Here is a 121896-nt window from a genome sequence, read left to right on the forward strand (position 1 = left end):
ACATCTGGCTGTGAAAATTAGTGGGGATTCTGTCTGCCAGGGAGAGACAGGAGTCTGTTAGAGACACAGGCACTCTCTTATAGTTCCAATGCACAAAATCTTGCTTGTAGCCACCTACCCTGGGCTCCAGCTGAAGGAAGGGGTATGGGACTAGAGTCATGTGAGGAAAGACTGGGGTCTGTAAATCTGGGGAGAGGGCTGAAGGGACAGCCACAAGGGTCACTGTGCTGAGCTTATTTCCCACACCGCAGATGCCATCTTTCTTGAATGGAGCAAACCCTTCTTTGCAGAGTCAGCCTGGGGGGATGCAATAGCCCCACCCTCTGAGCTTCCTGTCATGGTACCCTGTGGAGCTTATGCCCTGCTGTGGAGTCAGCTGTCTGAGCTGGAGTGTAGAGGTCTGGGCAGACTCAGGGGTTGTCAGTGACTGAGTTGTGTGGCTTTTGGGTGGGGGCCACTCCTCCTGCTTTCCCATTAACCTGACTGCACCTCTCCTTCACAGGAGATCCCCCAGCCCCACCATCTGAACTACTGGAGGCCATACCCTGCTGAGTGTGGACTCCCCAGAAGGTCTGGGATCCGAGACAGATTGAGTTGTGTGGCTCTGGAGCCAGGGCCACTCCCTCCACATCCTCCTAAGTCTGCTTGCCATCTCCCCCTTATAGGATATCTGTTATCCCCACCCTCCTACTTCTGGAGGTCCGTGTGTGGAGCTTCAGCTCCAGGCAGAATCTGGGACAGAGTGAGTTGTATGGCTGTAGGGGAGCCATTTTTCCCTCGCACTCTTGACTGGTGCAGCTTTCCTTTCACACGGCCAAATCTTGGTCTGTTTTAGCCTGATAAACTCTGGTGGCGTCACCCTGAGAGCTCCCTGAGACCCTACCCCACTACATATGTTTATGGCCCCTGGCAGGGGCCAGCTATACTTGCCATACCCTGGGACTTTTGCTGATTGGCTTCAGACCCAGCACTGGCAACAAGTTGAACCTGTATCAATCTGGTGAACACCACATACCCCTAGCTGGTGACTCACTGAGAACCCATCTGATGCAAATTTAGTAAGGACAGATACTCTTTCGGTGGCTGAATCTATCAGGCAGATGGCAGATGGAGGCAGGTCTCAGAGTGCCTTGGGCCTTTTGCTGACCTGACCTGGGCTTGCAGCTGGTAGAATCCAGTCTTGGTGCACATCTTGGTCCTTCCCACGTGTGTGGGCCTAGCATGGGTAGCCACAAACTGCAGATTGCTTAGTAGCTCCAAACAGGTTGCCCAGGGCCAGAGGAAGCATCTGGCATTGGCCTGCACCAGAGGCCCTGCCAAGAAGCCCCAGAAAAGACATACCCAGTGACCAGCTTTAGACAACATTAGTACAGGATCCAAATAGCTTCACAAGTGATATCTTGGCCAGCATCAGACCCTGCTGAGGTGAATTCCAATTTATGTGGTCAGCACCTACACAGCAATTCATACACTGTAAACAGGGTATTAACAAGCCAATAGCAATCAAGATTCAAAACAGGAGCATGCAAATAACCCACACAAGGAACACTCTTGGAGCACCCAGCTCAGGTGATCAAGGAGACTGCACCACTGGATCCCACAGGACACCTACTACATAAGGCTACCCTACCAAGACTGGGACACATAGCAGATCTACCTAATACATAGAAACAAACACAAAGAGGCAGCCAAAATGGGCAGACAAAAAAACATGCCCCAAATGACAGAACAGGAGAAGTCTCCAGGAAAAAACTAAATGAAATAAGGCAAGCAATTTACCAGATATAGAATTCAAAAAAATGGTTATAAGGATGCTCGGGTAACTTGGTAAGAACTTCAGATAAGCTAGTGAGAACTTCAATAACACTTCATTAGGGAAATGCAAAGTAAAACCACAATAGCAGCCAGGACTTCATGGCTCAGCAGTTGAGCATCGACCTGTAATCCAGGTGATCTCGGTTCAATTCCCAATCAGGGCACATGCCCGGGTTGCAGTCTTGATCCCCAGTGGGGGCCGTGCAGGAGGCAGCCGATCAATGACTCATCATTGATGTTTCTCTCTCTCTCTCCCTCTCCCTTCCTCTCTCTGAAATCAAGATATATTTTTTAAAAACCCACAATAACATACCACTCTACACCACTGTTAAAATGTCTAAAATAACTGATATTACCGTATATGAGGAGAATGCAAGGCAACCGAGACTCCTGTTCAATGCTGATATGGGAAGGCAATATTAGTACAGCCACTATAGAGAAGTTTGGCAGGTTCTTATAAAGTTAAACATACACATTATATAACCTAGCAATTCCACACCTTGATATTTATTCAAGAGAAATGAAAGCATATGTCCACACAAAATCAACGTCAAGTCTTTACAGAGGCTTTATTCATAATCTTCAAAAACAGCAAACAATTTAAATATCCTTCAATGATGAATGAATAAACAAACTGTTATATGATCCATACAGTGAGATACTATTTGGTAATATGAAGGAATGAACTACTGATGCACACACCAACATAGGTGAATCTCAAAAACTACAAACTGAATGATCCTATTTGTATGACATTCCAGAAAAGAAAAAAACAAGGTAGATCAGTGGTTGCCTGGGATCAGGAGTTGGGCAAGTATAATGATTGCACAGTGGAACAGGGAAAATTGTTGGTCTATAGCAGTGTTCTATATCTTCTATGTAGGTGTGGTTACATGACTTCATACATTTTACAAAACTCATTGAATTGTTCAATATTTTGGAGTTGTAGAGTTAAACCTCCACATTCTGAATTGTGTGTCCTCCATTCCATGGTAGGTAAGAATTCTTTTTTTCTTATTGTTTTAAATTTGCTTAAATCTTCCCAATGCCTTATGAAGCATATGGCTCTTTGTAGAAAATGTTCCAAGCGGAATCAAAAGGACCATAAGTATGGATCACTCTAACTAGAGTATGAGACAATAACTCCTTGAAATTAGACAAGAGATGGTCCAGAGGAGAAAGGTGAAGGCATCTTGATTTTGCTCCCAGAGACTTTCTAAAGAGCTGCTAACCAAAGGAAATGGTTCAAGAAAAACTGGAGTTAGAACAAGTGGAAAGAGAAGGAATTGCCACACTAGGCCTACTTGAGAGGGAGGTGTTGAAGGTAGGCTGATCATAATGGACACTGACCTGGATTCTGAGATTCCTGCGGGATCAAGATAATGATTGTCATCAAGGTCTCTGGAAGCCTCTTAGGACTGTTGCTATTAAAAGAGCTCTGTCAGAGTTACTTTAGAGTCCCTGAAAGTAAAGAAGTGCTAGGTAGCTCTGAAAGTTTTTATTTCATTTTTTAAGTAGCACCTTATGTGATTGGTGTCCTCAAATGGATGGATCATGTGCACAACAGCTATAAATTTGAATGAAAAAACATATGACAGGATAAACAAAATTATAATTACAAAATTACATTATTTGCTTATAATTGCATGCATGGAACACATGCTAAGGCTTGGCTCTGCTTTTCAAGAGCCATACGAAAAAGTTGTCATTATTATATCCACTGTACATTTGAGGAAAATGACACTTAGAGAAAATAAGTCCAAGGTCATAGAACTGGAAGTAGGTGGTATAAGGCTATGAGCTTCACTTACTCTGTCTCCATGTTCTAACATCTTCTTTCATTCAGCTAACATTCTTGACTATTATGTACCAGGTACTTGTTTAATAAAAAGACTCTTCAGAAGTGCAAAACAAAGTAAAAAAGAAGTAACAACCATAAAGGTTTAAATCTCATGAACGTCAGTATACTTTAAGGCATTCTAACTTATTTATATAACTTTATAGCGATTCTTACAACTATTAAGAGAAAGATAAACTTTTTAAGCAAAGTTATGAAAATCTCCCTGTTAAAAAACAATAGAATGCATATTTTGATAAGTACACTCCAAAATATTTTTTATATTTGTTGATAAATCTTGTTATCCAGGAGGATTCCAAGATGGTGGTGGATTAAGTGGGAGTTACACTGACACTCTCCCTAGACCAAACTAGAATTACAACTAAAATACAGAAAAACCATCCTGAATAATCAACAGAAGTCTAGCTGGAAAGAACCCTCATTACTAAGGATGAAAAGTGGAGACTGCATAGAGATTGATAGCAAGTGTGGAGGCAAGAGAGGGCTGGTTGGGCTCCCACAGGCAGCAGCTGAAGTTCTGGAGGGAGATCTTAGCTGTGGGGGGTTCCCACTGAGAACTCTGGGGTCCAAACCCCAGGCTGGGCTTGCCAGCCCAGAGCACCAGAACTAAGAAAGGTGCCCATATAACACCCAGCTGTGAAAAGCAGCAGGGTTTCTGTCTGCCAGGTAAAGATGGCTGGAAATGCAGGCACCCTCTTAAAGGGCTAATGTACAAAATTTTCATGTGCATCTACTCACCTTATGCTCCAATAATTAATTCTCAGGTAAACCAAAAAAACCAATTTACCACTGCAACAAATAAATTAAGATACCTAGGAATTAACTTAACCAAGGAGGTAAAAGACCTGTATTTGGAAAACTACAGAATATTGAAAAAAGAGATAGAGGAAGATATAAACAAGTGAAAGAATATACCGTGTTCATGGATTGGAAGAATTAACATTAAAATGTCCATACTACCCAAAGCAATTTATAGATTAAATGCAATGCCTATTAAATTACCAACTGCATATCTCACCAACCTAGAACAAATACTCCAAAAATTTATATGGAACCATAAAAGACCCCAAATAGCCACAGCAATCTTGAGAAAGAAGAACAAAATTGGAGGGGTCACAATACCAGATATCAAGTTATACTACAAAGCCACTGTAATCAAAACAGCCTGGTACTGGCACAAGAACAGACATAGATCAGTGGAACAGAACAGAGAACCCAGAAATAGACCCAATCCAATATGCTCAATATTTGACAAAGGAGGCAAGAACATACAATGGTGTAAAGACAGTCCCTTCAATAAATGGTGTTGGGAAAATTGGACAGGTATATGCAAAAAATAAAACTATACCACCAACTTACACCATACAGAAGAACAAACTCAAAATGGATAAAAGACTTAAATGTAAATTGTGAAACCATGAAAATCCTAGAAGTAAACCTAGGCAGCAAAATCTCAGACATCTCTCAGTGCAGTATGTTTGCGGATATACTTCCTAGGGCAAGGGAAACAAAAAAGAAAATAAACAAATGGAACTATATCAAAATAAAAAGTTTATGCACAGCAAAAGAAACCATCACAAAATGGAAAAGAAGTCCACTGTATGGGAGAACATTTGCCAATGACACATCTCATAAAGGGTTAATATCCAAAATATATAAGGAACTCACACAACTTAACAAAAGGAAGACAAACAATCCAATTAAAAAATGGGAAAAGGATCTAAATAGACATTTCTCCAAAGAGGACATTCAGATGGCCAAGAGACATATGAAAAAATGCTCAGTCACTAATCATCAGATGCAAATTAAAACATCAGGTATCACCTCACACCTGTCAGAATGGCTCCATCAACAAATCAACAAAGGTCAAGTGCTGGTGAGGGTGTGGAGAAAAGGGCACCCTAGTACACTGCTGGTGGGAATGCAGACTGGTGCAGCCACCATGGAAAACAATATGGAGTTTCTTCAAAAAATTAAATATGGCCTGGCTGGGCGTGGCCCAGTGGTTGAACATAGACCTAGCATCCAGGAGATTGGGGTTTGATTCCCCGTCAGGGCACATGCCTGGGTTGTGGGCTTGATCCCCAGCTGCAGGAGGCAGCTGATCAATGACTCTCTCATCATTGATGTTTCTATCTCTCTCTCTCCTGCTCCCTTCTTCTCTCTGAAATCAATAAAGATATATATATTTTTTTAAATTAAAAATGGAACTGCCATTTGACCCAGTTCCCACTTCTAGAAATATATCCTAAGAAACCCAAAACACCAAGCAGAAGGAAGTTATGCACTCCTATTTTCAGCACAATTTACCGTAGCTAAGATCTGGAAACAGCCCAAGTGCCCATCAGTAGATGAGTGAATAAAAAAGCTGTGGGACATTCACACCATGGAATACTATGCAGTTGTAAAGATGGCTCCCTTATCCTTTGAGACAGCATGGATGGACCTGGAGAGTATTATGCTAAGTGAAATAAGCCAGTCAGAGAAAGACAAGTATCACATGATCTCACTCAAATGTGGAATCTAATGAGCAAAATAAACTGATGAACAAAATAGATCCAGAGACATAGAAGCATGGAACAGACTGACAAATCTCAGAGGAAAGGCGGGGTTGGGTGGATGGGAAGAGATTAACCAAAGAACTTATATGCATGTATGCATAACCCATGGACATAGACAATAGTGTGGTAAAGGCTTGGGGAGGTGGGGGGAGGGTGTAGGGTAGAAGGGGTCAATGGAGAAAAAAGAAGACATCTGTAATACTTTCAACAGTAAAGATAAATTTTTAAAAATTAATCTTGTTATCCTAATCAAACATGTTATTGAAAAGATTGATATTCCACTCCAAACTAAGGATAAACTCTATCCTTAAATTTGTCATTTAAACTCATATTTCGAAAATAATTATTCAGATTATCTTAAAGGAAAAAAAGTAACAACTACTTTCAAAAATGGTGCAATATTATTCCAATACACAGAGTAGCATTATCTACTATTATTTAGCTGGAATAATCATATAAAATTTCATAATATAAAACTATGCCTGAGATTCTGATGACATTTCAATGTAAAGTGTTTTTTTTACATTGAATCATGTTCAATATGTTCAAATCTAACCAAAGAGATAAAGCTTAAGGCAAACACAAATAGATTGCTTTAATGCCATTTATGTCAAAGGACAGATACTTAAGGCTTTGTTAAAGATTTTGGTCTGTTACTTTATGACATATGCTTACTCCTCTTCCCTCCCCCCAATTATGTGACAGGATGTTTGCTTTTAAAATGACTACTTTCCTACTGTCATTCTTGATTTTAATATAACAGGCTATCATTATGACTCAACTTGAATATTAGTCATCACGGGATGTCATTGTCTCTACAAAGAGACAAATGTTGATCATAGTAACTTTTAGAAATAGAATAAAAACAAAATAAAATAATTTGAAAGTACTAGTTTGTGATGTTTTAGTTTTCTAAAAAGACTAATTATTGGTTAAAATAACTCACAAACATCTGTACTTGATTTTTATTTATGTTCACCCTGTTACAAAAATAATTTAAGGCAACCTTCAAATCGACAACATATATAGTAGAATATTGCTTTCCTTTTCTTATTATTGGCAAATGTAAAATCATTATTTCCAATATACACTGTTAAAAGAGTTCTTTTAAAAAAAGAATGCATATTGTCTATAGAAATTTATAAAACAAAATATGTCTCTTTACTGATACCATTGGTCTTATAAAACAATTCATTTCAATTCTTAAATACTTTAATTAAATTACTATATTAACAAAAACGTGTTTTTAAACCTCTGCCAACTACTCACCTATATATTGCAGTTGGGTCTCATTTAAAATTTTCTGTCACTTTCAAATGTTAAGAAAAGCAAATGAAAATTCAGCTTTCCTAGTCCAGGTAGGCCTCATTTGCTGACATATTTCCATCTACACTTTTCCTTTATCAAATTTCTCATTTTTTGGCCTATAACTTTAGAGCACTGCAAGTGAAATAAAAATTGCCAATATTTGATTTGATTTAGAATAATATTGCTCAAAATAATTTAGCCCTATTTCCTTTAGAGCAAAATAAAAAGAAAATTAAGTAATTGCCCAGGTACTAATAACTCAGGTCCCAATGTCTAATTACATGGACTAAACTGACTGTGTTAATACAATTCTTCTTTTTACTCTGTTGCTAGTCATTACAGATGCTTCTCAACTTAACACGGTGTTGCGTCCAGGTAACCCATCATAAATTGAGAATATTGTAAATTGAAAATGCATGTAATACACTTAACCTACCAAACATCATAGATTGGCCTCATCTGCCTTAATCGTGCTCAGAACACCTGCAGTAGCCTACAGCTGGGCAAAATCATCTAACGCAAAGCCTATTTTATAATGCCCAGCATCACAAGAGATTATCATTCGGCATATTGCTACCCAGTGAAAAGACCAAAATTCTAAATTTGAGTGTCTACTGATATCACTGTTGCACTATTGTAAACTTGAAAAATCATAAGTCAAAACATTGTAAGTCAGAAACCATCTGTATTTTCTTGGTATTTTATGACATTAAAAACATTTTATAAAACTTGTTCCCCAATCCCTTTCCATAAAATACATATTAAAATGCTTACACAAAGGAATGTAATTTTGAAAATAATAATTAAAAGAATTAGAACTGTATTTATGTTTAACCTTAATGAAACAATCAAAAGCTTAGGGAGAAAAACTGAGTCTATGGGATGGGAGCGTGGGTCAAGAGGAATGGAGTTATCATGTTTCATAGGCACCTGTTTTCACAACAATCTATTAAATTTCTGAGCATTTATCATGATGTACAAATCAGTTATGTATGAACTAAGGTATTTTCTGAATAGTTCTATCTATGCAAAAAATATAAGTGAGAGAGTTGAATCCAATTTTTCTACAAGGTTTTTAAAAGTATGTTTAGACTGAATTTTGAACAAAATTATTTCAAATCTATATTTTGTTTTGACAATGGAGATAAAATATATATTTTCTCTTATAAATAAGAGATTCAACATAACCACAATTAAAATGTGGAATCCTTACCCAGCATTATTTAAAATATCATACATATTCCAAAACATTAAAACACTTTTACCTAGGCCTTTCTTTGCCAGGTAAGCTCTTTTAAAATATTAATTTTAGCTTAAATGTTTACTTTAAATGAGGTAAAAATACATTTGGTATAGTATTTTTAGTGTTTGTAATGTGTTTAATTCAGATCATGTATTCTTATGTACACAATTTCCATTCTGAATAGATTCATTTGATAAGTGGTGGTCAAATCTTTCATTTGATAAGGAAGTACAGATTACTGTTACCTGAGTTTTAGTTTATAGTACACTCCTTTCAAATTTTTGTTTCCATTTTTTTGTTTTAAAAATTATAGTACTTTAAACAAGATAAATATGAATATTTGTATATTAATTAAATTTCAAAATTTAATCTGTAAAAAGCATGCTCTCAAAATACAAACTTTTTAAAAATGTTTTTATTGATTTCAGAGAGGAAGAGGAAGAGAGAGAGAAACATCAATGATGAGAGTCACTGATTTGCTGCCTCCTGCACACTCCCTACTGGGGATGGAACTGTGACCTGGTTCACAGGTCAGTGCTCAACTACTGAGCCACGCCCACCAGGCTCAAAATACAAAACTTTTCAAAATTAGTGGCTTTAGACACTAATTTCATAGAGTAGGCCAATTTGTTCCATTTTTTTTTTTTGTCCAAATTCATGAATTTGGCAAAACTCCAATTTCTGAGGTATGAGAAAATAGTGTTAGAAGAGAGATTCCAAAATCAGCATAAAAAAAGAAAGAGAATATGTTATTCTGTTTCTGTAATTTAAATATCAAGGTGTAGAACATTTAAAAAAATTATTTATATTTTTATTGATTTGAGAGGATCGGGGAGAGAGAGAGAGATAGAAACATCAGTGATGAGTCATTGATGGGCTGCCTCCTGCACACCCCGCACCGGGGATGGAGCCCGCAGCCCGGGCATGCGCCCTGACCAGGAATTGAACTGTGATCTCCTGGATCCTAGGTCGATGCTCAACCACTGAGCCACACCTGGAGGAGCAAGATGTAGAACATCTTGCACTGATTAGGTTCTGGCCATGATAGATGAAACTTCCAGTCCATTTTGAGCATTATTGTGAAGCTCAGTTGAATTCAGTATAGCTAAGAGAATTTGGCTATGATGGATTGTGTTAGAGAAAATAAAGAGTAAATAAACTTTCTGTGATATTTCTCCTCATGAAGGAAAAACTATCCTACCTCCCTCCTTCTCTCCCTTTCTTTCCCTTTCCCTCCCTCCCTCCCTCCCCCCTCTATCCCTTCCTCTTTCTAAAAATATTTAATCTCTATTTTAAAAAATATGCTAACAATTTAAAGGGCAGTCTGTAGACATAAGGCAGAATTAATTGGATACATTCATCAAAGTAAACTTGTTTCAACCATGTCCATGCTTCACTTTCATTCTGTTGTAGCTAACATGGGTCATTCTGGCTGATACCAGATCATGATGTAGGAAACTGAAGGGGTAATCTTTATAACCTAAGTAGAGAGAAAAAAAATCAACCTGCTGTTGAGGTGGAAACAGTGCTTATTATCTAAATTGTCTATTTGACAGAATTTATTAGATGATTAGTCAGCTCCTAATTTTCATATCATTGGAAAAGTAGATAAAGTAGATATGAATTATCTACAAATGCCATAATCTGAGGAGTAAACTTGCTTTTTATAATTCATACAAAAGAAAAGTAAATTACAGTCATTTAAAATCACTTAAAGAAAAATTATTAGTTTTTATTTGTCTACATAAAGTCTAAGACATGATTCAACCTGTTCTTTTCTCATTAAATGTAATACAGAGTATGACTGCTTTCTTTGTCCTTTCTAATTTCCTAGCCTTTAATTAAAATTTGCCCCCATCCCTTGCCTAACTGCATTTGTTTATTCTCATTTCCTTTGAAAAATAAATTCATTTCTTCTTAGTTGAAGACTTCACAATTTTAGTCTGTATGACTCAGATATTCCCATTTAAATTTTGCTTTGCCTCAAAATAAGGAATCAAACTTCGTAAAAGAAGCCCCAGAAAACAGACATGACTTCTAACATGCACAAAATCTTTTCAAAACTATAGACTGGTTAGAAACAAAGACTTTATATTAAAAATTATAATTTGATTCTTATGTACATGCCTTAATGATAGAGTCATCTTATTCTGACCCAAGTAGCTAACAGAATCATGTCATGACACTTGATGGTAACTACCAAATTTCACTTTACAAATTCAAAAGTGTTCTCCTTTTTTGACAATATCTTGACTATAGAATTTCTTGTTTGCAATGTTTAACCAATTTAAAGTTCCCTAACTTCAGGAAATTCTTTGAGACTTCTCTTTTTAAGAAACTCAGTTTCTTAGTAGCATGGATAATTTAACCTGTTAAAACTTAGATTTAAAATACTTAATTGTTTTTATTGTTTTATCACATTTGATATTTCCTTGATACAACTATCTAAAAAAAGAATTCTTAAAGTGATACTAACTTACAAAAATATTACTGAAATAGCTAGCAATTGTACTGTGTGGTCTAAATGTTTTAAATATAAGTTTTGGGGAGAAAATCCAAAACACTCATGTCAAACCATAAGCATGAATTTGCTAAGTGTTTTAGATAACATTGTGTCATTGATTTTTTTGTTCCTTGGTTTGTTTCTTCACTGTGGCTAGCATTTCACTTTACTCACATTTTAAGACACCAATTCCATTTAAATAAATTTGAGTTTTATCTAAAAGTCCACATATACAAGATAGGCTATATTATATGGGGGGGGGGGGGGGATGCTCTATTTGCCTATATTAATTGTTATAGCAATGACCATTTAGAAATTATCAAAAATTGGATTACATGTTTAATTTGAAAAGTTTGTTGTCCTTTCTGAATACTCAGTGTGGTCTGTTTGACAACGTATATGACATTAGACTCAATCTGAAACCACTGAACTCCACGATCATGAACATGCAAACACTTGACCATTCAGACAGATTCCAAGTCCCAATCTTGCTTTACCAAGTATGGATATTTAATAAATTAATGTACATAAATGTTATAAACTTCACTGAATAATTTTGATCTATACTCTCAAATGCCATGTATAACTCAGTTAAGTATCTTCTCCCTGCTCCCCCACCCCCACCCCCCAACTGTCCATTTGTGGTTAAAATAACTTTAAAACAGTAAATTTTCTTTTCATTAATATTTACCTCAAGATCTCTAAGATCACTAACCATCAAAGAATCAGTATGAGGAGGTCACAGAGAAGATGGTTTCTTGGGTGTATAAGTAATTTTAAAGCATTTTTAACTTTCTTCTCTCCAGAAAATGACCAGGTACCTTGTGGGCAGGAATAAAATAGAATACCACTAAAATACACGGGCACTTAGACGTATTGGCTTTTGTTCCTCATCATGGGTATTCAAGGATCTTTTCAATCTAAAGGAATACTTTCCTTCAGCTTTCTTTGCAAAAAAGCAAAAGTACTTACACAATCTAAAAGAATACTAGAAAATATTTTACCTCATAAAACTAACAAAAATATAAATGAGGCCTTTGGGAAAAGCTGACCACATAGATCCTATAAACACCCTAGAGCACTGTAATTGTACTCCTAGTGCAGAAGCCAGTATTAAATTGGTTTCTTAAAAAAAAGATTAACCAGTTCAAAGGCTACAATGTATTTTAAAACACTCTAAAATGTTGTTTAAAATGATACTTTATAATTCTTTGAATAATGTCTAGACTCTCAAAAAAGAAAAACAAATTTATCAGCATTATCTATCTTAATATTTGCAGTTTAGAAGGAAAAAATGTATTATTAACAGGAGGATGTTTAAATATCTATTTTGCTATTTTCAGTTGCACATACTTGTTATTTTTAAAAGGTCTTTGTTAGTCTATTAGCTTTAAGCCTGTAGAATTTTTAAAATTCTAGTGAAAGCTCCATTGTGGTTTTCAGGGATCAAAACACAAATTTTAAAGGTTGTTTTTCACACTTTCAGAATGTGTTAGTACATAGTTTTCTTAACAATATAAAATACATTCATTTTGTTGCTGCAACCAAGAGAATCAACATTTGGATAATCATGCCATTTTAATAATCATACTTCAATGTATTTCAGTGGCTTGACAAAGACACACATGTGCTATTTGCATTGAAACAAATACTTAACCCTGTTCCTCCATCAAAGGGAGTTGAAATAAATATATCTACATTAGAAAAATTCAGCTTTTCTAGCATCAGAAAACATGGTTAAAATTTTTGTGTAAGTTGGAAATGTACCCATCACTTGGGCCTAACACTTAAATATATTCAGGCAGAAGAAGACAATGCCCTATAAGAGAAAATAATTATGAAGGTACAAGAGAGTAACATAACAGCTATTAGGGAAACAAGCCTTGTGACTATTCCAACTTTAATGCCCACCAACTCACAACCATTTAATTGTATTTCCTTTCTTCTTAATAAAATCTTAAAACCTACGCTCGAGCATGAATGCTTTCTTTTTCAACACCAAATTGAATATGATTACAACTATCCACTCACATCTTATTAGACTATTAACAATGTTATGCAAGATCATAAAAATATGTGTAATAAATATAATAAGCTTGGCTGTTGTTAATATTATCTAACATTTACATGACACTGCCCTGTAAAATACCCCCCTATGTAAATCAGATATCTGGAAATGCGTCGACTGACATTTTACTACTGATGAGAAACAAGGAGTTTAGATACACAATAAGAGAGAGGAAGAAAAGATGAACAGGATTAATAGGCATTGTTTCATAAAGAGGCTGGGGAGACTTTTAAACCATTCACTGTTCTTACATGCTCACTGAAGTGAAGAGCTAGTTCATGTGCCTTTCAAAGCCTTCAAAAATCTGAGCACTGTCTGTTACTGTTACTAATGCCAACTTACTCTGCTTGCACCCTATCGTAGTATCAGGTGTTCTCTATGTATTGGTGCAAGGTTAAATGTCGGCTGCATTCATTAGAAACAAATTTTTTCCCAAATAAGCACCTCAATTATGCCCAGAAAAGTCTTTCACGTTTAGTCTGTTTCAAATAACCTCCCCTGAAGACTAAACCACCTTTCTTGCTCCCTCCCCTCCACTGGCAAAAAACTGGCATTTCCACTTTTCCTTTTAAATTATTTTGATCAAAAATGAGTGATCTACTTTGCTTTGAGGTTGTTTGTTTGTTTAGAGAATCACTCTGGTTCTCCAACTTCGTAGAATATAAAGGGGAAGTTAAACTTTATACAACATTTACATCTTTAAAGTTATGGGTACCCAAAACAGTAATTTACTTTTAATAAAATCCTTGCCGGTCCTAACTGTATTTTACTAAAATAACTTTCTGATATAAATATATGACGATTCTTTGAGTGATTAAAATTGACCCATAGATGTACTGAGTACAGTAGCACAAAACTTGTATGTTTGCTTTTGAAAGGTATTTATTTGCAGCGAAATATACAAATTTTAATAATTCTGTCACATAGCTTTGTGAGTAATTTAACCCTTCAGTGGTTTTAGTCCACTGCGTACACACGCGCGCCGTATGCATTATATACCTACACACACGCACATCCCACGCAGGAAGGAATCAATTGCCGTATTCCAGAAATGACAATGAAAAAGGGAAAATAAACAAGAATTACATAATCAGACGTCTACAGTTTCACAGAAGGGCAGTGCTAGGGGGTTAAGCTGTTAAATAAAAGAAACGCCCCAAACTTAAAAAAAAAAAATCAGTTGCCTTAAATTGGAGCTTCCCGCAGGCTGCCGCGCCGGGCGGAGAGCTGGGAAGGCGCGTTTTCAAGGAAGCGGGGCGGGATCCCTTCACCTTCCACCACCTCCCAAGGGGGTCTCTCAGGGAAGGCGGCCGCGGAGCCCCGCAGGAGCTGGTGACAGTCCCAGGTGAGCCCGGAGGAGAAGAGAAAGCACCGAGGACGTCCACAAAGCTCTCGGGCCCGCCCCTCTCGCTCAGGCTCCGCAGCTCCGGCGCCGGGCAGCAGGGCGCGGGCTGCGGGAGCCCGGCGGTCGCGGGGCCGAGGGCCGGGCTGCCGGCGGGGAACCCTGGGGGCTGGGAGGCCCGCGGCCGGCGCGGCCGCCGGGAGCCGCGTGCGCGCGCGGCCGCATCAGCTGAGCGCGCGGCGCCTATCACGTGGTGCGCGTGTCGAAGGTCACAGCGCGCTCACAATGGAGCTCTCGGAGTATGTGCAGAAAGGCTTCCAGATGCTGGCCGATCCCGGCTCCTTTGACTCCAACGCCTTCACGCTTCTCCTCCGGGCGGCTTTCCAGAGCCTGCTGGACGCCCAGGCGGACGAGGCAGTGTTAGGTAAGCCGCTAGGCTCCGAGCTGGATCGGCCTGGGTGGAGGGGCGCTCCGAGGCGAGCTGGGAAACCGAGCGAGAGGGGGAAAGCCCCGGGAAGAGGAAGTCTCCGAGCTCTGCCCTTCGCTCCGGACGGAGTGTGGGGTTGTGGCTCTGCCAGGACCCAGAGCGGACCCTGAACATTATTCTCTCCCCAGTTGGCACCTGCACGTAGCCAGCTACACGTTCCTAGCTGGATACCTCCTCCCAGCCTCTTTGTTCTTTTGTAAAGCCCGTGTTTAAGTCTTGTTTGTGGCCTAAACATCTAAGGTTTTCAGCCTGGTCTGAGCCAAAGGCTGTTTGACACTTGGATTTCATCAGGCAAGCTCCCTGGCAATTCAGACTTTCAGTGCGAGGCTGGCAAAGGTTTTAAAGGGTCTGTTTCCAAAGTAATTACTAGGTCAAATAGTGTTGACATTTTCCAGCTTAGAGAATACCTCAAGTTCCTGTGATCACTCCAACAGTCTGGTTCAGTATGTTTTGCACAGGTTTCATACCTAGAACGTTAAGATATGGTGCATAATGTTTTGTTCCGCACCAGTTACCAGGAGACGAGTCTCTTTTAAGTGCTGGGGTCAGTAATTGCGGAGTGCCGTGTTTGTATAAAGACATATTTTAAGACCGCTTTTAGATAATTTTCTTAAATATAAATATCCCAACAATTCAAATTTTTGGGGTTTTTTTGTAGTTTCATGAACTAAACAAGTACAAAAAGTATGAAAGTGGAAGTTCTTTAAACGAAAATAGTAACCACCACCTGGGTAATCTCGAAAAAAGGATGGCTGTCAAAACCTGAAAATATTTTGAAAATGGTCTTTAATATTCTGAACTGGTCCCCTTGTCTCCTTTGATATATTACTGTCCATGGAGCCATTTACCTCATAATTAATCAATCTTTAGGGGGATTGTTTAATCATTCTTAAATTTTCACCATGTTGTAAAATATTTATATTCATATTTTCCTCTGAATTTACTCCATTCAGTGTTAGAATGACCACTGTATAGTTATTTCTTCTTTGGGACTATAATGTTTTTTGTTTGTTTTTAAAAAAACAAACACTAAAATTATTAAGGCAAAATAAAAAGAGGTAATTGAGACCAGGAGACAGCAGAATTATTGATGTGTGTTCTTTATTGTTTTGCCATTGACCTTCTCATCTCATTTACTTATAATTGCCAGTCCTTACAGTGGAATTCTTTTTGTTATCTTGTTAAAGGTTGGGGGGGGGGGTACCCAAATTAAATAGCCATTTAAGAAACATGACTATGAAAAATTTATCACAGGCATCACTGGCAATTAATTTATTTTAGATCACCCAGACTTGAAACATATCGACCCCTTGGTTTTAAAACATTGTCATGCAGCAGCTGCAACTTACATACTGGAAGCAGGAAAGCAAAGAGCTGACAAATCAACTCTAAGGTATAGGATTTACTTACATTCCATTTATTATCAAATAGTATCTTTATTATTACAATTTTAGTTTTAAAGTGGAAACTAAACTTTGGCTTCTTTTTTACTTTAGCACTTATCTAGAAGACTGTAAATTTGATAGAGAGCGAATAGAACTGTTTTGCATGGAATATCAGGTTACTTACTTCAATTTTTAAAAAATTAACAATTACTATTTTATTCTAGTCTGTTTGCAAAGATTTGTTTTCTTTTTTTTCACCCTCTAGAATAATAAGGATTCCTTAGAAATACTACTGGGAAGGTAGGTACTGTGTAAGGTGTCAAGTTGAGCCACTTTTCACTTGCAGGTATGAATGGAGAATGCTGGTGTGAAACAAACAGGGCAAAGAAACAGGGATTTTGACCAAAAGAAAAGGGGCCAAAGGGCAAGTTAAACAATTGAAGTTAAGCTAATGTTTTTAAAGATGAAGTTTATTGAGATAATTTTTAAAATCCTCTTTTACTATTCAAAACTTGAAAATGAAGTTTAGCAATGGTTTAAATTCAGACTGGATTAAAATTTTGTGTGTGGGGTGGTGGTGGAAGATAGACACCATTCTTAGTAAAGAAAAATACTGAAAGTTTTCTGTAGATGCTATGTACAAAATTATCATTGTATCTTTCAGTATAGGCAGATCTCTCCCTCATATAACTGATGTTTCCTGGCGTTTGGAGTATCAGATAAAGGTAAAGTTTAACTGTTTTCTAGGGGTGTTTGGGAAACTTAAAAAAATAGAGTTAAAGACTGAAATGTGCTGTGTTGTTTTAGACCAATCAACTTCATAAGATGTACAGACCTGCATATTTGGTGACCTTAAATGTAGAGGTATTTATACATTAGTCCTGTCTGAAAATTAAATGTGTAATGGAATTTTGATTTCCTTGATTTAAATAAACAGCATTTTTTTTCTTCTCTAGAACACTGATTCCCGATCCCACCCAGAGATTAGTTTTAGTTGCAACATGGAACAATTACAGGTACAGTATTAGGATCTGTGAATATGCCAGTCTTTTTATAGATGTTTGAGAATTATGCTTTTGGAAAGTTCAAAAGAAAAATAATCTAACCATCTGTCAGATAATGAAGGCTGGTTAAGGATTTAATGGGAAGGAGACTTCAAAAGCAATATTTTAATGTAAACTTCACTTTTGAAATTAAGATGTTACTAATAGAGAATTGATCTGTGATTTGCTGTTACCTCCAATTAAACTTCTGAAGTGTAGTGTTGAGTGTAAATTCCTTCTTTTTGTGATGAATTTGATCCAATAGGACAGAGCAAAACTACAAACATGGCTTTGAAAATGTATTCTTTGCTTTCAGAAATTGAATTAAACTTTCAAAACAGGGTTTTTAAACAGTGGTTTCAAATGACTTTTTTATAAAGTGGGAAGTATGCATAAAGTTCTAAAACTTTATATTGCCAATGTAAGACTGGGGAAATTCAAAACTACATTGATTAATGGACATGACAACGAATTTATTTCTTACCACTTAAAAAATGAAGATCATTGCTTGAAATTTTGGTGAAATTGAATTTTCCAAAAGGTATCTCCTGCAAAGTTGTTTTTATGTAACCATTAATCAACTTTAAACTTTCAGAAAATGTGAATACAGCATAATCTTTGTTAAGTAACTTGAGAAATTTAATCTTTGCCTGTTAAGAGGATTCGGTTATAAATCATTATTTTAAATCCGAGGGCAAGTAGCTGATTTGAAGATGAACTATTTTAGAGGAAAACCTTCTTTTGATGATCTGTCAAAGGTTAATGTCCTTGTGAATTTTAAAGTTGTTTATAAAGTGTCTCCCGACTTTTTTCTTGAACTCTCTCAAACTTGGATACTTCTTTCTCGTGTTTTATCTTAAAAATGTAGCATTATATACGTCTTTCAGGACTTAGTGGGGAAACTTAAAGATGCTTCGAAAAGCCTGGAAAGAGCAACCCAATTTTAGCTTGGGGAAGTTAACGATCCACCGGGGTCTAGAAGACGACCAGGAACTCCTTGCCGTCCCGTCGGCTGAACAGTTGTTTGTGCGAGCTGGACATTCTCTATTTTTAATAGAAAAAAATTCTTTTTGGATTTATTACACTCATCAATTTTGACACTTTACACTTGTGAAAAAGTTAAGAGGGAAATTCTGCCTACGTATTTGAATCTTTCGTATTAACTGTACATTGATCCATTTTGATCATTGTTCAAATCTTACAAAAGGAAGTAGACAGCATTTACATTCTGAATAAATAAGTTCCCACCAGAATAACTGAGCGTTTGTTTGGATGTGTTTGTTGTCAATTATTACTCTGAAGATAGAACGATTAGTGTTAACTCCTAACGATTGTCTCTTCTCGGGATTAAAATTAAACCCTGTGGGAAAGGATGCGATCTCCTGGGTTTGTCGAAGGCTCCGGCTCTGAAACTTAGAGAGCAGGACCCGTCGCCCTGCAGAGGGGACCTGCCACGACCCCGTTACCTGCGCCGAAGGGCTCGCCCGCAGCCGGACCCTCACCCGCGGGGCTCCCGAGGCCCGGCCCGCCCTGGCGCAGAGCCCCTTCCCGGAGACTGGCTACCCGTGCGCGCCCCGCCTCGGCCGCTGGCGGGAGAGGAAGGGGGCTGGCGCGGCCGCGGGAAGACAGGAGCAGGCGCTGTTGTTTTCGCGAGCCCATCTCGGGCGCAGGTTCTGCGCCGCGGCGCCGGAGTCTGGGCCGCAGCCCGTGGGGGCGTCAGGGCCGGGAGGGGCGGGTGGCCAGCGCTCTCCTCGGCTGGGGCCCGTGGACTTGTGCGCCGCGGGCGGAGGCGTACCACAGAAAAAAGGAAATAACGGGGGTGGGTGCGCGGAGTAGGATGAGCTGCGTGCCCGGTGGGAACGATGCCCGCGTCGGGAGCTGGGTGGCGCGTGTGGCGTTGTGGAGAAATATCTCCGCAGTCGCAGGGGCAGCAGCCGCGGCGCACAGCGAGGGGGAGGGGGCGACCACGGGCCCGACTACACCGACACTAATTCCCAGGCCGCCCTTAAGGAATGAGGGGAGCACGTGACCAGGGGGGCGGGGGAGGGGGCGGGCGGACTCTGAGCCATTTTGGAGCCGGTGTCAGTTTCCACTCAGCCTTCAGTGGTGCATTTTTTTTTTTCCACCCTCCCTTCCCCCTCCTCATCCTTCCTCCCCCTCCCCCAGCCTCTCCGCACGCACACTCACGGCGCCCCCCACCCTCCCACCTCCCCCAACAGCAACTATGAAATAATAATTGTAGTATTTAAAGGCAGAGATCGGGGCGAGACAATGGGGATGTTGGCGAGGGAGCCCAGATCCGGATTAAAAACACCTCCCAGCCCCGCAGAATAATACTGATCGCGCCCCCTCCGCGCGCTCCCTCCCCCGAGTGCGGAGCGGGAGGAGGCGGTGGCGGTGGCGGCGGCGGCGGCGGAGGAGGAGGCCAAGGAGGAGGAGGCGTTGGAGGCCGAGGAGGAGGAGGAGGAGGAGGAGGTGGTGGAGGAGGTGGTGGAGGAGGAGGAGGTGGAGGAGGTAGTGGTGGTGGTGGAGGAGGAGGAGGTGGAGGAGGAGGAGGAGGCCGAGGAGGAGGAGGAGGAGGCCGAGGCGGAGGAGGAGGAGGAGGAGGAGGAGGAGGAGGCCGGGCTCTGGAGGCAGCATGAGCCGAGCGCGGCGGCCACGGCTCCTCTCGGCTGCGCTCGTTGCCCATTGACAGCGGCGTCTGCAGCTCGCTTCAAGATGGCCGCTTGGCTCACATTCATTTTCTGCTGAACGACTTTTAACTTTCATTGTCTTTTCCGCCCGCTTCGATCGCCTTTCGCCGGCTGCTTTTTCCGGGTACGTAGGAGGAGAAGCGCCCCGGGCCGGGGCCGGGGGCCGCGCGGGGGCTGCCCGGGGCTGGAGCTGGCCGCGGGTGGACTGGGAGCGGCCCCCCCCGCGCCTCGCCCCGCTGGCCAGGAGGGCGCTGACAGCGTGGGCACCGAGCCCCGCGCCTCCGCCCGCCGCCGCCGCCTGCCGGCCCCGCGCGCCGCCCGCGCCCGCGAGCACGCGCCCGCGCCGCCCGCCGACTCCCGCGGCGCGGGGACCGACCCGCAGCCCGCGCCGCGCCGCGCCGCCGCCGCCTCCGCCGCCGCCAGCCGGGCTCGGCGCCGCTCCAGCCGCCTCCCGCTCAGCTTGGACTCGCCGCGCGCGGCCCCACGTTTTAGTTCCTTTCTCCCCCCAGCGCCCCTTTATACCCTCGCGACGCACATGGCCCCCGAGAAGAACACTTCTATTTGCAGCCTCTGCGGCTCTCGCGGCCACGGCGCCCTTTGTTGAGAGGTAGATTTTGATGAAACGGGGACGGGTTCCTGAAATCGGGAGCTGCTTGGGTCAAGTGGCTTCCCTCCTCTCCCGAAGAAAGGGCTTTTGAGGGGTTTAAACCACCAGAGAACGCCCCCATTTTATAGGGACGGGTTACGTGGGGGGCAGCGGTCCCGCCAAGGTGGATGTTAGACTGGGGAAAGCCCAAATAAAAATGTTATTAACTTAAGTTGGAGGGACACTTGTGTGAAATTGGATGGCTTGTAAGATGGCGGTTCTCAGTTGTTTCCAAGGTTTCCTGCGTTTGTGTTTAAAATGGTAAAGTTTTCAAGGTGTTATTTGTTATTAGTCTTGAATAAGTTCTCTAAACATCACTTGGGACGTGCTCACTGGGAAGTGGCCATTTCAAATTTGGAGCTGTTTTTGGAGTGATGATGGACTGGGCATTAGTCTTGCAGGAGGTTTCCTTTCTTTCTTTCAAGCTTTTTCCTTTTTTCCCCTCTCGGAGACTGCATTTTTTCTCTCAACCTCTACTATAGGATGCACTTAGAGTTATGACTTAAGTCCACTGTTTTACAGATTTTGCTAAATGTCAGCATAGGTCATATGGTAAAGAGATGCTTGGGAAAAGAAGCACAAAAAGGTGATTGAATATATTTACGCTGTCTTTTGAGTGTGACAGCGATATTGTATGATCTTTCCCCCCAGAGATTTACAGTTAATAATTGGAAGTAAACAAGTAGACAGACTTTGATCATTTCCAATTGCAATAAGAGGATTTAGTGGGCTTAGTTGTCATGGTTCAATATTTGAAAGAGAAGGATGCATTAACCCATTCCCTTAAACTAGGCAAAATTCTGGGCATATTTTTCCAAATCTAAGTGTAGTTTGGTGGTACCTGGAATGTTATGAGTAGTTCAACTTATATACTTAACCTCCAAGTTCTGGAAACACATTATAAGCTATATTAAACACTTGAAATGTAAGGATGCAAATTGTTGACAGTGTATACTAACTTATGAGACTATGTTAACATTTTAATTTTAAGTAGACTAATCAGAATCCCTTAGAGGTTGATTTTATGAGCAAATTTATAAATTTTTAATACTTGAGTACATTCTCATACTTCTGCCGCAGACTGCAAGTGTTTGAAATAACCTACCTGTGCAAGTTACACATTTAGTAACAGTATCTTTAAAGCCAAGTAAAAGTCATTGCGTGCACACATGTGTATACACACACACACTTTTTTAAGAAAATTGAGCATTTCTTGGTACTTGATAAACCATTAATATTCTACCAAGTTCTTGGATGTGCATTAAATGCCCAAATAAGCAAAATTCTCCCTAGGAGCCAAGTTAACCCCTACTTCACTCATACTTGTATTGGGCTGTGAGCCACAACTGGGTTTTGAAGTTCATTTGCATTTCTTAGAGTGCACTAGTCAAGCCAATTGTTAACATAAGAACTTGCATCTCTTTTCCTTCATTTTGACATTACTGGTGTTAGGCCTTCTACCAAATTGACAGCCCCAACTAAGTATGCTATCTATAATGGCAAGTTTTAACTATTGAATATTTCTACCATTGTATGTTTGGTATATTTTTGCTTGCTTAGGTGCATGTCAAAAGTTTTCAGTCTTCATTAAGATGCCAGCACTTTCAAATGATGTAAAAGACAAATAACTGATTTTTATATAGGTAAGAAAGTGATACTTATTAGCCATCATAAATGAAAATAGAGTTGTGGCCAAATTCTTCTGAACTTACGTAGAGGAGTTGTGTGAATTAAGTCTTGAGGGTTTTGGTCAAGTACATGTGACTTAAATGTTTAAAGCCAATCAGTAGGTAACCCTCCACTGAGATTTGATTGTTCTGTGTGTTAATATTTGTTTGGTGTTGGTTTTTCATAACGTAGAGAAGAAGTAAAGGCAGCTCTTTTTATTGAAGCCCCTAACTTAAACTTCATGAGCGGTGGCATTAGTGTGGTATGCTTTCACGGGCAGATAGAAGTATATCACCGTGCTAGGGAAGGTCCTGCGGTGTCACAGAATTTTCTTTAACAACCAAGAATGCTTGTCTTTAATCACCAAGTACAATGGATTTAAATATTGCTACTCTTTAGGGACACTGCTTCACTTACGTTGTATATCAACAATATGTTGACAGTATTCTTCTGAGCTATTACGCCAAAGATAACTGAGGAGTCACACATGAAGCTTTCTGGTTGAAGTCACTGGTTGCCCCTGTAGGGACTTTCATAAAAGTAGTTTTGTTTTGTTTTTACCATTTTTTAGTACTTTAAAACTTTTAGTGTCAGCCATTGAGGTATGTTGATTGGTATTTCCCTTCTCTACATTGAAATTTCCTAAGAATTAAAACCTCAGATACATGTTAAGTTTCTCAGACTCCCAGATTTCTATTCAAGGCAGCTTTGAGAATGTCTTCAGACAGGTCTAGAAACTAAGTCTTATTTCAGGTTCTGAAATGAATGAAGTGGGAATAAGAAATGTATTTTTCAAGAATACTACTCGAAGTAATTGACTTCCTTGATTGTACACTGGTGTATCATTGCTGACAGTTTCCCACCATGACTTTTTATAACTTATAATATCGATTGGGAATATCATTTCATCGTGTGGGGGTCTCTATGGAGTTTAGGCTGCGAAAATGACATTTTTTCTTCTTCTAGGTTGCTCTAGGTTGACAAGGTGTTGATTTAGCGTTGGGAATGGGTTGGTCACATGGTTCTTTACATATTGTCACTATTGTAGCAATTAAAGTAGTTTTTCTTGTCTTCAGCATAGCTCAAATAAAACACAGGGCTTTTCCCCTTCTCATCTTGTAAAACAGATTTCAGTTTTCAGCCTTTCCAAAACTTTGTATCGCTCATCTAATCTACAGCAGAACTTCATATTATAGAAGAAAGCTTTAAAGAGGTTCAGTTCAATAAACATCTCGGCAATTTGAGCCCTGACGGTTTCGGGCTAAGTGCACAGTTGGCAATTCTCAAAAGATCCCTTCGTGAAATTTTTGATCTAGTGATTGCTAGCAGGAGAGCCCGAAAGAGTCAAGATCTGAAAGAAGCTCTTCGCCCAGAGTCGACGTGGAAAGAGGCCCCCAAGAGTGTCCGAAATGGCCTGGAGTGCGGTTTGCATTTTCCTTTACCACTCGCCCACTCCGGGGACCCCAAGCTGCTCCGCCGGGTCTTGGCGGGCGGGGATCCTGCTCTCCTGCGCCACGGCCTCATGGGGCTGCCCCACCCCCGCGCCCCGGAGCCCGCACCCCACCCCGCCCCCGCGCCGGCCCCGCCCCCGCGCCGCGCCGGCCCCTCCCCCGCGCCTGCCGCCACCACCGCTGCCGCCGCCCCAACCACCCCGCACGCCCGCTGAAGCTTTGGCTCGCCCGGGTCCGCGCGGAGTTGTAGCTGTGGCCAGATGCCAAGTGTAAGTGTAAGTTGCTATGGAAACCCCGACAGAGGCGAGTTCCGAATCCGGAGCAGCCGGAGCCCCGGAGCCCCGGTGCTGCCGGATCCGCCCCTCGCATCCCGGCCCCCGGGCGTCCCTGCGCGCCCGCGCTCTCAGGCCCCAGCCCGAGGCCGACTAGAGGTGCTTCTCCTGAGGCCCCAGCACCCAGCTCCGGAAATGCCAGGGATGCAGATAGAGCAGAATTTGTTTTCCCTTTGTGTTGCGTAAAAACGTGCCAGGTTCTGGTTGTTGGAAGCGCCTAAAACAACAGGAACCCCTGGAAAGCCAGGGCATGCTCCTGGGTTTTCGATTGAAAATCCATAAGGAAGTTTTACAATAAACTTGGAGGCTCCGAACAAGCCCTAGAGGTTGGTAAATATCGGCGGGGACTGTGTGGCGACGGCTGCAGCTGTGGGGCTGCTAGGCTGGAGGACAAATGGAAGAAAGAGACCCGAATACTCTCAACTCCCTGCCCCCACCCCAGACCTTTTCTTCGTCCTACTGAATGACCTGAGGGACCACAAGTTAACTTTAGTTGGAACCTTTTTCACCTTTTCAGTATAACTGACTCAGTATAACTGATTAGTAAATTTCTTCTGTAGAAAACATTGGGACAGTCTAGCTGTACAGTGTTAAATGAGTTTCTTGAACGCCTCAGCATTTCATACCGTTACTAGAAGTTGGAGATAATGTCATTCTCTTTCTGTGAATTATGGCCAATAATTCTGTGTCTTGCAGGATCTTTTATCAAGCAGAAATGCATCGAACAACCAGAATCAAGATCACTGAGCTAAATCCCCATCTGATGTGTGTGCTTTGTGGAGGGTACTTCATTGATGCCACAACCATAATAGAATGTCTACATTCCTGTAAGTACAAAGCTTTAGACCTGTTTTGTGTCATATGTATTTCACATTTCACCCTGAAATAGGAAAACTAACAATTCCGCAGTCCTTGGGAGTGTTGGTACAAAGTGATAGAATTGTTTCTTCTCTTGCATTTAGTGACTTTTTATTGATACTTATTTAATGAAATATTATCGTATAAGTGCAATGTATAAGTGTTCTCAGGATATTGGTTTACTTAATTTAACTGAAAATATCTTTTGGCATTTACCATTTTGCTACTGTTCTCTGTTTCTGACACTAATTTTAATGCTTAGCATATAATTTCTAAACTTACAAAATGTGTTTCTCCTTCTAGTCTGTAAAACATGTATTGTGCGTTACCTGGAGACCAGCAAGTATTGTCCTATCTGTGATGTCCAAGTTCATAAAACCAGACCACTGCTGAACATAAGGTAGGAAAATGTTTAAAATCATTGTTTGTGTTATTGGAATTGCATAATACAGTGAAGTATTACCCTGTTCATTTCTTCACAGAAAACTTACCCTTGAATCCCCATCTAATGTGTATTCTTTTTTGGAGGGTAACTCTTAATTTCTTGCCATGTTAATGACTAATTTTAAACAAAGTTCAGTGTTATTCAAGTGGTTTTAAGATTTTTAAGAAGTGAATCAGTTCTCCATTTTTTTTTATTGTTTATTGACTTTATTACAGGCAAATGTGAATGTGTACAAAGTGCTTTCTATTCTCTTTATTCTCTTCATAGCTAATTTAGTAACTTGAAAGGCGTGCATTGCTTGACTCAGTAAAATTTGAAGAATTTATTAGTGAATATAAAATAAAGTATTTTTCTACTGATTTAAAATAGTGCTACTATATAAAGGACTTTTATTCCCGTAATTATCTTATTAATGTAGTTGTAGACAGTGTCATAGTCAATTAAAATATGATAGCACCAGGAAAACAAAGAATCTTTAATTTATGGACATTTTTAGTTTTTGTCATATTGATAGTTTACTTTTCTAATTTATTTTTCAGGTCAGATAAAACTCTTCAAGATATTGTATACAAATTAGTTCCAGGGCTTTTCAAAAGTGGGTAACTTGCTTAAAAATTAATTTTTAAAAGGTATTTTATCAGTTTTACCTGCTTTACCAAATATTTAAGTCTTTCTCCACTCTCTTTCCTCCTTAGATGAAATGAAGAGAAGAAGAGACTTTTATGCAGCTCATCCTTCAGCTGATGGTAAACTCTTTGGAGGGGGGAAGACATTTTATTTGGAGGGAGAATTTATTCAGTAATTTATTAAAATTAAATTTAATCTAAAGTATCACTTCTGTTCTCATATATATAATAGATAATTACATACTTAACTTTTAAAATTGAATTTCAAAATGTCTTTATAGCTGCCAATGGCTCTAATGAAGACAGAGGAGAAGTTGCAGATGAAGATAAGAGAATTATAACCGATGATGAGATAATAAGCTTATCCATTGAATTCTTTGACCAGAACAGGTAAATTTTTTAGGAAATGTGTTTTATACTTATATGTTTATTAGCTACGTTGTTCCACTAATAAATGATCTGTTTCTCAGATTGGATCGGAAAGTAAACAAAGACAAGGAGAAATCTAAGGAGGAGGTAAGGTTCCATGTCCCACAAGCATGGAGAGAAACATTTAAATTTTAAATTTTGTGAGTGTATGTTGCCCTATAGAATATTCTAGGGTCAGATGATGCTGTCAAATAGAAGAAAATTGTCATATTTGATGTTTAAGAGTGACTTATATCTGATAGTTAATAAATAGAATTTATTTCATATATGATTACTATTGTTACAAAATATTTTAAATAACTAATGTTTAATGCTTTGATATACTTTAAGTTTCCTTATTATATCAGGAATCTATTCATTTAATTTTTACAAAAGTAGTAAACTCTCAAAGTATGGTTGAGAATTTAGTCATGTCTCCCTTTTGGGGATACCTTTAATCATTCAGGCAGTCTAATTAGAACTTTTCTTTTAATCTGAAAGTTAAGAATAAAAAAAATTTTCCAAATGTATTTAGGTCAATGATAAAAGGTATTTACGATGCCCAGCAGCAATGACTGTGATGCACCTGAGAAAGTTTCTCAGAAGTAAAATGGACATACCTAATACTTTCCAGGTATGTACTTTACTATTAGTGTTCATGCATTTTATATAGATTTTTTTTTTTTTAATTCAGTGACTTTTTTCCTTTTGGATTTTGAACCCAAAAAAGCAATAGAAATTTTTAAAAAATTTAATTTAGTACTTAGCTTGGGAAATCTCTTAAAATAAATTCTGTCTTATGCTATGAAAACAAATCCCTTAATAATTTCAAGAAATCTTTTCCTCATTTGAAATATCAGAAGGGATTCTTTGTCCAAATGTTTGGAGAACATGATTTTTAAAGCATTTTTGGGTTATATTTAGATGACTAAAAAAAACCTAGATTTACCTTTGTTCTTTCTTTGTGATATTTAATGGAAATACCATTTTTCAATAGATCGATGTCATGTATGAAGAGGAACCTTTAAAAGATTACTACACACTAATGGATATTGCCTACATTTATACCTGGAGAAGGGTAAGTAGCATATCTAATACAGATTATTGTGATAAACTGTATTTAAAGAGTTAAGACTGATGGTTTTTTCCTTTTAACTTTGTAGAATGGTCCGCTTCCTTTGAAATACAGAGTTCGACCTACTTGTAAAAGAATGAAGATCAGTCACCAGAGAGATGGACTGACAAATGCTGGAGAACTGGAAAGTGACTCTGGGAGTGACAAGGCCAACAGCCCAGCAGGAGGTATTCCCTCCACCTCTTCTTGTTTGCCTAGCCCTAATACTCCAGTTCAGTCTCCTCATCCTCAGTTTCCTCACATTTCCAGTACTATGAATGGAACCAGCAACAGCCCCAGCGGTAACCACCAATCTTCTTTTGCCAATAGACCTCGAAAATCATCAGTAAATGGGTCGTCAGCAACTTCATCTGGTTGATACCTGAGACCTTAAGGAAAACAATTTTAAACCCCTGATTTATATAGATATCTTCATGCCATTACAGCTTTATAGATGCTAATACATGTGACTATCGTCCAGTTTGCTTTCTTTTGTAGTGCATTAAATTTGGCTATAAAAGATGGACTAGATGTGATGTTGATATGGACGTTAATTGAAAAGATTGTTCCTATAAAGAATTGGTTGCTGAGAAGGCAGACAAGATTTTTTTTCTGTGTGTTAGGAAAGATATGAAATGGTTTCTGTAACCGTTGTTTGGATTTGAAAATATTCTGCAGTGGATATAAACATTTCGCCATAGTTTGTTAATCTCAACTAACGCCTATGTTACATTCTTCTTGATTGTTCTTGTTATTAAGCTGTTTTGTGAACCTGTAGAAAACAAGTGCTTTTTATCTGGAAATTCAGCAAACAGAAAGAATATGCATAGAATAATGCATTCTATGTAGCCATGTCACTGTGAATAACGATTTCTTGCATATTTAGCCATTTTGATTCCTGTTTGATTTTTACTTCTCTGTTGCTACGAAAAACCGATCAAAGGAAAGTAAACTTCAGTTTTACAATCTGTATGCCTAAAAGCGGGTACTACCGTTTATTTTACTGACTTGTTTAAATGATTCGCTTTTGTAAGAATCAGATGGCATTATGCTTGTTGTACAATGCCATATTGGTATATGACATAACAGGAAACAGTATTGTATGATATATTTATAAATACTATAAAGAAAATATTGTGTTTCATGCATTCAGAAATGGTTGTTAAAATTCTCCCAACTGGTTCGACCTTTGCAGATACCCTATGTTTGAGCCTTTTAGGCATAGCATATTTTTAATGTGGATATCTAATTCTTAAGTCTGTTCATTTGGAAGCAATTGGCAAATCATACTTTCTCTAGTGATACATGTTTACTTTTAAAATATATTGTTGCAGTAAAGAAAAACTTTTTAACCAAGGAATTCGGAAATAGTGTCTTCATTTCCGATTGCTTATGATGAAATTACTGTGTTTTAAAAGTGTATATTGATCACTATAATCTTAAAACAAATTTTAAAATAAACTGGCAAATTGCTGGAAGAAGACATTTTACCTAAAATTATTTTAATATGTGGTATAGCAGTAATTTAAAATTTAAGAGTTGCTTTTACAGTTTTAAACAATGGTATATGCCTTCTCTCTAATGTCTGGAAATAGAAGCAATTTATCATGAGCTTCTATAGGTATTAGTTTTTAAATAGAGCGAGCATGTTGAATTTAAAATATGAATAACTCCAACAATTTTCAGTTTGTATTTTGCTTTGGTCGAACTTGGTGTGTGTTCATCACCCATCAGTTATTTGTGAGGGTGTTTATTCTATATGAATATTGTTTCATGTTTGTATGGGAAAATTGTAGCCAATTTCATTGTCCCCAGTCTGCAAAAGAAGCACAATTCTATTGCTTTGTCTTGCTTATAGTCATTAAATCATTACTTTACATATATTGTTGTTACTTCTGCTTTCTTTAATAATACAGTAAATGAAGTTTTATGAAACTACAAAATACATATATTTTTATTTTGACCTAAATTTGTACAGTTCCACTGTAAGTGTTGTTTCTAATTATAGATGTAAAATTAAATTTCATTTGTAATTGGGGAAAATCCAATAAAAAGGATATTCATTTAGAAAATAGCTAAGACTGTAATAAAAATTTGGTATGAAAAGCACAATGTGCAGAAGTTTTGGAAACGCTACTGTGGATAACAACAGGTAAAAGCTAAAGGGAATTCATTGCTGTCTTAAGTAGTGATGTTGCTAAGAAGTACATGATTTGTTGTATAATTGCTTGAAAGCCCAATTGAAAGATGTATCTGTTTATTTACTTTATAATCTTTGAAGTAAAAGTTACCCATTTTGCCAATTTTGGTGAATTTAACTTATTTTTCCAGGCCTCAAGTTTTTCATGATGTTATCTAAGACAAAGGAAAGTTAAAGTTTCAAGTGGTATTTTTACTTTGGATGATCGTGTGTATAAAAAAATGAAAAGACTTTTCAAAGGCTGAAAACTTCAAATGCTAGTGGACTGTCATTTGACTTATACAAAACCAAGTTGTAAAATCAACATGGGACTTAGACTTTAATGACGGATTTATTTTTGAAATTACTTATTAAAATATCAGATGCTACATTTATGGCTTACTTAATTTAACACTTTTATCATACTTGAAAACATACATTTATTTTATTTGAAAGGATTTTTTCCCTACTCGGTTTGAAAATTGCTTAAGCGTTAAAGTATATTTCAACTAAAACTTTTGTCTTTTAGTAAAAGAGAAGATTACAATGTTTTGAATTCTCCCATAATCAGCCATCATAGCTCTGACAATTAAGATTTAAAACTTTGGCTAAACTACCCCTTTAAAAAATTTCAACCTTACAAAACCTTTAGCAGAGCTGCTAACTTTGTAATTCTTAGCAGTAAAAGCAGTGTACATTAAAAGTCGGCTTTAAGTTTGGCGTTTGCTTCTGAAAAGTATTCTAGGATTCTATACTACAAAGTTCGTACTAACAAAATATTCCACAGAAAAAGCCTAAATTGATTTCACAGATTTTAGCTTAAAAGCAGAAAGAGAATGAAGCTGGCTGCTGTTGTGTAAATAGTGATCTATCTTGCTTTACACATGCATACCACTTTACAAGTACTTTTTGCTTTTAAATTGCCGGCCCCGTTAATTGCACTGAGTTGGGGAAGAAAAAAAAAGAAAAAACTGACTTATCCTAGCAACCACATTAACTTTGTTTCCATATCTGTATGTGCCAATGTTAGGATCTCTCTGGTAGGGTCTTTTCTTCATCCTTTCCTCTTATTCTTTTCCCAATATTTGGAGTTTTAGTTCATGTATGAAATCTTTTGGTAGACTCATATGGGCCTACCAAGATAAAGTTTTGTTACGAATCTTAATAGGCACTTAAGGAACACATGTGACATGTTGCTTGCACTGTCCAAAAAGGAATTAACAAGTATGGTTTTTCAATAATAGCTTACAGACTTATATTTTAGAAACACTCTGCACCGGGACGCTAGTCTCTTTTAGAATCCTGGGTGAAGGAAGTATTAGTGTCTCTCATTTTTTTTTTTTTTTTTTATATTAAAGGTTTGACATATTCTCATTCATTGCCCCTGGAATGACAGTGGAAATTCTGATTTAGTTTAGTGCTTTCCCCCATACAGTCTAACTCAAATTTTATTAAAAAAAAAAAAAAAAGAGTGTGTGTGTCTTGGTGCAATTACATTTAAATGACCCTTTAAAAAAGTATATACTTTTGAAGACATCTATTGGTGCAAAGGACACAGAACGCAGATCCAGCACAAGGCTCTTGGGTTAGTCAGTCATTTCACTTGAGGATGTTTCTTCAAGTATAAAATGAACACTACAACAGGTGATTATTGCTAAGGTCACTCTAAAAAACATTCTGACTCCTCCAAAATAAAACCTTGAACTAAACTGGGACTACAGATTTCAGATAGGCGGGGATCCTTTACAAGGAAGAGATGGTATTAGAGCGTCTCAGTAAATCAGACTTGGGAAATAGCCCACGAAGACCTGGAGCCTGTAGATCTTGCAAATCTCAAGATCGCCCAGTTTTGATTATGAAAGTCTCAGAAAATGTTTACACAGTCTAGTGTTTCCTGTTTCCGTAGTTATTTTTTTTTAAAACGTTTTTTCTTCTTTTGGTTCTTGAAACGGATTTCCTTTATTTGCACCAGTTTCTTTTTCTTAGTGTGTAATTTCTAAGTCGCATAAAGACTTCACCATCAACGTGTCTCTTCAAGTCGACGGCATCAAAAGTCATTTATCTCCGGAAAAGCTACTCTAAGATCCTTGTGGGTTTTCTGAAGGAGTTCAAGTGTATGTGGGAAACTCACCCCGAAGTCTCATTTAACCCTCCAAAAAAATGAGTAAACACTCAAAAGCTTCCAGTGAGGGAGTTAACGCTTGTCTTAAAATACCCCTTCCAGGGACTGTCAGAAGGAACTCCCCCAAATAGCAGAATCCCATTTCAACACAAATACTACTTCTTGCTCTGACTGTTGGGGGTCAGCATAAAACCAAAACTTCACAGAGAACGTGATTTCAAGTTCGGGGCCGATTCGGCTCCCGCCAGCCCGCTATCCTGAGTGGCGAGAACCCAGTCTGAGAGAAGAGACTTGGAAGGCTGTGGACCAGGGTACTCGGAGAAACGCGTTGAAAATTGGGATGGAAAGAATGAGACCTTATAGAGAGAGAAAGAGAAGGCTGGCGATGGGTCTGTCCAGGAGCTACCGTCTTAGGTCTCAATACCCTCAAGAGTGGAAGATACTCGAACGCCAAAGACAGGCGAGCACAGCGCGGCTTACATGAAACCCGGGGGACGGTGATTAGGGTGGAAAGATCAACACACACACACCCTCCCGCCGCCCCCCAAATGGCTTTTTAAGTTCTGGTGCTCGGTGGAAAGCACCCAGGGCTTCCTCCCGCAGAAAATGACCTCCCTCTCACGGCAGCGTCGCCTTCCCGGTCAGGGAACCTTTTGCCTAATAGACACGTTAGGAAGAAAGGGCCCTTCTCCCGCTCCTTATTTTTTAACTAGCAGCTCTCGGAGTGCAAGGAGCCACAGCTCAGACCTTCGCCGCCTCCCGCGCCGCGGGGGCTCGGCCCGGCTCCGCGCGAGCCCAGGCCGCGGGGCACCGGAGGCCATTTTGCGCGTGCGCCGCTCGCCTCGCGCCGCGCTTAGCGGGGCGGATTCGCGTCCCGCCAATTTTGAAAGCTAGATTCTCAGGCCCTGCAGCGCCTGGCTGGCGGGGAAACGAAGTCGTTTCTCCAACATTGGACCCGTGACGATCGGCGGCGACGGCAGGGTGCGCGTGGCCTTCCAAGGTGGCCTTCTTCCTGCGGAAGGACGGCTTCTCCCCGGGCGTGGCACTGGCGAGTCCGCCGGGCCGCCGAGGTGGCGCCCGCAGGAAACGGACCCACGTCCCGGGAGGCTGCGGCCTCCCCTGCGAAGCCCACGTTAGCGCATTTTTGCTGGGCCGTTCCAGATCAGCTCCTCCCTCTGCCCTTCTCAGTCCTCCTGCTTCAAATCTTATGCCCTTTTCCCTTCAGTAAGGTGTCCTTGGAGCTGGGGATTTTGTTGGCTATATCATAAACTAAATTAACAAAATGTAAAACCGCCACCGAAGGTTCCCCAAGGCTGCGCTTCGCGGGCGGTGACTGGAAAGGCCGATGGGAGAGGGCCCTGCAGTTGAGCTCCAACGCCCTGGGAAGGGCGCCTGCCCGGGGGGCAGTGCCGAGGAGGGGTGGCGCGCCGCAAGAATCTTAAGATCTGGACGAAGAGCCACCTTGGGATCCAACGCGACGCCTAACTGGGTCTCCGAGGAGTGCACCTGGGAGGCCCGATGTTCTCGCCCCCAAGGCGCCCTCGCGACCCCGGGCGCCCAGACCGGGCTGAGGAGAGGGCGGTCCGAGGTGGGCTGTCGCCTCCGAAAGCCTCGGGGACACAGCCGGCTTTCCGCAGAGCTCGCGTCCGCCGGATCCCTAGGGTAAAAACGCCTCTGACCCGGGAGTCCCAGGTGCACCCAGAAACAGGGAGGAGGAAGGACATGGGGAGGGAGGGTCAGGGTAACGGCAGAGAAGTGAAAGAGCTTAAAATGGGCGACGCCGGGAAAGTCCTCTATCAATGCAGCCGACTGCAGGAGCCGCCATTTGGTGGCAGATTTCGGTATTTCAATAGCACGTTGTGTTGAACGTCGCAACTGGCTTACCCATGTAGCATGACTGTTTTTGTTTTTTTTTAACCGCGGTTTTTAAAAGTGCAAATTTCCCCCAGGATCTCCCTTTCCCCCTCCCCGGAGTGAGCCCCTTCCCCACTCGCGGGCGTGGCTCCGCGGCTCGGCTCGGCAGCTCCTGGACCCCGGGCGGGGGTACATGCCTTGGGGCAACACCGGCCTCCACCACGCAAGGGCTCGTGCGGAGCGCGACGAAGTCCAGAGCAGACCCAAGCGGGTGTTTTCCTCCCCGTTTTTCCGAGACGGGGGCTATTCCGAGCCCGCAGCTTTCCTCTCCACGGTGAGACGAAGCTAACTTCCTTGGGGGTCGCGACGGGCACTTTCTCTTCGCCTGCCCGTACCCTCCGCCCCGGTCGCCCGCACCCCCGCCCGGGGCTTCGGAGTCACACCTCAGCTGGGAGGAGGGGAATCTGCGCGCCGGGCCTCGCTGCAGGAAGCCACCCGACGAGAGGCGGCTCGGAGCCCTCGGGAGATCGGAAATCTAGAGAACTCTGAGCAGTGTCCGGTCTGGAGCCCCACCCGGCTCGCTGACTTCGAGGGTTTCCATTAAAAGCCCTCGGTGCGTGAGGAGCCTACCGAGTGGAGAACAAAGGGCCGAGGGGTGAAGGCGCGGCGGGTGCCCGCGCGAAGCTGCCCTGGGCTCGTCCGGGCTCCCAGTCCGGGGCGCGAGCGGGGCGGACTCCGGGACTGGAGGCAGGTGCTCAGCGAGTCCGCGGCCCCCGCCTTTCCCGCGGAGTAAATGAACTCAGTCTTCGAGACCCAGCTGCCATGTTGCATTCACGGAGGGTGCCAGTAATTTGACGCTCACGAGGCAGTGACACCCCCAACCCAAGAGCCCTTTGGCCCTTCGTGCGACACAGCTGCGGTCAAGGCCCGAAGGGACCGCTGGGCGCGGTCGGGAGGGAGAGCCCTATGGGCGGCCCAGCCCGCGCAACCGCTGCGCCACAGCCGCTTTCCCTCGTCACCTTCCTTCCAGGGGCTGCGTGGCTGCGCTCTCTGCAGAGGCTCGGTTGCCAGTAGCAACCACACGACGGCGATTTGCAGCCAGCGCCGCCGCGGCTGCGGCGGGTACGGCTGCCTCCTTGTACACCTCGGGGTCGAGCGTTTGCAACTCTGGGGGTGGCCCTGGTTGACATCTCTCGCCCCAGCTCCCCGTCTTCATCCTTCGGGATCCGCAGCTCCGCTCAAAAGCCAGCTCCCCGGGGTTCGCCCTGCCCCCACCGCAGACAATAGGGGAGCGGGGAACGCACACTGCAGCGCCTGCTGTGCGCTGAATAGGCACCTGAGCCCCCCTCCTCCCCTCCCCCGAGAGAGGGGTGCTTTGCTTAGTCCCAGTCCCAGGTGCCCTCCGCTGCACCTTGAGCCGAAATTCTTTGTCAGTGGCCAGTCCAGTAGAAAGATTTTCATCAGAAATAAGGGTAGTGGTAAAGAAAGAAGTCAAGACCAGACGCCCACTTCCTTTCTAGTCAAATCGACACAAAGAAAAGGCTATGGTTGTGTCTGCTCTTGGTAATGGTGTCTTTCCTCTGGGTTAGAGCCACAGGCAAGCGCTACTACGGTTCGTCTTTGTTTGCCACGAATATTTTGCACGAAATCCATAATATAACCACTTGTGTTAGCTTAAACATTATATCCATATACTTGTTCTTGTTATACAGAAGTGGCTGGAACACTCCCCCCCCCCACCCCCCCACCCCGCCTTCATTTCATGTGATGATCCACATCACCCCCTGGCAGTGTGGACTGAGTGACCACACTGATGCAAAAAGAAAATGACTGACATTAACCCTTGTGAATTTTTCTGCCTTTTCTATTTTCTGTGGTTCTAGGACACTTGTTTATTTTTTAAATACAAATCTGGTTAGTGTTTTAAACAGGTTTTTATTGAAGAAAAATCTCCAAAGTATCCAGCAAAGTCTTTAATTTAGCAAGTAGAATAACTCAGGAAATATGTGCCCTGCTAAATTTCTTCACTCTTAATAATGTTCCTGGTTTTACATAGTTAAGTTAGCTGAGTGTTCTTCATGGATTGAAATTTCATGTAAACGACATATGTGCTGAAATTTCTAAGGTTAAAGCTCCTTGAGGACAAGCATCTGTTTTATTTATCTTTGTGGATTCTGGAGTCCTTTTAACATGACTCAACAAATATTTGTTGAATTTCCATAGGATTCCAGAAGTTCAACAGCCCTTATCAGAAAAATAAAACCTTACTAATAGCTACAATAAAGCTTGGATATCTTTAATAAACTAAATGGAAAGCTAAACATTTTCCAGGCTAGTGGCATTAATCAGATATCCTTATTCATTATATTTTTACCTAATAATATGTCAAATGTGGTAGATTGTACTAAAAAAATCTGACAGATATTTCCAGAATTCTAAGGAGAATGATAAATTGTAAATAAGTTGTAAAATTTGCTATTTTCCCAACAAAAGTGCCTGAAAACTGGTTAAATAGCCATAAGATGAAGTTTTAAAGTGAGTTTTGTACTTTCATAGACCACTGACATGGTATTAACTATCTTTACAGTTCAACAGGAACACTTAAGGGGCTAGTATTGGATATTGCAAATCTACTAAGACAACGCACCTTGAAGTATCCTATTTGGTTTAAATTAGCTTTAAAATATACTGAAAGTAATTAATATGTCTTAATCATATCAGATGGTAAAGTCAGATCAACATGACTCCTAAAATGATTCCTAGGTATGATGTTATAGAAGCGGTTCACCTTTAAGTTGCACAAAATGTCAAGTTCACTAAATAAGACAGTTTGCTTCAAAGAAAGTTAGCACTACTTGGTTCCTAGAGGCAACATAATGACCTGTAGGTTGCCCAGATACACCCCCCCCCCCTTAAAAATAGGAAAGCAAGGCTTTAGTGAAAAGTTCCTTTCTATGGTCTTTCAAGAATGAAAAGCTCCAACAACTTGCTTTGGACCAAGTTAAAGAGATTATCTCCCTTTTCCATTACAACTGCGTCTTTCAGTGAATTGAAGGATAAGATCAAAGTGCATTCATATTCATCTGAATTATCACTATTGACTTGAATAATGATGGATTTCATTGTTTTATTCAAACTGAAACCAGAAATGCTGCTGCTTTTGAGTCTCCACCCCTAAGGCTGTAGAATTTCTTCTACAGGGACTCAAAAGCCAAGCAATTAAGTTTGACAACCACGTCATTTCCATAATGTACTTCCATACAGAGGACCTTTTATTGGAATTGGTTACATTTCTATACAATTTTACCACATAATTTTTGACTACTTTCCAATCTCCTGAACAAAACTCCCAAGTTCAATAAACAAACTTCCAGAATACATAAGTATAAATTGTACTGGGAAGATAATGTTTAGAAAGCATCTAGCTGTTCATGAATCAGAAAATTAATGTTATCAGTAATTAACTCAGGAGAGTGTTTTTGCTTTGAATATGATTCATTATAGTTTGTTTTCTAGTGTAACTGAAGAACTCAGAGTAAGCTTGGGAAAATGTGTTTACCAGCTGTTTCTTTCTAAATATGCCTCATGACAATTTTCTTAAAATATTTTCACTTGAGTTCTCTTCAAACTATCCCATCGTTTTCTAAGGAGAAAGAGGTTATGATCCAGTGGACCTCACTCACTTTTATCAAATAACCATTCTACTCAAATTACTCACCTATTAAGATTCTTTCCACTTTGGAGAACACTTTTAAGGAAATTTATTACAATAAGGTAAGCTTACAATAGAATAATAAGAGCAACCTTTAAAATAGACTTAAGAAGATGCATTTTCATGAACTTTAATATACAGAATTCATGTAGGCTCTCTAAACTTAGAGACTCTAGTGCAACACAAGTCTAACTATGCTCTAATGGTCTGCAATGGGTTCTGGGAATATCCTTTACCAGAAAAATAATTGATACCAGTTACTTGTAGCAGTCTTAAACATTTGACATACATTTAAAGCATTAAGCATCACATTTAAAAAAATAATCTTTTTCTATCCAACTGTGCTACAAGAAGTCTGTATCTCCACTGTCCTCATTTGATGTACTCTTTAAGCAAAGAGTTTGTACGTTTATTTTTCTTTGGGATTTGACCATAAACAACATACTGGCATTATTTGTATAATTCCGTGTATTTGCAAACTTCCAAGACCTTTACCCTTGACTTATAATTAAAATGATAAGCAACAATGTATTATTTCACGGGGGGGGGGGGAGAAGAGCACTCCTAGAATAAAGAGCATTTCTTTATAATTCATTTCCTATCTTATTAATGGGAAAGGTATCAGTATTTTCTTCTTATATGTAGTCATTAATCTTTTTTTTTTTTCATTTAAGAACCTTTATTCTAAACTTTAAAAAGTAAATATGGGGAAACGCTGGAGTAGGAGGTAAAGTAATTCAGCTTTAGCAGCGTGCAGATGTTTCCTCTGAAATATCAAAAAATAAAATGACAGGAGTTGCAAATGGCAGTGCAAGTATCTCCTCCTCTTAATGAGATGCTGTGCCACCGCATCTTACAGTCTAGCCTACATGTTAGCGTAGCTCACTTTAGACTCTGATAATCTCTGCGGGGGGGGGGGGGGGGCGGGGATGCAGAATGGATAGTCTGTTATTTTTATGAAAGCAAAAACCTTGAAAACTTTATGTACTTTTGCAATATTTCCTAGGCGTCAGAGCATACAGTCAGTCGTTCTCCAGAGTAATCAATGAGCAGTAAGTTTTGGCATGGGACCTGATAAAGCGAACTGACGTCAAAAAAAAAAAAAAAAAAAAAATTGAGGCTCGCACATGCGCAGTGAGATGAAGTTGTGTTTTTTTTGTTTTTTTTTTAAAGTAAGCTTTTGGCTCTTCACCCTGCCTCTGGGATTCCGCCTGCGCGCGAGGTCTAGGGAGCTGGCTGATGTAAGGTGGTGCTGGGTTCCCACACCCCACTCGGGGCAAAGAGAGTCTGGAGCCCCCACGCCATTCCCCTTCCCCCGACCCCCAACAGGACACTCTTTATAAGTCCCAAGGGCAGAAAGTCAGAGGGAAGCAAGGCCGACCGGAACAGCCGTGGCGAGCTTTTTCTGGCTGCGCCAGCGCTTCGGGGCCTCGCCTCCCGCGTTCCGGTCTCCGCCCGCTCCAGGCTCGCCGCTGCGGGTCGGCCTCACCACTCGGGGCCCGCGGGTCAGGGCGCCGCGGGCAGGCTCGGGCCAGGACCTCTCCGCGGAAGCCCGCGCGGGGTGCGGTTCCTGCTGGAGGTTGGCCGCAGAAGCAAAGCGAAAGAACTGAGGCCTTCCTCAGCTCCCCCCCGCCCCCGGCTGACGCCGGCTCTGCGGGACCCACGGCCCCGCCGCTCTCGATCCCCAGGCCGGCAGCCAGCGGGGCTGCGAGGAAGCTGGAACTAGGGACTTCCACCCACGCGCGCGCTGCCCGCGCCCCGGGAAGCCCCGCGGGAGGGAGGCGGCCGGCCGAGCCCGCGCTGCTCTTCCGCAGTCGGCCCTCGGGCCGCGCGCCCCCGCCCCTTCCTCCTGCCGACGCTCCCCGCCCGGCTTCGCTGGCGCCCCGTTTTTGGCCGGGCCCAGCCACTCGCGGCGGAGGCCTCTCGGGGTTCTAACCCGAAAGATAGCCTGACCCTAACCGCGTTAGAAAGTGCGCGGAGAGTGCGGAGGTTCTCGTTGGGGTTCTAGAAACTTCGGGATAAAAGAACAGGTTTGGAGGTCACCGAGGTCTACATCCGTACCTTCCTCGGAGCCCCCGCACCCCATCCAGCACTGAACGCAGGTGTCTGAGAGGCCCGCGCGGTGAAACTGGGAACCTCGCGCCCACGCCGCGCAGGGGCCCTCCCGCCTCCGGCTTTGCGGCGTTGGCCCCGAACCTTCGGCTGGGGGCTGGCAGAGTCCGCACCTAAGGGATGCGCGGGCCGGATCCTCCCGGATCCTAGCTGGTATCATAGCTTGGATGCGGGCTTGGTGGGCTCCAGGGGTCGGTTTCCTCTGTGGCATCTTCCACCTTTGTTTCTCGTGTCCTGTACTAATTAAAAGGTGGGAAAGGAATAGTATCTACCTTCTCCGAGAGAAGTCCAACACCACCAGGATTTTAAAGGGGTGATGGGCCTGGGTGGCGATGGGAGGGAGTGTCTGACAGACTTATTTGGTAGGGCGCTTAGAGTTTTCTATCTGGTGATATGGAGTTTGGGTACACTTTTTAAAGAACACCCACGTAAATATTTAGATGATGTTCACACATCACACAGAACATACATAACCAAGCAGCAAAAATTTGGTTTTTATGCATATCCCCTTGCCTTAGAAAAATGTTATGCTATATTTCAGACTTCTACGTTAGAATCATCACATTTTAATATCAATCACTTTGTACTATATGGTTTCTTTGGAGATGAAGTTATTCTTATGTGTAATTCCACTATTGACAGTTTACTTTGGGAGTGGGAAAAATCTCTGCATCCACTGAATTAGTGGAGAAGATACAGGTGTATTTTTAGAACTTTGGGGCCAGCCGAATCACTGTCATTATAACATTTCTTTGACCTTAACACTAAAAGAAATGTAGGAACTTTTAAGTTTAAAATGTAAAGAGTTGACTTTAAAAGGCTTGAAAAGCAAAACATTGGAAATAAGACACAAGCATAGAAATATTAATCTTCCCCTCCTTGACCGAAGTGTCCAAGAGTCTCCTGCCCTATTGACAAACTTGATGGCAGAATTAGATGGTCTGCTCAGACCTGAACATAAAATCCTGACGTTTCCCCACCCCCCAAAAGAGTGGCAATGCAACATTTAAGATGTAATATGTTTGCTTTCCTCATTATAGATAATATTTTGAATCCACTTAGTAATGGGGTATGTAATCCTTTATTTTTAACTCAAGTATGTAAATATGGAATTATTTCAGTAATTTTAGATTTGGTGTTGACGAAATGATTATTGTGTTCTCATAACCTGAATCACGCACACTTGCCAAATGAATGCCTATTTAAATGCTAACACTATGTTTTAATTATTTGGGGGAGGAAAGAAGAGGATTTAATACTTAGATAACACAGCTAATTTTTCTTTAAAACAAGAAGCCTTTTATTATTTAAGCGATGTTTTATTAGATAGCCTCACCTCTTCACCTAGGTTACCCTAAGTCCCTCCTCTTTGCTCCCAAAGCACTTACAGTACTTAGAGCAATTACAGCCCTTAAAACGGGGCAGGCTGCACTATATGCTTGTTGAATGAATTAATACTTTGTTTACATGTCTGTCTCCTACTAGATTTCATGTCCTAGAAGACAGGCACATTCTGTTATTAGCAAAATGTCTAGCACATATGTGTGCACACACTTGATTCACCTCAACAGCAGTTTTTAAAATGTAGGTGTTAATATCAAATTAGCGTATATAAAGCTTTAATTTTAAAATTCAGCTAGGAGCCGAAGAAAAAATAACATGTATGTTAAAATTAACAAAATTTCTTTTAGACATGTGTAGAATATATTCCCATGATAGTGGGATTTTCTGAATTTCCAAAGCTAATTTTTAAAGAGAAGCAGAAGAGGGTTTTTCAACTGGCTTTATACTGTCATCTTTTTGAGTCTCACTTGCATAAATAGAGGAATGCAAAGATGATTTGAAGTTATATAAGATTAGCTTTTTCAAAACAGCTGACATCTTCCAAACAAATCTTTCTTCGACACATTTTTGCAAGTTGTTTAGATGTTTCATTCTCAGTCAAATGTACAATTTAATGTGTCAAGTACATTGTATATCTGTATTTAAAGTCAGCTGGTACTTTAAGAACTTTATCTGAAATAGCATTTTTTTAAAAAACCTGAAATATCCCTTTAAATCGTTTTCTTTCTCAGTGCTTAACTTTTAGATTGTGGGGGCATTCAATTAACTTTGTAAAAACAATGGTATTTTATTTTAAAGTTAGGAAGTTGAAAAGTGGCTCAGAAAACAGATTAGCTTTCTTGTTAGTAAAAGTAATCTGTTGCCATATTTTATATTTGAATTACTAGCAATTTATATATATGTATATTATAATCATTCCTTGTTACATTTATCCACTTAAGTTTAAAGACTTCTGAAAAAAGAAAGAATTAAGGAGCAAGGATCTAGCTTCTTTAATATCTTCAATTTCAGATATAAGGTAGGAATCCTATATTGTGTTTTATCAGGGACAGTCCAATGTAATCCATAGACATTGTTAATGGCAGACTCTCAGAATCTGTGGTTAAAAATATATTAGATACCACTTGAATTAAAGTTTTCAAACTTTGTAGCATTCCATAAATAGACATGTTTATAGGTTTACACCTTTTTCACCCCTGAACTCTTATCTCAATATTTTTAAAGTAGAAATACATAGTAAAAAAAGAAAAGAATCACTAGTGATAGTAAAACAATCACTAAAAATGGCAGCTGTACTAGCTTTGGAGTTTGATTGTTTAAGGACTGAAACCAATTATGGAAACTTTTAGTTTTAAGGGGGCTTTTTTTCATAATGCAACAAGGAACTGAAAACAAAATTACAATGAAAGTTTATTTGCAATTTTAATTACTTGTACAATCTGTTTCCCTCCCTACATCTCAAAAAGGAAACACACAACAACTTTAATTTTAAAAACTCTGTTTCCTTAGGGAAACATGGAGATCATGGTGAAATTTAAGCCTTAGAGTTAAGTGAAGGCATTGTGGGTATCACTGGCTTCTGAATTTCAGAGCAAAAGACAGGCACCTGCCTTACTGAACATACCGCTCTCTCTCTTTTTGTGGAACATTTTCCAACTATTTGGGGCTCCACAAAATATCACGACTTCATCAGAGAACTCAAGTCAGAATGAGATCTCCAATATTGTTTTATAGGACTCACCCAAATAAAAGAGCCAGCTAAGTCTGCATGCTCCCTTCTCTTGAAGAGGAGATATCAAGAGGTGTCTGGTCTCGGCACTGCTCAGCAGCAGTGGCTGTCTACTCACTTGACACCTGGTGAAATTGTAGTTTCTGATGAAGAAGCATTTTAAGTTGACACCCGTGATTGAAACATTTGGTATACAGTTTTTAGAGAATCTGGAAACCAGTAATAGACGAAGTGCCTACTTTTTGTTAAAAGAGACTCAGTAAAGAGTTAAAGTTATATAAACTAGGGAAATCTGGTAACAATCATTTGAATTAAGACTTTCCAGGTAAAGATTCTCCCCCCCCCCTTTTTGGGGTGGGGGGAATGTCATTCAGCAACAAAATAAAACCTAAATTTTAAAAAGTGAAAATATTTAAAAATCACACGAAAGTGAGGAAATAGCACAGGTAGAAGGAGGAGAGAGTCAGGGAAGGCAGGACACTCATCACATTGTTTCCTCCTAAGCTTTTCTCCTTGACTCTTAGGAGTGCTTACTAAATGCTTTCAGGGCAGCATAATTCAGGGCATGGTCGGCGTCGTTTTGACCCACCAGGGAATTCTGAAACCGAGATGTGAGGTATATACGAGCTGGACTAAAGGGGGAAGCATCTGACTTTCAGGTTGCATTGACAAGGTGTTGATCAGATCCTCCAGTGCCACATGTGAGATTTCTCTTGACTGTGGAAGCCGGGACAGCTCCATTCCCCGGTTTCATTGCCTCGCTGCACTTGCACAGGGCTTTGTCGGCTTTGGGGGCTCTCGGTGCAGTCAGGCAGCTGCGTGGGTCTGGGATCGGTTTGTAAAGAACCTGTGCTCCCCGCCGACGCCCTACCCATCAGGCCAGTGGCACTTGAGGTGCTGCACTCCTGCCTCGGATGGGCGCATTTGGCACGTCGGGGGCGCCCCTGCCGGCGGAGTGCCCCCGGGGCTGGCCGTCTTCTGGGGCGCGGGCCCCGGGGCACTGACGTCGCTCCCGGGACTGGCCTTTGCAGCCTTCCTGTTCTGGCTGAGAGGACCGGCTCCCGTCGGAAGCCGAGTCACTGTCGCCGTCGCCGGGTCGGCTCCTCGGACTCGCAGGCGCAGGCTGGGCGCTGACGAGCCCGGTCGCCCCGAGCTGTGGCCGGCGCGGAGCCCGGGCACCGTGACTCGGAGGCAGGTGCTGCAAGGGAGGGGCGGGGGCGGGCGCCCCGACGGCGGGCGGGGGAACCGGGGGGCTGCGGGCGGCCCGCCCACCGCGTCTCTCTCCGCAGTGTTCGAGCAGTACCAGAAAGCCCGAACCCAGCTCGTGCAGATGGTGGCAGAGCTGGCGACCAGACCCCAAAACATCGAGACCCTGCAGAACGCAGGTGAGCCCTCACCTGAACCCGTGTCGCCCCGCACCCGGGGGCTGTGTCACCTCGTGCCCCCGCCTTGCCCTGCGCCTGAGTCGTTAGTCACCCAGGTCCTCAGCCCTGCCTCCCCCGTCACCCGTATCCAGGGTCTGTCGCCGCCCTGTGCCCCCGGGACTCTCTTGGCACCGAGTCCCCGGTTCCCCTCCTCAGCCCTCGGCATGCCTGGGCCTCCTACCCCACCCCTGTCCCCTGCTGGCTGAGTTTTGGGGAGAAGGGTAGGGATTGGAGGACAGTGTCCCTAAATTCCTCCAGTTCACTGCGAAGGTTGTGGGAGCATTCAGGCTCTTTAGGGCAAGGAGGGCCTTTGGGGGTGAGGCTCACAGGTTGGTGTGAGGGGCCCACCATCCCTATTTCCATCTTGATCGCTACCAAGCATGTGTCAGGTTGAAAGTCGAAGCTAAACGAATTGCCTGGAAGTCATTTTAGGTGAATGGGAATCTCCCCTAATCAGACCCGTTTTATCCGGGTGCCCAGACACTTCACCCTGCCTTTGATCACCTTCGACTTCTTCACACCAAAGGAATTCCACAGCTTTTGACACACTATTTCTTGTCTTGCATTAGTGAAAGAGCCATGATATGCCTGAATATTTTCCAGGAGATTCAAAGCCAGTCAAGACCTAGCTTTGAGGAATCCTTAAGGTGTTAACATTTCACCCCTCAGACCGAAATCATGCAGACTAGAGAGGGAGAGGAAGTGTGTGTGTGTGTGTGTGTGTGTGTGTGTGTGTGAGATCTGCTTTTATCTGTTAATAAAGAAATAAGATAATTGTGACCCTCCTCTCCTCCCCTCCCCTCCCCTTCCCTCCTCTCTCTCACTCTCTCAGCACGACTCCACCACCATTTGAATTCAAAGTAAGATAGCATTTTGTCACTACTGCATCATGAGAAACCTTTAATTTATTGGATATGATCTTTAAAATTCATTTAAATTAGCATTGAATTTAAAGAAAATTAAGAACATATTGACAGGGCAAGAATGTTTAGACATAGTATTTACTTGGGGTTTTTTTTTGGAATTACTGCTGCATCTAGATGTTTTTTGTTTCGTTTTGTCACTGGGAGGGATTTTGGATATTCCCTATATGTTTTTATTTGGGGTCAGGAGATGCATTTAGAATGGAGAAAGTGAATTTTCTAATCATTTAAAAAACTTTTTATTTAGGGATAATTGTAGGTTCACATGTAGTTGTAAGAAATAATACAAGATGCCATATACCTCAAAACTGTGGTATTATATCACAACCAGGATGCTGACATTGATAATTCATTGATTTAATTCAGGTTTCCCCAGCATGACTTGTACTGATTTGTGTGTGTGTGTTTGTGTTATACAGTTTTATTCTGTGTGCATCCATCACCACCATAGTCAAGATAAAAAACTCATCACCACAAGGATGCCCCCTGTGCTGCCCCTTTATAACCACACCCACCTCCCTCTTGTCCCTAACCCTGGGCAACCACTAATCTGTTTTCCACTAAAAAATTTTTGTTATTTCAAAATTGATAACCTTTTGTTCTGCAATTGTTTCATGTGGATTAGTTTACTTTCTTCTGTGTGTGTATGTGTGTGTGCTTTTATGCACGCTTGTATAATCCTCAAAGTACTCAAAACAGTGCTGGACAGACAATGTTTCATATATACTGACTAATTAAAGTTTATTAGAGCATCTTACATTTTAAAAATGCACTTTTAAAAAAGGCTTCTCCCTCCCCGCCAGCCAGTCCTACTCAGTGGCCTTTGTGAATGTACACTTGCTACTTATATTATGTTAAAAATTTGATACTGAAATGTGAAAGTATAGATAACACTTAAGATACAGAATATCATGCTTTAGTATATTAGTGGCAGGTTTTCTCTTCTCATAAGTGTACAATGTAGAATATATTATGGAATTTAATCAATCCAAACTGTTAGGCTAAGTGATCACCAAAGTAAAAGTGACTTAGATAAGACATTTTAAATAGCCATCTATTTCCACTTATAGTATGGCTTATGAAGGAATGGAGTACAAAAGGAATATAACTTAATGTTTTAAAGTGACCTTCACTTGACTAATGTCTTTTTAAAAATTATTTATTCATTTTTATTGAATTTATTGGGGTACAGTTTTCAAGTGTACAACTCAATCAAACATTATCTGCACATTGCATCATGTGCCCATCCCCCATTTTTCCCACCTCCACCTACCCCACACCACCCTTCCCCTCTGGCTATCATCACACTTGTCTGTGTCTAAACACACACACACATATATACATATATATGTATATATATATATATATATATATATACATATATATATTATTAATCCCTTCACCTCTTTTATCTAGCCCCCCAACCTCCCACCCCTCTGATAGCTGTCAGTCTGTTCCATGTATCCATGCCTCTGTTTCTATTTTGTCTGTCAGTTTATTCTGTTCATTAGATCTCCATAAAAGTGAGATCATATGATATTTGTCTTTCTCTAACTGGCTTATTTCACTTAGCACAATACTCTCCAGGTCTATTCATGCTGTTGCAAAAGGTGAGATTTCTTTCTTCCTTCCTTTCCCTCCCTCCCTCCCTCCCTCCCTCCCTCCCTCCCTCCCTCCCTCCCTCCCTCCCTCCCTCCCTCCCTCCCTCCCCTCTCCCTTCCTTTCTCTTTCTCTCTCTCTCTCTTTCCTTCCTTCCTTCCTTCCTTCCTTCCTTCCTTCCTTCCTTCCTTCCTTCCTTCCTTCCTTCCTTCCTTCCTTCTTTCTTTCTTTCTTTCTTTCTTTCTTTCTTTCTTTCTTTCTTTCTTTCTCTTTCTTTTTTTCTTTTTTTCTTTCCTTCCTCCCTCCCTCTCTCTCTCCCTCTCTCTCCCTCCCTCCCTCCCTCCCTCCCTCTCTCTCTCTCTCTCTCTCTCTCTCTTTCTTTCTTTCTTTCTTTTTTTTTCCAGCTGAGTAGTATTCTATTGTGTAAATGTATCACAGCTTTTTTATCCACTCATTGACTAATATCTTGATGGGACACTAAGATTTTTCTTTTCCTGAGAAATTTATTTTAACATAGTTCATGTTATCTAGATTTAATTTACACACTTCTTTAGTTATTTTAAATAGAGACAGATAATGAATATTCTAATATATTCTTTTAATTAAAAAATAACCTGTAAGTTTGGTTATGAAAACTGTTCTTAATAGTCAATTAACTTAAACATTCAAATGGTTTATTCTTTTTAAAAAATCACCTGGTTTTAAAAATGCTTTTGAATGATCCACTATATGTATGCATCAATTATATATTCTGATCAAGCTTTTTTCCCCCAGTCATGTGATTTCATTTTGGTAGCCTAAGACACTAGTACATTTTATTCCTGACTTTGACATAATTTCTGCATACCTGGGAGGCTTTTGTTTTCTTACTTTTTATAATAAACTATTTAAATACATACCATGTATTCAAGATAATGTGAAAACCATTTCCATATAGGCATAATGATAAATTAGTAGTTCAGTTGTTAAGAATTTTTGAATTTATTCACTGTGAAAGGAACTTTAAAGGTGAAAATTATCAATGGAATTTTATTTCATTTTAAATCTCTGCTCTTTTTCATTGTGTTTTTATGTGCTAATGAGAGGATTTGCCTTATTAATATGTCCAAAAGGAATTACTAAAGCAAACAAAGTGTTGCTTATTTGAAAACTACAGTTAAGCTCTTTTTCATATTTCTTTATGTAAGTATAAACATGTATGTTCCAATCATTTCATCTAAAGTATATATAAATTGAACTTACCATAACTTGTATGCTCTACATGCTCACTCAGTTCAAATCCCACATATATAGATGGTGGTTGCTGTGACCTAGTCTGGAGTCAGGCAGTTGCATTGGTTTAATACAGTAATCACTGAAGACAGCTATAGTAATGTTAATGGTAGAATAATATCAGTTCAGCAGATTATACCCATTAATATGCATTCTAAACCTGGCAATAGGCCAGTTTTCATTGGAAAATGATAAATGCTATATAAGTTATGTTAAATAAGTAAATAAATGCATGCTGTGCTTCCTTTCCCTCTTAGAAGAGTTGCTAGCTTGTTCAATGAGTCAGTCTCTCAGTCTCATCTTCCTCTCACTTCTCCCCACTCAAAAATGACATATCAGGTGTGGTAGCCCTTCACTCATAAACAGCCGAGTTAACAGTGAATCACCAAACAAAATTTAGATACTAACTATAGCATTAACTACAATGAAAATACAATAGGTTACTTTTGATCATAATGTAAAAAGACTATACATATGTTTTGTGATTCATTCTGACCTTTTAAATAAATTATAAGACTCTGTGCTGTAAGGGATATAACATCTAAAATCATAATTGACTGGATAGTTATGACAGTGAAAAAACATTCCACAGAAAACAAAACAAACAGACATGTGATACCACAATTTATGATTTCTTAATCAAATGCAGGGATAGTGGCCAGAAGTATATAATCACAGAGGCTAGGAGAAACCAAATCAGGTCCTGAAAATTCTTACTCTAAAAAAATGCAAAGGAGGAACATTTAAATATTTTCAAATAAAAAATGGCTAGTGAAGGAAAATGAGAACAAGGTGTAAAATTCATCAGTGTCATGAAACTTGCTTCAGTAAAAGTATAATCATGTAAATGTAATATCTTATTATAGAAATAATAATTTTAAATCTATTAGAGTTGGTAAGTGTAAATGGAGTTACTCTGTGATAGAACAGGTAGTGCTTAGAGTAGTAAAAATCAAAGTGAATGGTGGTTTCTAGAGCCAGGACCCCAAGTTTTTCAGTAAGAGTTAGCTGTATATTCAGAACTGTGCTAGGTAATTTGAGAAACAGGAAAGAAGTATAAGGCAAAGCTCTGCTCTAGAGATGCTTATTATTTTACTATGGAGATAAGACATTTATCCACATGAAACAAACTAGAGAACCATGTAACATGCTATGTCAAGGATGGCCGCTGTGCTTTGCTTGACTTTGGGAGTATCATTTATATCATGATCTATGTGAGTGGCATCCCCCGGGTTTGTGCAGTACACAGCCTGCTCAGCCATACATGGTGGACCTGGAAATTATTCAGCCTTCATTTTCATTTATTTCCCTGAGAGTAAGTAGTATAAATAATAAAGCTCCGTTTCGCCTCCTATTTCACATAGGATAACATCACACAATCTTAATTTGACCTATAGCCAAATTTGATCTGGCCCCAACCAAACTCTCCAGTTTTATCTCTTGCCATGTTCCCCTCGCACTTGACATTTCATGCCGATCTGAATTTTTCATGAATTTTTCATGTCTCCTTCAACAGCCTGCCTCAATCATGCATCCCTTGTCCAAGCCAGAAACCGGGAAGTATCGCCGATTCCATCTTCTTCACACTAATCAGTTTGTCTCCTAAATATCACTTTAGACCTTTCACTTTTCTCTTTCCCTGTTGCCATTGCTGTTCTCCAGGCTATATTCACATCTGGTGTAGGTTCCTAGAACAGCTTCTTAAGTGGGCTTCCTGCCTCCAGTCTTGTCTACTTTTATCCTTTCTTCCCAGTGTAATCAGAGTGATCCTTCTTTACAAAGTACAAATTTGGTTCTGTCACTGCACTGACATTAATGTTCAGATATAATGCAAAATACTTCAGGATTTTGGTTTCTGTTCATTTCTTAGCCTTCTGTCTCCAAACTTCTCTCTCCTCTTTTGCACTGTAGTCATACTGCATTCTCAGTTTTGTCAACACATCAAACTGTTTTTGGTTCTGAGCTTCATTTAAATAGTTCTTTCTGGTTGGAATAGTCTCCAATCCATTTACCTTTCTAGTCCCTCCACTTTTTTAGCAGGCAATCTGCCCAAAAGCCTTCAGATCTCAATTTAGATGTCACTGCTCCCAGATTGCCTTTTCTGTGTTCTTTAAAGCCTGGATTAGATGCTCTACTGTGTGTCTGCAGAGCACAATCTACTTCTTATTTAGTTGCATACATCATAGTGTGTTGCACTTGTTTATTTCTCACAGTTCCTTTATAAGTTTCTTGAGGTCAAAGACAATTGTGTTTTTAACACCTCGTCTTAATAGATATTTTTTCAATTACAGTTTACATTCAACATTCTGTATTAGTTTCAGATGTACAGCACAGTGGTTAGAAAATCATGTACTTTACAGAGTGGTCCCCCTGATATTTTAAGTATCCACCTGGTCCCATACATAGTTGTTACAATATTATTGACTATATTCCTTATGCTATTATTTATATCTCTGCGACTATTCTGTAACTACCAATTTGTACTTCTTAATCCCTTCACCTTTTTACCCAGCCCCCCTAACCTCCCTCCCCTCTGTCAATTGACACTCTGTTCTCTGTATCTGTGAGTCTATTTCTATTTTGTTTGTTTGCTTGCTTTGTTCTTTATATTCCCCATATAAGTGAAATCATATGGTATTTGTCTTTCTTTGTCTGACTTATTTCACTTACCATAATACCCTCTAGGTCCATTTCTGTCATCACAAAAGGTAAGATTTCATTCTTTTTTGTGGCCAAGTGGTATTCCATTATGTATGCACACCACAGCACTTTTATCCATGATCTATTGATGGGCACTTGGATGGCTTTTATATCTTGGTTAATGAACATGGGGGTACATATATTCTTTTGAATTAATGTTTCAGATTTCTTTGGATATATTCCCAGAAGTGGAATCACAGGGTTATGATGCAATTCCATTTTTAATTTTTTTGAGGAACCTCCATGCTGTTTTCTGCCAGTCTGCATTCCCACCAACAGAGCATGAAGGTTCCTTTTTCTTCACATCCTCGCCAACACTTGTTGTTTGTTGATTTATTGATAATAGCCATTTGGACAGGTGTGAGGTGGTATCTCATTGTGGTTTTGATTTACATTTCTCTGATGATTGAGCACCTTTTCATATGTCTATTGGCCATCTGTATGTCTTCTTTGGAGAAGTGTGTGTTCAGGTTTTCTACCTACTTTTTAATTGGGTTGTTTTTCTGGTGTGCTGTCTGTGTTCTTTATAAATTTTGGATATTAACCCCTTATCGGATGCATGATTGGCAAATATCTTCTCCCATTCAGTAGGTTGTCTTTTGATTTTGTTGATGGTTTCCTTGTTGTGCAGAAACTTTTTAGTTTGATATAGTTCCATATGTTTATTTTTTTCTTTTGTTTTCCTTGCCCAAAGAGATATATCAGAAAAAATATTGCTTCCAGAAATGTCCAAGATTTTACTGCATATGTTTTCTTCCAGGATTTTTATGATTTCAAGCCTCACATTTAAGTCTTCAATCATTTAAAGTTTATTCTTGATATGGTGTAAGAAGTTGGTCTAGTTTCATTTTTTCTGCATGTATCTGTCCAATTTTCCCACTACCATTTATGAATAGACTGTCTTTACCTTATTGTATGTTCTTGATACTTTTGTCATAGATTAATTGACTGTATAGGCATGGATTTATTTCTGAACTATCTATTCAGTTCCATTGACCTATGTGTTTCTTTTTGTGCCAGTACCATGCTGTTTTTATTACTACAGCCTTGTTGTTTGTCCTGACTCATGTTCCTAACACTTTAGAAATTTTCCCTCATTTAAATTCTCACAACAATTTTATGAGGTAGTTCTAGAATTTACCATTTTTTTATATATGGTGAAACCGAGACACAGAGATGTTAAAGTAACCTTGCTGATCCCCACAGCTATAAATTGGAAGCACCCAGATTTGAACCCAGTCAGTTTACCTCCAAATACAGGACTTTAATGACCTCAGTCTATTGTCTGTCAACATAGGCAGTCATGTAATAAGCAGGACAAGTGATTCCTTCTATTTTAAAAGCATGAAGTTTCTTTTATAGTCCCAATGGACTCCAAACAGAATGCCTGAGTAGGTAGTAACACTGACAGTCAGAGGTGATTTCTTTGCTGTGCATTGATTAATTGTGTATAAAAACCACTTCTTCTAAAACTTGAATGAACTAGAGTGGCAATTTCATAATAAGTGGTCATATAGAAAGTAATTTTAGATAAAAATAAAACATTTGTTGGAACTTACATTTTTAAAGCTTTGAAAAATTTGCAATAATAAATTTTGAACATGTTTTATAAGTTTATGATAATTTTAAATAAAATTGGAAATAAAGAATATATATGGTAGAAATCACTTCACATTTAAGTCAAAAAATATAAAGTATGACATCAAAGGGTAATACCAAAAGAGTAAAAAGACAGCTCACAGAATGGGAGAATATATTTGCAAAGCATATATCTAATAAGAGATTAATATCCAGAACATATGAGAACTCCTAATATTCAGCCAACAACAAAAAAACTCCAAACAACTTGATTCAAAAATGGCCAAAATATTTGAATAGACATTTCTCCAAAGAAGTTTTAAAAGTGGCCAATAAGCACATGAGTAGATGCTCAAAATCACTAGTCATTAGGGAATTGCAGATCAAACCATAGTGAGATACCATTTCATACACATTAGGATGGCTATTATAAAAAGTCAAAACAAAAATAAATGTTGCTGAGAATATGGAGGAATTGGAATCCTTGTGCTTTGCTGGTGGGAATGTAAAATGCTGCAGCCATTGTGGAAAACAGTTTGGTGGTTCCTGAAAAATTAAACATAGAATTACCATTTGATCCAACAATTCCACTCCAAGGTACACACTAAAAAGAATAGAAAGCTGGGAAGCAAATGGATACATGTACAGCAATGTTCATATGAGCATTATTTACAATAACCAAAAGGTGGAAACAACCTGAATGTCCATCACCAGTGAATAGACAAACAAAATGTTGTGTATACATGCAATAGAATATTATTCATCTTACAAAGGTAATGAAATTCTGGTACATGCTACAATAGATGAACCTTGAAAACATGCTAAGTTTGAAATAAGTGAGACAAAAAGGGACAAATATATGATTCCACTTATATGAGGTATTTACAGTAAACAGAAAGTAGAATACAGGTCACCAGGGGCTGGGGGGAGGGAGAAATGGGGAGTTAGTGTTTAATTTGTATAGAGTATCTGTTAGCGATGATGGAAAGTTCTGGAAATGATAGTGGGTGATGGTTACACAACTGTACTTAATGCCACTGAATTATACATCTAAAAATGGTTAAAATAATAAGTTTTGTTCTGTATATTTTACCACAATAAAAATAAATAAAATTGAAAAACAAAACAAGGATAAGAAATAACCAGGGCAACCAGAAATTGTTACTATGACTTAAATGGGCCCGAAGGCCCAGTTTACAACTTGTTTTTAAAGAAACAAAGTTGAGATATTAAATATCTTTATAAACAGAAGATTGAGGTAATATGTATATAAATTATATATATGTAATATGAGAATGAACGGGTAACATTTTTGTCTTTGGAAATGTTTGACATTCCCTTTCTAATTTACATATGCAGCAGGCATGCAACATCAAAGTAGTTAGGCCTCTGTTGCGTTGAAAGAAGTTAGAGGAAAGAGCTGTGATTATTTTGAGGCTATTCTATAATCTCCTGCACTCGATTATTTGTTTCTTGGGAGTAAGAGCTGCCTTGACTCATGTGTGTAGTTCTGTTCCTTGCCACTTGGTAAACCCTGATCAGGGTCAGCAAGGCTGTTTTTGTTTTGGGCATAACTGGATTGCAGTGTAGGTATTGGTATAGCACTGGAACAAGAGAAATAGAAACGGAGCTCAAAGCTATAAAGTTGAAGGGGGATTGTAAAGATTTCTCCTATAAGTTAAATTTCAAAAATAGTTTCACACTTTTTATCAGAGTATAGAGTAGACTAAATTGTTTTATAAATATTAGAGTACAATATATGAATTATTTTTAATATTAGGTATTAGATCATGCTGGCTCCTTCAGTGGAGGCCCCAAAGAGGTCATTAGCTGCTCCCCAGAGACCTAGTGTATCAGATAGTAGATCAACTATTCCAACTACTGTAATTTTTGGACTCTAAATTTTCAATGGACAGGCAGGTAAGGAAAAATTTCTTTTCATGTTATATATACTTCTTTTCCCTTCTCCTCTCCTCCCCTTCTCTTCCCTTCTGTCCCTTTCTCTCCCCTTTTCCCTTTTGTCTCTCTGTGTCCCTTGCTCATTACCTATATTTTTAGGACAAACCTGTAATTAAATAACAAAGTCTCCATGCTTAAACTGTGTAAGAGAGAAAAATCATGTGCCTGGGGACTAATAATGATAAGGCACTAAGAGGTGATTTAAGGAGTAGAAATTAGGGGCCATATTTTCTATAATAAGAATGATCTTATTCAAATGATATTTTACTTTTTATTGAATTTATTGGGGTGACATTGGTTAATAAAATTATATAGGTTTCAAGTGTACAATTCTATAATACATCATCTGTATATTGTGTGTTCACCACCTAAAGTCTAATCTCCTTCCATCACCATTTATCACCCATTTACTCTCTTCTACCTGCCCCCCTCCAAACAAAGATATTTTAAATGGAAGCTTTAGCTTTTACTTGTATAAGTTCAGAGATTTAAAAATTTTTAAAAATCCTCATCATGCTACTGTCTAGACTAAGGAATACAGGGAAACTATGATAGAGCAGAAGTTTCCATGCCGAAGCCTAACTTGGATGTTGAATCAGGAGTAGAAGGGAAGGGATTATGTGTCATTTTATTGACGTTATTTTTCCTCAGCCAGATGGAGGAGAAAATACATATGGTATTCCTTTGACAAGCTAAATACCTTTTTAATTGTCTAAGCATACTTATACTTTACACTTTTTTGCCACATTAATGTATTTATTATGAAACTTTAAATATATGTTAACAAATTTAGCTTTTCTTTTTTTAGCTTTTCTTTTTTAAATGATGCATATTTACTATAAAAATATCAAGTTATATTCAACAACAAATAACAACCCAATTAAAAAAGGTGCAAAGGACTTGAATAGACATTTCAACAAAGAAGATGTACACATGGCCAGTAATCAAGTGCATGAAAAGACACTCACCATCGTTAGTGCTAGGGAAACGAAAATCAAAACCATAGCGAGATACCACTTCACAGCTATTAGGATGCCTATTATTTTAAAACAACCCAGAGAGTAAGTGTTGGTGAGGATGTGGAGAAATCTGAACCCTTGCAGTTTGCTGGTGGGAATGTAAAATGGTGCAGCTTCTGTAGGAAATCATTTAGCAGTTTCGGGATGGTGGCATTGATTACACATCATTGGAATTGTACAATAAAAATGGTTTAAGTGGTAATTTTTATGTTACGCATATTTTACCACAATTTTTTAAAAAAATGAAGTAATAAAGCAAACTACAAAGGAGATCAGCAAATTATTTTAAACCCAACTTTCTAGGAAGGACCCATGTTAACACTTGGTAGTAGTTGTAATACCTAATTTTGTGCTTTAAACTTTTTTTTTGTGAGAGATTTCAGAAAGTACCTCTATGAAAAAAGTACATATAATAATATAAGCAACACTTATGAGCATAGGCATGTTGATTTGTCTGATAGGAGCTATGACCTGGGCATGAGCAGGAGTGCTTTGTGCCTGCAAAGTTAACCAGCTGGTGTGGGATTTAAACTTGCAACTGTGGCCTTGTATAAGACGATCTAACCAAGCAAACTTAGACATAAAAATGGTCACTAAGTGAAAAAGGAAACTATGAAAAGCCACAGGTCACATCATTAAATGTATCTGAGATAAGCATCATTATGCTCAGTTTATGTTACTTGGTAGTACTATTTATCTTACTTTAGTCTAATTCTAAATGTTATTGTAAATGTTGGGTTTTTTTTTATTCCATTTCAAATGTTTCTGGATGTAACATTATAAAAGAATATTGGTAATATATGCTTTTATAGATCACTGGAATATGTTTTTATAGAAAAGATGTGATAGCATCAGTTGAATAGCCTGCTGTAAATTACATAAAGTTTAGAAAGTAAAGGAGCACTTTGTTCCAGTTTGAACTCCATCATTACCTTTCTTGTAACCTTAGACTAAAACACCATCATTAACATCATTACTTTTCTTGTAACTGTAAAACACCGTCATAAAGCACAAATAGCCATTGGCTATTTTATATATTGTCTAATAAGGCAAAGTTAATATAAAGAGTTGGAATAGTCAATAAAATGACCAAAATGCAATTATTATTTGTCTTCCTTTCCCTACCTCCTCAATTTTAATACATATTATTTATTTAGCAATTATCAATAAAGAATATCAGAATTTCTAACCTTGCTCCACCATTTATTACTTGTGTGACAATTTTTTTAAACCTTTTTTTTAACCTCAATTTTCTCATCTGTAAAATAGACATAATAATAGGGCCTCCATCATAGGTTTGTTATGAGAAATCAGTGAATTAATATGGAAAACATATCTTTAAAACAATGCATGCATATAAGTGCTCCATAAATATAAACTATTTTTATTATTATTGTGAGGATGATATACTGACTCTGAATTCAATCCTAAAATGAATATTATCAAACCTGATAATACAATATACTTTTTTATGTCAAATAATTTATTTATTTGGAGATAATGTCAGAAATGTGATTTGCAGCCCTTCATGAATATGAGGTCCTAGCCAAATGGCCCTCCTAGCTCCCCTGGCTCTCAGATAGATCCTAACAAAAATTTCTGTAACAAACTCTAAGTTCATTTGGAATCAGAGAAAAGACCCAACAGTCAGAGAGAGAGGGAAAAAAAATAAAACACAAATGAAAGACTTCATTGAGAGGAAAGAATCTGAACTCAGCCCTGAAAGATAGAATTGCAAAGGCTGGGGGATGGGGGTGGGGGAATCAGCCCTGCCCCCCTTACGTGCTAGGCATTATACCATGTGCTTCACAACCTCTCTTTGCATTTGTACGGACAGCCCTGTCAGGTCACATAGCTAGTATTTGCCAATCAGGGATTTAAACTCTTCTCTAACCCCAAAGCCGTTCTTATTTCCACACTATGCTGCTTCTTTGATAATTACAGATTGTATTATTCTGTATTTGGCCAATTACATGCTTCTAAATATCTCATTCGTTTTTTTTTGGTTGTTGTTTTTAATCCTCGCCTGAAGATATTTTTTCCATTGCTTTTAGAGAGAGTGGAAAGGAGAGAGAGAAAAGGAAACATCAATGTGAGAGAGACACATCGCTTGGTGGCCTCCCATAGGCGGCCTGATCAGAGCAGGATCGAGCCTGCAACCCAGGTACGTGCCCTTGCCGGAACTGAACCTGAGACCCTTCAGTCTGCATGCTCTAACCACTGAGCAAAACTGGCTAAGGCCCATTAGTTTTTAGGGCTAAATTTTTGTTTTTGTTGATTTTTCCCCTTAATTTTCTTATTTGCACATATACTGAAGTGTGTGTTTGCTTTTTAATGTAAATTTTGATGATTTGTGTTCTTTCATAATTTAACTCAAGTGTAGTGTCTTTGTTGAGGCCTCTCCTTCTGGATGTGGTCCCCACAATTCAACAGACTGCTGCTTTGGCTCTTGGCAGGCTGGCTAATTATAATGACGACCTGGCAGAAGCAGTTGTCAAGGGACATTCTTCCACAGCTTGTTTTATTTGTTGCCAGAAGAGAATGTAAGAATTTTTAAAAAGTTATGTTTTGGACTTAAAAAATTGATAGTTTAGGTACATTTGCAGGCTTGTAGGCATTAGAAGTATTAAGATGTTAATAAACATTCAGTTCTTTGAACTGAACATACTAGTACCTTTAGGGCATTCTACTTTGAGGCTGATATGCAGCTTTTCCTCATTATTGTTAACGTAAAGAGAAAACAGATTTTAAAATGTAATGGAATTATACATAAAGCGGTATTTCTGTGTATTAAAATTATAGGATCAGCCTTAGGTATATAAAGCCTTAAGCAAATAAAAAGTTGTTTACAGAAATCTTTATATACAGGTGAAATTTGGTTAATGGCAACTATAAGAAATTGCTTTAAAGCAAGGGGGAGAGAAGCATCCAAAAGGAAGGAGAATGTGTTTAATGGAAGGTTTGATAAAGCATTTTTACCAAGTATGAAAGGATGTTAGGCCCCTTGAATGGTCATTTAAGAGTGCCCCACTTTCCCCCCTCTGTCTGTGTGGTTCCACTTTGTTTCTGTACAGCACCACCAAAGTAGTTAAGGAAGGATCTTCTTGTAGGTAGGGTCTTGGACTCTTCATTCCATTCTGCTAGTTAATCATAACCTAACCTAGGAATATATCTTTCTTGACATATCTTTAAGGCTACATTCCTATTTGTGTAACCAAAGGACAAACGATCCAATTAAAAGTGGTCAAAAGACTTGAATGGACATTTATCCAAAGAAGATATACACATGGCCAACAAATATGAAAAGATACTCAACAGCATTTAGTCCTTAGGGAGTGCAAATCAAAAGCACAATGAGCTAGCATGTTACCTACTAGGATGGCCATAATAAAAATGGAAAACACAAGTGTTAGTGAAGATGTGGAGAAATTAGACCCCGCATACACTGCTGGTAGGTGCATAAAATGGTGCAGCTGCTTGGAACAGCTTGGAAATTCCTCAGTAAGTTAAACATAATTATCATATGACCCAGCAACTCTACTCAATAGTTATATTTCCAAAAGAGTTGAAAATGAGTGTTTAGACAAAACTTATACACAAATATTCATAGCAGCAATATTCAACAACCAGAAGAATGACTGGATAAACAGAAGGTGAGGTATCCATGCAGTGGCATATTTATTATCAGTCATAAAAAAGGCGAAGTACCAATATATGCTGCAACATGGAGGAACCTTAAGAAGGTTATGCTGAGAGAAAGAAGCCAGACACAAGGGCTACATATTAAATGATTCCATTTATGTGAACTGTCCGGACAATGCAGATCCACAGAGACAGAAGCAGACCAGTGGCTGCCCAGGCCTCGGGGAGGGAGGAGCGGCTGCTTAACACACGGGGCTCTTGTTGGGGTGATAAAAATGTTCTGGAACTGGAAAGGTGGTTGCACCACATTGTGAATGCACTAAATGCCACAGAATTGTATACTTTAAAATGGTAAAAATGGTAAATTTTATGTTATGTGTATTTTACCAGAATTTTAAAAAGTAAACACAAATCCTAATTGTTGACAAATTTGCCTTATTTTTATAAATTGGAGAGTCACTTACTAATGACTGTTTTACCCCTACAAGGAGTCACAGAAATTTAATTTTTCTTGTAGATACTCCTTCTGTCATCAAAACTGTTAGACTTTCTTCTTCCTGGACTTTTAACTCCTTCCTTTGAGGACAGAGTGTGTATTTTGTATCCCACATAGAAGGTTCTTAATAGAAGTTTTCTAAGTGGAATGATGTCCATCAGTTGAAGAGAGACAAAAATGTGTTAGGGCAGAAAAGTGACGAGAAAGTGAGAATGTGAAGCATTATTCACAGGCTTCTGTCTCCTTCACCTGCCAGTCCTTTAACTCATTTCTTGCAGGAGATTTAATTTTTCTTTACCAGGTACAAAGTCCTCTGGTTTTTCTTTTTCTTTTTTTTTTCTTCAAGGAAATTCCTTTGGTGAGAAATGGGAGAGAAGAGAGGATTTGGGGAAAGCAGAAATTAGGAGAAAGGGGAATGAGATCAGAAAGTGTGGGTTACAGGCTCTGAAGTTAGTAGTGATGATTAATACCCAAAAAATTATCTGAGAATTTGAAAATTCTACAATATAAAAAGTCAAATTAGCTTAAGGTAATGATAAGAAATGTATTACCATTATTTTTCCACAATTATAAGATAATAATCTGTGGAGAACTGGCCAGTGTGACTCAGTTGGTTGAGTGTCATCCTAGGGGAAGGTCTCCGGTTCGATTCCCAGTCAGGGCACATACCCAGGTTGCGGGTTTGATCTCTGGTCAGGGTGAGTGTGGGAGGCAACCACTGTTTCTCTCTCTCTCTTGCTCTCGCTCTTTCTCTTTCTCTAAAGTCAATAAAAATGTTTTTTAAAGAAGAAAATTGGTGAAAAGCTACTTTAAAACTCTATTCTAATTTTTACAATAAATTAGTAGGTATTTGGTTTCTGACATATAAAATGAGACTTTACAACAAATATTTTAATATCTCCATATGTAACACTTAAGAAACTAAAGAAATACATAAAATCAAAACATCATTACTAAATAGCATATTTCTTAGATCATCAATATATACCAGGTTTTGAGATATAATGTTAAAAATATACTTGGTGTATTTTCTCTCTTTATAAATTTTTTTATATCTTAATATTTTAGCCTAAGTAAATAGAATGCTTTCAAAACAGGTGCTATGACATCCAGTCACTTTTTTAGTAGTCACTGTAAAGAAATAGAAACAATCTAAAATAGGGGATTAACTAGGTTCTGTTAATAAAAGAGTTAAGAAGCCATTACTGTGTCATTATGTGAACCATAAAGCCACAGTGAGTATTACAGCTAAATACTTCCTAAACATTTAATTTTCTTAGCTATATAAAGAAAAATCATGTTTCAGTTTTATTTCTTAATCTGATAAAACTCATATGTAGAAAATATTATAAATATGAAGTATTCACATCATGTTAAGTCATTTGTATTTACCTTCCTAAAAAAAGTTTCTAAAAAGGGATAAATAACATGTCCCGTTGTTTGGCTAGTTTATTTGCCAGGAAAAGTTTTAAAATGTATCATGAATGTTTTGCCTTTATGTTGATCCAATGATTGATAAGTGCATCTCGAAACATGGTTGTTATTTCAGGATAACTTAGCACACCAGAAAGATTAGCTGAGGTCATGAAAGGCCTACCAGGCTTAGAGACTGAGGGCAAGTAAAGGAAACAAATTTGTGAGTTGACAGTTTAGTTGCACATGCAAACAACCCAAGAGTTCCCATGGGTCAAACAAATACCTTTAGTGTAATGCAGATACATAAAAATCTCGTTAAATAAAATAATGAATTTGTAAGAAATACGATTTGCAGGGAATATAATATTTTATTTTATAAATGCATGTTTTAGAATAAAGCATTTGAAATGTAATATAAGACTTACATTGTTTTTGTTTAGCTACTGGACAAAAGCAATGGGGGAGCATAAAAAAATCGAAATGACGTTGCAGGATGTTTTTCTTTTGTATTTAAAAGCTGTTGAGTTTTATTATATTAATGTTATTTTTACGTTAGTTTTGGTCTATTTTAACTTTTCGTTATGTAAGTGCTCAACTCACTTTGAGTTTTATCTATTTTATCCTTGAAGCGTTTCTACAAGAAAGCAGCTGCCTTTGTGTTACGGGCAGTTGCTAAACATTCCCCTCAACTAGCTCAGGCCATAGTTGATTGTGGAGCGCTGGCCACGCTGGTGATATGCTTGGAGGATTTTGACCCTGGAGTCAAAGAGGCTGCAGTCTGGGCACTTGGATATATTGCAAGACATAATGCAGGTATTGGAGCATATTTTAAAAAGGATTACTAAAGTTTATATCTAGTATTAGATAAATCTGGCTTTGTGTAGTAAAGCATGGGTGAGGGTTTGATGATGTTTTTATACATTATGGAAGATAAGCTTTGAATGGTGCTCAAGTTGTTTGGATTGCAAATTCATTAAAAAATCTGCACATTCCAGTCTTTATCTTAGTTAGCGGAAGAGAAATTTGTAGATGGAAAGAGAAAGGGTGGGAGGGGGCGAGGCTGGAGCGAATGAGAGATTAATTCTCAAAGACCTTGGTAAATTGGTTCAGTTAAGAAACTATTTTAGCTTGTCACCCCTCAGGGTACATTGAGTCTTCAGTTTCACTCCTGACATAGGGTATTCCAAATCAGCCAGGGGCCGTATCATGTAAGTGAGTAACATTAAAAAGATACTCACATAACTTTCTAGAACATGCTTGTATTCAGCCCATATTAGGCAGGAAGGAGACAGAGAAGGGTCACCTCTTACAGATGACAGCTCGGGGCCTGGCCCTCTTGCAGGAAGGCTGTGCTGACACCTGATCAGGAAAATACAGAGGGAACAAACTCGCCCGCCTCTTTACAGAAGTCGATAAGTAATATGAACAAGTAACACTAGAAGAATATGCAGTTTAACACACATGTAGAAATGATCAACTTTGCTAGTAATCAAGAACTGCGTATGAAAATATCCGTGCAAATAGCTTTCCCACCTCTGGTTCCCTGGGGGTAAAAAAGAATGAAGCAGGAGCACAGCCAAGTGGGTGAGAGCGCTGTGGCACTGGGCAGGGCCCGAGTGCGAGCCCAGGTCCTACCGCTTAGCTGCCATGCGACACTGGATGTGGCTTTTAAGCTTTCTGAACCTTTACTCCCTTATCTGCAAAAAGGGGGCAACTGCTTCAGAGTTATTCAGAGATTTGCTGTGAGGATGGCAGACATGGGAAGCACTGAGACCAGCGCTTGGCGCACGCTCAATATTCCGTAAATGAAAGGAAGCGGTATTAATACCGGAGGGTGGGCAGGACTCGATAGTGTTTATGCCCATGGGTGGAGGCGCCACAAATTGTCTAAACTTGTGGGAAAGTGTTCGGTAAAACTAAGTCACAAAAGAATTTATGGTTACTCTAATGATCAACATTGCTAGTAATTCACCCTAAGGAAAGAATTCCACAGAAAGAAAAGCGATATTCATGCAAATGTTATTGTAGCATTATTTGTAATATCAAAAAACCTCAAATGTTTGGCAGGAGTTTAGAGGTTAAATTATGATAGTTTACTTAACGGACTCTCATTCAACAAATTAAGAAGGCAATTGTGAATACTACATGGTAACATGGAAAAGTGATTATAATGTAAAAAAGGACAAAACTGTATATTAAATTTATAATAATATAAAAATAAGTTTTTTACGTGGACATAAATTACAGAGATATACATGTTTGTGTTACTACTAGGGCGATAGAATTAAGATATTTTTCTTCACTTTCCAGATTTTCAATGTTTACATATGTATAAAATTGTAGCTACCATTTACTGAGTAATTACTATGTCCCTGGCTCTGTACAGTGTGCTTCAGATACATTGTCTCATTTTGATTTTGCTGCCTTGCGGGTAGGTATTACCCTCCTTCTTAAACAGAGGAAGAAAGTGGAACTTAGAGAGGATTCCTGAAGTTATGTTAAAGGTGGAACTGGAATTCGAGTCTAAATCTGTCTGAATCTAAAGCCCATGTTAGCCTTGTGCCATACGGATTCACTAAATACTTCTTGAAAGAGTTTTGAAGAAGAAATTCAAAACAGAAACAGTAAGAAGTTCTCCCATGGTTATGTTTAATTTGGTTCTTAAAGCGGTGACACTATTAGAGAGAAAAAAATAAATTAAATTATATAAAAGTGAATTGGGGCTGTAGGGTGGCTGGAGGGACTGAACAAAAAAGAAAAAAAAGAGAAAGAACTTATGGATACAGACAACAGTGTGGTGATTTCAGGTGAAAGAGGGTATGGGGGGATAAATGGTGATGGAAAAATAAAACAAAAACAAAGGGAAAAAAGGGGAAAAAAAGTAAATTGAGAAAGAAAACTACTGTCATGCTTAGAATGATTCAGAATTGGTGTATTGAAATTATTTTCTTAATATTTGGATTTTGTTTTTCCAGATAGGTTCACCTTAGGACTATTGCTAAATATATGTTGATTGAGAAAACTAAGGTAGTGTTTTAAACCAGAAGCTGGTTATCATGGGGAAACTACATGAATATATTTAGTAATTTTTTTTAATGCCAGAGGACTTAATGGAAAACAGATTGTAACATGAGTATTTCAAAGGGTGGTGCAAAAGAGCTTTGAGGGACAACTATGCAGATTCATTCTTAGGCAGGTACGGATAGATAACCTTTTCATACTTCCCTTTTGTTGAGTTTGAGGCTAAAATATAATAGTTTGTAAATAAGGTCTGTTTTAGGGATTCCATTACAATTTGTTCTTGTTGTTGTTGATCTTCACCCAAGGATATTTTTTTCATTGATTTTTTTTAGAGAGAGTGGAAGGGAGGGGGAGAGACAGAGAGAGAGAAACATCGATGTGAGAGAGACACATCAAATAGTTGTCTCCTGCAGCACCCTGACCAGGGCCGGGGATAGAGCCTGCAACTGAGGTATGTGCCCTTCACCAGAATTGAACCCATGGCCCTTCAGTCCATGGGCTGATGCTCTAACAACTGAGAAAACCAGCTAGGGCCATTCCAATTGTTTGCTATAATCTAGTTCCCACATGGACTTCCCCCTGTAATTTCAATATTTCACAGTACTTAAAGGCCTGGGCCCCGGGAGTTCCCAGAGGAGCTTTACTGCATAGACTTCTCTGAAGGAAAAGGAATTGTTACATAGAAAGCAATAAAAGAACTCATCATTCACATCCTAGATATCAGTGAAAATAGATGATTTACATCCAAATAACCTGATTTCTTTCTTCACGATTTCCTAAAAATGGAATATATTGAGATTAATGGGAGGACAGTCATTCAATGTTTTCTTCTTAGTATTAGTGGTGAAATCTTTGATTAGACTGGTTAAGAAATATATACCTCAAATAGAGATGCAAAAGAAATAAAATGTATCTTTAAGGACAATAGAAGGAAAAGATTTTATGTATAGGAAATAAAAATAAAGTAGGCATACAATTAGTAGAAGACAGAAACCAATGGGCATGATTTGACTTTTCCTTTTAAAAAATACAATTTCTTGTCCAAAAACTGAAGAAATCTATCTGGATTAGACTTGGGAAGATGGCAGCTGAATACACAGACCTTTCTTGCACCTTTTCCCAGGTCCAGACTGGAAATACAACTAAATTAGGGATCATTCACCAGGAATTACCAACTGAGGTCCAGTTGAGGAGACTTGGACAAAACACCCGGAGACTGGTAGGAAGGGCAAGGTCACGAGAAGGGCTGACCCAGCTTCTAGCTGTGGCAGGTGGAGAGTGAAGAGGAGCCTCTTGGCTATGGGAGGGTCTTTTCCCTGAGAAGATCTAGGCCCGGAACCCAGGCTGGGCTCCACAACCCGGAGCACTGGAGCTGATACCAGAAGGCCACATAACATCCAGGTATGAAAGGTGGGGGGAATTCTGGCCCCTGGGAGTCTGGAGTTGGTAGGAGATAAAGCCACAGGTTTTAGTTGGTTGTTTGTTGTTGTTTTTTAAACCCAGAGCACAGGATTTTCATTTGCAGCTATTCACCCAAGGCTTCACTAGAGGGAATGTGGTGTGGACTGAAGGTGCCTGAGGCTGGGGTAGGAAGCACTGGGGGGAGACCTGGAAAAGAGGCAGCTGGGAGACCTGCATTTGGTTGCACCCCCCCAAACCAAAATGGCCATTTTCCCTGAGAGGGGCTGGTGCCTCCCAGAAGCCACAGCTCAGGAAAAGGAAAAAGGCCCACTCTAGGTTATACAGCCTGTCAGACCCTCAGGAACCCTGCTCGCTACCCCCTGCATCTTGACCTTTGCAGAGGAGATAACAGCAGAGGCCAAACCTCACAGAGCTCCTGCCCCTCTAACCCGGGAACCTGATGGGTTCTTGTTCCTCATAGGCGAGCTGATAGAAATTCCAGGTTTCCAGCTGATCTCACTGGTCTGCATACCAGGATCTCCGCCCAGCCAAGGGCAGGAAAATATCCTGGGACACTGTCAGAGTAGTATCTCTGGGACAACGAAACACAGTCATCACTTTCCCTGAAATCTGAGCGGCACTGCCCACTCATAGGAGACCTAGACTCCTGATTCTGCCTAGAGGCCTTTCAGAAACAGACTTTTGCGTGATTAAGATTGATAGTTGGCTAGCAGGTAAAGGCAGGTGGAGGTGGAACCTGGGGAACCTGGGGAAGTTTTCTGACCCAGCCCTGGGCTCTGTGCTGCTAACAAACCTGCCTTGGAGTGCGGCTTGGCCCCTCTCATGTGCAGCCAAGTCCTGTGGAGAAAGGCGCAAACTGTGGATTCCCTGAAGCTTCAAACAGGTTGCTGAGAGTCAAAAGAAGGTAGTTTCTGGCAGTGGTTAACACCTTAGTACCTCCTGGGAAGCCCAGAATTGGCAGACAGAACAATCAGCCGCAGTCATCAGAAGAACAGGATCCAAAGGGAGCTCCCAGGAGGCACTAAACTCTGCTGAGATGAATGACACTACTTTTTTTTCTCTTTATCTTCTTTGTCAAGTTATTATTTTAGTCTTTTTTTCTTTCATAAATCTAATTTTTCCCTTCCTTTTTCTTACCCTTTTTTTTCTTCTTTCTCCTGCTTTTTCTTTGTTTTTCCTATTCTTATTTTTTGTTTATCTGCTTTCTCCTCTATTTTCCTTTTCATAATTATTTTCTTCCTTTTCTCTTTTATACTATTTTCCTTCCCCTATTCTTTATTCTTATTTTCTTTCTTTCATCTCTGCCCTTCATATTCCTTTTTCTTCCCCTTTTTCTCTCCTCGTATTTTTTTTTCTTTTATTTCTCTCCTTGTATTTTTTTTTCTATTATTGTTCTCTTTTCTCCTTCCTAATTCTCTCTGTTTTTGTGGTTGCTTTTGTTATTGTTGTAGGGGTCATGTGTATGTTTTTGTTTTGTTTTGTTGTATTTTGTTTTTTTCTGCCAGCACCTGCACAATAGCTTGCACGACATGGTCGGGGGTGATCCTCACAGTCAGTCAGCTTGAGAGGAGATTCCTCCCATGAATGGGACAACAACATTCAAGACCCATTTATAACCAGAGAGCCCAAATAACTCACACAATGGTCATTTCTAGAGCTCCCAGCTCAGGAGACCTAAGAGGCTGCACCAGTGGATCCCGCAAAACGCTTACTACATGGGGTCACCCTCAAAGACTGGGAGGCATAGCAATTTAATCTAATACATAGAAACAAATACAAAAGGACAGCAAAAATGGGGAGGCAAAGAAACAACTGTCAAATGAAAGAAAAGAAACTCCAGACTGAGATCTAAACTAAATGGAGGCAAGCAATTTATCAAATATAGAGTTCAAAGTAATGGTTATAAGGATGCTCAAGGAACTTAGTGATAATATCAAGAAACTTATTAGGAAATACAACAGCATGAAACAAGAAATAGAAACCATAAATAAGAATCATATGGAAATGAAGAATAACTAGAAGGAATCAAAAGTAGGTTAAATAAGGCAGAAGATCTAAGCAGTGACTTGGAAGACAAGGTAGGAAAAAAATACCCAATTAGAGAAGGAAAAAGGATGAAAAAGCAGGAGGATAATTTAAGGGAACTTGGGGACAACATGAAACGTAACAACATCTGCATCTTATGGGTAACAGAAGGAGAAGAAGGTGAGAAAGAATAGAAAACCTGTTTAAAGAAATAATGGCAGAAAACTTCCCAAACTTGGTGAAGAAAAAAGTCACAAGAGTTCAGGAAGCACAGAGAGTTCCGATCAAGATGAACCCAAAGAGACCCACTAAAAAACACATCATAATCAAAAGGACAAACATTAAGACAAAGAAAGACTCTTAAAGGCAGCAGGAGAGACAGAAAGTTACCTACAAGGGAGTACTCATTAGAATGTCAGCTGATTTCTCTATAGAAACACTTCAGGCCAGAAGGGACTGGCATGATGTATTCAAAGTAATGAAAAACAAGGACCTGAGCCCAAGACTACTCTATCCAGCGAGGCTATCATTTAAAATTGAAGGGGAAATAAAGAGCTTTCCAGACCAAAAAAAAAAAAAAAAGGCTAAAGGAGGATATTGCCACCAAACCAGCATTGTAGGAAATGTTAAAGGGAGTGCTTTAAGAAGAAGAAATTGAGAGAGGAACATGGGTGTAAAGAAAGAGAATGGCAGTAAATAAGTACCTACCAATAATATCCTTAAATGTAAATGGATTAAATACTCCAATCAAAAGACATAGGATAGCTGAATGGATAAGAAAACATGATCTATATATATGCTGTCTACAAGAGACCAATCTCAGAACAAAAGATTCTCATAGATTGAAAGTGAAGGGATGGAAAAAATTTTCCATGCAAATGGAAATGAAAAGAAAAAAAAAAAAGCAGGGGTAGCAATATTTACATCTGACAAAACAGACAGCAAAGCAAAGGCTGTAACAAGAGACAAAGAAGGCCACTACATAATACTAAAGGGATTGATATAACAAGAGGATATAACCCTGGTAAACATATATGTACCCAATATAGGAGCACCTAAATATATAATAAAGTTTTTGGAGGACTTCAAGGGAGAGATTGAGAGCAATACCATCATAGCAGGGGACTTTAACACCCCATTGACATCCCTGGATAGATCTTCCAGACAAAAAATTAACAAGGAAACAGTGACCCTAAATGACACACTAGATCAGATGGATTTAATGGACATTTACAGAACATTCCACTCCAAAGCTGCAGAATATACATTTTTCTCAAGTGCACATGGGACATTCTCAAAGATAGACCACATGTTAGGACATAAAACAAGTCTCTCTACAAGTTCAAGAGGACTGAAATCATATCAAGCATCTTCTCAGATCACAATGGAATGAAACTAGAAATCAATTACAATAAAAACACTCAAAAACATTCAAACACATGGAAGCTAAATAGCATGTTATTAAACAATGAATGGGTTACCAATGAGATCAAGGAAGAAATCAAAAACTTCCTGGAAACAAATGAAAATGAACACACAACAACCCAAAATCTATGGGACACAGCAAAAGCTGTCCTGAGAGGGAAGTTCCTAGCATTACAGACCTACCTTAAGAAACAAGAAAAAGCTCTAATAAATTATCTAATAAGTCAATTAAAAGAATTAGAAAGAGAACAACAAGAAAAGCTGAGAGTAAGTAGAAGGAAAGAAATAATAAAGATCAGAGTGAAATAAATGACATAGAGACTAAAAAATGATACAAAAGATCAGTGAATCCAAGAGCTGATTCTTTGAAAAGATAAATAAAATTGATGAATCTTTAGCCAGATTCATCAAGAAACAGAGAGAGAACCCAAATAAATAAAATCAGAAATGAAAAAGGTGAAGTAACAACTGATACCACAGAAATACAAAGGATTGTAAGAAAATACTACGAACAACTATATACCAACTGGAAACATGGATGAAATGGACAAATTCTTAGAAAAGTACAATCTTCCAAAACTGAATTAAGAAGAATTAGAAAACTTGAATAGCCCAATAACAGTTGATGAAATTGAAGCACTAATAAAAAAAACTCCCAGCAAGCAAAAGCCCTAGTCCAGATGGCTTCACAGGGGAGTTTTACCAAAGATTCAAAGAATAAATAACACCTATCCTCCTCAAACTATTTCAAAAAATCCAAGAGGAAGGGATACTTCCAAGCTCTTTTTAGAAGGCCAGCATTATCCTAGTCCCAAAACCAGATAAAGACATTTCAAAGAAAGAAAATTACAAGCCAATATCCTTGGAAAGGAGGAAGTAAAACTGTAATTATTTGCAGATGACATAATATTGTACATGGAAAACCCTAAAGACTCACCAAAAAACTACTAGATTTAATAAATGATTTCGGCAACATAGCAGCACACAAAATTAACACCCAAGAATCAATGGCATTTTTATATGCCAATAATAATCTCTCAGAAAAAGAAACTAAAAAAAAAATACCCATTTACCATTGCAGCAAAAAAAGTTACGGTACTTAGTAATAAACTTAACCAAGGACGTCAAAGGCTTGTACTCAGAAAATTACAGGATGTTGGAAAAAGAAATAGAGGAAAATACAAATAAGTGGAAGAATATACCGTGTTTATGGATTGGGAGAATGTATTTGCCAATGATACATCTGATAAGGGGTTAATTTTCAAAGTATCTAAAGTATTCATACAACTCAACAAAAGAAAGACAACCCAATTAAAAAATGGGCGAGGATCTGAATAGACACTTCTCCCATGAGGACATACAAATGGCCAAGAGACATACGAAAAAATGTTCAGCATCACTAATTATCAGAGAGATGCAAATTAAAATAACAATGAAATACCACCTCACACCTGCCAGAATGGCTACCATCATTAATCAACAAACAACAAGTGCTGGCGAGGGTGTGGAGAAAAAGAAACCCTTAATACACTGATGGGGGGAATGCAGACTGGTGCAGCCACTATGGAAAACAGTATGGAGTTTCCTCAAAAAATGAAAAATGGGACTGCCATTTGACCCAGTGATTCCACTTCTAGGAATGTATCCTAAGAATCCTGAAACACCAATCAGAAAGAATATATGCACCCCTATGTTTATAGCACGGTTATTTACAATAGCTAAGACCTGGAAACAGCCCAAGTGCTGTGGATAAAAAAATCTGTGGTACAGTTACATAATGGAATACAATGCAGCTGTAAAAAAGAAGGATCCTAGTACCCTTCGATACAGCATGGAGGGACCTGGAGAGTATTTTGCTAAGTGAAATGAACCAGTCAGAGAAAGACAAGTATCACATGATCTCACTTATATGTGGAATCTAATGAACAAAATAAATTGATGAACAAAATAGATCCAGAGACATTGAAGCATGGAACAGACAGACATATTTCAGAGGGAAAGGGGTAGGGGTGCCTGGATAGAGATTAACTAAAGAACTTACATGCATATATGCATAACCCATGGACATAGACAATAGTAAGGTGAAGACCTGGGGAGGTGGCAGGAGGAGGGGGTAGGAGGGGGTGGAGGAGGCCAATGGGGTTAAAAAGGGGACATGTATAATACAATAATAAAGATAAATTAAAAAAAAAAAATACAATTTCTATAGGTTACTTTTGTGTATGGATTTTAAAGCTTTTTATAGATAACCAAAGAGAACAGGGGGTTAACAACCAGAAACGGCATGTGTGCTTTCTTTAATTCCATACAAATTGTGTCATTAAATTTCTATGATTGAACCACCAGTTGTTGAATACACTGATAAAAGTATCTCTTACTTTGAGGATGTTATTTAATTTTTTGCTGCTCCTTAAAAAGGCTGAGGTAGAATTCTTCTCATATTGGTTGTCTCTCTCCTTCCTTCTCGCCACACTTTCCCACTCTGCAGAATGATCCTAATCCGTGTAAACGCTCTCACTGTTTCTAAAGATCAGTCTTGCTTTGGAGATCCAAGCAGCAAGGTGGGGACCCTGGCGGGCTGGAAGTGTGAGGGGGAGGCAGAGGAACCAGGGGCTGTGGAGCCACAGGCTTCCCCTGGGAGGGCCCCCTCCCCGCCCCGGGCAGCCTGCAGGACAGTCCCGTGGAGGCCCAGCGCTTCCAGGGAACCGCGTCAGGAGTGGCAGCCGCCGGAGGACTTGGTGAGGGGCGGGCAGTAGTCTGGCTGCAAGTGCCAGGAAGGAGGAGCCATGTAAGTGGTTTTCGCAGGAACGGTCTTCCACGTTTGGGCTCAGAAATAAGTTTTAGGTGCTTGTTTTGGGAGCATTAGCTGAACATGCTGTCCCTGGTGAACTTGGCCTCTTATAAGTGTTGGCGGTTCTCAAGCCTGGCAACAGGAATGCGTGTGATTAGGTGTTCTAAAGCGTTTCAGTTACCGAGGTAATTGTCATCTTAGATGAGGAAACTGAAGTAGAGAGGTTAAAGGATTTATTCTGGTCAGACAGCAGTTTATGGTGGAGCCGCCTGGCAGTTACTGGAAACCCTTCAGAGCGCCTTGGTCTTCACGCGAGGAAGGACCGTGTCCGAGCTCATCGCCCCTCCTGCCGCCGCCTCCCTCTGTTTGAAGGCCACGCCCGGTGCCTCTGCTCTCAGCCCTGTGGCTGGTTTCCACATGTGACTGTTCTTCCTCCCACAGACCCGACTGATGTCCTTAGGACCTAAATCAAGTGAGGCGTTTCCATTCAGCTCAGGAGCAGTTAGGAGGGGAGATTGCAGCTGCCAAAGCTGAGCAGCTCTTCCAGGAAATGGTGGTTTGCACGCGACGGACACTTACTAGAGTGTATCCAGGTTACTAAGTCAATAATGTAAGGAAAGAATCCAGACAGAGCTGACCAGCCTGATTCCTTTCTCTCTTATACAGAATGGTGAAATGATTAAAGGGGAAAACAATTTTAAAATTCAGATTTTTTGCAAGCATTGTATTCTTATCATCCACTCATACCACCTATATGTGAATACCAATATCCCAAATTGTATGGAACAGACGTAGGAAGCAGTAATTAAAAATCCACATTACAAACAAATACCTGAGTTAACTAGGGACTTTGTAGTGTATGTCTTAGAGTAAGTAAGGGTGGACAGGAGAAGGGGACAAGAGCCTGTTAATAAAAACTATTTTAAAAGCCCTACAGATAACTGTCTTTACAGATGCCTATACATAATGTTGATTTCTATACCATCTTATTCTTTTTATAATACTTTTTTTTTCTTTTTTCTTGTTTTTTACCTTGGAGGGGTTGAAAACACACAAGCATAGAGGCAAATGATGTTTATGAGATGATATATATTCTACCTACTTTTATTCTAATATTTATTTCCACAAATACTCTCCTATTTACTTAGGTGTTGGTGAAAAAAGACAAAGTGAAAATAAATGTCTCTTCTATGTTCTTTGGGCATAGGAGCCAAGTGTGTTAAACAAAATAGCATTTTAATTATAATGTTACTCAGTAGTTACCTAATTTGTTTAGTCATTTTTGGGGTTTGCATGCTAGTTAAAACATATGTTGTAAATTCTCCTGTATTTTTATTTGTTGTGATTTTTAAAGTTATGAACAGTTGGTTGATAAAATCGTCTGAAGTTTTTTTGGCATTTTTTTTTTTTTTTTTCAGAATTCAGAATATGGAACAATAAAATACAACCTTGTAATCTCAGATCCCTAAATCACTTAGAACTTTATATATGAGACTAGCAAACAATTTCTTTATCACCATCATCATTATATTGACCAAAAAGTATTTGAGACATTTAGCCCTCTACCCTACTCAATACTTCCTCTACCTGATGGCACCTGAGAGATGCAAATTAAAACCACAATGAGGTGTCACTTCACACCTGTAAGAATGGCTACTATCCACAAGTCAACAAACGACATGTGCTGGCGAGGGTGTGGAGAAAGGGGAACCCTGGTACACTGCTGGTGGGAATGCAGACTGGTGCAACCACTGTGGAAAACAGTATGGAGGTTCCTCAAAAAATTAAACATGGAGCTGCCTTTTGACCCAGTGATCCCACTTCTAGGAATGTATCCTAAGAATCCTGAAACACTAATCAGAAAAAATATATGCACCCCGATGTTCATAGTAGCACAGTTTACAATAACTAATATCTGGAAACAGCCCAATTGCCCATCAGTAGATGGGTGGTTAAAAAAGCTGTGGGACATTTACACCATGGAATATAACGCAGATGTAAAGAAGAAGGATCTCGTACCATTTGGGACAGTATGGATGGACCTGGAGAATATTATGCTAAGTGAAATAAGCCAGGCAGAGAAAGACAAACATCACATGATCTCACTTATATATGGACTCCAAAGGACTTAATAAACTGATGAACAGAATAGATTCAATGACATGGAAGCATGGATCAGAATGATCAATCTCAGAGGGATGGAGGAGGGCAGGTGGGTGGAGGGAGAGAGATTAACCAAAGAATTTATAAGCATATATGCACAACCCAAGGACACTGACAATGGTGTAGAGAGGGACTGGGGAGGGGCATGGGACGGGGTGGAATGGGTCACTGGGAAGAAAAAGGGACATCTGTACTATTTTAAACAAAAATTTTAAAAAAGTTAAAAAAATAATTAATATTACCTATTTCCTTTTACTTTTTAAATGTGGCAACTGGAAAATTTCAAATTATATATATAGCATTGCGAAATGCTAATTAATGTACTTTCAAATATATGTTTATATATAGTGGTCAGCACTGACTTAAAATTACTGTGTCTTATGCTTTGTAGTTATTTGTTAAAAGGCAAATATGGTGGTAATGCCATAGTCTGAAAAGTCATACTTAATATTCATGTTTATTTATTTAATTTTTAATGTCTTTATGATTTCAGAGAGAGGAAGGGAGAGAGAGAGAGAAACATCAATGATGAGAGTCATTGATCAGCCACCTCCTGCACACCCCTACAGGGGATTTAGCCTGCAACATGGGCATGTGCCCTGACCAGGGATCAAACAGCGACCTCCTGCTGAGCCATACTGACTGGGCAATATTCATGTTTATTAATCTGTGTAATTCAACCATATTTTCTAACTCACTGTAGTGTGCTGTAATTAAGAAATATCGACCTAAAAATACCATTTGGGGAGAAGTAAGGATGATTCAATTTTAAAATGAACTTTATAAGGTAAGCTGCCAAACTGCTAGCCTCACACATTGTTGAAAGGGACATATGCTGACTGATACATCCCCTTTGGAAACAATATTGTAGTGCATATTGGGTTGACCTATATGAAATTACCTATATTTGACTTGTTTTGACATAACAAAAATAGCAGTCTCATGTGGTTTAATTTAAAATATCAAGAACCTCAAAAAACGTCAACATTCTTCCCCTAAGTAAGTTCACCTCTAGGCCTCTATCCTAAGTAAATACACACATGCATGCACATATGTATATATGTATGGTTGCATAACCAGTGGAGTTATATATATAAGTATGTATGTCCCATGTTAGCCAGCCTCCAAGATGCCCCTCAAAGATCCTGGGTCCTGGTATTCACACCCTTGTATAGTCCTCTCCCACATCACACCAGGATTGGTTTGTGTGACCACTAGAATACAGCACAAGTGATGGTATATCACTTCTGAGAACAGGTGACCAGCTATGAAAGATCAAGGCTTCTGTCATGGCATCTCTCTCTCTTTCATCACTTGCTCTGGGGAAAGCCAGCTACTATGACATGAGTACACCCAGACAGCCTTGAAAAGGTCCATGTGGCCAGCAATAAACTGAGCTTCCCAACAACTACATGAGTGAGCTTGGGAGCAGATCCTCCCCAAATTGTGCCTTTAAATGACTGCAACCCCAGCTGATAGTGTAATGGCAACTTCATGAAATGCATCCAGCAAGACTGCTCCTGGATTCCTGACCTGCAGGAAATGTGAGACAATGAATGATGTTTTCAGCTGCTGAGCTTGGTTCATTTGTTACATAGTAGTAGATAACTAATACATAATTTTAATGCACAAAGGGTTTCACTATACTGTACTTTATAATTTACTCAGTGGAATACTATGCAGTTGTTAAAAATTTTGGGCTGGCTTCATCCTCAGGAATGAAAGTGGACAGTGGAAGCCTGCGTGTAGCTTCAAGGAACTACTCAAAATGAGTCACACTAACAACTGCTGACCAGGGACCACTTTTATAAAAATGCCATGCAAACTTTCTAACCATCCAGTGTCTCATTTCTGTCTCCCTTTTCTGTTTCCTCTTTCCTTTGTGTGTTCTTGTAGAGAATTCCACCAGGGCACCAGGAGCTCTTTACTATCTAGCCTCCTCCATGACCTGAGCTCCTTAAAGTCAGGGACTTATCTAAACTGGGCTGGAGCAAAGTGTGAATGCCAGTGAAGTCTGAATAATAAATATGCATTTTCCATTTAAGTTTTTTAAAAAGCAGAATGCAAAATTGTAGGTAGGGTGAAACTGCAACCATAGTTGCAATGCTATATAAAAGCAAGTGGAAAACAAAAAAATTCTAGGTGCAAAAGTATATTTTTTAAAGCTCTGGCTCCAAGTAATTTATTTTCTTCACCACAAGAGCACTCCAGGCTCTCTCCGCAGGGTTGCCTCATTCTCACTTAGTCTCAGCTGTTAAGTAGTTTTAAGTCAAAAACTAAAAATTGTTAAAATTGGGGTTTTAAAACTTTCTTTAAATCTTATGCTACTTATTATTTCCCAAGGCCATTCTCAAGTCTTTATCTTTTCCTACCTTTGCTTTCTCTCATCTCCGCTTCTTAACATAATTTGAAGTTGCTTTTTATACTTGAGCCTTGTAAGAGTGAGCTGTCCATTCCAGCTGATTGTAATTTCTTATGAAGGCCCTTTAACTTCAGATCAGTGGCTTATTTGACTCACTTGACCTTTTAAAGGAGCCAGAATTATTTGACCTTCAAATCATATATATGTATGTATGTTAACCCTTAATTTCTCAAATACTCAACTCACATGTAAGGTTTAGACCAGTGACTCTGAAGATTGGATGGAGAGAAATGGCATGGAAATGATAAGAAGAGGAAAAAATGACATTTGTGAGTGGGGGAGAGAGATAAAAATCATATATTCGACTTTTTAATAATAATATGCAAATCACTTCTCCACCCTTTTCTCACTGTCCCCTGAAATTGGAGATACCCATTTCTCAGCTCAGAGTTATAGCTATGAGTGTAAATTACCTATGAAGGGTGATGCCTGTCTCAGATGCGTTGGTGAGGAAGTAAGGGTTTTGTGTAGCCAGCCTACATGGTGGCCCCCTAATGTTGCCTGCTTCCTTCGCATCCTTGTATAGTTTCCTACCACACTGTATCAATGAAATATAACAGAAGTGATAATATATTGCTTCTGAGATTAGATTATAAAAAACTGCAGCTTTTGTGTTGGGTTTTCTCTTTTGGATCATTCACTTTGGGGCAGGCCTCGACATGAACTTATATTGGAAAGGCCCTAGAAAAGAGAAGGAAATGAAGCCTTCTAACATTTGCAGGAGTGTGGCTGGAAGCAGATCCTCTAGACCCAGTCAAATCTCAGGTAACTACAGCCCCATCTTAACTGCAGCCTAGTGAGAGGTCACAGACCAAACCACCCAGCTAAGCCGCTCCCAGATTCCTGACCTACATAAACTATGAGATAATAAATGTTTCCTGTTTTAAGCAGCTAAGTTTGGTGTGATTTGTTACACAGAAGTAGATCTGTTACCAAAAACTAGATAAATTTCTTCTACTTGGGAAGTGACATTCCTAAAATCATATTGGAGTATGGTCACTGTATAACCAGCTTGGGAAATTGCAAAAGCATATTTGTTTTTGCTATAATTTCATCAAGTCATGAAAAATTTGGTTGAATAAGGTGACTGATTATTATAACATAAGATTAACATAAAGGGTAGCTAAATTTTAAATATATTTTAACCTGCTTTATTTCAAAAAGATTTTGAAGCGATATACCTATATGTTTTAAACCTAGATGCAAATACCAGCCTGTCTTTAAACTGATCAACGAGGCCACCCAAGTTCAGGGAAATGACATTATTGACTTTCTTTTAATTTTCAATGAACCAAAATATAACTTTTTGTAGGGCTTAGGAACAGTGAGTTAAAAGTAGTGTTTACAGAAATAAATTAAAAAGCAATAAAGTTAAAAGAAATTAGAATTGCCTGATTATTTTAAAATTAGTTTGCTAAACACAAACTTTCTTTTATTCCTTTTAGAGGGTCCCTTCATTTTGAGTTCTTTTTCTGAGTTCTCATCACAGATCAGTTAATTTTGCTTAAATTCTCTCATACATCTGCCTTGTGAGGCAAAATATTCGTTGAGATTAATATGTTTAGATTAACCCTTTTTTTTTGAAGGCCAATTTTTAGGTTTTCATTAATTTTTTTTGGAATTTTCTTAAATAACCACTAGAGTGGTTCTTCCTTTATGACTCGTAAACATGACTGCAAGAATCAAAGGTAGAAAGTACATCACCTTTCCGCACCCAGAAAGCCCCCCAGGCCATTTTAAAAGATGTGAGGTGTAAGCCTGGCTTGTACAATGGCAGTTGCAGGCTGTAGCTGGCCCACAGGTGGATGTATTTTATTTGGCCTACACTATGTTGTCTCCCATAGGGTTCTTTAAAAGAAAGAAAAAAAAGGTGCCAATACTTAAAAGCCAGGCGATTTCTTATTAAAAATCAGATTTCTGGCTTCTCTTGAAAAATCAGAAGATCTGACAAAAGCAGGCCTATATTCCTGCCTGGCCACACTGGGCTGCAGCTGAGTAACTGCTGCTCCTTGTAGCTGGTGCCTAAAATTTTCCAGTCTGTTGCTGCTCCCCTGTTGGGTATTTTTCTTATACCCTTTGGCTTCACTATAATTACTTGCCTGGGCCTTGTGGACATTTCAGTTTACCATTCTTAATCTAAACAAAGAACTAGTCATAAATAACAGTTAAGAGGAGGGATTGAGGCCATTGTGAGTACTAAAGCAAAATTACTTTTGCCTGATTCATCTAGTTTTTCCTGTTACAGTCATACCTATTACATGTTGATGGGCATGCCTGTCTGCATCCTTCCCTTTTAGTCAGAGTGAAGTCATTTCTAATGTTCCATTCATCCAGCTTTAGATAGTACTAATTTTATAAATGTTGTTCATCTTAAAAGTCCTCCCTTTTATTCATCTCTTTTTGCTTTAAAATTAAATCTAAAGCTATACTGAGCTTTGCTGAATATTCTAAATAGAAGATTTTGATCAGCTTAAGTGGTAACACTTCACAACTGTCAGTAAGAGAGTACTATAAGTTCAGTCATTTATTTTTTAGGGGGAAAAACTCAGAAAACAAAAATCCGGGTTCTAAGAACAACATAGAATAAAATAAGGAAACAGAAACTGTCTAAGGATCAAAGAGTTGTCACCCCAAATCTTCACATTATTAATATTTGAAGAATTTCATGCACACAAGCCTCATAAATGTTATTAGAAAGAACCATGGAAAAACTAAGACAGAACTGTGATGGGATGACCCAACCACCAATCCTTGTCACAGTCCTGTGGCGGAGCTATTCACGAGGCCCAATAGAACTAGTTATTCCTACTGAAGACAGCTGATCATCAAATTTGAAGACTGTATATTTAGTTGTCTACAATGTATGCAACAAATGGGTTTTATTATTATTTTTGAATGGGGAATTTAGTTTATTCTCTCTGACAATTTGCAAACTAAAAATGTTAAAAGTGATTAATAACACTTAACATTTAAAAAATGTAATATTTTAACTTAAATTTAATAAGGGCATAGATTAAGGAAAGAGGGAAAGTTTGAAAAAGTAAATGGATAATATTTTTAGTGTATATTAGTAATTCTTCAAAGAATATACATGCTTTCTTAATATTTTCTTTAAAGGAGACATACATTCCCACCATTTTTTAAAATAAGAAACTTTCTGCCATATTGAGAAATAAGCTAAAATGTTTATATTTGTCATTTACAATAGTAATGTTAATATAGTTAGCCCTAGCAATAAGCTACATGTATGGACAAAAAACATCTTCATATATCTTTTATTTTTTAAAAATATGTAATCAGCCTTGGCTGGTGTGGCTCAGTTGGTTGGGTGTCATTCTGTGTACCAAAAGGTCACTGGTTCGATTCTCAGTCAGGGTACATGCCTGGTTGCAGGTTTGATCCTTTGTGGGGGTTCCTCCAGGAGGTAGCCAATCAATTTTCACGCTCATGTCAATGTTTCTCTCTGTTTCTCTCTCCCCCTTCCTCTCTCTCTAATAATCAAAGAAGAAATAATATGTAATTACTTTGAAGAAAATTTAGCATGTAGGAAAACTATATCACCAATAGTACCATCAACCCAGTGTAAATCCTGTAAGTATGCTGATATAACATATAGCCTTTTTTCTCTGCATTTTTCTTTGCCTAACTACTACTCTTGCTTGTTATTAATAATATATGATTATGTCAGTTATTGCACAATTGAAGGTGTATTTTTTGAGAATCTCTTTTGCCCTGGCTGGTGTGGCTCAGTTGGTTGGAGCGCCATTCTGAGCACCGAAAGGTTGCCAGTTCAATTCCCAGTCAGGGCACATACCTAGCTTTTGGGTTTGTTCCCTGGTGGGGGTGAGTATGGAGGCAACTGAATGATGCTTCTCTCATCCATCGATCTTTCTCTCTCTCTCTCTCTCTCTCTCTCCCCCCTTCTCTCTCCCTTCCTCCCTTTCCCTCTCTCTCTAAAATCAATAAAACACATCAAACATATCCTCAAGTGAGGATTAAAAAACGTCTTTTTTGAAGGTTCATTTAAAATTTGAAATGAGGCTATGATATTTTCAGATACGAAAGAAATTTCTTGGTTCCTCTTTTTTTTTGGTCACACCTTTCTGAGCTTCTGAATCTGTACATATTAACCTTTGATTTCATAAGCATGATAGTTAATTGAACCAAAACTCATCCCCAGATTAGAGTTTAAAAATGAGCTCTGTGAAATTTCTCCAGAATTTGGTACGTTTTGGTTACCACTGCTTTTTTTTTTTTTTTTTAGAGCAGAAAAGTGAAAGAAAAAAGAAAAAGGGAAAAAGAAGTGAGGTGGGAAGCATTTCCTGAAGTGGCACCCCTGTATACATTTTCTCCAAACACTCTACAAACTTGACTCCTAGCTCTGCTCCATACTTGCAGCGGTCTGTATATTCACCCTGGGCAGAGTCTTCTAGAACAGAACAATGTTTTACTCTATTATTCTGCTTCCCCAATATCTGGTTAAGTTTCTAGCACAGAGTAAGCACTTAATGAACACTCAATGACTAAAGGAAGAGGGGATAATATACACTAAGCATGAGAGAGGACAGAATTACACCAGGATGCTTTTGGCTGTAAGTTACAGAATATCAACTACAAGTGGCTCACACAATAACGATATTTTTTAATATCACAGGACACAAAGTTCAGAGTCAGGGCAGCTCCAAGGTTGGTTATGAAGCTGAGCAGTGTCATGGAGGACCCAGATGTTTTTCACTGTTGTACTCAGTAATCCTCAGCATATTGGTCATTGCTTTCCTTATCATTGCAAGATGGACATAGGAATTCCAGATGTCATATGCAGACATGGCCATGTCCAGCAAAAAGGCAGTGTTTCCTCCTGTGTGTCTCTGTCTGTGACTGAGGAATACTTCCAGATGTTTTTAGCTGATTCCTACTCAGGTCCCATTGGCCAGCATTGGTTCACAAGCCCATGCCCTAGCTGACAAAGGCTGTTGGGTAGACACCGTTAATCACTGGTACCAAAATGCCAGAAGACACAATAGTAGGGAAGAGCAGAAAGATACGCTACAGGAGAAAGAGTAGTGATAGGAGGCAGGTTGAAAGGGCCTGTATTTTGTGTATACAGTAGGGTGTGCATTTTGCCAATGTCAGTTTTGTAGAATGGTATAAATTTGGAGATGTAAATTATAGGAAATTGCAAGTACAAAATCACTAGGCCCAATCCAGGTCTTTGAATGCTTCTTTACCTTCATAGCAAATCTTTCTTCACTGATATTCCCAGACTTCCCCGCATTTAACATCACTACTCTAGAGAGAACAGAAAACAGCTTATAATGGAATTGGGTAACAAGTTAGAAGAACAGAGGTTGCTTTATTATTAACATTATAGACTCCAAGGGAAAGGGGACATGGCACTTTGTTATTTAAGAAAAGGATAAGGCTCTGCCGGAGTGGCTCAGTTGACTGAGCATCATCCTGTGCACCAAAGGGTTGCCAGTTGGGTGGCCGGTTCAATTCCCAGTCAGGGCACATACCTGGGTTGTGGGTTTGATCCCTCCTATCAATGTTTCTCTCTCACATAGATATTTTTCACTCCCTCTCTCCCCTCCTCTCTCTATGTATGTCTTCAAGTGAGGATTAAAAAAGAAAAGGATAAGCCCAAGCTCAGTTGGTTAGTGTCAGCTCAATACACCAAGGTTGTAGGTTCGATCCTACCCATGCAGGAATCGACCAATGAATGCATAAATAAGTGGAACAACAAATTGATGTTTCTCTCTCTCTCTCAAATCAATAATTTTTTAAAAAAGAAAAAAAATGTGTGGGGATTACAAAGATAATGGATGTTGTTTTTTAAAAAGAATCTTAAATTTTTATTAATAGTACTTTTAAACAGTTGTAGTTTACTGCATAGTCTTGACTCTTAGAAACTATAAAAGTAAAAATACATAAATAGATGAATTAATCCTTATACTTTATAGAAAAAAAAGCTCAGCCCATTTTATATATACATATACATACATATATATATGTATGTATATATCCTTAAATATGTACAATAAAGCTGATATTACAATACCCGTAAAATTTGGACTGAATTAACATGTTAGTATTTAACATAAAATATGAAAATTATGTGTAGAAATTACACATAATATCACACTTTATTTTTTTTTCCATTTTCTCTGAGTGGTGTAGGAGGGAAGAGAAACAGTGATCACCTGTTTCACCTGCTGTTTTGTTGGTCTTCAGGCAATTGCAGTAGAATCACAGAGATATTTCTGGGGAATGTTACAGTACTAGATTGATATTCCAGTCTGTTGCAGCTGTTGTCAAAAACCATTTTTCTCTTATCTGCCTCTGGTTTTCGAGATTGCATATTGACTTCCCATTGTATTTCATATTTCACACTAGATTTTAAAAATTGAAACATATTTGCTCATCAATGTAGCGTTAATTTGTAAAAGTCGGTCATCGGCACCAGAATTGAAAGCGTCTGGCATGTAATAACCTCCCATTAATACTTGTTTAATGAAAGAATGAATGAATTGTTTATACAATATTTGGACTTCTAAGGTAATTGTAATAATTTAAGAAAAACAAGTAATGGGCTCTAATCTGTATTTTCTAACATTATTTCCTTTTAGAAAATGTGATATTATCCATCTTTTGAAAAATTTAACACCACATTTTCTTTAAAAAAATTTAAATAATATGCTAAATGGATAGCTTGGCTATTAAGACAAAAATTGTCAAGGCACTACAAATGTGAAAAAATGAGAACATAATTTGAAAGGAAGAGATTATAGATATGGGTATATGTGATCAGTAAGGGAGGCCACGAATACAATGAAAGTAGAATCTTGTAACTATGTATTGTGCTTTATGCTTCTCAAAAATACATTTTTTTAAACATATATATTATATGGGTCTGCTTATCTCTCATTATCTAAAATTTAAAGTGTGTTATTTTTATAGCTGTTATTCTTGGACACACAAGTAAATCAATGTGTATATTCTAAAGATGTTTGTTTCTGGCAAGTAAAATGGTTAAGATAAATTTATTCCTTTATCTAAACATTAACATTGATATAAAGTGTGCTGTTTAGTCATAGAACTCGTTTTGAAAGTGTTTTATATGTACGATAAAAATGTATCTTTTTATTTTATATGTTTTTTAAAAATTGTTTAAAAATATTATAAGATGAATGAAATTTAAAAATCGGAATGATTAGCACAAGATTCATGTTAATGTTTACTCATGTAAATAGTACAAAATACTGCCTAATTAGTGTGGTTGGTAAATTTTGGTACTTTAATTTTCTCTGTTATTGTAAACCATGCATAAAATGCTTGCCTATTGAGGAGTGTAGAATTGTCAGAGCTTAAACAGCTGACATCTGCTTACTCTCTTAAAAAAGAAAATAACAAGCCATTTCAGCCTAATCTACCTCAAATGTGTTCATGTAAATGGAGGTCCATCTATTGACCTGTATTCTTTTCAGCTCAGGATTGGTCCACATGGTTTATGAAACCAGGAGGGCTGATTTGAAATGCAGATGTCGAGACACTGAAGTACACCCTCCCCTTTTTTTCTTTGCTGTATCTGTCAGGGTGAAAAATGGCTTGCACAAGGGTCAGTCACCCATACTCACTTAATTACTTTTCTTGGACCCACAGAACTGTCACAAGCTGTGGTGGATGCGGGAGCAGTTCCTCTTTTAGTATTCTGTATCCAGGAGCCAGAAATTGCTTTGAAAAGGATTGCTGCTTCCGACCTCAGTGATATTTCAAAGCATTCTCCAGAGTTAGCACAGACGGTAGTGGATGCAGGAGCTATTGCTCACTTAGCCCAGATGGTTCTGAACCCTGATGCCCACTTGAAGGTATTTAAAAACAAGTTAAAAAACAGACTTCTGTTAATCTAAGAAAATGGAAATGCGTATAGATTAATATATTTTCAAAGATAATTTATAAATTATTATTGAAAACAGATGTGACTATATTATGTATTTGGTCTTTTAATATGTGAAAATTGTGCTGTAAGGATTAGATAATAAAGACATCACTGGGAAAAACATGTTCAATGTTAAAAATTAGAAGTAGCATCCGTATTAACATTAATCACTAAAATAAGGAATCACATAATGATTGAATCTCAAGGTGGGAAGGCACCTAAAGGTTTTCTAGCTCACCACTATTATATTTAAATTTTTTATGAAAATTGTCATATTTATGTTTGTCTTTTTTTTATAGCTTTCTACAATCTGATTTTCAGTTAATAGTCATCAATTATACTTTTATATGCTAATAGTTATATCACATAAGGTTTAAATATTGTTAATGTTAACTAAGCAATGGAAAGTTTTTTGAAATGTTATCAGCCTCATGTCAAACATAAGATGTTAGTTCTGCCTGATTGCTTTTATACTTATTACAACATGTATTGTAAATAAACAACTTAAGCATTAAATAATTAAGAAATAGTATTTATCTAAAGGTCATATTCTTTGATCATCTATGATAAAGATTTAAATAGTCCATAGAAAACTAAGATGTTCAATTTGGAAATTAGGGAATTTAAGAAATTGAGTATTTAGGTATAAGACTAAGATGTGAATGAATGTCTTGAGATTCAGAAATCTTAGGTTATGTTACATATGTAATTGTTTTTTCTTTTTATAAGGGAATTTGATTGTATAAAGCTGCTTAAATTCTGTCTGATCTCTGCAGTGGACTCTATGTAATGTTTTATTTTAGTTTTTGCTTGACAGCGTCAGATCCTTTCAGCTCTCAGTCGGATTGCAAAACATTCTGTGGATCTGGCAGAAATGGTGGTTGAAGCAGAGATTTTTCCAGTTGTACTTACCAGCCTTAACGACAGAGATGAATACGTGAAGAAAAATGCTTCTACTTTATTTAGAGAGATAGCAAAGCATACACCTGAGGTTTGAAGAAAAAAAAAAAAAAAAGAAGCTTTTTAAGTATAATAGTATCAGTCAGTTTTTGTTGTAAAGTAAAATAGCAATTTGTATACAAGACCCAGGTGCTGTGCCACATGATTTGGTTAGGTCAGGGTTTCTCATCCTGAGCACTATGGACATTTTGGGCTAGATAATTCTTTGTTGTAGGGGGCTGTCCTGTACACTGTAGGATGGATATTTAGCAGCATCCGTGGCCCCTGTCAGTAGCATCCCTTTCCACATCATGACTATTCAAAGTGTCTCCATATGTTGCCAAATGTTTCCCAGGGGACAAAAGTGCCCCTTGTTGAGAACCCCACTGGGTTATATAGTTTGAAACAGAAATCTCAGTTTTTAATCATTTCCTGCTTTCCATTTCTAGATCGTGGGGACCATAGACTTTCCATTCTTGTCATTTAGGTGATCTGGGAGTAGTGAGAGCTGTGCAGTTCCAGGTGGGAGAGACCAGCAGGGCCCCAGCCTAGTGTGACTCCTCTAGGAGCTGCCCTTTTGTGGTGGTTCCTGCCCTGAGTTCTTAGATGCCAAAGGCATAGAAATGAAGCAAGCCTGGGTGCCTTCTGCAGTTGTATCTTTTTCTGTGTATATTTTGACTAATCAGTTTCATTTCACTAAAGTGAAAGTCCTCATTCTTTATTTCACCTAACATCTTTATTTGCTTGAAATTTTTTTATAATTGAAATGTAATCAGCTAGTAATCACTGTTTGCAAAGGGGAATAATTAGGCTAGGATATTTCAAGTCTGACATTGTCGTTCAGCATTCAATGAGTAATCTGCTTCATGCTCACACATTGTGCTTGGGGCTTTCAGTAGTTAGCTAGTTATGAACTAGCCCTAGGCTTAGTGTCTAGGTGGGAGTTTTAACATCCGTTAGGATAGAGATAAAAGTTGTGCCACTGATGCATGAAAAATGAAGCACAGAGTAAACTCTGCACAGTGAGTATATTTGTACATTCAAAATAGAATTATTGTACTTGCATATTTCAATAAGTATAGTAATTTCACTAAATCATACTTTTTCAAATTTTACCAGGTGTTTTTAGGTCTAAGTAAAAATGTTTGACAATAGTAATGTTTACAGATCATCCTGTCCTTACAGTCACAGCTACCTAGCTCTCCTTCCTTCCCCTTAGCTTTTGCAGTTGATAGTTAACGCAGGAGGAGTTGCCGCCGTGATTGACTGCATTGGGTCCTGCAAAGGAAACATAAGGCTGCCTGGCATCATGATGCTGGGCTATGTGGCAGCTCATTCTGGGAACCTGGCAATGGCAGTGATCGTTAGCAAGGTTTGTTCTTGATTTTCTTCTGGTTACTGCAGTGAGATATTCTAAGACAGAACCACAGTAATACTCTCCCACAGGTTATAAAATATGACTGACCAGAGTGAAAGAAACCTGAAGAATTTTTCAGCTTGTTTTCAAGGCTTATTAGTAAGTTTCCGAAAGCAATGCTTGAGGTAAGGTTTACTTTGTAGGCAGTTCTAAAGCTTTACTCAGTACTTAATATCTACAAAACATCGATACCTCTGAGTATTAGTATTACCTGTTTTGAAATACTCAGTGTGTTTGCATCCTGAAGGGTTGACTGTGTACATTTACAAACACGTGAAGCACACTGTGATTAAAGACAACTAGTGTAATTACATGTGCAGTAGTCACCCTCCCCTTTCTTGTCATTTGGGTAGGAGATGACAATAGCTAGGACATCCCTTTTTATCCACTTTCCTTCTGCTTTCATGAATTAATTTCTCTTTTTAGATGAAGGCAATTCAGAGCACATGCCAGAGAGCGATGCTATGTCTTTGCTTTAGGAATTTGGCTTCATCTCAATTTACAACTTGGTATTAACCCACCATACAGTGTAGCCCTGACACACAGTAGGTGCTCAAAAATATTGATTGAGTGCATAAATATTGATCTGAGCAATGCTTCAGAAGCTGTGTGCTTACAGTGTCTCCAGTGACCCTCTAGCGTGTGGGTTTCTTATCAGCATAGAAAACCTGCTGCTGTATGTTAAACAGAAGTGTGGATTTTTTTTATCCCTTGCTAATCCTCAGAATAAAAGGGAGCCTCAGATCTTTATTTTCTACCTATTCCTTGATAATTCTTTGCTTTACTCGCTTTTTATCCTACACTTTTCCTTTTGTTCTCCTATTACCAAAGACTATGATAGTGACTAGAACAGTAGTGCCGCTTTCTGAAGGGTCACTGTGGGGATATTACTGGGATTTTTGATTCTTGGTGCCGTTGTGGATCATCAGAAAGCTTACACATAGGAAGAATGATGAAAGCAGCAGCAACTGCTTTTGCTTTCTTTATTTCCTCCCTAAACTAACCAGGAGGCACTCCCCTCCTTTGGTCGAGGGCAGAGTTGCTGCTGGCCTCTCCCACCTACTTGTCTCTCAGTTAGTTGAAGGTCAACTAACTGAAACTAGCAGTTTGAGGCAAATGCACAGTTCTGTGTCATTCTTTTTCCCACATAGCACCATAAGGACTAATAGCAGCACTTCACATTTAAATAATACTTTATAATTTTCCAAGCACATGCATGTTTCTTATCTCATTTACTATTCATAACATCTGAGGCCAGTGAGTCAGTGTTAGGAGGGTGGGGTGGTGGGGGGCTGACTTCGCTCCCTCCAGCTTCTGCAGTTTTGATACGGCCCAGAGTACAGACTTTCTGTTAAGTTGCCTCATTGGGAAGACAGGTCTGACCTTTTGTATTGCCAGACAAACAGTTTTAGTTGGAAAAAAGAAGCCAATGAAGAAATGGCAGATCTCTTCAAGAAATTGATCTTAATAATCAAATGTAAAGGCACAGGGGAAAAAGTGTATATGATCACTTGAACTTTGCTATGGTACACGACAATGTGACATTGGCCATAGTGGTACTAAATTAAGGTGATAATTATTATAGTTTCAAATTCGTAATAAAATTACTCCTATACAGAATCTGTAATTATAATGTGATTTGGCTATTTGATGCTGCCTTAGATATAGAAACAGATGTATTTGAGGCCCTTGAGTTAATTCTGTTTTATTTAGATAAAACTGAATCCTAAAGTGCAAAATATAATCACGTGCTATCTGTGTAACAAAAATAATCACTTCTACTTTGACATTCAGTCATGTTAAAATGGGCAAAATGATCATTTAAAAGTTTACCAAAATTAATGGGAATTTATCGACTAGTTCAGGAAAGGTTTTAGTGAATATATTTCATCTAAAAGTTACTTAAATAGAATTCTGGCTCACATTATTCATTGGATTTCAAATCTATAGTATTTTGTTATCAGATCTATTATACTTAGTGAAAAATGCAATTTTAAAGGATTCTAAATTAACTTTTTTTAACAAAGGAAAATAAAAGGTTTTCAAATCTAAACATTTTAAATTTGTCACAGTGGAATCTGGTTTTTCTTATATACTAATCTTGACATCTGTTGTTTGGTTAAATGCCTCTATTTGGGGAGTAAATGCTAGCAGAGATAGTTTAGTTGGATTGTAACAGATAATTAAGGTAAATTAGTTCTAGTCATTTTATTGACTTGAAAAATGACAGCCCCTGCGCTGTGCTCACTTATTGAACCATCTAGGAAAAAAGGATCAAGGCCAAAATGATTTCTTCTAATGTCTGAGAGACACGCAAGGCTCTAATCCTGCTCTAGATTCATAACACTTGCTCTTTTGATCAACGCTGCAGGGTGCACCCCAGATGTCAGTCTGCTTGTCAGAAGAACCAGAAGACCATATTAAGGCTGCTACTGCCTGGGCCTTGGCACAGATTGGGAGACACACTCCGGAGCATGCCCGGGCTGTCGCGGTCACAAACATTCTGCCAGTGCTGCTTGCTTTGTACATGTCACCAGAAAGCTCTGAGGATCTTCAAGTAAAAGTAAGTGCTTGATTCTTACTGTTTTGTGAAGATTTGTTGGATTTTGACTCAATTTGTAATTTTAGCAATGCATGGTAGGAAGAATAAGATTGTAAATGTGCTAATGCCTTTTCCCATTTAACAAATTCTGTGATTCTTTTACTTTCTGGTTGAGAAACCACAATTCTATTTTCAGTTTTGAGCTGTCCAGGACAGCGTACTTATTATATATATATGTAATTTTAACCTATATATGTATTTCTTCTTTGACCTCGCATTTCTTTATCCCATTATCATTATTGTCTTTTCTTTCCCCCTCTTCCCTCCCGGTCCCCCAAACTCTTCTCTCCTCCTCCCTCTTCCCACAGCCCGCCCTCCTGCCCCTCCCCCCTAGCGATCCAATGACTCTGGCCTCTGCAGGGTCTCTATAGGCATAAGCTGTGCTGCCCTGGCTGTAATATAATTATGTTCAACTTCTAGATTTTCCACAGATACATTATTAATATCCCCCAAAAAGTCTCTATCACTTTCAGATTCCTGCACTTAACAGTTTCATTTTCCTGTAAGTTTTGGAAATAAAGGAATGTGTGAGCTAGAGCATGAATAATTTATAGTGGAGTCAATAGTAATTATAGCTGAGAACCCTTGCAAATAGTCTATTAGGTAGCATTATACAGGGGTGGGTGAAAGTAAGTTTACAGTTGTAATATAAATAAATAATACAATAATTAATAAATAATAATACAAGAATAAATTCTGTGTTTCATATACTCACAACTGTAAACCTACTTTTCCCCATCCTGTATACTTTTTATAAACTACCAAGTTTATATAACTTGGTTTTTAATGAATTATTATGATATTATGATGTATAAATATCACTGGAGTAAAAGTAAGATAACTTTTATTGTGTTTTATTTTAACAAAGGTGGTTTTAGTAAAATATTTAGGTTTACTAATAGAAGTTAAGGCTCTTCCGGCCTACATTTGATACAATATTTACTTTTGGGAAATACACTGGGTATTAAATTCAGTTCTGTCTGTCATTGTCCTGTTAGCAATCTTCCAAGGCTTTAAGTCCATCCAAATATTTTCTTCATGTAGGGACTGGATCATCCTTTTTTCCTACCTCAAGGTCTCTTGGATTCTGTCAGTTGTTGGATGAGAGTCCAAGTCTGTCTGACTTGACACTATCTCAGTAGGGAAAATGCAGGAGCTTCAGGACTAATGATATTTCTCATTTGTTACTCTGCGGCAGCTTTCAAATTATAAGGCCATATTGAAGTTTATTTTGTGCCAAAGGCTTGTCAACTTCTGTAAGCATTCTCTAATCGGTTCCGGTCCAAGAGAACCAATGAGCAGCCCCTTGAAATTTCTTGCATGTTTTCAGATAGCCTTACTACATGCCCGTGCCTATGTTATTTCAAATACCTGGTTAAAAACTGAAAAAACATCTTTTATTTAATAAGCTTACCTACACATATTTTTGGTTTGTTTGTTTTATTTTTATTTTTTAATGTATCTTTATTGATTTCAGAGAGAGGAAAGGAGAGGGAGATAGAAACATCAATGATGAGAGAGTCATTGATAGAGGCCGCAACCCGGGCATCTGCCCTGACCAGGAATCGAACCCTGATCGCCTGGATCCCAGGTCGACACTCAACCGCTGAGCCACGCCCGGCCGGGCCCTACACATATTTTTAAAATATTCAGGCAATTGATTTTCATTTGTTTTTATTTAGAGGCATCCTATTAAAATGTTCTATGTTAATTTTGGTATTTGAATAAGTTCATTCTATCACCTTAGTTATAAAATGATTACTAAGATAATTATTTGATTTATTGTGTTCTTATCATGATGGTTGGCCCTTTAATTTTTTAGCAGCTTTATTGAAATATAGTTTATATACCATATAATTTAACCATTTAAAGTGCACAGTTCTTTAGCTCTTAGTATATTCAGAATGGACAACCACACCACAATCTAATTTTATAACATTTTCATCACCCCATCACTCCATATCTTCCCTCCCTAGCCCCAGGCAACTATTAATTTACTTTCTGTCTTTCTGTATTTGTCTCTCCTGGACATTTAATTTAAATAGAATCATATTATATATATGGCATTTTGTGCCTGGCTTCTTTCACTTAGCATAAGTTTCAAGGCTCATTCTTGTATAGCATATATCAATATTTAGTTCCTTTTTATTGCAAAATAATATTCTATTGTATTGATATACTACATTTTGTTTAGCCATTTACCAATTTTTAAAAAAAATAAATCTTTACTGATTTCAGAGAGAGGAAAGGAGAGGGGTAGAGAGATAGAAACATCAATGACGAGAGAGTCATTGATCGGCTGCCTCCTGCACACCCCCAACAGGGGATCAAGCCCACAACCCAGGCATGTGCCCTGACTGGGAATCAAACCCCGATTGCCTGAATCCTAGGTCCACACTCAACCACTGAGCAACACCAGCAATTTACCAAATTGATGAACATTTGGGTTGTTTTTACCCTTTGACTATTATGAATAATGCTGTTATGAACATTATTGTACAAGTTTTTGTGTGGACTGTTTTTATTTCTCTTGAGTAGATACTTAGTAGTGTAATTGCTAGCTCATATGACAACTAACATTTTGAGGAACCGCCAAATTGTTTTTCAGTGTGAGCACCATTTTGTATTCCCATCAGCAATGTATGTGGATTCCAATTTTCCACATCCTTGCCAACACTTATCATTGTTTTTTTATTATAGCCTTCCTAATTGGTCTGAATTGGTATCTCATTATGGTTTTGATTTGTATTTCCCTGATTGTTAAATATGTTGAAAATCTTTTCATTTTCTTATTGGCCATTCATATATCTTCTTTGAAGAAAGATCTAATCAGACCATTTGCTCATTTAAAAATTAAGCTATTCTTGAGTTGTAAGGGTTCTTCATATATTCTGGATACAAGCACTTATCAGATGTATGGTTTACAAGTATTTTTTCTCCAATCTGTGGATTTTGTTATTACTTTCTTGATGGTATCATTTGCAGCAAAAACACTTTTAAATTTTAATAAAATTTAATTTATATATTTTTTTCTCTTGTTGCTTGTGCAGTTGGAGCCATACCTAAGAAGACTTTGCCTAACCCAAAGTCATAAAATTTATTTTTAAGGTCCCCTTTAATTATTACCCTTTGTGCCAGAATACTTTCAGAACAAAATTAACTTTTAAATAAGAAACACTTTTTTATTTTAAACAGTTTTTGTTAAAAACCATCCATTAAGCAAAGCAATAATGAATAATTTTTATTATTTCTCATTTTTTTGTGAAAAACATTTGAAATGGTATCAAGTATTTGTATTGATAATTTTATTTTGTTAATTACTATTCTTTTTTATTTTAATTTTTAGAGAGAGAAGAAGAGAGAGGGAGAGGGAGAGAGAAACATCGATGTGAGAGAGAAACATCTATCTGCTGCTTCATGTGTGCCTCCTACCTGGGATCAAGCCCACAACCCAAGCATGTGGCCTGACCAGGAATCAAACCAGCAACCTTCAGGGCACAGGATGATGCTTAACCAACTGAGCCATACCGGCCAAGGCTACAACAGCTTTGATCAGTGTGGACAGGAGTCAGTTTTAAGAAATGACAGAAAAATGAATGAATATAGAACTGTAGATGTTATGATAGTTCATAGGAAAACCAGGTTCAAATTCAGGCTGCCCTAAATAGATAGCTCATGACTCCTTCTCTGACGTCATCATATATTATGTATGACTAAGGGTAAACACTAGCTACTAAATGCAGTGACAATTAGCAAAATGTATAATCTGTTATTCATTAGTTCAAAGTAAGATATTACTTGACTTACTGATTTAAAGAAATAAAAGGGTTTGTTAACCTCATATAATTTTTTCCAATCACAGTATGAAGTTGCAAAAACTATTTTATTTTGCTCACAGCCATAAATAACCTAATATAAGGCACATTTACCTAAAGGCTACCAAATTTTAAATCCATCATATGACATGATCTTGTATGTAGTAAATCTTATGGAATACACACACATACACACACAAATACTAGAAATAATAAGAGTTAGAGAAAGTTATAGGATATGAGATCAAAATATAAAAATTTTATTTTCATATGCTAATAATGATCAATTCAAATATAAAATTAAGAAAATAGTTTTATACATAATAGCATCAAAAAGAATATACTACTTAGGAATAAATTTAACAAAAGAAATATAAGACTTCTATACTGAAAACTACAAAACATTGCTGAAAAAATTTAAAGAAATGTGAATGGAGAGACATTCCATGTTCATAGATTGGAATATTCACTATTGTTAGATGACAATGCTCCCCAAGTTGATCTATATATTCAACACAATCTCTATCAAAAATCCCAGCTGACTTCCCTGTCCCCATTCCCCACCCCCATTGAAAAGCTAACTCTAAAATTCACATAGAAATGTGAAGGACCAGACTATCCAAAACAATCTTGAAAAAGATTTTTCATTGCCTAATTTCAAAACTCACTACAAAGTTACAATAATAAAGATAGTGTGGTACTTACTGAAAGACATATACAGGGTGTCCCAAAAACATGTAAACACACTTTAACAGCTGATAGCTCAATTGATATTTCTTTCTTTTCAGTCAGACTAAGCTTTGAACAAAGGAAATTCATCCTAAAATGCTACTGGAAATTTGAAAACAGAGTTGAAGTACAAACACTGACTTTATAATTATTCAAAATGTGTGTACAGCTGATAACAAAACTCGCAACAGTTGATGAATTGAGGATGCACAAATACCGAATGAAATGATTCCTGATGTTTGCAATTCCATTGCTTCGCGTTATCAGTAGTGCCTGGACCAGAAGAGTCATCAGTTTAAAAACAGGCATTGACAAAAAAAATTATTCATTTCTGTAGATTCTTTTCAATTTTAAAAATGAACTGTATGTTAATAAATACTGACTTTATAATAATTCAAAGTGTGTATACATTTTGGGGGGATACTCTATATATCAGTGTAATTGAATTGAGAATCTGAAATAGACTCCTTTTTGGTCAATTGATTTTTCACAAAGGTGCCAAGGCAATTTAATGTGAAAAGGATAGTATTTTTAAAGGATAGTACTTTGAAAAAGCACCAGATTGGATTCTAACATGACAGAGTTTTTATTTCCCCTCATGCTCTGTAAAATAATCCTAGAAAAGAGTGGAAAGATGACTTCTATTCAAGAAAGTGCTTTACCATTAACCAATGGTTACTCCATTTAGGGGGCCCTTTAGTTTGCTTTTTTTTTCATTTTTCTATAATTTTGTTTGTTAGAAAATTGTGTTGAAAGTTATTTTAAATTTACATAAAATAGCATTCTTCCTAAAGGGATATGTAAATGTGTAAAAATTAACTTTATTTTCTTTTCTTGAGAAAAGATTTTCATATTTTCTTCATTTAGTGGTTTTACACATATTTTGTGTGTTATATAAACTTATTGGTATATTATTGTATTTATAAATTATATATGTAGGTTGACATTTTATGATTTATTTTATATGTATTAATATTTTCAAAGCTAACTTATTGGAACTTTTTTGGTAAGGAGTTCTCATAAACCTCCAAAAGTGAATAGACATATCTTTGGAAAGAATTTACTTGTAGAATATATGTGAACAGAAAACAAATTTTAATCTTAAAATTATTTTTCCCCATCCCTGTACAAACAAGCAGATGTGGATTTCTAGTGGAAACAGCTGTAGATAAACCCAATTGTGAAGCCTTCCAAAGTGAAGGGGGCTGACTTGAATACAAGGAAACAGAATCACAACCAGCCCTGGCCTTAGAGCTGGCTGCAGGGATGTGCTCCAGTCACATCAGAGTTCTTCTTCAGCCACACTTTTGGCAGGGGGGCAGCACCACATGGTGTCCCCATGAAATACAGAGTGCTGGGGGATGGTGGGAAAGGTACCTGCGGGTTCCTATTCTGTTGCTTGTGGATGATACACTCGCTATTGTTGAGCTTTCCTCGACAGTTCAGGAGATTCTGTTGTGCTCCTGTCTGTGAGTGGGGCAATTTCTACCCATGATAGCAGCACATCTGCAAATGCTCACTGAATAATGCACACAGTAGGATATTTCTGACTACATACCTATAAGCCATGAGGCCTTTTAGAGAACATGGAATGCCTGATAATGGCTTTCTACACTAAACTAGGCATTTTCTCATTTTTTGATTGGAAGAAATAGGAGACTAGTTATCTCACAGTTTCACATATACAAATTTTTACTCTAATAAAATACATATTAATTTTTAGTTTATAGCATTATGATTTCTAATTTTAATTTCCTCATAGGTATTTTAAGAGCTCAATAATACACTATATGTTTCAAAATTTGGCATAAAGACAACTGGCAGGGTATTTATTCTATGATAAAACCAATGAAAGAAGTTTTTCTGACAACTCTTTTTAAAAAATGAAGCAACTGCAGCTTAGACCAGGAAATTGATTTTATTTTCAAATTCCAGGAATATGAGACACGAATTTTTGTCAAGCTTCCATTGATTGCTTACTTTGGTATGTATTTTACTTTGTATTTCAATATAGTAAAAAAGCCATAAAGAGGATCTTTAAAAAAATGTGCCTATTTATTTACCAGCCCTTGAGCCATTTCTCTATGATGTTCCTCCCAATATCCTGAAGCATGTGGTCAGACAGTTCAGTAAGGTAAGAAGAGCTCTTAGCCTGCAAGTGGGCGAAGAAAATGAAAATGAAGTAACTTGTTTTTTCTGGTGGTCAATGTTTTCTTCCATAAGATGGGGGGAGGGTTCTCCTACTTAACTCTCACTGGTTGTATTGACAGGGATGGTAACATAGATGAATAAAATTCACACATACATAATTCACACTTCCTTCTTCTTCACAATCTTTGTACCCTCTTTTTAGTGTTCTTGGGAAGTAAATAGTGTGTCAACACATAAAAACCTCATAATATACATAATTTGTATTGATAAGTAACTTTTAGTAATATTGATAAGTAACTTTTAGTAATTTTCCTGCTGTGTGTTAGCGTCACTCATCTGGGAACACTGCAAAGATCTTATAAAGAAAAGGAGAGCCCTGGCCAGTGTGGCTCTGTTGGTCAAGTATCATCCCATGCACAGAAAGGTTGCTGGTTTGATTCTGGTCAGGGCACATGCCAGGGTTTCAGGGTCCATCCCTGGTAGGGGGCGTACAGGAGGCAGCCAACTGATGTTTCACTCTCACACATTGATGTTTCTCTCTCCCTCTCCTTTCCTCTCTCTCTAAAAATCAATAAAATTCTTAAAAAAGGGAAAGAAAAGGAGAAAGGTCTCAGAGCCACTGAAATATTCTCCACAAAGTTCATGGACTTACCAGAGATGCCCTCAGACAGTCATTTGAAGTTCATTGACTCTTTACGAACAGTTTTAACAAATGAAGTGGTCGTATTTCTTAGATTATTGCAGATTGAAAGTAGTAAGGTAGGAAGGTCAAGCTGCTAGCAGTGGGCAGCAGCCAGCAGGACTGACTACTGATAGCAAAGGCTGAGAGAATGACTGCCTTCCCACAGCCACTGATGGCCAGGGTGTGACCCTAAGCTATCAAGAGCTGGTTAAATTGAGCTCAGGAGTTTTGATTTAAGAAAATAGGGTCTGTGGAAGTAGTATCCCATAGTGGCTCTGAGCTCAGGCTGTGGAATTGGGGTACCTGGATTTACATTTACAAGCTGTAATATCGTTATCAAAGTCTTAATGTCTCTAAACCTTAGTATGATTACCCATAAAATGGGGTAATAAGAATACCGACTTTATAGGGTCATTGTAAAGTTAAATGAGATGTTATATGAAGAGAGTTAGGTCAATCCCAGGCACATATTCAGCACACACACACACACACACACGCACGAAGTTGTTCTTAAGATATAAAACATGAAAGTAGTTAAGACTAATTTAAAAATTAATAAAAAGGAATGGAGGTCAAATTTATTTCAATAGTCAGTTATAATACTATATTAAAGAGGCACTACTATCTGTATACTTCTTCAAATAATGAGCAAAACTGTATGTTATTATAACTTGTAAACTAATCTCTACAGTTCAATAGGTCTATTTTTAGGTACTCATCTGAAAGCTACTAACAGCCTTCACTTCTCTGAACTCTTTCCAGATCTCCAACAGTTTGGCTGAACCTCAGGCACCATAGCCACAGGACAGTAGGTTTTCCATTGCTAAAGTTACCTCAGAATACAATTCTGTGCATCAGATACCTATGTTCTGTCTTCCTCCTTCAAAGGAACACTCAAATAAAATAATTACACCCCACCCCACCCCCAGTTCTAAGTAAGAAACTGACCAGCTATAGTGCGATGGGGGCAGTAAGGAGCTGAGTGGATCATCTATAGACAGTCATCAGCTCTTGAAAATGAGTAGTTGACATTATTTCTGAATGTTTCATTTTCTAGTCTAATCTTTTAGACTACTGAGGTTCTAGTTTTATTGAACTTGCTATAAAAATGAATACTAGCCTGAATTAAGAGTTAAAAATCAGCCACTAAAGTAAAAATAAATCAGTGAGATTTGTGGAAGGTTGGATAGCCAAGATAAAATACATACCTCATATTATGTACTCTTATAAATATGCCTTTGGGAATATTTGCTTCAGGCAGAATTTTGTGTTTTCTTAAATCTAAAAGTACCAGAGCACTAGAAAGAGGAGGGAAAGCCAGGCAGGAAGTAAAAAGATAGTAGTTTACTATGGCTGGGGACAGACATAGGAGGGATGAAAACTCTCCAGGCCAAAAAAATATTTAAAACTGATATATCTGCAGACCACTCCATTCTTTAAAAACATATACTAGTGTAATCTTTAATTGTCTTTTATTGTGATGTGTATTAACATTCTATTAGCCTACTCCTTTTGCAGTTTTAAGTATTTGTTAAATGCCTACATGTACCCTTAAAGCTCTGAGAGAGACAAAAAAGAATAAGACAAAGTTCTTCTGCAAGGAACTTTATAACTTAGCTGGGGAGACCAGAAGAAACAGTTAGAAAATCAGTGTGCAAGACTTCCTAATAAACTCATCTTAGAAAGAAGGAATAAGTGGGTGCACCAAGGTGCTCCCGGGGGACTCAGTGGAGCAAGTACAAGTGAAAAAAGCTGGCTTTGAAGAAAGGGTCGGAATGGCGGGCAAAGAAAGGGTGTTTCTGTCAGAGGGAATAGTAGCGACCACCAAGGAAGAGGGCGATCCCCACACTGTGAACCCCTTCCTGGCCTTCCTCGCCTGGTCAGCTGTGGTCACGCAGAGTAAATTTCCTCATCCGCACTGGCTCTGTCTTCGCCACACACAGACCCGCTGTCAAACCCAGGGGCCTTCTGTAGTTCTCTCTGGTTGCTTCTTAAAACCTCTTGGATTTGCTGATTCCTTGCTTTCCTGATTCTTCTTCTGTCCTTGTAACATCTCAGTTTCCTTTTCCTGCCTACTCCTTAGTATGTTCATTCATTTGCTGAACATTAATTGAGCATCTATTAGGCACCAGGCACTAGAGAAATAAATGAATGAGTAAAGGTGCAGTTTCTGCCTTCATGACATTTATGTGCGACAGACATATAGACTGATAATTAAAATATTATGTGGCAAGTGCATGGGGTTTAACAATACAATGAAAGAAGAAAAGTACCTAACTCACCCTGGGATAAGGGAATAGGGGTGTCCCAGAGAAAGTTTCTGAAAGGAAGTAACACCTGAGCTGACTCTTAAAAGATAAGCAGGAGTTAGCCAAGGAAATGCGGGGAGGTGCGTGGAAGGCGGAAGGGAATCCTAGGAGAGGAAACAGCAGGGCAAAGCAAGAAATGGCCTGGCGCGTACCCTTTGAGGTTATTGACAAAATCTGGGATAGAGATTAATCGTAAAGGAAGCTGGAGAGGTATTTAGTTGCTGGGTCCCAGATGGCCTTCTGGGCATTGTTAGGGGCATTGAGTATGCCTTTAACTTTGTAGTTAGGGGAAAGATTTAGAATGGGTGCAATAACCCAAATTCTACATGGGTCTAGATTAAGGTTAATTCACTTATATTCTTAAAGGTCATATAGAGGTAAATTGGGATAGCAGTGGCTGACGGGCTGAGAAAATAAATTTCCAGGTTTTTTTTGGAAGTTCATTTTGATTCCTTTATGAGAAGTATGTGGTTAGCACCTACCACATAGCAGCACAATTTTTAAAGTTTGGGTGTTTTTAAAAAATATATACTTCTTGCCATTTACGTTTAAAAAAATACCTATCTTGTGTCTGGCATATTTATAAAGCCTCGGAAGGTGAGGGCCACTTTAAAATTTGTGACTAACTCAGATAGAGAGGGAAACAGTTGTGACTTCCTCAGGATATGAATACTTTGAAGAGATCTGTTGAAGGACAATTTTGCCTAGAGTAGGTGGTCTTTAGGGGAAAAACATTCTTTAAGGTAGCTTTTTATGTTTGTATATATCTGTTTAACTATGGCTACCTATAAAAGCACACTATTAAGAAAATACAGCTGTTTTGTCCACTATAACTTGACAAATTGTGGAAGATATTAGTATACTTTCAATTATGAGTTTATAAGTCAAGTATCTGAGGATAAAGATAACTAACAAAGGACAAAGCAAGTCTCGAACATTAGGTTTTATCTGGAAAAAACACCTTAGGAGGCTTACTTATTTCAAATGTTTTGGAAATTTTGAAATTATACTTTAGATTTTTTTAGTCATTTATTATATTCTAGAATGTCTGCCAAATTATATTTGACATATTTTTATATGAATGTAAAATTTTTCTATGGTGTATGAAGCATCCCACATTAATCAATATATTTAATACTTTTATACTAAATCTTTCATAAAATGTTTTATATATAAATATAAATTTATAGTACTGTAGATGCCCTAGAAATAAAATAGATTAATTTCCTAGGTTTGTATGATGGAATATTTGTAAACCACATATGAAATAATTCTTTAATATGAAGTATGGTCCCAGAAATTTTTGTATTTATGGGTAACCAGGCCTGATTAAAACATACATTGAGAATAACCTCTGAAACAATCAGAATGCAGAAGTTGATTAGTGTGTTGTCTAACTGATGAAACAAAATCTATTAGCTATGTTCATTAAAGCAACATCAATCACACAACATGATAAAAGCATAGTTGCTTTCACCCTAGCTGGTGTGGCTCAGTTGGTAGGAGCATTGTCCTATACACTAAAAGGTGGCAGGTTTGATTCTGGTCAAGGCCCATACCTAACTTGCAGGTTAGATCAATGTTTCTCCCTCTCTCTCTCTTCCTTTTTCTCTCTCTCAAATCAGTAAAAACATGCCCTCGGGTGAGGATTAAAAAAGTAAACAATAAATAAAAACAAATTCATTTTAATAAAATACTACCACTGAATCCAAGTATCTTGCTTTGAAAATATCCATTCTTTGTCACTGAATTGCTACCCCTTAAATGTTTTGTTAATTATCTAGCACAGTCTTGTGAGTTGGTGTTCTTTCTCTTGATAGTCTCCATCCTTGTGCACAAAGCATTATTATTCAGAAGTTTCATTCATAAAATTATTTCGGATAAAACACCTTATATTAATCTTTTGTACCTACTGGGCTGAATCTTTTCACCAGTATCTAATAAAACATTCTATTTTTCAGATATTATTCTCCTGGATATTCAGATACACTTTAAAAAAAACAAACAAAACCTTTATTGATTTCAGAGAGAGGAAGAGAGATAGAAACATCAATGATGAGAGAGTCGTCATTGATGGGCTGCCTCCTGCATGCCCCCGAGTGGGGATCAAGCCTGCAACCCAGGCACGTGCCCTTACCGGGAATCGAACCTCGATGTCCTGAATCCTAGGTCAACACTCAACCACTGAGCCACGCCCTGCTGGGCCTTCAGATATACTTTTGCAGAGAGCGGACAGCTATCAACCACTTACTAACCGAGCAGAGTTATGTTTTATGCTCAAATTCGCAGCAAAGTATTTATAAATAACAGTTGTTAAATAAATAACAGTTGTTAAATATTTGAACTAAGTCCATTCTAGATTTATTCCATGTGAAATATCTTTAGATAATATTTTCTAAATTTGCATAGTACTTTAAAAATTAGTGGCTTGAATATATGAGAAGCTAGTCATAGTCATTTACACAGGATTTACTCTAACAGTAGATTTAAAAAGACATTAAAGAATTTTAAGGCATTTGTTATTGTCTATTAAAAACCATACATACACATACACCTCCAACTAGATACAGATGAAAGATGGTACTCAAAAATTCATAGTTATTTTGGCCAATTCTTCATAGGCATAGGCAAGGAAAACTGGCCTTCCAAGTTCCACAGTAGGTTATAGAAGGGAAATAGCTGAAAGAGGAAACTGATGACAGGAGTACAGAGACTAATGCTGGTGACATAAATGCATTAACTGAACACATAGATTCTATGAATAACAGGACATAGGTAACCTTAAGAACTTAGGAAACTCTTTTTTCATCCCAAGTTTTCTAAGCTCTTTACTTACCCCACCTAAAGATTTTTTACCTTTCATAGGGCTGGAGAGGATAGAAGTCAACATTAAGCATTATGCTACTGCAGACATGCCTTCCACTTTCATGGAAAGGTTTCCTAGTCTAGCTCTGCTCATGAATAAACAAGGAAAGAGGCATGTAAACTGGGTCATCAGTATTCCCTTGTCCTGGCTTCACTTTCTCAAGTGAAGGACAAGGGAATACTGATGACCCAGTTTACATGCCTGCTTTTTTACTTTCCCAAGTGAAAGTGAAGCTAGGACAGAAAGTCCCATTTTCAGAGATTTAAGCCATAATTTGAAAAGAATACCATATGGCTCAGGCTTTACATGCATCTTCATTCACTTGGGGAGCTAAAATAGGGTAAAAAGAGGTTTCAATAAAATTTAAATAAACAGCATTAGAATTGTCTTTTTCATTTTTTCTATCTAGTGTTTCTAACCTTGAAGAATATGTGATTAGATTTAGGAATCTTTGGTTGTTGGTGTGTATGTGTTTTTTTAATCTATTTATCATTATTTCCTCAGAGTGCGTAGATTTTGCATCTTTTAAAATATCATTATATCCAAGATTGTCTCATTTCTTTTTCCATATATCAGCCAAGGATGCTTGCAGTTTGACTTTTTAATATTCCTTGGACCTATTTTCTTTCCTTGCAGTAATTTCTTTGACATATTGCATAAGAAAATATAATTTTTATTCCCAATTTTGTAAGTCTTATTCCTCTTTCCTGTCTGCCTGCTTGTCTTATGAACCTTTTAAGAATCTGAGAAAAGAAAGATAGTTTTTACCTTTTTTACAGTAAGAACTTTTTTTTTTTAGATGACCATGTCAGTCATGAATAAACTGGTCTATATACTATAAAACATCCTCTGCTGTTATGGGAATGGTGAATTTCCTATTATGTCTTTCCTGCCATTGTATGTTGTTCTCCAAGGTTTTCACTTCACACATCATTTTACGCTTATCAAAGAGTATTAAACTAAGAAAGTAATAAATATTTGATAGTATGTGGATGGGTGCTATAATTCAATCATATGCAATTTGGAAAATTTATACTATGACATATTTCCTGACCAAAAACCATTTAAAGCACATGAAACTTTATTTTTTGAAAAGTCTATTATAAGACCTTTTCTTTTTTAATTTGTGCTAGAGCAAAAATAGTATCTCTCATTGATGGTGTTCTTTGGTATTTTCACCCATGGTTTGAATTTTGACAATTCCAGTTCTCTGGGCAGACCAACCCCTGTCCCCACTGTCCTCCTCCCTTTGCAGTTTATTTAAAATTCAGCTATCATTAGGCTATCTCATTTAGCTGAACAATTTATTGTTAGGACTTGAGGAATAGAATTGGTTGAATCTCATTGTTGGTTGACCCTCATTCATTCAGTTCCCCTGTTGTGGAAATAGATGCCAATCAGTGGTGCCTGAAAGAGATGTTGAAAATCTGGGTTCTAGCCATAGCTGTTAATTAGCAAGGGTGATAATACTTGCTCAGCTTACTAATAAGATGCTTCTTAAAAGTAATCAATGCATGTATCAATTTTGTAAACTGTCCCATTCTGTGTAAGCTAATATGTGCTTAATGGCTTAATGGGCAATGACAGTCAATGACAGATTATGCATTTGGGCCAAAATTCAAGCAATTGGGCAGACCAGGTCCCATACTCTCAGATAAATGAAGTTTATACCAGATGATTTATGATAAAGAAAAACTACATTTCCTGCCCTCATGGAGTTTTCTAATATAAACACATTTGCCTGCACATAGGGAGTAAAATAGGCACAAGAGTCTGAACACAAAACAGGAGGTATATTTCATTTAGTATAAAAAACAAATGACAACCTCATATTTACAGGAGGTTGACCTCTTTTTCTAACATTTTCCTCTCAAACTACCCCCTTAAAGAAAGGATTAAAACTTTGCTTGTTTCTAAACTTGATTTGAGATTCTGCTTAACATAAACCTTGACCTTAAATTCCTGGGTGAGGCCATCTCCCATCCAAGATGTCAAGTTTAAAAACTAACCTTGAAAGAATGAAGGATTTGTCTGTTGTGCTTTCAAATTGTCAGCCCTTTCCTTACGTTCATAAACCCTGACCTTAAATTCCTGGGTGAGGCCATCTCCAATCCAAGATGTCAAGTTTAGAGAGTGACCTTGAAAGAATGAAGGATTTGTCTGTTGTGTTTTCAAATTGCCAACCCTTTGATTAAACTAGGTGCTAGCAAATGTGACTTGTATATACTCTGGCTTATTTGACCACAAAACTCACTGCCTAGAAAATATTGATTTGTAGCTATTCTGTTTCAGAGATTAAACAGATCAAATGACAGCCTTAACTGTAACTATTACATTTTACCAGTTGTTGAAGGGACTTTGGACTTTTAAAATTTGATTTGTCTATAAAATTATTTTTTTAGTAACAAATACTTATGTTTTGTTCTTAAGAGGTCTTGGTAGGCCATAACATTAGATACATATTCAGTGATAATTGCTTCAAAGAATGGTGAGTTTTATTGTTTGTAAAAATCAATACGTTTGTTTTTTTAAATTTAGGATATATGAAAAGATAAATAAAGAGGCAAAAGCAGCACTCCAAATCCCACAACCCAGATAATAATTGTCATTTACAAGTTAATATAATTTCAACTTCATCTTTGAGTCTTTGCACAGATAGAAAAACTTTTAGAAAGGTGTATTCATGCTATACATGCTACTTTAAAATAAAAAGTAAAAGTTACAGCAGTTTGTTTCACAGAAGATGGAGTTTTCACTTTTTTGTTTATTATAGTGGGTTTAGGGAAAAGGTATCCTCAATGATAATTTAGGGATTAATGTAAAATATTTATAAATGGCTTGCTTTTTATTAATGATGGACTAGTATTTGCTATAGAGATTTTAAACTGAGTGCTATTTATGGCTTATCATTTTTACAGCATTGTATCAAGAATATTATACTAATACATCATTTTGAAAGGCTATTTGATATAAATATACATTTTAAAAAAGCTTTTCACATGCATATAGAACTTGTGGCAATGCAATCTTGCTAAAATTTATACTAAAATATAAACATTATGCATTACTGGTGGTACTAATGTATTTTTTATATAAAAATTTCAATTCTTTGAGAACTATTATAACCTATATTGGGTTCTCTGTTTTTTGAATTTCTGTGGCATGTGTAGTTTAAATCATACAAATGTAATTAAAATGCCAAAAAGAATGTCATCATTCTCAATTTTTTTCTTTGCTAACTCAAGTATGACCTTTTTCTGGGATGAGTGATATGTGCCCTGCTCTTCAGTCCCTAATGGCACCCAGCCCTGTGGTAAGCACATAGTAGAACAGGTGGCAGGCTGCGCTGAGCATTAGGGCAACAAGGCTCTCTATGGTCAAGTCTCCTTAAATCCCCAGGCCATAGTTTTCTGAAATATCATCGGTTAGTGCAAAAGAGGACAGACTCTAAAATTACAGACCCACATTGGAATCTCAAAACTACTACAACCTAACTCAGTGGCTTTTGGCAAGTTCCTAATAGCACCCATTTCATTGGATCCTGAGGATTAAGCAAGGGTGAGTGAGCATAGGTCTTGGAACTTAGTAAGCGGTGCCACCATTAGTCTATATGATGCTTTTATGTACATAGAAAAAGGTATACAGTCCTCAAGACACTTTACTTCCATTTGGTAGAAATTATAATATTCTATTTTTGTTTGAGCAAGACACTTTACTGCCATCTGCTGGAAAATTTTCTTAATAAATATGTCAATAATGATGTCTACAATGTGAACCACACCCCGTTAGGTGTGTTGGCGCCCTTGTGCAATCACAACCTGCACAACTGTGCACATAAGTGCTCAATAGATAGTATTTGCTACTCTTCTTTTCACTTTTATAAATGAAGCAATTCATTTTAAAAAATCAAGGAGTCAAAGTTATTCTCTATAAAAAGAATCAGCATTTTATTACAAAATCTGGAAGCATTTGAGCTTACTGCTTCCCTCACTTCCCATTTCCTCCACAGAAAAGTATGTTCTATAATAAAACCTGCAATTTAAGTTAGCAGATATACTAATTAAGCCATTACTCTAGTATTCATAAACACTAAATGTAAGGCCAAATCAGGGACATATTTTATATGCAAAAGCAAAGCATATTTTGGGATAATCCTTATAGCTTTGAATCTTGATTTTAAGATTGGATCAAGAATATTATATCATTATTGCAAGATGGCAGATCTTTGGAAAGCAACTCTGCCGGGGCTGCATTCGCTTTTCTTCTTTCTGGAACATGAGCTGGGATCATCCTTATTCAGGGACCATTATAGTACTTTTTTTTTTTTTTTTTTGTACACAAATGGGAAAAATTTAGCTCAAACATACTAGTACAATTGTGAAGAAGACTGACTAGATTTGGATTAGATAATGGGAACACTCTCCCAGAATAAAGATTTATTACCCCAAGAAGGACCCCATGTGTAAGGATGGCTTTTGGAAGCGTAGAGAAATCAATAGCCCACACTTAAGTGAAGTGGAAATGCCACAACTGCCATGGCTGACTGGAAAAAGATATCAAATAGCTCATAGCGGTGGGTATGTACTTCAGCATGTAGGGATGAAAAACTCACCAGCTGGCTGTGTTCAAAGTTCTAGAGAATACACCATTTACCAAAGTGATAAGGAATGCACTATCAAGAGGGTAAGGATTACTGAGAATTTCAGTGGTGGTGTTCTTCCGTATGCCAGGGTTGACTGGAGAAGGCACTGTTACAGAACTGGGCTCCTTAATAGGGATGGCAGGGTCCAGACACAATAGATGCCAGGGACAGAATGTAACTGTCAGAAGCAAAATGTGTGTAATTATTGCAAAATTGGTGTGGCATCCAGGGACCCAATCCATAGCTATAATGATGGTTAACAGAACTCAATGTTCCTAGAGGCAAAATAGATAGGCAGTCAATAAGGGTATCAATTTATAAATTATATAAAAAATTAAGAGTGGATGGTCAGGAAACTAAGGGCAGCTGCCCCAATACAAAGTCACAGTCACTGGCCTAGTTTCCAGACCTGAGTCAATTCTCATATCTGGAACCCACTGACTGAAGGGAAGCTGGTTCCTTTGAAAATGGAGCCTGAAAGGCCACCATTAAGTGTACTCAGTAGTTATTTCCCATGCACTTCAGAATATTGTTTCAGTCCTTTTACCAGGTGACAGAGTTTGTAAAAGACTGGCTCTGCAGCAGGTCTAGGCACCAGTGCAAGCAGCCCTGCCACATCACTCAGCAGATTCCATGGTATTAAAGGGATCTGTAATGGGGAAAGATCCCCATGTAGACATTTTCTCCTCAGACTCTGTTGGGGTAGCAGCTATGGCCAATGCTGAGGTGAGCATCACCATGGCCAAAGAAGGCAAATCTGAGGCAGATACTGTGGAGGTGCTGTGGGACCTGGCCAATCACCTGCACACCCCTCAGAGCCAAGTGCACCTTGATCTCTGGCCACCCCACATCATGCAGCAGTGCTGCTGAGATCATGTCCATGCTGTTCTTCTACATCATGAAATATAAACAGGAGGACCCAGAGAAACTGAACAATGATTGATTCATACTTTGCAAGCATTTGTTGATGTGGCAATGGGATGGTTTGGACCAGGACTGGGAGCTGCTTTCGGGATGGCATATACTGGTAAGTACTTTGACAATGCCAGCTTATTGGTGTTCTGCCTCTTGGGAGATGGCAAATCTTGGGAAGGCTCCATCTGCGAGGCATTGGCCTTCAGTTCTCACTACAATCTGGATAATCTCATGGCCAGCTTCGACATGAACTGCCTGGGCCACAGTGGCATCTTGTCCATTGAGAACTGCTTAGACTTCTATCAGAAACAAAGCCTTTTGGGTGGAATACTTAAGTGGTAGATGGCTGTGACGTCGAGGTGCTGTGTGAGGTGTTCTGGGCAAGCCACTCAAGTGAAGAACAAGCCCACTGTTGTAATTGCCAAGACCTTCAAGGGCCGGAGCACTCCAAGCATTGAGGTTGCAGAAAATTGGCATGGAAAGCCAATGCCAACAGAAAGAGCATATGCAATTATCAAACTAATTGAGAGCCAGATAGAGACCAACAGGCAGCTAGAACCAAAACTCCCTGTTGAAGACATGCCTCAAATCAACATCACGGACATAGAGATGGCTTTTCCACCTGCTTACAATGTGGGTGACAAGGTAGCTACTCTCAAAGCATGTGGTTTGGCTCTGGCTAAGCCAGGCCATGCAAATGATGCAGTCATTGTGCTGAACGGTGACACCAAGAACTCCACCTTCTTTGAGATATTCAAGAAGGAGCATCCTGAGTGCTTCATCAAATGTCTTATTCAGAGTAAACATAGTGAATGTGGCACTGGGATGCTCCATCCATGGTCGGACCATTGCTTTTGTTAGCACCTTCACTGTCTTTTTGACCTGAACATTTGATTAGATCCAGATGGGAACCATCTCCTAAACCAACATCAACCTTATTGGGTCCCACTGTGAGCTATCAGTTGGTGAAGATGGCCCCCCCCAGATGGTCCTGGAGGATTTGGCCATTTTCCAAGCAGTTCCCAACTGCACCATTTCTTGCCTAAGTGAAGCAGTCTGACAGAGTATGCTGTGTTCCTGGTGACCAATACCAAGGGGATAAGCTACATTTGGACCAATCAACCCAAACTGACATTATTTACACCCCACAAAAAAGATTTGAGATTGGACAGGCCAACGTGAGTTGCCAGAGAGTCAATGACAAGGTCACTTATTGGAGCTAGAGTTACTCTGCATGAAGTCTTAGCAGCTGCTGCTGATCTTTCCAAACAAGATATTTCTATCCACGTCATCGACCTGTTTACCATTAAACCCCTGGATGCTGACACCATCATCTCCAGTGCAAAATGCACATATGGCCCAAGTATCACAGTGGAAGATCACCACCCAGAAGGTGGCATCAGGGAGGCTGTCTGTGCAGCTGTTTCCCTGGAGCCTGATATCTTGGTCCATGGGCTGTCAGTGCAAAGAGTTCCTCGGAGTGGAAAGTTGATTGAACTACTGGATATGTTTGGAATTAGTGCCAGACACATTATATTGGTCATGAAATGTTTGTTAACAAACTAAAGTAGCTGTTGGCATCCCTACATTTATGCCTGTTGACAAACCTCATTTAAATCTATACTGTGTGTTCTTTGTTGTTCTTAAAAGCAAAGCAAGTTAACTACCTCCAGTTAAGCCATAACTACATATACAAATTTAACTCTCATCATTAAGTAATTAAAGTGAGTTATAAGATTTTAAGTGACAGAATAGCTAACAACCACCTAATATTAAGTTTTATGATGAGACCACAGATATCTGGGCTGGGGATCAACATAGGGAAACAGTTTCTTAAATGTTTGCATTTTCCTCCTAAGAAAATGTGAACTGTAGACTGCAACCACCTGGGTTGTGCAGCACGACAGCACCATGCTGCACACTGCTGTCCCAGGTCAAGAATTCATGTGCTGCAATCCTACCTGTAACTTCCCAGGTACTATGTGACTGCAGAAGCCCTGAATTTTCATCTCCCCTCTTAAGCTGTGTGGAGCAGTAGTGAAAGCTCTTAGATTGTCTTCTGCTGCTTGAGGTGACTAGTCTGTGAAGAAAGGATAAAACTAGTTCTAGTCTCCACACTGCACCCTTTTGTGAGGTCTCAAATGTCTCATTTGCCCAGTGACAAGACAAAACTGTTAGCTCAATTACAGTCATCTACTAAAGTTAATAAAGCTTTTAAAAGGAAAAAGATTCCCATGTAGAGTAATCTACCAGGAGAACCACAACATAGACTCCTAGGACTCTGAAGCAAGGTCATGCCATATCTAGTAAAGATCTATACACCACTCAAATAGAAGCTCTTACAGACTAAAGATTGAAATGGAGTATCTGACCATGGGACATAAAGCAACTTTGCAGCTGGAGATAACTCTCATGAGCTGGGTTCTGTCAGATCCAGCAAGTCATAAATTGGGTGAGCCCAGCATCTATCCATCACCAAATGGAAGTGATAGATGTAAGACTGACCATGAGTAGGGCCAATGATACAAAGCTGTATTAGCTGATGGCCCAGATCCCCATGTCATCTTGTCACTATTGTGCTGGTGTTCACAGCTATAGTGGTCACGCCTGTGATGTGATCTGCCTAGACTAGCATGGTTGCTAGCTGAGGCTGAGGCAAATCTACAATGGGTGGTGGAGAAGGGAATAAAGTATCAGTTACTTTAGGATTGAGATCCACTGCAGCTGCAGCAACTGTAGTTTTCCCACTAACTTTCTTGGGTTTCCTCAGTAATAAAGGCCAACCAGAGTCCCAGAGTTGCTGGTTACTAGGTGGCAGAACTTACTGTAAGAAACGAGTGGATCTGAGCACCACAGGAGGTCAACTATAACAGATACTCTGTTGCTCCACTTACGCATATCTCCTCTTCAGGGCCAAGGGCCAATGCACCCATCCTCCAGCTGCTGCTATTTTCTAGTCATACCTTTTATAGTCTTACCACAGATATAAACTGACTTAAATCCTCAACGCACAGCTAGAATGAACCTTAATAATTTCCTAAACCTTAAAATTAACACCTTAAGTTGAACCAAAAAAGGTAAGTGCTCTGTCAACTTGTTCAAATTGGAATCAAACCAAGCCAGAACATCAAATTTTCTCAGATCTAAACCCAAACCAGTTATAGACACTGCACATGTAGCCCTGGGTAGACTCTCTGTGGCATTAGCAGCTCTTGCTAATTAGAAGCTCCTGACTTTGGAGCTTCCAAAAGTAAGCTCACAACTGAGGTTAGGGAAAATGGCTAGAATTTTAAAAAATTAACTTGCGCTCAGTTATCTATCTGGTTCAGATGGGGAAGAAAACAGTTATTTTTCAAAAAGTAGTTCCATACCCACCCAGCCTCATACCCTTCAAATCACATCATAAAAATAAGTGATACCTGGCTGTGGTTAATTGTGAAGCAATCTCAGTTCTCAACTAATTCTCTGAGTATGAGGAGTGAAATCTTCACCTCATTAACAATGAGGTTGCCTCACAACTCAGACAAAATTCTTGGGTTTCTCATCCAACAGGGTGGGTAGGGAGTTAAAAAACAATAACAGTATTCATGTGAAAAATTATTCTTAGAAGCTCTTGCATTGTTGCTCACACAAGAGATACAGGTCTGGGTTTAAGCATCATGAGGGCAGGAACCAAGCACCTTTGTATCCAGTACATCACTTAGCATAGCTGCCTGGCACTCAGCAGGCGATCAGTAAATAATGAATGATTGAATGAAGCTGCGAGGTCCATAAACCAACCTGGTTGTTGGCACCCTTTGAGGGGACTTTGGCCAGGACATTTTGAAAATGTAGCTCAACCAAGCAAGAACAGGCTCTTTTCAAGCTCTACTGTGTCAAGACTGCTGCCACTTTGTTCACACTTGGCATTGAAATCTGGCTGTGCAGTCAGCCACATCCACTTAACTCATGTTAGCAGTGCCTGAAATAGTTCTTGTTAGGACTTTAAAATTGTAGCAAAAAGAACCAGTTTCAAAGGAATGAACCCACACTATAGGATGATTTTCAGAGTTTATTAAACGGCATGAGCTTGTACATACATACAATAAGAGAGAGAGAGAGAGAGAGAGAGAATGAATGAATCAGATTTTCCCAGGAATTTCAGATTTTACACAGAGAGCCAGTGATTGGAAGTTGGTAGCTAAGTCATTAATGGACCCCTTTGGAGTAATGAGTGGATTCCAGCTTCTGAAGTCCTGGGAACTGCCATGGTCCAGTTCTCCCTGTGGAAGGTTTGGTTCAACTCTTTCTTGGGTTCCATGAGCTACCCAAGTATCTGTCCAGCAATTTTACTTTTTCTTAAGTTTTCCCCTGTTGGTTTCTGTTATTTGCAAAGAGAAGGAAAGCGTTTTAGAGGAACCAGTGTACCTAAGTTGGATGCTGGAAGAATGGTGGTGTCGCTGAAGGAAGTGGTGAGGTGTGGGAAGGAAAGCTGAATGGAGAGCTGGGGTGAAGGCTGTAAAAACAATCACCTTTCTACTGAGAGCCAGCTATGGACAAGAGGTTGCCAGCTGTTGAGTGGAGCTCAGCAGAGGGTTGCCAGGGGCCACAATGAATAAGATCGGTTTTTAAATATTCATTTCAAAATTCAATGCTTTATCTTTGCCCTCTTTTTTGCTTGGTTATCTCTCTTACTGTTCTTTCCCCAATCACTTGTTTTGAGTCTCCCTCCCTCAGCTTTTCTTTACCTTCCAAGGTGCTAACTAACTACCAAGAGGGCCACATGGTTTTCTCTTTGATTCCAAGATATTTCTCTGAATTGTTAGTCTTTTTATTAAGCCCAAGGAAGCAACTCAAATAGTGATTTAATCCTTGCCCCTTTCCCTCCTCTTCCAAGTATCTCATTGTGAGACTATGGAAAGCAATCCTCCCTCTGGTTCAAGCTATCTATTTTGATGAGCTTATTGGATGCCACTGGGAAGGAAAGGCTAACCCAGGAAAAGGAAGAGAGTTGTGAGTTTAAGAAAACTACACCAAATCTACGAGGGAGGAGGGAAGTAAAAGAGGAGGAATTTGGACCATTTATTTGCAGCATGTCTTACTGACAGTTAAATACAGTGGTTTGCTCTGTTTTCTGCCACTTGAGGGTTATTTAATTAAATTCATGACCTAGGATGCTAACCAGCCCCACATCTAAAATAATTGCTTCTCTGTTGGTGAGATGTAAAGCCGGGATTGATTTTCCCCTGGCCAATAGCTCTCCTTTTCTGAGCCATGAATGTCATCTCCACTCTCCTCCCCATGTAATTTGATCTCTGTATTTGATCGCTATTTAGTAGTACACTTCGATAAACAGATGTCCCAGTAATTAAAATCCCATATGGGCACACTCATCAGTGAGTTACATCTGCTTAATAGTCAGCTTAGAAAACTTTTCACCCTCGGCTCTTCTCTTGTCCTGGTGTCATATGTCACTGGAATTTAACAGGATTTAAATATTAGAGTTCAAACTTATGTTTGTTTTCCTGCATTCATAAAACTCTCTTTTTTCCTGAATACATTTTCCTCACAAAACCCTGATCTCTTTCACCTTTAACTCATTTGGATTTTCTGTAGTGTTCCACCAGTATTAAAATTCTCATCGGATGAATCATCCTATCTTTCATTCATGCCGCACTAATAATAATAATAATAATAATAATAATAATAATAATAATAATAAAATCAGAACAGTGTTGTTAGAGCCATGGATTAAGAGTGCCTTTTATTTTTATCCCTGAGGCATAACCAAATATTTAAATCTGAATGATCCCCCATTTTTTTTCTTTTTAACTATTTGAGATCAAATACAGGAAATCTGTTTGGTTGCTACAGGTCACTGAAGGATTTTGATGACAAAAAATTATACAAAGAAAAAATGCATGTTTGGAGTAGGAAGGGGAAGTTAGAAAGGGCTTAGTGTATGGAATTTACTCACTTTTGAGAGAGGATTTAGATGGAAATTTATTAAAATGTTTATACCTAAAGAGATAATGTTCTTATGATAAATCTTATGATACTGATATTACATAAAACTTGAGGTTAATGCTGTAATTTATAGTAGTAAAAGAATTTCCCTTGAAGTTGATGATGCATACTGATTTTAAGAACATTTTGAAATAAGTAGAGAATATATGTATCTTTTCTGATACCTATCAATTCAGACTTGAACAAAAATCAGATAAATGAGTGGGCAACAGTCATAGAGCAAAAACATTCTTTATTTTCCTACTTTTAAATGGTGGAGATCCACTATATTTAACATAGATCCTTTTATATAAGTTTCTCAGAACATGTATGCTTCTTGTCCATTGTTTTCAATTCACAATATTATGGAATAAAAAAATAATATGATGAAAAAGCAAGCAAAAATTCAGAAGTTAACTAGTACTGTTTTAATTCTATGGAAGTAAATTCTAAAAGTATTTATATGAACTTTATTATCAGGATTGTATTTAAAAACTAGATGAAAATCCTTTTTTGTAATGGGAACTTCATTTTAGTGGTTTAGACACTTTTAGCCTTGTTATCTAAACTAACAAAGGAGGTAAATAAACAGAGATGTAAATTTAACAACAGGATTCTTAGACAAACAATGACATTTAAGAGGAGCTAATATTTCAGGAAGGTAGCCACTGAGTTTGACATGATGGGAATGCTGGGGATGTGGGTTTTTTTTCCCCACTGTTTATCATCTAGCTTCACCATAGGCCTGATGGCTGTGAGCTGGAATAATTTCCATTCTCACCATGCTCAGGATAACCCCCTCTTGTCTGTTCCCAGCTCTCCTACCCTCCCTGTGGCTTGTGGCTAATCCACTTAAAGTTCGGGCACTTCTTTCTCTGATCCATGCCTTTAAGGCTTGTTTTTCCTCCAGTCATTCCTTATCACAATGTCCACCCATTCTCTGCTGTCAGCTTCTTTCAGATCATTAAAAAAAATTTACTAACTCCAATAACCCATTTCTGGCTTCCCACTGCCTTAGTGTAAGTTGGGGAGAATATTTCCTGATCTCCTCACAAAATTGTGAGGGTCAAAGGAGCTCTTTGTGGATGAAAGGGCTTTCTTTGTATATCGTATGGTTACATGTGGCCAAGGAGCTTGGGCTCCAGCTCCAACTATGTGGTTCAAATATAGCTTCTAGTATTTTTCTAGCTGTGTGAACTTCAGCAAACTAAAAAACTTTTCAGTGCTTCAGTTTCCTAATGTGGAAAACAAATCATAAAAGCATCTAAATCTTGGGTGATGGTTGTTTCTTGATGGTTACATGAGACAATTCATGCATATTATTAGATCAGAACATGCTTAGAACAGTCCCCATTGTAAGCCCCAATAAATGATTTTAGAGAGAGAGGAAGGGAGAGGGAGAGAAAGAGGTAGAAACATTGATGGGAATCGATCTGCTGCTTCCTGCATGCCCACGACTGGGGATCGAGCCCACAACTAGGCATGTGCCCTGAGGAATGGAAAAAGTGACCTCGGTGCTGGGATTGGTGCTCAACCACTGAGCCACACTGGCTGGGCGGCAGGTGCTTTTACCAGTTGCTGCTCTATATATTGTGTTCACTTGTCTTAGCTTCTCCTGTGATGATGACTTTATTTTGGATAAGTTATGTTCATAATTCAGTTTGCTACCTATTTGCATTTAAAGTCAGAGATACATCCTTCCTAATCTAGAAAATGGGGCTAGTAAGAATACCTACCTCTGGGCTTGTAATGAGCTAAATCAAGTGAACCTCTTCCAGAGGATCCAGGAGAGTACAATATTCTAGGGGTGTTTTTGAAAAAGAAATTGGAGAAAAATGAATTTGTAATACAAATATCACCTTGTACACATGAAATGAGGTGGAAACAAACAAAACAAAACATACAGACAACAAAAACTGAGCATTCTAAAAATGGGACAAATGATTCTTCCAAACGAACTCTCTTCCTCAAAGTGGTTCCCTCTGAGTTTATGTCCACAATACAATGCTCTTGTTGCCCAAAAAGTGTTGGAATTTCTTCTTTGAAAAGACTTAAGGACCTTTGTGCAAATACTAACTGCCATTTTATGATATGTATGTCAAATATCTTTTTACTTTACAGCTTATTCAATATTGTTTATAATTTTTTGACATACAGATGTTTATGCATCTGTGTGATTTCTTCCATTGTTTTGTGGTTAGTTCTTTCCCATAAATATTCATTTATATATTTTTTTAGTTCTTTTACAGTTTTTCACATTTGCCTCTTTCATTTATCTGGAATGTATTTCAGTATATAGTATGAAGCAAGCATCTAATCTGTTTTTTTCTCTCCCAAATGATTGCCTGGTTTTCCTAGTACTAGTTATTGAATAATCCATGTCCTCCTTATTGGTGATGCTTCATTTATTGGTATATTGAATTTTCTTTCAAGGCTATCTGTTCTGAAATATTAATCTATTCATCAATCTTTTTTTAGTAGTTCAAAATCATTGTAATTATTGTGGGCTTATAATATGTATTGATAGCTGGTACAATGAATCTCCTGTTATTACTCTTCCATTACAAAAGTATTCTGGCTACTTTTTCCTGTTTTCTCCTCCAAAAATAAATTAATTTTTTTCAACATTAAAAAAAAAAAATCCCATTAGAATTTTGGTTAAAATTGCACAAAAATAGATGAATGTATCTCAGAGAATAATGGATTTCTCAATCTATAAAATCTTTTTGTTCTCCTGTTGTCTCTCTCTCTCTTTTTTTTTATATAGACCCCTTCCAGTTCTTGCCAATGTTATTTATATGTGAATAGGATTTTAATATATATTTCCCAATAAGTTATTATTAGGTCACTGGAAAAGTTATTGATTTAAAAAATAATTTTATAGTAGCTTTCCAATCAGGTCTCTTGATTTTTTTTTTTTTTTAGACAAAAATATGATCTGCAAATAAAGACAGCTTTTCCTTGGCTTTTCAATATTTTAGCTATTATTTCTGTTTCTTGTCTTATTACAGAATTATTTCAGCATAATTTTAAAGAATAGCAGGCAATCTATGGCAAAAAAAGAGAATAGCAGGCATCTTTATATCTTATTTTAATAATTCTTCTGCTTTCATGTCATTAAGTATGGAAGTTTAAAAATATACCTAAAAGTAGCTTGAACTAGCATGTACCTATCACCTAGCCTCAATAATTTATTTTTTTGCATACATTTTTCATGGGATTATAATTAATCTAGCCTTTTGTATGCTAATTTGGAAATATTTATCCAAAAATACATCCAGCAATTCCATTGCTAAGCATTAATCCTACAAGTAGACCAGCACTGATAGGCAAAGATATTCGAGAATGCTCACCATAACTGTATATAATTGCAGAAAACTAGAAAATAGTATAAATACTCCCCATAGGTGAGTGGAAAATGGTGCATTCATACAATAGTATTCAGCTGTCATGAAAAATTTTGGTAGATTTATGTGCTGATGTGGGAAGATGTCAAAGTTACTTTGTACAATGGAAAAGGCAAGTGCAGGACAATATGTATAGTATGATTCTATTTGTATTTCCCCCAAAGGAAATAGTCATATGCTTTTATGTGCATGGAAAATTTCTGGAAGGATATGTAAGAAACTGTTAATAGAGGCTACCTCTGGGAAGAAGATTGAAGAGTGTTGATGGGAGGTTGAGGAATTAACTATACACCTTCCCCTCTTCCTTACAGTTCTTATAGTTTGGCTGTCTTACCATTATTATTATTATATATGCATGTAATCTCTTCCTACCCCCCACCCTCTCTACCCACCCTCAACCCTCCACCCCCACCCTCTACCCTCCACCCCCACCTACCCAACCTCAACCCTCACCCCCACCCCACTCCCCCACCCTTTCCCCCTTCCCTCTGAGATTCGCCAGTCTGTTCCATGTTTCCATGCCTTTGGTCCTATTTTATTCATGATTTTATTGTGTTCATTAGATTCCACGAATAAGTGAGATCATGTGATACTTGTTTTTCTCTGACTGGCTTATTTCACTTAGCATAATACTCTCCAGGTCCATCCATGCTGTCTCAAAGGGTAGTAGAATCCACTGTGTAAATGTACCACAGATTTCTTATCCACTCATCTACTGATGGGCACTTGGGCTGTTTCCAGGTCTTAGCTATTGTAAATTGCGCTGCTATGAACATCGGGGTGCATATATTCTTTCTGACTGGTGTTTCAGGATTCTTGGGATATATTCCTAGAAGTGGGATCACTGGGTCAAATGGCAGTACCATTCTTAATTTTTTGAGGAAACTCCACACTTTTCCATAGTGGCTGAACCAGTCTGCATTCCCACCAGCAGTGTGCTAGGGTTCCTTTTTCTTCACATCCTCGCCAGCACTTGTTGTTTGTTGATTTGTTGATAGTAGCCATTCTGGTAGGTGTGAGGTGGTGGTACCTCATGGTCGTTTTAATTTGCAGCTCTCTGATGGTTAGTGACGTTGAGCATTTTTTCATGTCCCTTGGCCATCTGTATGCCCACTTTAGAGAAGTGTCTATTCAGGTTCTCTGCCCATTTTTTAATTGGATTGTTTGTCTTCCTTTTGTTGAGTTGTATGAGTTCCTTATATATTTTGGAAATTAACCCCTTATCAGATGTATCATTGACAAATATGTTCTCTCATACAGTAGGTTCCCTTTTCATTTTGATGCTGGTTTCTTTTGCTGTACAGAAGCTTTTTAGCTTGATGTACTCACATCCCCACCCCCACCCCCCTTTGTTTCTCTTGCCCTAGATGGTGTATCAATGAAAATTCTGCTATGTGAGATGTTTGAGATTTTGCTGCTTACATTTTTTTTTTTTCTATGATTTTTATGGTTTCATGACTTACTCTTAAGTCCTTTATCCATTTTGAGTTTATTCTTGTGTATGGTGTAAGTGGTCTAGTTTCATTTTTTGCATGTACCTGTCCAATTTTTCCAGCACCATTTATTGAAGAGACTGTCTTTACACCATTGTATATCCTTGCCTCCTTTGTCAAATATTAATTGGCCATAATGATGTGGGTTGATTTCTGGGCTCTTTGTTCTGTTCCAATGATCTATATGATTGTTCTTGTGGCAGTACCAGGCTGTTTTGATTACAGTGGCTTTGTAGTGTAACTTTATATCTGGTATTGTGATTCCTCCAACTTTGTTGTTCTTTCTCAAGATTGCTGATGCTATGCAGAGTCTTTTTTAGTTCCATATAAATTTGTGGAGTATTTGTTCTAGATCTGTGAAATACGCCATTGGTATTTTAATAGGGACTGCATTGAATCTATAGATTGCCTTGGGTAGTATGGACATTTTAATGATGTTAATTCTGTTATTTTCTTCCTCTTGTTTATATCTTGCTCTGTCTCACTTTTTAGCATCCTATAGTTTTTTGAGTACAGGTATTTCACCTCCTTGGCTAAGTTTATTCCTCAGTGTCTTAATTTTTTTTTGTTTCAATGGTAAATGGGATTGTTTTTTTTGTTTCTCTTTCTGAGCGATCATTATTGGTGTATAAAAATGCCATTGATTTCTGGGAGCATTATTATGTTTATAAAATCTTATTAAAAATATGATTTTGGCTATTGATTCAATATTTACCAAGAGTTTTTAAAATTTTAATTATTTTAATCAGAAGGCAGTGTTAGATTTTTGTCATCTTTTGAGATGATGGAATTTTTCTTATACTGTATGACCTAAATGTATGATTTATTTTAATTATTTTAGTATTATAAAAATATACTGGCATTTCTAGGATAAAATCTACCTAATCATGTTAAAAATGACTTCATTGAATTTAATTTACTGGTAATTTTATGGGGAATTTAGTATTGGTTTTCTTATGTGAGCTGATATTTTGTGTTCTCTTTTGTACAATTCTGATATATTTTATAATAATTATATTTGCTTTATAAAAGTGAATTAATTTTAATATCTTTATACCTTTAGAAAGGAAATAATATGTCCTTCAAATTTTGCAAGAGTTTGACTATATAATTTCTAGGGCTGAGCCTTTTTTGATTTCTTCTCTTGTTTAGATTTACTTAGTTTTTACTTCTGCTTGATTCAATTTGGGTGATTTATGTTTTTCCAGAAAGAAAATGTTTTAGCATATTGTTAACTATACATAGTATCTCATATAATATAAAAAAACACGAAAAACCCCCCAAACTTCTCCATTCTCCAAACTTCTCTGTTATGTCTCTTTTCTCCTTTATAATTTTATTTATATTTTATCTCTGTCTTTCAGTAAATAGATTTGCCAGCTATTTCTCTACTTTCTTTCTATTTCTTCCAAAAAATATTTTGGAATTGATCAATAATTATATTTTTTGTTTTCTAATTTGTTGATTTCTGCTTCAATCTTTCCTTAATTCTCATTTTCTCACAGTTTAATTTTTTTAAAAAATACTACTTAGTTCACTTATTTTTATTCTTTCATGTTCAATTTTCCCCTGCTAAACAATGTTATCAAGCTTGGTCTGCTTTCAAATGACTTTTGGGTATTTCTAAAAATGAAAAGATTTGCTATCACTGATGATGTCCATTTAAAGGAATGTGACTCAGTCTCTTGTGGCAAATTTTTAAAGAATTCTAAAAATTTTTGAGTAATGGTAATATAATTGCAGCAAGCTTACAACCTACCCTGAAGAGGTCAACACCTATTTGTATAATATGTAAAATCTATATGTTTGCTAGAATATTATCTGCTTTCATATATTTGGAAAGAATCAAGGGCCAAGATTTAAAGAGAAACTCTCATATTTGCTTAATGGGATGTTCTCAGATACAGCATGTTTGTAACCCAAAATATTTTTAAATGTTTTTTTCTTTCTGTGAAAAGGTATTTTTAAATACATTATGTGTACAGCTTGGCTTCATGATTGGAATTAGCCTCAGATAAAAGAAAACATTTTTGAATGCAAAGATTAAATATTGTTCACATGATAGAATGACAAACTTTTCTCTGTAAAAATCAATTCACTTTGATGATATAGATGTAGGCAGAACATGCTTTTAAAAGTAGTTTTTGAATGCTTTGATAGGCCAGATTATAAACAAGAAAAATAAGTGTTTAATAAAAAATATTGTGCCTATAGAAAGGTAGATTTGCAGGTGTGACCTTTGCCAACATATGTTTCAGAAGATCATCAGATCCATGTGTTTGTAGATTATGTAACAGTGTTTAAGTGGTCAGGAAAGGGAGGATTTTGTGGTCAAGAAAGTGGAAATGTCCTATTTAACATATGACCCTGGCCAGTCCCATCTCAAATTACTGTTGATCAAGTTACAGATGGCAAACCAGGTGGGAGAGAAGAAAAGCTCTGACAAACTTGGCAGTAAACAGGAGGCCACAAAGCCAGTGGCTATCATCAAAAATACAAACTTATCAAAGTCTTCAATATTTAAAATAACACAAAGAAAAATTGTTTTGAAAGCATTCTGGACTAGAAGGAGTCTCTTTTTAAAAAGCTTTAACATAGCCACCCCGATGAGATTTTAGGAAAGGTAGAACATGACTTTATGAATGAACCAAAAACATGTAACTAGCCCCCCCGCCCCAGGAACAGCTTTATGATCATTATTGAAAAGCATTTTCTTTGTTTTGCACCCAAGTGCATCTCAAGTTTTTCAAGCTTCCAAATGTTTAAAACATGTAAGTGCCTGTGGTCTAGGAATTTATTCTTGAGAGGAAACACCACTAGGCACCAATAAATGGAAAACTAAACATTTGTCTCTACCAACTTCAGAGACATGTATATATAAATGTATGTGTTTAGTAATAGTCTCAACTGGATGCCTTTTAAAGTAGTGGTTTAGGGCTAATAGGACAGTTAGCCAGTCAAAACAATCTTAATTTTGTTTGTTGTGGCTGTGAAATTGTCAGTAAAGAACAGAGCTAAAGCCCAAATGCTGCTAAAGGATTACCTAGAAAGCAGAGCCCGAGGCCAAGTTTAAGTGCTAAGATTTTATTAGGAGATGCAATCCCAGGGCAGTAAGGGTGATGGGAAATGCAAAGGAAAGCAAATATACAATGAGCTGAAAACAACTTCACATGAAAGTAGGGCTCTCTGCTTAGTCCCAAAGGGCAGCTTCCAGACAAGCCATGCAGAACCATCATAACTTGAGACCCCGGGTCGATGGAGAGGGACAGGAGTTTATATGCTGCCTACTTCTTACTTTCTACACTCTTTGATGCAAGTTTGTCTCATGAGGCCCTCATGGCCCCACTCTGCTGGGTGTGGCAACTGACCCCTCCTTTCAATTGCGGGAGGAGCAAGAGCATGCTGATCCTCCAGGACTTTCACTGGAGTGGCCTGGTGAGAGGAGCCTGGACCTCCCATCAGAGCCATGGTGCGACAGAGGCAGTGCCGAAGCCTGACCCTCCCTCACCCAGGGGGAGGCTGTCTTGACAGGAAGCTTCAGCAGCAGAGGCCAGGCCGCTGTGCTGAGCAGCCAAAATGGGGTATTCGGGGTGGAATTCACCAAATCTTGGGATGTGCATAAACTGGGGGTGGTGTCATGTATCCTTCTTGGACCTGAGCTATTCCTGTCCCGGTGTTCACTGAATCTCAGGAAACAAGGGGCCACTCAGTTCACAGACAGCACTCATTTAGCGCTCAGATGTGGTAAATCGTAAAATTTCCCCACCAACTTGTCCTTTATTCCTCAACTACCCCTACCCCCCAG

At 38.4% G+C, this 121896-nt stretch overlaps 3 protein-coding genes and 1 pseudogene across 5 annotated transcripts; all 4 read left to right on the top strand.

Annotated features, from left to right (window-relative positions):
• The first annotated feature begins 14933 nt into the window (after positions 1–14933).
• COMMD3 (COMM domain containing 3) lies at positions 14934–18869 on the top strand. Of its 2 annotated transcripts, none has more exons than XM_016224727.2 (8): positions 14934–15122; positions 16467–16578; positions 16682–16745; positions 16836–16870; positions 17235–17295; positions 17378–17434; positions 17527–17586; positions 18482–18869. In XM_016224727.2, exons 1-8 carry the CDS (start codon positions 14984–14986, stop codon positions 18518–18520), a joined length of 567 nt encoding a protein of 188 aa, XP_016080213.1. In that variant the 5' UTR covers positions 14934–14983; the 3' UTR covers positions 18521–18869. The 2 variants fall into 2 exon arrangements, with proteins under 2 accessions (XP_016080213.1, XP_016080212.1); XM_016224726.2 differs by having other exon boundaries at positions 14938–15122; positions 18501–18869.
• Positions 18870–20206: 1337 nt separating this feature from the next.
• On the top strand, positions 20207–30424 carry BMI1 (BMI1 proto-oncogene, polycomb ring finger). Of its 2 annotated transcripts, none has more exons than XM_087825462.1 (10): positions 20207–20430; positions 25100–25230; positions 25565–25661; positions 26246–26301; positions 26402–26452; positions 26614–26722; positions 26803–26848; positions 27276–27374; positions 27738–27818; positions 27904–30424. In XM_087825462.1, the coding sequence occupies exons 2-10, from the start codon at positions 25119–25121 to the stop codon at positions 28231–28233; spliced, it is 981 nt and encodes a 326-aa protein (XP_087681588.1). In that variant the 5' UTR covers positions 20207–20430; positions 25100–25118; the 3' UTR covers positions 28234–30424. The 2 variants fall into 2 exon arrangements, with proteins under 2 accessions (XP_087681588.1, XP_016080210.1); XM_016224724.2 differs by lacking the exon at positions 20207–20430 and adding an exon at positions 24593–24729.
• Positions 30425–44203: 13779 nt separating this feature from the next.
• Positions 44204–101037, top strand: SPAG6 (sperm associated antigen 6). Its single transcript, XM_087822536.1, is given in 12 exon segments — positions 44204–44295; positions 57759–57878; positions 57880–57901; positions 57903–57923; positions 61564–61747; positions 83863–84068; positions 84957–85130; positions 86298–86450; positions 88867–89062; positions 95672–95775; positions 100745–100761; positions 100989–101037. Coding segments are annotated over 12 exon segments (1305 nt in total). The 5' UTR covers positions 44204–44236.
• A 5965-nt stretch (positions 101038–107002) lies between these two features.
• Positions 107003–108772, top strand: LOC107546325 (transketolase-like protein 1 pseudogene; annotated as a pseudogene).
• The last annotated feature ends 13124 nt before the right edge of the window (positions 108773–121896 follow it).

Source organism: Miniopterus natalensis, chromosome 1 (assembly GCF_054644295.1).
Source record: "Miniopterus natalensis isolate mMinNat1 chromosome 1, mMinNat1.hap1, whole genome shotgun sequence".
Taxonomy (NCBI): domain Eukaryota; kingdom Metazoa; phylum Chordata; class Mammalia; order Chiroptera; family Miniopteridae; genus Miniopterus; species Miniopterus natalensis.

Bases quoted from the DNA above. Each gene is read 5' to 3' on its own strand.
- COMMD3 (XM_016224726.2), top strand. From the start codon at position 14,984: ATGGAGCTCTCGGAGTATGTGCAGAAAGGCTTCCAGATGCTGGCCGAT. The intron at 16,746-16,835 runs GTTACTTACTTC...TTCACCCTCTAG, and splicing joins TGTTTTGCATGGAATATCAG to AATAATAAGGATTCCTTAGA. The intron at 17,587-18,500 runs GTACAGTATTAG...TACGTCTTTCAG, and splicing joins GCAACATGGAACAATTACAG to GACTTAGTGGGGAAACTTAA.
- BMI1 (XM_087825462.1), top strand. From the start codon at position 25,119: ATGCATCGAACAACCAGAATCAAGATCACTGAGCTAAATCCCCATCTG. The intron at 25,231-25,564 runs GTAAGTACAAAG...TTCTCCTTCTAG, and splicing joins AATAGAATGTCTACATTCCT to TCTGTAAAACATGTATTGTG. The intron at 27,375-27,737 runs GTATGTACTTTA...ATTTTTCAATAG, and splicing joins ACATACCTAATACTTTCCAG to ATCGATGTCATGTATGAAGA.